The sequence below is a fragment of the Myotis myotis genome, unplaced genomic scaffold, assembly GCF_014108235.1.
Source record: "Myotis myotis isolate mMyoMyo1 unplaced genomic scaffold, mMyoMyo1.p scaffold_m19_p_59, whole genome shotgun sequence".
NCBI lineage: Eukaryota > Metazoa > Chordata > Mammalia > Chiroptera > Vespertilionidae > Myotis > Myotis myotis.
Window position 1 is genome coordinate 410,470 of NW_023416367.1, and position 140,203 is coordinate 550,672.

At 55.0% G+C, this 140,203-nt stretch overlaps 2 protein-coding genes and 1 non-coding gene across 14 annotated transcripts; 2 read left to right on the top strand and 1 right to left on the bottom strand.

Annotated features, from left to right (window-relative positions):
• Positions 1–5,671: 5,671 nt before the first annotated feature.
• PSD4 (pleckstrin and Sec7 domain containing 4) lies at positions 5,672–37,825 on the top strand. Of its 6 annotated transcripts, XM_036311631.1 has the most exons (18): positions 5,672–5,874; positions 16,165–16,237; positions 22,990–24,006; positions 25,069–25,185; positions 25,372–25,489; positions 25,911–26,298; positions 29,401–29,577; positions 30,047–30,127; positions 30,288–30,400; positions 30,603–30,661; positions 30,810–30,899; positions 31,850–31,893; positions 32,137–32,297; positions 33,250–33,320; positions 33,453–33,616; positions 34,124–34,268; positions 34,517–34,660; positions 36,252–37,825. In XM_036311631.1, the coding sequence occupies exons 3-18, from the start codon at positions 23,098–23,100 to the stop codon at positions 36,507–36,509; spliced, it is 3,039 nt and encodes a 1,012-aa protein (XP_036167524.1). In that variant the 5' UTR covers positions 5,672–5,874; positions 16,165–16,237; positions 22,990–23,097; the 3' UTR covers positions 36,510–37,825. The 6 variants fall into 6 exon arrangements, with proteins under 6 accessions (XP_036167524.1, XP_036167523.1, XP_036167522.1 ...); XM_036311630.1 differs by lacking the exon at positions 16,165–16,237; XM_036311629.1 differs by lacking the exons at positions 5,672–5,874; positions 16,165–16,237 and adding an exon at positions 18,347–18,448.
• An 11,762-nt stretch (positions 37,826–49,587) lies between these two features.
• Positions 49,588–99,226, bottom strand: PAX8 (paired box 8). Of its 7 annotated transcripts, none has more exons than XM_036311640.1 (12): positions 99,093–99,226; positions 98,660–98,762; positions 72,539–72,704; positions 70,460–70,660; positions 68,636–68,724; positions 68,278–68,403; positions 67,829–68,004; positions 63,638–63,758; positions 63,042–63,248; positions 56,336–56,437; positions 51,325–51,411; positions 49,588–49,789 (listed from the first exon to the last, which is right to left on the bottom strand). In XM_036311640.1, exons 2-12 carry the CDS (start codon positions 98,682–98,684, stop codon positions 49,713–49,715), a joined length of 1,377 nt encoding a protein of 458 aa, XP_036167533.1. In that variant the 5' UTR covers positions 98,685–98,762; positions 99,093–99,226; the 3' UTR covers positions 49,588–49,712. The 7 variants fall into 7 exon arrangements, with proteins under 7 accessions (XP_036167533.1, XP_036167534.1, XP_036167537.1 ...); XM_036311641.1 differs by having other exon boundaries at positions 70,460–70,657; positions 99,093–99,225; XM_036311642.1 differs by having other exon boundaries at positions 49,676–49,789; positions 63,042–63,169.
• Positions 99,227–100,306: 1,080 nt separating this feature from the next.
• On the top strand, positions 100,307–100,435 carry LOC118657556. Its single transcript, XR_004968041.1, has one exon.
• Positions 100,436–140,203: the final 39,768 nt, after the last annotated feature.

Sequence of the window (140,203 nt, forward strand, 5' to 3'; positions counted from 1 at the left end):
AGTCAGTCTGTATGGATGGTCTTGGTTAATGGTCCATGTCTACTTGAAAAGAATATATATTGAGTGGCCAGATTATTATGACCACCAGACGTTTGTTGGCAAGTTAGCTATAATTTCAATCTGAAGTTGCTAGAGGGCCAGACCATTATAAATAGGGAAGCAGGTTGTTTACTACGACAGTAGAAGTGATTTTTTTTTCTGAAGATATGGGTAAACAATGCGATTTAACAGCATTTGAATGTGGGCAATATATATATATATATATATATATACACATATACACACACACACACTGAGTGGCCAGATTATTATGATTACCTGATGTTTGTAGGCAAATTACCCACACACTGCATCGTATGGGATATGGAAACCAAAGGCCTGTTTGAACACCCTTGCTGTCTGCAGTTACCAAGATAAAACATCTCCAATTCGCATAGGAACACAAGGATTGGACAGTCAAGCATTGGAAAAAAGTCATGTGGTCCGATGAATCACGTTTTCAGTTGCATCATGCAGATGGCAGAGTGAGAATTTGGCAGAAACAGCATGAAAGCATGCATCCCACATGCATGAGTACAACCCTTCAAGCTGGTGGGGGCAGAGTTACAGTTTGCAGTGGTCAGCCAACTGCGGCTCGTGAGCCACATGTAGCCCTTTGGTCCCTTGAGTATGGCTCTTCCACAAAATACTGACTTCTATGCATGGGCCATGAAGCTTCAATTGCACTGTACATGCGCGCCTGCATGTGGTATTCTGTGGAAGAGCCACACTCAAGGGGCCAAAGAGCTGCATGTGGCTCGCGAGCCTCAGTTTGCCGACCACTGGTTTAGGGCATGTTTTCCTGGCATGATTTGGGCCCTTTAATTCGTGTGGAATAACGTCTGAATAGTACAACATACCTAAGTATCATTGCTGATCAAGTTCATCCTATCATGTTGATGGTGTATCCCAATGAAGATGGCTTCTTCCAACAAGACAATGCGTCATGCCACAGTGCTAGTATTGTGCAGGAGTGGTTTCAAGAACATGAAGGAGACTTTACCTTGCTTAGGTGGCCCCCATAATCACCAGATCTCAATCCAATTGAGCATTTGTGGAATGAAGTTAAAAGAACCATCAGGCAGCTGGTTCCACAACCATCAAATCTCACAGAACTGGACAGTGCTATTCATCAGGCATGGTGTCAGATTCCTCGCATCACCTTTCAACATCTTAGTGGAGTCTATGCGAAGAAGAATCTTGTCACAGTATTGAAGGCAAAAGGTGGCCCAATGAAGTACTGATGGGGTGGTCATAATAATCTGGTCACTCACGTTCAAATATAACCCAAGTTCAAAGGCTGTTAAATCACATTGTTCACCCATATCTTCAGAAAAAAATCACTTCTACTGTCGTGGTAAACAACCTGCTTCCCTATTTATAATGGTCTGGCCCTCTAGCAGCTTCAGAGTGAAATTACAGCTAATTTGCCTACAAACGTCAGATGGTCATAATAATCTGGGAACTCAGTGTATATGTATAAATATATATAAATATATAAACATGTATAAATATTTATATATACTAGAGGCTCGTTGCACGAAGAGATTTGTTCAATAGGCCTTCCCTTCCCCTGGCTGCTGACACTGGTTTTCCTCCGGCACCTGGGACCCAGGTCTTCGCTCCTCTGGCTGGAGCCTTCAATCTTCCCTCTGCCCCTTCACGCCTACATATGCAAATTAACCGCCATCTTTGTTGGGTTAATTTGCATACTCTCCTGATTGGCTGGTGAGCGTAGTGGAGGGATGGTCAATTTACATATATGTCTATTATTAGATAAGATATATATATATATATATATATATATATATATATATATATATATATATATATATATTGGCATTGACTCCACGAGATGTTGAAAGGTGATGTGAGGAAAGAGAGAGAGAAACATCCACTTGTTGTTCCACTTATTTATGCATTTAAGTGCCCTGACCAGGGATCAAACCCACAACCTTGGTATATCAGGATGACTCTAACCAACTGAGCTATCAGGCCAGGGCAGGAATTTTGTGGTTTCTTGATGCACTGATCTATATTTTATAAAATGAAGCTTCTTATTTCTGGGAATACTCTTCATAATGAAGTCTACTTTGTGCAAAATTAATGTAACCACACCAAGCTTTCTCAGGTTCACTGTTTACAAGCTATATTTTTTTTTCATCATTTTCATCCTGTCTGTCTTTTTATGTTTAAAGTGTATCTCTTCAAAACATATGGCTGGGTCTTCTTTTCTTAGCCATTTTGAAAAGCTCTGCCTTTTAATTGGCTTGTTAATTACTTATAATTTTTCAATTTTCCTGTGTGTTTTAAATGTCCTTTCTGTTTTGTTTTTTCTTACTTTCCTGACCCTCTCCCCCCCCCCCCCCAGTAATTATTTTTATATCTCCTATTGGTCATCACTCTGAGCCTCACAACAATGTACTTCCCCTCCTGTGCCGTGTGCTTTTCTTATCATACTAGAGGCCCGATGCATGAAATTTGTGCAAGAGTAGGCCGTCCTTCTCCCGGCTGCCTGCACCGGCTTCCCTCTGGCACCTGGGACCAGGGCTTCCTTCACAGCCCAGCTTTGTCTGGAAGGTCGTCCGGAAGGATGTCTGGTCTAATTAGCATATTATGCTTTTATTATTATAGATACCTTCCTTACACATGTTATAAACCCCCAACACATTATTATTTTTTTAATTTAAATTATCAGTTGACTTTTAAATCATTTAACACAAGAATGAAGCCAGTCCTTTTTTTAAAAAAATGATCTTTATTGTTAAAAGTTATACAGACGTACCCTTTTTTCCCCCCATTGACCCCTTCTAGCACCCCCCACTCCCTCTACCCCAAGCCTTCACCACACTATTGTCTTTGTCCATGGGTTATGCATATAAGTTCTTTAGTTAATTTTTTCCCACCCACCCACCCCTGCCTTCCCTCTGAGATTAGACAGTCTGTTCCATGTTTCTATGCCTCTGGATATATTTTGTTTATCAGTTTATTTTGTTCTTTAGATTCCACAAATGAATAAAATCATATGATACTTGTCTTTCTCTGACTGGCTTATTCTGCTTGGCATAATACTCTCTAGATCCCTCCATGCTTTCTCAAAGGCTAAAAGGTTCTTCTTTTTTACTGCTGCATAGTATTCCATGTTGTAAATGTGCCACAGCTTTTTTATCCACTCATCTACTGATGGGCACTTGGGCTGTTTCCAGATCTTAGCTATTGTAAATAACACTGCTATGAACATAGGGGTGCGTGCATTCTTTCTGATTGGTTCTCTGAATCTCTTAGGATATATTCCTAGAAGTAGGATCCCTGGGTCAAATGGGAGTTCCATATTTAATTTTTTGAGGAAACTCCCTACTGTTCTCCACAGTAGCTGTACCACTCTGCATTCCTACCAGCAGTGCATTAGCGTTCCCTTTTCTCCACATCCTCGCCAGCACTTGTCATTTGTTGATTTGCCGATGGAAGCCGTTCTGACAGGTGTGAGTTGATTTAAGACAGTCTTTTATATCAACCCCTATAGTTATTATTTCAGTTTTCTTTGCTCCTTTCTGTAGATTCTAATTTTTATCTTGTATCTTCCCTTCACTCCGAGACATTACTTCACTTTTCTTGTAGTCTGGGTCTGCCGGTGGCAAATCTCAGGTTTTGTTTATTTGGAAATGTTCACATTTGGCTTTCCATTTAAAAAATATTTAAAAGTGGACACAGAACTATGAATTGATAGCTTTTTTTTTTCTTCCTGTCAGCACTTTACGTAGATGTTGCATTGACCTCTGGCCTATGTTGTTTGTGATGAGAAGTTAGCCATTTTTTCCTATCACTGGGTCCCTGTATGCAGTGCACATCTTCTCCTCTGTTTTCTTGTAAGAGTTTTCTCTTATCTCTGTTAAGTCAGGAACTGTGAAAGGACCTGAGATTTGAGTTTTCTCTGCTAGTAAGTCAGTGAGTTGGCATGTCACAGTTTTTAGTTACTGGCAGAAGATGAGGTAGTTTATGACTCAGAGCAAAGCAGAGTAACCTGCATATAGGTTCCTGCCTCCAATCCCCACAGGGTAATATGACTGGGGCCAGATGTTACCTGCACAGGTAGTGAGCCATGTTACAACAGAGGAACCCCAATATTGGGAGGCCCTGATCTTACATAGGAAAATCTAAGAAACTCATCCATCTCTTGTCTGGCAGGAAAAGACTGAGGTATCTCTTCATTCCAGGGTCATAAAGACAGGGTTGGGGGGTTGGGGGGGATACAGGTGTGGCCTAGAAAGGGTCAATGGGGGGGAAAAGAGGACATATGTAATACTTTCAACAATAAAGATTAAAAATATATTAAAAAAGAAGACAGATATTTGCCTCCCTGGAGCAAATTTATCTATATTCCCCTTATTTGTTTATTTTAAAAATAATGGTGATCATATTTCCACTGACATTTCCTATCTCTTCACCCCATTGTATTCATCTTTTGCTGTAGGTTTTTTAACATTCTTATACTTTTCATTTTTAATTCTTTATCCTCTGATTCCAACATCTTGTCTACAGGTGTGATATTGTGATATAAGAAATATATATTTGGTATTTGCCCCTGGTCCTGACACAGAGCTCCTGAAAACCCTTGTAAGTTCCTGAGTGATAGGGTGATAGGATCATCTTTGGTCATAATGTTTGGTTTTGGCCGTACAGTGGACGTAGTGGATAAATACACCGTAGATGTGCTGGGTTCTGTTTTTTCCTCTGGGGCGTGTCCATGTGCTCCAGCAGGAAGTGAAATGACTGGGAGCCCGCCCTTGGCGTTGCAGAGGTATCGTTTTAGGTTTGGGATAGATTGCTTTTGGTTTTGTCCCTGAGTCTAGGGACAGCCCTTAATCCTGAGATGTAGTCTTTACTCTTTAAGTGTGACCATTCTGAAGTTTCAGCGAACAACCCAGAGAGTTTACCAAGCTCCTCTAAAAGGCAGGACTTGAACCCCAATCTCCCCAGCAGCAGGCAATTCACTGCTCAAATGCCTGCTCTGCTACTGTTTTCCTTTGGGTTGCTTAGACTCTCCGCCGCTGTGTGTTCACTCAGGAGGGAGGTGAGGACCTGAGGTCAGTGTGGGTGCAGATGGAGGGCTTGCTCTGCGTGTGGCTCCCTCCTTCCCAGGGTTTTCCCTCAGGGAACCGCTACCCCTTGGCATCCCACTGCTGCTCACCTCCCTGCCAGCATGCAATCTTTTGGAATATTTGACTCATCCTACCCCACAATGTCCCGCCAGTGCCTCACATGCATACAGTAGGTGCACAATCAATGCTGGAAGAGTGAACAAATGAATTACTAATAAGTAATAGAGTTTCTGACCCTGCACCAGGGCCCCATCTAACAAAGACAGAACAGCAGAGCTTCACGGTGACAGAGCAAGGCCTTTGAGTACTGACTGTCCCACTGCGCGCTTTGGGGGCGCATGGTGGGGCGTGGGAGGTGTGGAGGAGCGCGCAGGGCGGGGGCAGGAGCCAGCCAGGACCGGCCCAGCCAAAGCCAGCCCCGCTCCGCGGTCAGACCAGTCCGACGGCTACGCCCCTGGCTGCCCTCCCCGCCCCTTGCCCCGCCCTATCTCATGTCCTGCCTTCCCCTCCTTTCCCCTCCCCGCCCAGGCCTCCCCGACCGCCCCCGCCGCTGCGCCGGGAAACCTGTCCCTCCCTCGAGTGCACCCTTGGAGCTGGACCGCCCAGCCCACGAGGCCTCCGCCCCCAGCCCTGGCTGCCTCCGTACTTGGACACCTGGGCACCTGGACACCTGGGCACCTGGCCATGGGACGCCCGGGCCGGCGGGCGGGCGGAGCAGCAGCCCGGCGGGAGATAGGTAAGGGCCTTGGGGAGGCAGGCTGGGGGTCCCGCCGCCCCTGATGGGGACTGTGTGAGCTGCGCAGAGCGCCAGGGGGGAGCATCTGTTGGGTCCGGCAGGACGCTGAGGGAGGGCATGGGGCTGGAGCCAGGAAGAGCCGGAAGAGGCTGCAGGAGTGTGGAAAGCGAGTGGACACCTTCAGAATCTAACCTGGTCAGGTGGCCGAGACAGGGACAGCAAGGGGACAAGGCTGAGCGCCACTGGGTAAGCCTGCGGGCCTGGGTACGGCCACCGGCTCCTCCATCTGGGCCAGGTGGGTCCGGCTGAGCTGCCCTGGGCTGCTGTTAGATAGAACTGCGAGACCCTGAGGGTTTTCCTCCATCTCCGTTGCCTCTATTGCCTCTATTCTGCTGTCCGGTGCCTCGGTGGCCCCTGGCGCCCATGACCAGGCCAACCCTCCCCTCTGAGGCCCCTGCCTGGTGGGGCCCTGTCCCTGCAGACAGCCCCCAGAAGAGCGCTGGGTGGAGGATAAGCCAGCCCTCCCTTAGCTCTTCTGGTTGCATCTGCCAGAGACATTGGAGAGATTCCTGGGAAGGTAAACAGTATCTGCTTTGCTGAGAAACTCACATCCCCTCCAGGGTTCCTTCCTGGCCTTAGAGCTGAGTCTAGCTGTCCTTGTTTCTCCAGGTGCACGATGGATTTTGCTGCTCTAGTCAGTGAACTCACCCAGACCCCTGTGCCAGGACCTGATGTCTAGGTCAAGAGGCTAGCGTCAGCTGCCCTTGAACCTCATTAGCCTGGCCCTTCCCCAGCCCCAGAGCTGACTGAATGTAATTAGCAACTAATTGGGTGTCTGGTAGCCCCTCTACATAAGAAACGCCAAGATCAAGTGTAGGCAGTGGATGTGTGGATTCATTTTTTTCTACCAGACATGGCACTTCTTCTGTGTGGAGGGTATGAAGAAGAGCCATTCATTCATTCATTCATTCATTCATTCGGTCAACAAATATTGACTGCAAAAATGCAGATGACCCATGATTTCAGAGTGATAAGTGCTGTAAAAACAAAACAGAGTGGTGGTGGGCAGAGAACTTGGCTCTCAGCTGGAAAAGGCAGCAGGCAGACCTGAGGGAGGAGGGAAGATGGCACCGTTTCAGGCCCAAAGTTCTGGGCACAGGGTGGGATGTCCTTGTTACTGTGAGCAAGACTTAGGGGCTTCGTAACGGATCAGTGAGCGGTGGAGGGCGGATGAGTGGTGAGCTCTCCCTCTCTGAGTCCTGAGAGTGCATTTCTTGCTGGGAGGCTTAGTCTGAGATTTAAGCTTCCCAGAAGACATGCTCTGTGTCTCCTTGTTCATTTGTTCATTCATTCATTCATTCATTCATTCATTCATTCATTCATTCATTCAACAAGTACTCCTGAAGGCCTGTATGTTCCAGGCACTGTTCCAGGTATTAAGGATGCAGCAGTGAAGCGGACAGCACTTTCCCTCACAGAGCTTATTTTCTGGTGGGAAAAATGGCAACAAATAAGAACAGCAATTTTAATGTCAACTCAGATGAATCCTATGGAGCAAAGCAGAGCAGCATAAGGGTGGCGGGGCCTGCTGAGTTTAGTAGAGACGCCCAGACAGGCAGTACCGAGGGGATGAAATTTGAACGGAGACCTGAGTGTAGACAAGACACAGTCATGTGACTCTCGGGGGGAAGAACATTCCAGGCAGAGAGAACGGCACATGCTAAGGCCCTGAGGTGTGAAGGAGGTTGAGCCTGCTGGCATGCTGGCTGTGCTGAGGAGCAGGACAGAGGCCAGTAGGCCTCTCAGAGCCTTTCCTTCAAGGTCGGGGTGCAGATGGGTCAGCCTGATGACCAGAGGCACCAAGAAAGCAGATGTTGTTCTCAAACAAACCCAGGGTGAGGCTTGGGACAGGAGGTCACTAGAGATGGAGGGTGTGTATCTGGGCAGGAGGCGGATCACTTGCTTTTCCTACCCCCAGCTTTCACCCAAGCATCACAGGCCACACAGACAACTAAACTGGGGAGCAGACCGAGTTTTTCAAATCAGTAAGGACTCTGGAAACTGGAAATGGGGGGTGGGTGGAGAACTGTTGCCTTCTAGGAAAATTCCAATAACCTTTCATTGTTGAACTAACTAGGTGATCTCATTAGTTGGCTTAAAAAGGCAAACAGGAGAGTATATAACAATGGACATTTATTGAGCATGCACTGTGTGCCAGACACGCATCCCCCTCACAGCGAGTCTGTGCAGGGTGTACTCCCACTGCCCCTGTTTCACAGATGGGAAAACTGAGGCTCAGTGAGTAAGACAGCTGCCCGTCTTGAGACAGCTGGTGAGTGTGGAGGTCTGGGTTACCGCCGAGTGGTGCAATTTTAGAGCCCTGTGCTTTGAGAGAGATGTTTGGCTGCCCAGATGCTTGTCATAGTGTAGATGCTTGTCTTACCAGCAGGGTGGTTAGAGCAAGCATGTCGAACTCGCGGCCTCAGGGCCGCATGCGGCCCACAACGAATATTTTTGTGGCCCAGCCAATATAACGGTGTGAGTCGTTATTTACATTTATGAAAGGAAATAAGTCTCCTGTCAGATCCAGAATTACTGACACTCACCTTGGGTCAGTTTTGAAAGTAATCACTGTGAACACGCTTTCCCCTGAAATAGGAAAGACAGTAGCAGAGAAGAGGTGCCAAGTGTCAGGAAGAAAACATTAACTTTATCATTGCTCTTGTTGTTGTTTTTTTTATACTCTACTTTTCTAAATAAACCTGCGTTTCTATGAAAATGGAACCTTTTGTTTTTTGCGGCCCACATAAACTTCAGCCTTGTTTATTTGGGCCGTGTTAGCCTTTGAGTTTGACATGCTATGAGCCCACTCTACCTCTTTCCTTCTTTTTAAGGCAATGTTTGCATGGGTTAAATTTTCTTTAAAAAATATTTTTAAAGGTAATACTCACAGGTATTGAAAATGTTTTTCAACTGTTAATCCAAACAGCCCCTCAAGCAGCAGTGAAACACCTCCCCCCCTCTCCTGCCCTCTGATGCCAGTTCTCTTCAGTTTCTTGAGGCTACGTCTGGAGAGAGAGGTTCTGCTCATGAACAAGCATATGCAGTGTGTGTATGCCTCCTCTTTCTCTCTCTCTCTCTTTTTTTTTTTTTACCAAATTGTAATAATGTCAGGTCTGTACTTTTAAAAACTTTAATATACTTCCTGTTCTGCGTCAGGACATACAAAGGTCCTCCATCCTGGTTGAATATCTCACAGAGGGGAGGTCCCACGTGTACCTAGTGGTCTTTCCTGGCTTTCTGGGTTGTTTTACCTGTTTTTGTTTGTTAGTTTGCAGTGACAGTCACGTATGAACATACTTGTGCCTACATATTTACTTACTTCTGCGTCTGTTTCAGTAGAAGAAATTCCTAAACGTGGACTCACTGGTTGAAAATCCCCATGTGTTTAGATTTCGGCCGATGCTGCCGGCCTGTGAGACTTAGCTCTGAGACGGTGTCTTCGCAGCTCCCTCAGTCGGTGTGTTAGCAACTTTCTTTCTTGCTAATTTTACAGGAAAAAAGAAGTGGCATCGCGTTGTGGTTTAATAGGGGCTTCCTGGTGAGTTGTGTTGTGAGTCTCTCATATGGTTTAAGCTATTTGTCTTTCTCTTTCTGTGGACTGTTCATGTCCTGGCCTGTGGTCTAAATTGGATTGTTGTCTTGTTTTTTTTTGTTATTGAATTATAATCTCTCATCTCTAGTTCCACTGACTGCCCTCACCACCTTCCCCTACCGCCGAGAGCAGCTGCCACTGTGATGTATTTATGATATGTTTATCCTCAGATCTGGGTGTATTTTAGAGAAAATATGATGTTGATTTGTATGTACATGCATTTTAAACTACATATACTGCATTGTGCCACAAATCATGATCCTTTTACTTCTTAAACCGGATACTGTGTTTTTAGGAAGATCTCTGACCACCATGTGAACTCAGTGGCTACAGAGTTCCATGACTGGAATTATTGTGGAATCATCGTAAGCGCTGGTTCTTCTTGGCTATGTGTAGGAAGGTTGTTCGGAGAAATGGCATTTTGGGTGTGTGCCTTGGGGGATGAAGAGGAGTTGATAGATGAGCAGGAGGATGGGGAAGGGAACAGCACTGAGCAAGAGGCAGCAGAGGACACGCTGACATGTGAAAGTACTGGGAACATTCAGGGAAGCCCCAAGGCTACTGGGGTGGAGTTCAGGGGGCCGGTGTGTAGTCCCAGGAGAGGCTGGGGGTTTCAAATACCAGGGCTGGGCTTTCCCTACAGGCCACAGGGTGAGGCAGTGGAGTGGGAGTCAGTTGGTAAGGTTTTCAAGAGCAGAAGTGATCTCTGGAACCGGAGTGGGCTGTGGACATCGACGTGAGAGGCAGGAGGCCTCTGCAGTGCTGCAGACAGGAGAGGACCGGGGTCTGTGTGAGAGTGGAGCAGCTGCGGAAGGAGAAACAGAGGCCTGGGCACCAGAGGAGGCATGAGGGGCCTAGGCTGGTGTCAAGGCTGCTAACTTAGGAAACCAGGAGGATGTGGTGTCACAAGCAGGGCCCAGGAGGGGTCGGCTGGGCCCAGGCTTCACTCCTGGGCATATGGCTGTGCTGTCAGCCACGCTGTCAAATTTAAAGGCCAGCTCCTCCAAGCTGGGGAGGGGTTTGTGATAGCTCAGTGAGTGAGTAGGTGGGAGGTGAAGGTGTGGGAGTGGGTGAGGTCGCCAGGGAGAGTGAGGAAGGCAGGCGAGAGCCTGGGGCAGGCAGGCAGGCAGGCAGGCAGGCAGGGAGAAGTATGCAGGGAGAAGTGGACAGACAGGCCCAGCCAGCCGGGAGCTGGGTGCACTTTCGAACTCTGTCCTTTGCTGGCCAGACGAGCTTGGGAAGGCATCCTTTCAGGAGGGAGCGTGGGCAGGGGTCGGGGGTCGGGGACGGTCATAAACAAGGAGCCCAAGAAGTGGTCCCTGCTCTCCTGGCATCTCTCAGTGGGGCTTTGGGGGGTGCATAGGAGTGCGGAGACAGACAGGAGGGACTGGGCCCCCGAAGCACAGGTAAGTGTAAGGGGCTTTCTTTGCCGGGAGCTGGGCCTCCCCACCCGTTCAGCCTGTGGGTGACTGTAGAGTATAGCTATGGATGGGCTCCTGTGGCACAGACAAGGCCCTGGGCTCAGGGCTTTGCTGCTACAGGCAAGGTGCGTGTGGGCACCCCCCAGGGGAATACGCGGCCTGTCAGGTGACCCAGGAAATGCCCTGCTCTGAGCCCGGTCTTCCTCCTTCGCTGTCGCTGTGCCGGCCAGCGTACCCGCTCTGTTGCGGTAGCACCCGAGCCTCCCTTGCCTGTGTAGTGGGAGCCTGACGTCAGCCCCTGCACCTCCTGGCAGGTCTCGGCTCATGAGCATTGTTAGGAAGCATTCATCCTCCAAAGGAACAAATGCTTGTCACTGTTTGTGACTACTTTTCCACCTGTACTACTGCATGTGTTTATTTTTAGAAAAGTAAGCAAGAATCTGCTAGTATTGACCACAGCAAAAATATACTTAGGAGAGTGAAACAAGGAAGGGCATAGCAGAAGCAGCAGAAGAGCCCAGGCTGGGCTGCCCAGGCTCACTGGGAAGTCAGAGAAAAGGGGGCCTGGGAGACAGGTTCAGGGGTTACCCTGGGGTGAGCTGCCACTGCCCACTGCCCCCCTGGCTGTAACTCTCCTGGGGTCCCTTAGAGGTTAGGGGATACATGCCAGGGAGTGGGAGCAGGGAATGGCACTGGTGTGCTCCCTGGAGGGAGAGCACCTATATTATTTTATTACATTGTTTTTTCCTTGAAAAAACAATGTAAAGCAGGTATTACCTACTTGAGCGTGATTCTAAGCAATAACATCTGTGAAATCATAGGTTTGCTGTATCAATTATTTTTAATGCAATTCAGGTAAATGCTTAACTATTTAAAATGTTAATTCTGTGTCCGCTTATTCACTTATGCAAACCTCGTCTTAGATCTGAGGAGGCGGGAGGAGATACTCGGTACTATGTAGGAGAGGGAAAATACTACCTCTTGCCCTGTTTGATTCAGTGACGGGGCCTGACAAAGGACAGACGAACAGTAGAAAAGACTTACTGGCATGCACACGGGACCAATCAAAGACACAGCTGGCATGTTAAAGTTAAAGGCTTCTACAGTAAACCCTCATTTTGCAGACAACGATTTGATGGACTTCAGATTGAACGGACAGAATTCCCGGTCCATATATCATATGTGAAAATTAACACCCTGTTAATTTTAAAATGCCTTTAACCAAGATTTGCTTATAATCCAATTAACACGTTGTTTTGTTATTAATTCACTATTATTTTTAACAAATTTTACTAAATAGGCCATATGTTGGAAAAGACACTACAGTAATTTCGCCGACATAAGTAATTATTACATATCCACAACTATGTCTACATATTTAAAATCCCAGAGTCACCGCCTGCAAATAGCGTTTGGTGAATGATCAGCACGTGGTCCCACGGAGTGCGTGTGACCTGCTGCAGCGGTTTCATCTGCGCAGGAGGTTCCCACGTGCACTGAGCCACGCCCAGCGCTCCAGTCGCCTGCGCTGTTTATTCGGGCAACCCGTGAATGCACGCATTTACTAGGCCTGTTCAGTATAAATTTAAAACGACAGTAATACATATAGAAAACTTCTCTGTGAAATTGAACTTTTCATACATACTGAATTTTAACCACACAAACGTGTCTACATGAGTAAAACACAGGCAAACTAATTTGATGACTTTTTAGCATATGCCTTTGGCAAACCTACTTCATTGGGCTTTCGGCTTTAAGGGACATCCGTAGGCTGAGTTAGTCCAGTAGAGCGAGGTTTTACTGTTTACTTAGTAGGGGAAATGGAGGGGAGAGAAGGCTCTTATGGGAAGGCAAATAGGTTTCTGTAGGACACACAACTGGGCGTTAGAACAAATGGAAGGTGAGAAAGCCTGTGGTAAAGTTTGGGTTTAGGAGCTGAGTGGTCTGGCTGTTCTGGGGGCCGTAATCCCTCCCAGAGAAGGGTGGGTGGGTCTCACTGAGACCCACGGGAGCCGAGCTCCTGCAGGAGGAATTACGAAGCCGAAGCCGCTGTTTCCATCAGATAAGGGAAGCTCTGAGGAGGCTGCTTGCTGCATCTGTGAAACCTCAAATGTCTTTACCTTAAACAATAATCTTCATACCAACTGTGGAGGCCAGGAGGGTCCCACACCAGCAGGAAAGAGGCCCCATGGCAGCCACCTGAGAGGTGGTCACCCCAGGTGCAGACCCTCCTCCCTGCCCCCGCCCCACGGAGCTCCGCCTTCACAGGCAAGGACAGAGGTCGGCAAAGAACCTTCCAGCCGTTAAAGCGAACAGAAATATTCAATTGTGATGTCACTCAACAAATTTAATTTTCTAATACCTTTATTATTTCTGCTGATGATCAAGAGGATCCATACTTATTTTAAGAAATTAGATACATACCAAAAAGCATAAAGAACTTAACCATGTGCACCATACCACACACGGACAGAGAGCCACCATCGACCAATGTGTTGGCGTTTTCTTGTCTAAATACACAAACAAGTTTTTAAATATTGAGCTTATAGTGAGTATATAAACAGTTTTCTTACTTGATGATATACTGTGAACATCTTTCCACTTCATTAAACACTCTACAGAAACGAGAGAGTCACAGGCTGCCGAGGTTCACCATCTGGCCCGATGGCTTTGCCACCATCTACTTATCCAGGCCCCGATTGGGGATGTTGACGGGGGAGCGTTCTTGCTGTATAAGTAACTGCATGCACATGTGCTTCAGCAGATGTTTTGCAAGTGTCTTCTGGGTGCCCAGGGGGCTTGGGGACAGAGGTGAGTGACTGTGGAGTCCTAGTCACTGCTACTTGAGGACAGATCCATGACAAGTGGCCTGGGAGTGAGGCCGGGCCAGGGAGCCCTGGCCTGGGCGTCTGTCCACGGCAGAGGAGGGATAGTCTTAGAAGGGTTCTGTGCCTGCCAGGGATTGGGCAACCAGGTCCAAGAAATACCAGTGTGTCAGTCACTTCCGCAATCACTCTCTGCCCGCTCCAGGAAGCCCAGGCCACACCAGGGCTAGCGCCCTGGCCTGACACGTCTCCCTCCCACTCTAAGACCGCAGGCGTCAGGGGCGCCTTTGACCCAGGCCATGGGCTCAGTCACTGACACCCTCACTTGGCCCTACCTCCCAGCTCTGCTGCATCCCCAGGGAGCCCCCAGTCCATCTGGGCATGGGCCCGTAACCTCTGACCTGGCAGAGGGTTGTTGGGAGGCAGGTGTCTGCCTGTCTGTTCTCCCCGAGGCCAGAGAGCTGGAAGGGATGGGCTTTTTCTGGAGGCAGCAACGTGTGTCTGCCTTACGCCAAGGCCTCCCACATATTCAGGGCCATCGAGGTGCTGCTGGCCTAGTTGTCACCCTGCCCGGGAGCTGGTGCCCTTGGAAGGATCGAAGCTCTGTCGGCTTCGAAGTTTTAAGCTGTGAGTTGGGAGAAGGGAGTTCAGGCCCCACTGTCAGCAGTGCTGTTGGCTTGGAAAGGCCTGCTCCTCACCTGTAGGCTGCAGAGGGGAACGTGTAGCAGAACTTGTATTTGCCGGGTTCGGCAGCCCTGGGCTCCCGTGCAGCCTGCGTAACTGCTCTGACCTCATCCGTGTGTAGCATGGGGGTAATGACATCCTCCCCGCCCGGACTCACAGGGTCAGAGATGCTGCTTGTAAAGGGCGTGGTGTGGGCCACTCAGCACCTAGGGGCCTCGGCCAAGGGCAGGTACCAGCCAGGTGCCCACTCCCTTCCTTTGCTGTCCCTTGGAGGGCAGAGCTGGTGCTGAAGTCCCCAGAGCTGCTCTCCTGGGGTAGGCTCTACTCCCTGTGCTCTCAGTTCCGAAGTGCCACCTCCCCACCTGAGCTGAGCAGCTTCCTCTGTGGGCAAACAGGAAGTCGCTTACCTCGAGGGAGGGAGGAAGGGCTGCCTGGCAGGGCTGCCTGCCCACAGCTGTGGTCATGTCCGGAGACTGGGTGTCCTCTGGGCCCTGGGGGATGGTGGGGGATGGTGGCTGGGTAGGGAACCCAGGAGTGAGGGGGATTGCAGGGGACCAAACTCAATGTTGGCAGGGGCTCTGGGGCACACGCCAATTTCCCCTGCTGTGCCCTCACTGGGGCTACACGCCCTCCGTCCTTGCTGGCACCAGGGGTCCTCAGCCCAAGGTGCTCCTTGCAGTCTCGGGAAGGAGATGAAAGTCCTAGGACATGGAGCAGAGCAGGTGGCTACAGGAGTCTGGGAGTCTCTTCTTGAAGTTTGCTGCCCGCAGGAGCACCCGCTATCCATGCCCCAAGGCCCCAAACACACACACCCTCACATACAAGTCAGGCAGCTTGGAGGAGAGGGAGAGACCATCTCCCCTCCCTTTGGATGGGGCTGGAGGTGGGCAGGGAGGAGGAGAGGAGAGTGGACTCACCGTGGGCTTGAGGCCCTGCACAATCGGGGTCAGCCAGCCAGCCCTGGCGCCTGGCCGTTCACAGTGAAGGGGAGGAGATGGCCACTGTCCCCTCCTGCTCAGCCCCATTCCAGCTGCGGGGAGCTGAGGGCCACCAGGCAGGTGGAGAGGCTGGGGTTGGGGTGGGAGGCTGGCCCTGTCCTCCCCTCAGGGCCACCTGGCTCCTGTCCCATTGCCTATACCAGCCGTGGGCAAACTACGGCCCGCGGGCCAGATCTGGCCCGTTTGAAATGAATAAAACTAAAAAAAAAAAAGACTGTACCCTTTTATGTAATGATGTTTACTTTGAATTTATATTAGTTCACACAAACACTCCATCCATGCTTTTGTTCCGGCCCTCCGGTCCAGTTTAAGAACCCATTGTGGCCCTCGAGTCAAAAAGTTTGCCCACCCCTGGCCTATCCCCTCCTTCCCCGCTGGCCAGTACCCTCCCCGTGGCCCCATCCGGTGGTCACTTTACTTCGTATGCATCTCCCTGGCCTTTGCAGCGGCATTCAATAGAGCCGACCACTTCCTTTCCCAAAGTCCTCTCCTCTCTCATCCACTGTGACAGCATCGCTTATGCTTTCTCACCTCCTTAACAGTGAGGCCCTCCCCCGTGGGCCCCGGCCCCACACAGACCCACGTCCTGCTGGTCGCACACGCTGCTCTCTCCACTCCCGGTGTGTTTTTCCGTTGCCTGTTTGAGTAGTTCACAGATTCACAAGCCTAATATTTTAAAAAATCAACTCTTGGTTTTCTCCCCTCAGCCTCACCGCCCTGATTCTGTGCTTTGAGCAGATGCCATCACCGCCCTTGGAGTCGCTCTCACCAGAAGTCCAGGTTACCTTCCACTCCCCTGTCCTCTACGCTCTCATCTGCTTAAGTGGCAGGTCCTGTCAATCATCCAGGACATACCCCCTGGCCTCTGTGTCCCCTCCTCCACCACAGCCTTGCCTTCCAAGCCACGGCCCCACCTCCCCTGGACGGCCACTGAGCCCCCACTGGCCCCTGGTTCTCACAGAGCCTCTGACTGCCTTCTCCATTCAGCCGCTGCCGATCTTACCACTGCACTGAAATGCTCCCTGCCCCGTCATTTCCCCCCTGACCGTGTGTCCTGCCTACCACTGGGGACCCTCAGGACCTGGCCCTGCCACTCCAGCCCACCTTCCCCTCACCCCTGGCCAAACTGGCCTCTCTCTGGTCCCTTTGCTCAGGGAGGTCTTTCTGGCTTCAGGTAAGGCAGTCGCTGTGCCTAAAACTCCTGCCCCACGCTCTTCACATGCCGGCTGCTCCCGGGGTTTCCTGTCTCCCACCCGGTGAGCCCACCACTGCTCTCGCATTCCTCCCTGCTCCTTCCCTCCCCGGTGCTGGCGTTGCCTTATTCCTCTGCTGGTCTATTTTGGCTCTGGCCTGAGGGCAGCAGGGATTGTGCTTGTTTCCTGGTGGGTCAGCAGCATCTCCTGGGTGAGCATGTGGAGGAGGTGCTGGCTGAGCAGTGGCCACAGTGCAGAGGCCCTGGAGGCTGCGGGCCGAGGGGAGGGCCTGCATTTGGCCTGGGCCACGAGGCTTCTGGCTTCCACGTGGGCAGTGTTGTAAGAGCACAGGTGCAGGAGGGGGAGCAGCTGGGGCGGGGCGGTCAGGAGCCAGAAGTTGTGCCACTGAAGTTGAGGTGCCCCTAACATTTCCTTCCCAGAAAGAACAATGGGGGCCCCACTGACACAGGGGATATACGTCTGGGTTATAACTGCAGCTGACAAACTGTCACCCAGTGCGTCCCATCCTACTTCCCACCTTAACCAGGGGTTAGGTCCTCAGCCTCCTGGGAGGGTGGCCGCTGCCAGAGAGCCCCGCCCAGCTGTGGGCCCTGCCGCAGCCCCCTTCCCTGCCTGTCTCCCTCCTTGCCCATGGGCCCAGGTCCTGTCTGCCCCCGCCCTCAGGTGCAGGGCTGCGTGGAGTAGTGAGGCTGTGCCCCACGGAGGAAGAGGCCAGGCAGGCCTGGGAGGCAGAGAATCCAGGCTCCTGGGGCCTGAAGTGTGGTGGAGAAGGTCTGGGGTGCTCTCCCTGTGGACCTCTCCAGGGGGTGCAGAGGAGGAGGGCTGGAGCTGCCGCCCTGCCTCTGGCCTGTAGGCTGTGCGGCCTGGGCTGTGTGGCTGGCGGTCTGAGGCGGTATGCGAGTGGAGGAGTCTCCTGCGCAGTGAGAATTAGGAAGATGAGCTGGGGTGGCTCGGGTCTCAGGACCCTCTGTTCACAAGTCGGTGGTGGTTGAGGCCGGAGAGGTAGGCTGTGCAGAGAGAGACAGGAGCCGTATGGCGGTGCCCTCCCCACCCCTACCGGGCTCACTCTCAGACACCTGTGGCCTGTGTCCCGCGGAAGGACGTCAGGAATCCTGTGTGGGAATGGACAAGAGTTGGTTCATGTGATTGGAGGCTGTGAGCTCCCAGCCCAGCTGTGTGACTGCCCAGCGGTGAAGCCGGGGCCGAGGCCTCGCCTCGCTGAGCCTGCCTCCCCATCTGTATAATGGGTACAGCGAGCAGGTGAGAGGAGTGGCTGAGGTGCTAATGGGGAACACTGACCATGAGACAATTGTCATCAGGTGACAAAAGTAGAAATGTCAGTTGTTACGAGCAGAAAAGAACAGATGCCCAGCCCGGGCCTCCTGTGTCCCCCCAGGTGCCCTGCAGGGCAGTGAGAGCTGGGCAAGATGAGAACCTGTGACAGAACCACAGGCAGGAAGGGGTGGGGCCTTGCACAGTCCAGGGCCTGCACCTTCCCCTTTCTCTCTCCCTGGCCCGGGGCGGGTGAAAGGCGTGATTCTCTCTGGGGGCGGGGGCACGTGGGTAAGGGGCCGTGAGGCGCTGGGCCTGTGAGTGAAGGCTCCTGCCTTGTGGGCAGGAAGTGAGAGGTGCAGAGCAGCTGGGAAGACTGGGGCGGGGGGGCAGAGCGGGAGGGTGAGAGTGTCTGGGGGTGAGGGGAGCGGAAGTCGGAAGCTCCAGCCACCACATTCGCCACTCACAGGGCAGACACACGGCAGCGGGACCTGCTCCCTTGGAGGTGAGCGTGGTGGGCCCGCTTGGGGTGGGCCTGGGCACCAGCGGGCCTTGTGTGCCCTGGGGCAGTGGCTGGGGCCGGTGGGCAGAAGGAGGGCGCTGTGGTCTCTACCGGGCACCTGCCGTGAGCTTGGCCCGGGCTGTACCCCCACCTTTCACTTCCTTCTCTCTGTCCCCTCCTCTCTCACCCTTCCCCGGCCCATCAGGCCCTTGCTCTGCTTCCTGCCCCAGCCCCGCCAGAGCCCTTTGGGGTCTGCAGCAGTGAACTGCCTGACGTGACTGCTGTGGCTGGGTGCCCAGTGGGTGCTCTTGGGGCCTGAGGCCTCAAGGAAGCCTGACCCTCGATCTTTGAGGGAGGGAGGCCAGATGGGCCAGGGGTAGTTTGGGGTGTGGCCACTGCAGGAGCTCAGACTCTGCTCTAAGGGGGCTCCTAGCCCCACCCGGAGGGGCTGGTTACAGGCAGGGCCCCGACTTGCCGGTTTGCCAGGTCACCTGATGGGCAGCAGAAGCCATGCCACTCAGTGTCCCTGTGCGGGCACTCAGGCCTTCCAGGTGTGGCTGTGTCTTCACAGTGAAGCCAGCCACGGAGGGCCCGCCCCCCACAGGGCCTGGTTCTAGAGCCTGAAATGCTGAAAGCTGGGCAGGGCCTCCTGCCATGGGGCCAGGATTAGTCCCCTCAGGGCCTTCGCCAGGTTTGAAGGATGGGCGGCAAATGGGCCTGTCGCCCTAACCTCCTGGACATCTGCAAACAAGGAGCTGCCCAGCTCGGGGCTCAGAGCCTGCTGAGCTGTTTGTGGAGTGAGGGGGGCGTCCCAGAGGGGTGAGGAGCCCAGCCTGGCCTGAGCCCTCCCCGTGCGCCTAGCCCTTCCCTGGGCTGCAGCTGCTCCGGGACCTGTTGGTGCTCTGCCCCATTCTCTGCCCCATCATCCCTCCTCTCTGCCTGAGTCCTGGCTGACCCTGACCCTGACCCCCCACAGGGTCCTCAGCGCCCCCAGAGCCTCCCTCCTCCCCCTCTCACTCCTCCCCCTCTCCCTCCCTGCGCATTTGCATTAGGGCTCCTGGTGTGGCAGGAAGTGGGGCCTGCCCTGAACTTGGCCTGCTCGGTCCCCAGCTTCAGGTAGGGGCGTCAGTCCTGCAGCTCCTGACAGAGGCCTCAACCTGGGCTCCCTCCCTGAGGGCCGACATTTCTGACCGGGCTCCTGCACAGGGACAGCACCCAGCACTTCCTCAATCCCTGCACAGGCCAGGAGCCTTTGCTTTTTCCAATGGAAGGAAACAACTTCCACAGTGAAAGGAAGGCATGTTTGCTGAGTGGAAGCTTAAAAGGAGAGACACAGAGTCCAGGAGGAGATGCGGGGCTGGCTGGCTCTGAGGCCGCTGAGAGTGAGGTGCCCACCAGGCCGCTGCGCTGGGAGGGAGGCCGTTGGTGTGTTTCGCTTCTCTGAGTGGACCCTCCACGCAGCAGAGTAAAGGAGCAGGCAGGGCCCGGCACTGGCGCTGACCCGCTCCCGTCCCATAACAGGCCTGTGGAGCAGCGTCCTCCCTCTCATCTCCGTGTTCTGCAGACCAGGAAGCAGGTGGCATTTCTGACCAGCCAGTGGCTGGTCAGCTGCCGTTAGGGTGTGAGTCCAGTCTGTGGGCCTCAGGTGTGGTCGTGCAGGATGCCCAGGCCATCACCTGTCCCAGGGCAGGCTGTCTGCAGCCTCTTGCAGGCAGAGGGTAAGCCCTGTGCCCAGCCAGGGGGAGAAACGCAAGCGCAATCCTCAAAAGCACAGTTCAGCTCCCAGACGGGGTTCCCTCCTGTCCCAGCATCACAAAGGAGCTGCCTGAACCCAGGCAGGTGGAACCCAGGTGGAGTGGAACCAGCAGTGGGGGTCTGTGTCCTGGTCCCCAGCTCAGCCCATCAGCGGGCACAGGCGCAGCCCCTGCGGAGTTCTCCTCCAGAGACCCCTCGAGATGGGACTTGCCTGACGTGAATTTAGCTGACGAAGCCGGGGCCGCAGTGGACCCGTGCCCGCCCCCCTCACTGTCTTCTGGAGCGTCAGCATTTTCCTGGATCCTTCTCCCAGAACTTATCCTCGAACTTCTGAGCCCTCACGGAGCTTAGAAAATGAGGGGCCACTGTATCTTAGGAGTGGCAAACCCCCTTGTGAGACGTGTGGCAGACTTTCTCCCTCCTTTGTTCTGAGGATACCTGAGATAAGCTATTTCAAGAGATTTCACTGAACACCAAGAGTGGAGAAAAAAGTAAACCAAGAAGATTCTAGATGCAGGAGACCAGGCACGCCTCCGCCTGGGAGGTGCCACCTGCCCCCAGAACAGGCTGGTCGCCCCCCTTGACCCTGGATCCTTAACCCTTGCTGGGTCAGGACGGGTGGGACTGCCTTGGTGGCTGTAAGTCACCTCTCTCCTCAGGTCCTTCCACCCCTCCATTCAGGGAGGAGAAATTGAAAAAAGAAAAAAAAAGGTGGGGCGGGGAGGGAGATAGAGATAGAGACCCAGACAGATAGAAAGATGATAGATAAGATTATAGATGATAGATAGATAGATAGATAGATAGATAGATAGATAGATAGATGATAGATAATAGAGAGATAGATAGACTGGTAGTAATAGATAATAGGTAGATATTTCTTAACCCTCAATTGCCTGAGGGTCCCCCAGTCTCCTGTCCGTCCAGCTGCTCCTGGGAAAAAGGGACACACATGAGCGTGTTGGCTGCTGGCCCCGCAGTGGCACCTAGGGACAGCTCTGCCGCCTGGGCTTCCTGGGAGGAAGGTGCAGTTGGCTCAAGGGCAGCCTGGCCCTCAGGTCGGAAGGTCACGTGATGCTGAATCTCCTCTCAGCCCAGGCTCCCAGGCCCCCAGTGAGTTTGTTGAGCATCTGTCATCCCTCCCTCCCCATTCTCACAAACACCTCCCAGTGACACCTCAGCCCACAGCCTTGCTCTGACAGTGGGAGCAGAGAGTGAGCGACTGCTCACAGGGCTCTGTGACTGCAGGGTTTTGAAGAGAGCGATGGCAAGAGAGCGCAGACCCTTCCCCCCTGAGCTCCCTGCACGTTTTTGGAACTTGGCACTTTAGCGTCTCCATTAGTAGGAGAGAGATGTGGCCGCTGTCCGGTTCCTGTAGCTGCCAGGAGCTCATGGTGAAGCAGGTGCGGTGGGTCGTGTTGCGGGGTCCACACGTTCCTTGCACCCCCCCGGGGGGCCGGGGGGGCAGGGTTGCCGGAAGAAATCCAGGAAGCCCAGTTATGTCTATGCTTCAGAGAAACAATGAATACTTCTTTGGTGCAAGTATGTCCCAAATATTGGGAATGGGTGTCCTATATATTTATTTGCTAAATGTGGCAGCCCTGCCACGCGCAGCTGTGACCCCAAATGGAATTGCCGGCTGGAGCCAAGACCCCTCCCACCAGGCTCTGCAACCGCAAGTCTCACAGGGGGTCCTGGACTTTGTAATCAACACTAAGGTTGTTTCTAACCTGCTTGACCTGAAGCACAACCACACCCCCACCCCGAACTTTACAGATGGGAGAGAGCATAACATCAGCGATCACCGAAGTGATTCGATCTAAGTGTAGAATTAACGTTGACCTACGTGGCTGCTCTGTGTACATACGCGTATTTATTGATAAGTACATGTTTGCAAAGATGGGTGTGGGACTCCTTCTTGTAAAAACTTGCAGGGCACCCTCTTCCCTCACCCTGCCCGCCATCTCTGGCATGTGAACTCTTCCCGTCAAGCGGGTTCTCCTGTGACAGCGGAGGTGTGACGTCACTGGTGCCGCAAGCAGGCCCTGAGGCTGGTCATGTGCAGATGCAGGTGTGGGGTTTGGAGGGATGAGGACGCCTGGGAGAAGAGTCTGAGGCAAAGGAAAAAGAAGAGATGTGACGAGGCCAGGGGCGCATTTCATCCGGGAACTGGGTGTCATAGGGCCTGTGTTTAACCTTTCCCTTCCTGAGAGCCAGAACGAGGCGGAGACAGTCCAGCGACGAGTCTCACAGGCCAGGGCGTCACCTGGCCAAGCTGACGGCCGTAAACCAGCCCCCGCCGGCCAGTCTTGCAAAGGACGAGGTTCTAGAGACAGGAGACTACGGAGTGGGAGGAAGGCCGTGGACTTCTTTCCCAGGTGCCTGCTTCTCCCGTGACAGATTCTGTTCCGTTTTCCTCGACTCTGGTCTGTGTTTCTCTGGCTGCCACCTGCTTTGGCTCACGTGCTGCTTTTGGCTCGCCACTGATTTCATGCTGTTCTGAGGCACTTCCATCTCCCGCTGCTGGTTGACTCTCCATTCTCCAGTCGAGATCCCTGAGAGGAGGATCTGCTTCAGCCAGTCCATCTCTTTCAGCTAAGCCACTCGGGCCCCTTCAGCCCACAGATGGGTGTCTTTGGAGTAGGCGGCCGAGATGGTAGGGTCAGAGGGCTGTGGAGGGCAGTGTACCCCAGCCGGGGCCATGGACATGGCCAGGACCCCCAAGTACATCTGACACACTAGACAGGAGCTGGCAGCCCCTTGCTGACCTGCTGTACTTTGGGTATTTCCAGGGCAGAGTGGATCTCCGTTGCCCCCCTGGCCAGCAGGCCCCCTAATCCACACAATGGGACTGTGACGGTGGACACTGCTGGGGACCCCCGCACACTTGCTCTCCGTGGATGATGGATGACAACACACTCTCTGAACACCCAGAACCCGTGGAATTTCTCAACGTCTGTTTGAGCGACAACCTGCAGCCCCACCCAGGAGTACAGCCCAGGGAAACGAGCAGCCGTCCTGACCCGCCTGGACCTTTGCAGGAACTGACCTGGGCGTCGGACCCTTCTGAGTCCACGGGGAGGCGAGATGCTCATGCCGGGGGCTCTAGGGCCGAGCCCGAGGGCCTGGGGAGCGGGTCTTCCCAGGGGGGCCCACAGCAGAACCCCAGCTCGTCCACGCAGGTGGTGTTCTGGGCGGGCATCCTGCAGGCCCAGATGTGCGTCCTGGACCTGGAGGAGGAGCTGGAGAAGACTGAGGGGCTCCGGGCCGAGCTGAGGTCCTGCATCCCCACGGCCCCTGTGGACCTCCCCCCGTTCCCCTCCAGCCCGGCGGCCCCCCTGGATCCGGGCCCCCCCGCCAGCCCTCCCTCAGGGGAGGACAGCAGCAGGCCTGAGGGAGAAAGCCAGACCCAGGTGTCCCCTGGGGAGGGGACGCCAGACTCCTCCCCAGAGTGGGGTGCCGAGGAGGAGAGCCTGTTCTTTGACAACCCCCTCTTCCTGGAAAGCCCTGGCTCAGAGACCAGCGCTCCCAGAGAGCGCTTCTCCTGGGGGCACCCCGACTCCTGTGCTGTCGAGGACGATGATGGGAGGCCTGAGAGCCCGCAGACCCTGGAGCCTCCTCTCCTGCTGGGCAGGGTGCCGTGGGGGCTGGGCGATGAGCCAGACTCCGGGGACAGCACGGCTGAGTCCAGCGGGCACACCACCCCTCCGTTCCCTGTGCCCACCTACAAACCACACTCCTTCTCCTGGGCTGAATTGGACAGCGCCCAACAGGCTCCCGCAGCACCTCCCTGCTGGGCAGGGAGCGAGGTAAGCTGGGCCTTGGGCACCCACCCAAGTGGGGGGCCGGGCCTGGGACACAGAAGGACAGGCCTTGCTCTGTGGTCGCCGGCCCAGACACTCTCCACATGCCGGGGCCTTTGGGGACCCTGGAGAAATAAGACAGGAAGGCAGGACCAGCGAGGCCTTTAGAATTATGGGAAAGTGGACAGATACTGCCATGGGCACTGAACGTCCGTCCGCACCATTACATCCACGTCTCCATCTCGCCAGCTCAGGGGCGTGGCTGGGCACAGGGGGTTGGGTTAGGGTGGGGGGGGGGGCGGTAGCCCCTCCAGGTGCAGCCTGTTCCTGCCCATCCTCAGACTGTTCTCTCCCTCCTCCAACACACCCCAACCCCAGCCGTAGCTGCAGGGGTCAGCTGCAAGGTGCCCTCTGCCCCCAGGAGGTTTCTGTCCATCAGTCCTCTCTTTGCTTAGAGGCTGCAGCATTTTGTTACTTTTAGCTCACCATCTCTCATTCCTCCTCCCGCCCAGTGTCAGCGGGTCAGGCCCACAGGAGGGTGGCAGCCGCGCTTGCTATCAGCGAGGACAGTTCTGGGGACAAGTGTGCGAGACAATAGGGGCACAGTTTTCCCAGGGCGGCCTCTGCTGAAGAGATAAGGCAGCTTCAGATGGCGGAGCAGGGCCGTGACTCTAATCTCAGAACCCAGAGGCCGCGGAGGCCTGCTGCCCGGAGGGGATCCCCCCACCCAGGCTGCCCCCCGCCCCCATGTGGGCTGGCCTCCTGGCTCTGGGGCCCTGGGGGTCACCGAGGGAAGCCTGGGGCCCTGTCCTCCTTGAGCTTGCAGGGTGCTCCCACCGGGCATGGCAGACCCTGCCCGTGGCCGCCTGGGGGCTGTTGCCCTCCCCATCACACAGCCCCTCCTTGGGCTGGTGCTGCGGGAGGCAGGGCCCCCGGGGGGACTGTGGAGGGGAGAGGACGGGCTGAGAAAACAAGTCAGTGGACATGGCCTGGGGCTCGGAGGGTATGGGATGCCCTGGGGATTGCTTCCCAGGGTCAAACCGCTCTCCTCTCCTTTTCTCCCCTAAGACTTCTCTGGCAGGCGGCCTTGGCCCTGCAGCATCCTCTGTGGACAAGGCACTGACCTGGGACACAGGGCATGTCAGATCTGACCCCAGCCCTGCCACCCATCCTGTGCATCCTCCGGCAAGTACCTTCCCTCCCTGTGCCTCCCCTCCCCTCTCTGCGCAGGGCTCAGCACCAGCACTCCTAGGGTCCTCCCCTCCAGGATCCTCCGCGGGACGCAGGATCCCCGCTGGGTGGGCCAGCACAGCAGGCGGGGCGTGTCACTGTTAGTCATTCTCTTCCCTCTCCCTCCCCTTCCATTCTCAGGGCCTCCAGGGCTCATGGATACCCTGTGCCTCTCAACAGGCCCTGCCCCGTCCTGAGGGCGGGCAGACAGAGCAGGGCCCTTCCTGGCCCCAGGTGCCTCTTACCTCCCAGGACAGAGGTGAGACCCAGTGGAGGGCCCGGGACTTGGGGCGGTGGGAGGCTTTGCCATCTGGAGTGGGACAAAGGTCATTCTTGGATCCGTGGGTGTTATGAGGGCCCCCCTGTTAGATAGACCTGTGACATCATCAGGACCATGGGTTTACGTACTCCCCTCACTGAGGAAATGTACGGGAGACCCAGGCCTGGGTCCTAGTGGTTCACCTGCCCGAGCCTGGCTGCCTTGGGGCTGGGATCCCGGGAGCCCTATGCCCTGCACGTGGGAGGACACCGCCCGGAGGAGGGACTGGACGTGCTCCCCAGCGGCAGGGAGGAGCCCTGGGAGGGGGCCCAGGGAGGAGGCCGAGGGCTGTCTGCTCTGCCAGGCCCCGGGCCCCCAGCCTGCTGCTCGCCCGCTGCCAGCTCACTCCACTCTCCCGCAGGTGACAGAGATGCCGAGTGTCCCCAGGAGTCTGCTCCCTGCACCCCTGGCCCCCGCCCCTGGTGGGGCCCAGCCTCTTCGCCGGAGCCCAGCAGCCCTGAGTCTGAGAGCAGAGGCCTCGGGCCCAGGCCCAGCCCCGTGTCCTCATCCTCCTGGGAAGGCAGCCCGCAGCCCCAGGGCTGCCACCCCAGCAGCACCTTCCCCACGTGGACACTAGACGCTTCCCGCCTGGCCCTCCTGGAGACGCAGGTGGCACAGCCACAGTCCTCAGAGACAGAGGAGGCCTCCGAGGCCCCGGACCCAGGGGAGGAGGTGAAGAGTGAGGGTCCTGCGGGCACTGCCCACGCCGGAGCTGTCCAGCCCGATGCTCACCTGGCTTCCACAGGAGGGTAAGTGCGGGCTGGCAGCGGCTCCTCCTCAGGCGCGTCCGGGGGTCCTGGTCTGGGAGTGGGAGCAGCGCACGCAGGGATTTGGCGCTCCTGTTAGTTAAGCCGGGATCGTGTGCCTGGCACCAGCAGGGCTCTGAGGAAGACAGGGCAGGTTTGGAAGCATCGGACACCAAAGAGCAGACAGTCATACACATGGGGTGGGATCTGAGCCAGAGCCTGTCCAAGGCTGGACAGCAGGAGGGGCGAGTGTCCGGGAAACCAAGCCAGGCCCATGTGCCCAGAGAGATGGGAGCCACGCCAGGTAGGTGTGGGCGTGGGAGGTCAGAGCACGGGACGTGGGGTTGCACAGGCTTTGACTCTGAGGAGGCATCTGGGAGAAGTTAACGTAGGAGCCTGGGCCCGGGAGCTGGCTCAGATCTCAGGGGAGCCGGAGCACCACGGTGGGCTTTCCTGGGACCAAGGGAAGGGGTCTGGGGGCTCAGAGCAGCCCGAGTAACCCAGAACTGAGGCCAGAGGTGGGAACAGGCCAGGTGGGAAGCCAGCCTCATTCCGCCCCTCCAGATGGGGGTGAAGACACCAGCCCCTGGTGTCCCAATGGGAAAGGGGGTTGTTCTCTGGCTGGCGAAGGAGAGGTCATACTGGAGAGGCCAGGAGGAAGCAGTGGTGGTGCAGGTCCTGGACCTGAAGCTGCACTGCCTGCAGGGTCAACCCCACTCCCATCCCTATGCCCCTGCATGTAGCTTAGAGCCCATCCTATGACATCACAGAGCCCATCCTATGACATCACAGAGCCCATCCTATGACATCACAGAGCCCTTCCTATCAGATCACAGAGCCCATCCTATCAGATCACAGAGCCCATCCTATCACATCACAGAGCCCTTCCTATCAGATCACAGAGCCCATCCTATGACATCACAGAGCCCATCCTATGACATCACAGAGCTCATCCTATGACATCACAGAGCTCATCCCATCATATCACAGAGCCCATCCTATTGGATCACAGAGCCCTTCCTATGACATCACAGAGCTCATCCCATCAGGATCACATGGCCAATCCTATAAGGATCACAGAGCCCCTCCTATCACATCACAGAGCCCATCTATTCAGATCACAGAGCCCATCCTATTAGGTCAAGAGTCCATCCTATCAGGATCACAGAGCCCCTTCTATCAGATGACAGAGCCCCTCCTATCAGATCACAGAGCCCCTCCTATAGGATCACAGAGCCCCTACTATCACGTCACAGAGCCCATCCTATCAGATCACAGAGCCCATCCCATTACATCACAAAGCCACCCAATCGGATCACAGAGACCATCCTATCACATCACAGAGCTCATCCTATGACATCACAGACCCCATCCTATCACATCACAGAGCCCATCCTATCATATCACAGAGCCCATCCTATTTGATCACAGAGCCCTTCCTATGACATCACAGAGCTCATTCTATCATATCACAGAGCCCATCCTATCACATCACATAGCCCATCCTATCACATCACAGAGCTCATCCTATCGGGATCACAGAGCCCATCCTATCTGACCACTGAGCCCATCCTATCAGATCACAGAGCCCATCCTATCAGATCACCCAGCCCATCCTATTGGATCACAGCGCCCTTCCTATCAGATCACAGGGCCCATCCTTTTGGGCCACAGAGTCCAATCTATCACATCACAGTGCCCATCCTATCTATCAGATCACAGTGCCCATCCTATCGGATCACAGAGCCCTCCTCCTCGGGCACCTGGCCACTCCACTGTCCTTGGAGATGCAGAGGCTGGGCCATCACCGGGGCTCAAAATCTAGACAGAGAGGGACCCTCTCCCAAAACCAGTTACTTCAGCCCAAAATAAATCAAGGAGACCCATCTCAAATGAGAACCGTACTTCTGGAGTAAATAATGAAAGGGTTAATTGGGGCCTTTCTTGGTAAGTGATACTAAAGATTCCATAAATAAGCATATTGAGTCTTATATTTAACACAATAGAAGAGGTTTAATTTTCCAGGCATAAGCTTGCTGGCCCCATAGCTATCTTTCATTCACACACAACTTTCACAGTGAGATCACCGGGGCTTATTTCATTTTAGTAACAGCTCTGTTAAGATACAAATCACTCTTGAAGGTGTACAATCCATGGCAATTTATATTTGCAGAGGGGGCTTTTCCCTCCCAAGTGTCTCTCCATCCCGATACCATTTTAGGAAGAGCACCAACTGACAGGGTCATTTTGGTAAAGTATTTTAGGGCTTCGTCCGCCGATCATCCATAGAGTTAGTTGTCTGTAGATGGGACAAGTGTGTCTGTTTCACTTCCTGCTCTTCACTGTTCGCCGGACTAACTCTCCCGGCTTCTCGGTCAGTGGCTTTCCGTGTGGTTCCTGGCATCTTCCCGCATCACTTTCCCCGACTTCATCAAAGCCTGCGAGTTTTTGCCAGATTCGTTACTTTACTTTTCAGTTGGTTTGTATTCTGTTTGCCCTGCCCTGTTGGGTGTGTCTGAGCATCAGGACCTTGTAAGAAGTTCCCAGCAGACATGGAGCCCATTCCTTGGCGAGAGGGCCCTTATCAGTGAGATTCTCAGGTTAGGATGAGTTCTGCTTCCCTGCACAATCCCTCACTGTGGCAGCTTGGATAGCGAGCATTCAGATAATGACGATACCAGGGCGGGGTGGTGCTGTTGCCAGGGCAACCGAAGCGTTGGGTGGAGGTGGGACTGGTGACCTCTGAGGGTCTGCGTGTCAGACTGAGTTGGTGGGGTGGCCGGCCGGCACTCACTCGTGCCAGGCCACCATCTTGTCCTGTCTCCACGGGAAGGCCTTCCCCCGCACCAGGGAGAGACAGCGCAGGGCGACGCCCCGCCTTCGCCACCCCGAAGCCAGTCTGGCTTCCTCTTCTTGCCTCATCCAAGCACCTTCCTTGGTCGCAGGTCTGGCCGGTCGCAGGTCTGGCTGGTCGCAGGTCTGGCCGTGGAAGCTGGAGCTGGAGGGTGTGGGAGGGGCAGGCGTGCTGAGGGCTCCTGCAGGACCTGACCCAGAACCCATGTGTGCCCATCCACGTGAGAGAGAGGACACGATGGCCTTTTGCAGGCTTCCTGAGAGCCCCGTGCCCCAAGGCAAATCCCCAGAGGAGGGCCAGGGGCCACAGGCTGCAGACAAGCTGGCCAACGGCGTCAAGACGGACAAGCGGGCCTGGGACCTGGCCTCCCGCCTCTATCGCCTGGAGGGTTTCCGGAAGTCCGAGGTGGCCGTGCACCTGCGGAAGAAGTAAGGGGCTCAGCCTGAGCGAGGGGCCCTTCCCTTGGGTGAGACGGGCAGGCTTGCTCCACCATCCACCCCTCCCCAACCCTTCAGCCCATTGTTGCCCTCTCACCCCATCGTCCTGTCCTGGTTGTACCCGTCCCCTGTCCAAACCTTCCTCTTCCTGTCACACTGGTGTCACCCCTTCTCCACACACTTGACCCAGTTTAGAGCCATTGGATTGGCCAGTTTGCCTCCCAGCCCTGATCACGTGTGGCCCTGCCACCCAGCATGAGGTGGGGGCCGCTACAGATCAGACCCTGGCTGTCCCTTGCCCTCTCGGGTCCCAGGGTCCGGCTGGCTGGGCCTTTGCCTTGCTTGGGGCCCCCAGTCCCAATTCCCAGGCCCTGGGATGTGTGCAGACCTGGGGTTCCCCCTGTGCCTGTGCCTCCTGCCCCCTCCTCCACCCAGACATGATCTCCATTTCCCTCCACAGCAATGACTTCAGCAGGGCTGTGGCTCAGGAGTACCTGTCCTTCTTCCAGTTCGGTGGCCAGAGCCTGGACCGGGCCCTTCGGTAACGCCTGGGCCCTCCCTGGGGAGGAGGGGTGGCCGGGCAGACCCTGCCCGAGCTCGGGGCCTGCTGTCCAGCCTGAGGAGGGGTGGCCGGGCAGACCCTGCCAGAGCCCGGGGCCTGCTGTCCAGCCCGGGCCTGTCCTGATCCGGGCCTCCTCCAGGAGCTTCCTCCAGGCGCTGGTGCTCAGCGGGGAGACCCAGGAGCGGGAGCGAGTCCTGTTCCAGTTCTCCAGGCGCTTCCACCACTGCAACCCCGGGCTCTTCTCCTCAGTAGGTAGGAGGGCAGGGCTCTGGTGCCGCGGGTGGAGGGAGCCTGCTCGGGAGTTCCCTGCTCAGGAGTTCCCTGGTGGCAGCGGGTGGGTGTGCTTGGGGGCTGTGGAGAACCAGAAGCACTTGGGGGTGCCCTGCCCAGTGTGGGCAGAGCGAGAGCCGAGTCCGGTCCCAGCACTTTCTCTCCACTCACCTCCCTGGGACAGATTCTGTGCACACCTTGACGTGCGCCATCATGCTCCTGAACACGGACCTGCACGGCCAGGTGAGCAGGTGGGGATAGCGTCTGTGGGACCGGAGGCCTAGGAGGGGCCAGGAAGGACCGTGGGGAAGTGGAGAAGGTTCCAGGGTGGCTGGCCGGGTGCTTCCTCTTGGTGGGGGTGCCAGCTGTCCTGCTTCTCTCTGTGCCGCAGAACATTGGGAAGAGCATGAGCTGCCAGGAATTCATAAGCAACCTGAACGGCCTGCAGGACGGCGGGAACTTCCCCAAGGAGCTGCTGAAGGTGCGCTGCCAGGGCTGCCCACGGAAGGCTCCCTACCTCCCAGGGCCTGAGCCGGGCTCCTGGTCCCCAGGGGATGCTGCGCTTGGGCCTGGCTTCACCCAAATATCCGGCAAGGACAGGGCCCCTTGACTGACTGCAGTGTCACCGGGGGATTTTTAGCTCATGCAAACGCCCAGCCCTGCCCCGGGCCTCCTGGACCAGACTTCTGGGGCTGGAGCCCCCAAAATGGTCACAAAGCTCGATTCTGAGGCCTGTGAAATCGGAGAAGCACTGTTTTTTTCTTCTCTAAGTGAAAAGAGGCAAAACTTCAAAAAGAGAAAGTCTAGAGCCAGTGCTCCGGCGTTTGAATTCTTGTCTTGGACAGTATAACACGTGGCCAACTTGGGTTCCTCCTGGGGTCGAACCACTGAAGAATTGTTGTCACAACGACATCAAGTGAGTCAGGAGCTCACACAGTGCCTGGCACACAGTGTGCTCATTAGCAATCGCAGCATTTCTTGAGCACTTATTAGGTGCCAGGCACCTGCAGGTGTGCCCAGGACTACACAAAGCTGGCAGGATGCATCTATGTGAATACTGTTACATCATGTGAAAGCTCAGCACCTCATTCATTCATTCACTGTAGTCATTGGCCCCATCAGTCAGCCGGCCCTGCTCTGGCAGCCCCCTCCATGCAGGATGGTATGTGGACGAGTCCTTTGGAGAGAAGTTCAGGCCTCGCTGAGCTCAGGCAGAGACTAGGACAGCACAATGTCCGGCACATGGCAAATGCCCCATGGTCGGCGGCATGCATGTGTGCGTGCGCAGATGAGCTCCTTCCCATTCGTGGAAGGGGGGCAGCTGTGTTGGGTGGAAGAGGCAGGCTGCAGCACCCCCCACCCTACTTCTGCCAGATGGAGTTTGGGCCTCGCAGCCTGAGGCTCCCTGACCACCGTGTGCCTCTGTTCCAGGCCCTGTACTGGTCTATCCGGAGTGAGAAGCTGGAGTGGGCCGTGTAAGTGACCTTCCCTCCCCACACTCCTCACTTCCCTCCCCATCCTTCCCCTCCCATGCCCACCTGAGGGCGGGTAACACCTGGAGGAGCCAGGGGTGGGGTGGGGGGGGGGGCTTGCGGAAGACGGAACAGATGGGTTGGCTTTGAAAGATTTCTTCTGGGGTGTCCTGAGATGTGGCTCCCCAGTGAGAGAGAAAGGGTGGGGGGCCCTGTCAGCACCTCAGCCTGCTTCTCTCTGTTCAGGGACGAAGAAGACGAAGCCAGACCCGAGAAGGCCCGGTCCTCACCACTCGGCGGCAAGATGAGCAGCCCCTTCCTCCAGCCGGCCCTGGACCCCACGGGGCCCACCTACAAGCAGGGCATCCTGGCTCGGAAGATGCATCACGACGTGGACGGCAAGAAGAGTGGGTGCCGGCTGCCATGCGGGGCCTCTGTCTGTGGGGTGCGGGGGGCTCTGCTCAGGGACACGTGCTGATGTGTGCACAGGGTAACTGCCTCGACAGTGACTGTGTGAGGCACAGCCGGGAGGGTGGGGGGCAGACCCAGGAGGGACCCGCTATTTCTGCCCCTGAGCCCCGTGCTGAGGCAGAAGCCAGACAAGCACGTCGGTGTGTGACTGTAGGAAGGGCCAGATCAAGGATGGGCTGTGGAGGGGGCGAGGTTTGGGATTCTGTTTTGGGGTGGATGTGGGAGACAACAGGTTCAGGCTCCTGGGAAATGATGAATCTGAGCTGAACCTCGGAAGGTCTGGGTATCTGAAGCTGGGCAGAGGGTGTCCCTCATGAGGAAGGAGCAGACATAGTTTGTTCCAAACATGGCGGGTGTGAGAGAGGACGCTGGGAAACGCACTGGGGGCAGCATCGCCCAGGTCTGCAGTTGGGCCTCATGCCCAGGTGGCTGGAGCTGTAGAGCAGGGCACCAGCATGACGAGGGCACCAGCAGCCAGGGCACCAGCATCCCACAGGCCCGTGCATGCGGTGACCACAGGGAGCAGGCCCTCTCCTGCCCACGGGCTCCAGCCCCGTGCCTCTCGGGAAGGGCCCATGAAGTTGAGGTCATCCGCAGGGCCCTGAAGGATGTCCGAGCTGGGGCTGTGCTTGTGTCTGGAGAGGGGATGGCCTGTCGAATTTGTTGTCTGTCAATAGTTCTCATCTGTTTGGGTTTCCATGGTGACTGCCTGTGTGTAGGACGTGGCCCATGCCTGTTTGTGACTGTGTTTTGTATGTCTGAGTGATTCTGTGCACCTGGGGCTGGGGGCTGGAGCTGGTGTGAGGGGTGAAAAGCAGGGGCCTGGGCGTATCTGTGGGTATCTGGGTGGGGTGCCCCCACTCACCTGTGCGTTCCGCTCCTGGGCAGCGCCATGGGGCAAGCGTGGCTGGAAGATGCTCCACACCTTGCTCCGAGGGATGGTCCTCTACTTCCTGAAGGTAGGCAGGGTGTCCACATCCCGGTGAGGGGGTGGGGGGAGGGGGAGGGGGCGGGGGGGGGACAGGGGAAGGCCCAGAATGGTGAGGGGCCGCTACTGAAAACCTCTTTCCTGAGCCGCTGTGCCATGGCAGGGAGGGGACCACGGCCCCGAGGGGGAGAGTTTGGTGGGGCAGATGGTGGACGAGCCCGTGGGGGTGCACCACTCGCTGGCCACGCCGGCCACCCATTACACCAAGAAGCCACACGTCTTCCAGCTGCGGACTGCCGACTGGCGCCTCTACCTCTTCCAGGCACCGTGAGTCTGGGTGGGAGACAAGCAGAAGGCCCCGCTTCCTGTCCCCTGAGCCCTGCTCCTCTGAGGGCTGCGGCCCTCCCTGATGGGGCTGCCACCTGGACAGCAGACCTCAGGCACCCTGCTGAGGGGCTCTGAATGCACCCCAAGGCGGGCTCCTGCAGCCACGCCCGCCCACGGCCCACTTGGCCAGGGAGCGGCTCTGCCCTGTCAGCCCAGGTCAGCCTCCCAGGTTTGAACAGAGGACTCTGGGGTAACGATGACATCATTTTGGGGGCATTTGATGTAAAATCTGTTGCCGTCTGAATTTTCCTCTTTGGTGAAGGGAAAATGCACCCGCGGAGGTCAGCCACTCTGCTAGCCACAGGGCTTCTGGCTTCTTGGGGCTCCAGTCCTGAGATGCTGGACTGCCCTGCCGGGAGAACACCGGAGCTGGGGGCGGGGGTAAGCCACAGGACAGACTCGGAGGCCCTGGGGACCCCTGGGGACCCGCTGCCTCTCTGCCCTCAGCACTGCCAAGGAGATGAGTTCCTGGATCGCGCGCATCAACCTGGCCGCCGCCACGCACTCAGCGCCGCCCTTCCCGGCCGCGGTGGGCTCCCAGCGGAGATTCGTGCGGCCCATCCTGCCCGTGGGCCCTGCCCAGAGCTCCCTGGTACGGCCTCGGGGAGAGGCGGGTGCGGCAGGGGGTGTGGTGGGGTGCGCGCACTGGAAGACTAGAGGAGATGGGGGCCGGGGTTGCGTACCTGGCCCCGGGAGGAGGAAGGCTGCTGCTGAAGCTGCACATCTGGCTCTGGGACCTGAGGGGTTGGGGGGGAGGGGGCGGGGAGCCGGGTGCTGCGCTCCTGGGCCCGGAAGGAGGGGGAGATCGGGATTGCTTCTCCCTCCGCCTCCCGCAACTAGGAGGAGCAGCATCGGTCCCACGAGAACTGCCTGGACGCTGCCTCCGACGACCTGCTGGATCTGCAGAGGAACTTACCCGAGCGGCGGGGCCGCAGCCGGGAGCTGGAGGAATACCGCCTGCGGAAGGAGTACCTGGAGCACGAGGTGAGCCGCCGGCCCCCGTCCGCCCCCTGGTGGCCGCGTCCGGCCCTGCAGCCTTCGCTCCCCTGTGGCTGGCGAGGTGCTGTCTGCGCTCTTGCGCTTGCGCAGGGCGTGTCCTGTTCTGGGATCACGGACCAGCTGCTTATCTGAAACGCTATTAAGGGACATTATTTTTATAACTGTTTTCTCCTGAGAGTATATTTGGCAGGAAAAAGTATTTTATATTATTTCCCCTAACACCTACCTAATAATAGGCTGTATTTGTGGCGCTTGTATTACTTGCTCGGGTTATCTTGTTAAATTACCTAACAACTCTGGGGTAGGGACTATGACCCTCCTTTTACAGATGAGGGAACTGAGGCATCGAGAGAGCAAATGAGTCACCCAAACCTGATCAGTGTAGATGCTACTCCAGTCTTAACGAAGGAATGACTTTTATTAGCGCTACGATCGACCCGAAATGTCTCAACGCCCTACCCCACCCCAAGCTCTGCTTTGGCCTGATGCTGGTGCACATTCTAGAACAGGGGTCCTCAAACTACGGCCCGCGGGCCACATGCAAATACAAATATTGTATTTGTTCCCGTTTTGTTTTTTTACTTCAAAATAAGATGTTCAGTGTGCATAGGAATTTGTTCATAGTTTTTTTAAACTATAATCCGGCCCTCCAACAGTCTGAGGGACAGTGAACTGGCCCCCTGTTTAAAAAGTTTGAGGACCCCTGTTCTAGAACCTAAGCAGCCAGTGCAGGTGAGGGGCAGTGTGACAACAGAGGGGTCAGAGGTGATCCAGAGGCAGAGACCAGAGATGCAATGGTCAGCGTCACCTGCTGGCTGTCCCACCCTCACCTCCTGGTCGTGCCCTCTGGCTTTTTGTTGCACTTATGGCTGTGAGCACTCCATTTCCCAGAGGCCCCAGGTGTGGGCCACAGGTCCCAGGCCTGCCTGCAGAGCTCCCGCCACAGACCAGAGGGGTCTTTAGCAGCCGCCAGCCCTCTGGAGCCCTCCTGTCCTCCTTTACGAGCAGGGTCCTGATGGTACCCCACCCAACCTCCCAGGCTGGGACAAGGAAGTGACCTCAAGGGGTGCCCCCACCCATACCTCCAGGGCTGGGATGACGGCCTCATGGGACAGAGGGTGGGAAAGCACCGAACAAGCTAGAAACCGGATCTGGAGGTGATGGTTACAGAGTCCTTAGGAGTGTGAGCAGACGAGGGCGGTTAGCATCGTGCTCTCCAGATGCCAGTTGTTAACACGCCGCTCAGACTCAGCCAGGTTTCAGCGCAGGCGTGAGTCGTCGTGTGCAGCACTGCACGGGTCTCAGGCCTGCTGGGTCCTGGCCTTTCGGTGTCTGGGAGATGTTGGTTACAGCGCCCGTTGTTGGCCGTTAGAACAGGGCTGGCTGATCTGTGTTACTGTCAGACTGTCCAGATAGTGGCAGGGCTCTAACACGCTACTGCTGTGTTCCCTCTCTCTGCAGCAGTTTTTATTGCCATAGCTTCACACACATGTTATCTGTCCGTCCCCCGTTATCCCAGCCTCCTCCCCACCCGGAGCCAGGCGGTGCTTAAGGGGGGGGTGCCTGTGTGTTGCAGAAAACCCGCTATGAGATGTACGTGCAGCTGCTGATGACCCGTCTGCACTGCCCCTCGGATGACCTGGACCTGTGGGAGGAGCAGCTGGGGAGGGAAGCCGCAGGCCCCCAGGAGCCCAAGCCCAGCCTGAAGAAGTCCCACTCCAGCCCCTCCCTGCACCAGGACGAGGCCCCCACCACCGCCAAGGTGAAGCGCAACATCTCAGAGCGCAGAACCTACCGGAAGATTATCCCCAAGCGGAACCGCCATCAGCTGTGAAGCGTCACTCACAGACTTTGGCCCCTGCTCTGGGGCGGACCTGGGATGCAACCCTGTGGGATGGAGGGGAGGACCCTGCTCTGCTGAGGGACAGGCCTCTCTGAGTCTGCCGGAGTACTGCTCTGCCCTGCTCTGCCCTGAGTCAGGTCCTCAGCCACCCTGGTCCCTGGCCACTCCCGGGGGAGGAGAGAGACCAAAGATTTGGCTCCACTCCCAGAGTTTGTCCCATGTCACTCTTCACTCCTCCAAAATCCAGAACGGCCCCTTTTCCTGGGCCTGGGGCAGCTCAGCGCTTGTGGGGGAGGCAGAGCAGATGGTCCCTGCGCTTCCAGGAGAGAGCCTGGGGCAGCCGAGGCCTCTGGGCGGTGGTCGGTCAGGCCCCGGGGATAGTCTTGTTTTGGGAATCAGGTGACCTGCTGCTGGGAGAGGCCCAGGAAGACCCCTCCCCCCCCAAGCCTCCCGTTGCCCAGACCCTGCTCAGGGTGGGGCCACTGTCAGGGGCAGGGCCTTGAAGGTAGGCAGGTGGCAGGGCTCCCGGAGGCTGGCTCTGGGGACTGCACCTTTGTCTCCTCATCCCTACAGCCGGCCCTGCACCAGGGCCAATGAGAGTGCCCCACCTCCATGCCCAATTGCTAATCAACAGAGCAGAGCCAATGGCCCCAAAGCGGTGGGGGCTCCAGGGCTCTGGGGAGCCCTGAACAAGGGGCCTTTGTGTCCCCAGCGCCAGGAAAGAGGCTCAGATCCCTGGGGAGGCTGAGGAAGAGGTGGTGACACAGCCACTGGGGCTCTCCTAGCAGGAGCTGCCGCTGTGGAAGGGTTGAGAGTCATGGTGGAGGCCTGGACCCCCTCCCCACACCCCAGCCCTTAAAGCTCCATTCCCCAGGGGCACCAGGACCCTCTGGGCCCCTGCCCTCCCTGTATGTCCACTAGAGCTGTCCTCTGGCTACTTTCAGCTGGGCCTGTTCTCAGGGTGGGGCAGGGGGTGGGGAGGGCTCTGGACACCCACGGATCTGAGGCTGTGCCAGTGGGAAGGAGGCTGGGCTGGGGGAGCAGCCACCATTGTCTCTGTTCAGCCAAGTGTGCCCACAGGCTGCCCGCCAAGAGGGGCCTCTGCTGCCTGCCTGCCGCCTGCTGGCTGACGCACTGCCTCTCCACCTTCCTGCTGGGCCTCTCCCTCCCATCCATGCTTGTAACCAGCCCTGTGGCCTGGAACTCTCCCAAGCTGGGCTGGCCCTGGGGGCCACGAGAGGTTTCTGACCAGGGCCAGGGGCTGAGCCATGCACCCAATGGGTGTGCAATAAATACAGGCCAATGAAGAAAGGTGTGCACGAGTGTGTGAGGGTGGAGGGTTGGGCAGCTGGGCCACCTGTTCTTTGTCAGGCTGTATCCCCTCTGCCCTGTGGGCATATGCACGTCTATGAGTATGTACACGTGTCTGCATGTGTATCTGTGTTTATGCATGTCTGTGCATGTGTGTCTGTGTGTCTGCATGTGCATGCCTGTCTGCAGGTGTGTTTGTGTGTCTGTGTGGATGCATGTCTGTGCATGTGTGTGTGTGTCTGTGCATGTGTGTGGAGCATTGTGTGCTTGTGTGCAGGAGTCACACATTTACTATCAAACTGGAGGGGACCTCAGAATCGTTTATTCACCCACTCGTTCATTTATTCACTTCACAAATAATATCGACCACTTTTCATGGGTCAGTGCTAAGGAGCTAAAAATGAATGGACCATGTCCCTGACCTCCCGGAGGGGACGGTGCTGCTCTGGTTCCCAGCGGTCGGCATGGAGACACTCATCTCTCTGTGCGGTGAGCTGAAGACACCATCCCACCCGCCCCCAGGGTTTGGGCCCAGTAGCGTTGGTTCCAGGGCGTGGAACTAGCCACCCCTAGGCCCTGGGTCGCTCTGACATACGACACAGGTAACAGGACGCAGAGTCCGGTCAACCCATGTTATGGAGGTGGAAGCCTGGTTTCAGGTGGACATGACTAGGGCCAGAACTGGCACTGAGCCCGATGGCCTTGGATGAGGTATTTGACCTGACTGGACGCGGATCCTTATTCTAAAACAAGAATGAAAGGCAGAGGGTGTCTGCCCGTGCGCGTGTGTATAACACTCGATGCTTCTTTGCTCATGAAGAACTGGCACCTCCTTTCACTTGGGCACATGAGGCCTGTGGATCCAGGGGCGGGTGCCCAGGTCCTGGCCCGTGGTGCCAGGCTACTCATGCCAGAGGCCTGGCGGGTGGAGACTGGGCTGTTGGGCTGCAGTTATGGTGGGTGGCCACTGGGGGGCGGGCTTGCATCTTCCTGGCTTCTGGGCCCAGGTGCTTGCTGCAGCCCTGGGCTCACGGATGGCAGGAAGCCAGCCTGTCCTGCCATCTACAGAATCAGGAGTGGCTCGGGCCAGGCCTCCCACATCCAAACCCGTCTCCACCACACCAAGGGTAGGGACTTTGACATCGTCCTGCAGATGAGAGGAACATTTTTTCTGGACCCTTATGGGGACAGCCTAGAGCAGCGGTCACCAACTGGTGGTCTGTGAGGTCCGAAAGGCTGGCGGCCGCTGGCCTAGAGCCCCCCACAGAAGTGTCCCAGGTGACCTAGGAAAGTGAGAACAAGCCCACTCCCGGTGTGGGGCAGGTCGGATCCTCCAGCCTACATTTGACCTTCTTGCCACCCCACCTGTCTTCCCCCTGAGACGAGCTGGGTGCTGCAAGCTGGCAGAGTGGGTCTGAGTCCTCCTTCCCATCCAGGGGAGCTCAGGCTCCAGGGCCCTGAGCTGTCCTGACCCGGGTGGGACTGGACTCTTCCTGTCTCAGCATCGGCCAGGTCTGGCTTTCTGCTGATGACAACCTCTGTCTGTGGTTTGCCAGGCACCGCGGAAGAATAAAAGGTCGCACGGCCTTGGCCTGGGGTTTTCCTCCGGGGGCTCAGAGTCAGAAGGAAACAAATGGGGTGCGTCGGGGTTGGAAGGAGCTGGGCTGGAGGGTGGGGCAGGCAGGTTGAGGAAGGCACAATGTAAGAAGGGCCCGAGGCCAGATCCCCAAGGACCTCACCGGAAGCTCAGGAGTGTGGCTTTCCAGCGGAAGAGGGACGTGCAGGGCTTGGAAACAGCCTAGGAGCCTTGCTTTCAGAGGACAAAACGACTCGAGTGAGTAAGGCCAACTGGCAGGGTCCGAACGTGGCCTGGAGATGCTCTTGCTATTAGTGCAACTATGCTGTAAGCCAAAATAAATTTAAAAAATGAGGTGTGTGTGTGTGGGGGGGTCAGCAGCCTGGAACCTGGGACAAGGTGGTGATCCCACACCTGGCTCTCCTCCTCCCTTGTTCTCCCTGCCCCCAGGTGCTCCCAGGGACTTACAGGTGTCCAGACTGCCTGCTCTCTCTCATGGCTCCTCACACCTGTGCCTCCAGCTCTTCTGGATGCTGCATCCTTCACCATCAACTGTGGCTCACACCTTCACCTGTCCCTCACACCTTTACTTGTCCCTCACACCTTCACCTGTCCCTCACACCTTTACTTGTCCCTCACACCTTCACCTGTCCCTCACACCTTTACTTGTCCCTTCCTCCTCTGTCTCAGTAGTGAGAAGTGCTCTCTGTGTTCCTGAGCTGATCCCTCCCCTGAGCCCACACACAGCCCACCAGCTCCTCCCGTCACCATGAACTGTCTCCCTCAGGGTCCTGGCTGCTCCTTGGGCCTAATCTCCACCCCCTTCACCATCTGGCCTTGCAAACACCTTCAAGTCTCCCCTTCACGAAGAAAAAGATGGTCTTTCTAGCCGTTTCCCTCCCTCCCCTGGCTCCTGGCTCCCTCCCAGCCACAACTCGCTGAGAGGCTTCCACCTGCCCCTCCCTAAACTGTACCACCCAAGAGAGCACCCGGAGGACCCTCAATCGTCAAGGCCACGGCCTCTCAACCTTCCTCCTCCTTCCCTCTCAGTGACCTTTGGCCCCGTCGGCCATATGACGGGCAACCTGGGCAAAGCCATCGTTGGGGCCTGGGCAGCAGGCCCTGGAGCCGACTGCCCGGGAGCAAGTGCTAGCTGTCCCTGTGCCTGACCGGGGCCCAGTTACTTAGCTCCTGCGCTCCATCTGCTTCCCTATAAAACGGGCTAATAACACTGCTTACCTCACCGGGTCCTGGAGGATTCGGTGAGGTGATGCACGTCGGCATCTGAGAACAATGCCTGGCACAGGAGGGTGTGGGGCAGGTTAGCCATTAGTGCCCAGCCTTGCTGCCTCACTCACACACCTGCCCCTCTTCTGGGCTCAGGCTCAGGCTCTGCCCTCAGACGTGTGAGTCCTCCTCGAGGCTAGGCCTTTGCACACGGCTCCTCCTGCCTGGATGCTGCAAATAGCATATCTCAACTCAGACTCACTTTAGCGGGAAAGGGCATCGACCGGCTTCAATAACTAGATGACCTGTGCTCAGGGCAGGTGAGGTGGCTCCATCTCCCTGGCTCCATCTCCCAGGCTCCATCTCCCTGGTTCTATCTCCCAGGCAGAGGAGGCAGGGGTAGCCTCCTGGAGCCAAAATGGCTCAGCGGCATCCCTCTCCTGTGCAGATCTAGCACAGACAATAGCTGCTCCTTGGAGCGTTCCTCTGAGCAGCCTACCCTGGGCCATGGCCCATCTCTGAGGCCATCAGTAGGGTCAGGAGCTTCGGGTCATTAAAAGCCATCTTCTGAGATGGGAGTGGGGCAGGGTGGAGGCAAACTCCCCAAAGGATGGGACTGGGCCAGCTGTGGAGAGACTGTAAGTGTATGAGGAGCGGGAAGAGGAGAAGCCACTGTCGCCAGTGCCACCTCCCGCAGACAGCCTGCTTGAGCCCTGCTCCCAGCTGTTCTCTGTCATACCGCATCCACAGCCCTCTTCCCCCCTCTGCTCCCAGGAGAGCATGAGCTCCCGAGGAGGGCACAGGCAGCCTGGCATCCCCTGGGCCCCACCGAGGGTGGAAAATGTGAGCCTCAAGTCTGTCCTCCCTCAGGTGTGGCGCCCCGGTGCTCCTGGTTCTACCTGCCTGTTTGTCTTCTGTCTCTCCTCCTCCTGGTCCTCCCACCCCTGAACTCAGCCCTTCCACAAGTCTGGCTGCCTGCAGGCCCTTGGGGAACTTCTGGGACTCTCCTAATCACAGCCTTCACCCCATCTTTGCTCTGAAGGTCCGAGCTGGAGTTCTAATGCCTGCGGGATGTGGCCCCTCAACAAATCCGCCCGGAAATGGTCCATTTCTATACAGACGTTACTTATCAGACCTCAGTCTGACCTTGGCATTGTCTGCTCCTGAGCCCTGTGCATATGAATGGTTCCGCGGTGGTTTGCTCGCTGCTTTGAAAGACGGCACACCAGGATGGCGAGGAGCTGGGGCCAGGCCAGCCTCTCCTCACCTCGGTGTCGGGCACAAGGTGGTCTCTGGTCTCTCTGTCCCTATCTGGGTTATCTGGGGTGACGGGACAGGGTCGGGAGGGACAGGCACAGAGAAGCAATGACTCCTGCGCCCAGCAGACGAACTGGGGAAGTGCCCGGCAGCCCCTTCACCCGGCCACCGAGAGGCTGGAGGCCCAGGTCCAGCTCCGCCGGGCTGCCCGCCTCCTGACCACTCCCCCCGTTTCCTGAGGTCCCCGTGCTGTGCTTTTTCTTCGTACCTGACTCACGATGTGCGTTTCCTGTGAGCTGTCTCACCCTCTGGAACAAGGTGGGGAATACATTAATATTTAAAATAAGACAAACAAAATGTCAGTGTGTGTGTGTCTTAGGCTGGAAATTCCTTAAGGGCAAGGACCATGTCTGTTTATATAGCACCTGGCACAGTGTCAAATTGGGGCTTAACAAATGAATTCTGATGAAGATGAGAAAAAAGCTGCCTGCATGAAGATGCAGAGTCCTTGTCACCCCCATCCAGCTAAGCCTCATCCACCCCCTTAGCCAGGGGCACCCTTTCTCCTGCCACCCCAAACCCTCACCCTGTTCCCGACCCTCTGGCCTGTCCACACTGCCCACAACCAACCCTGTCCTCACCCACACTCTGCTCTCTCTGAGACGTGCCCCTCCCTCACAAACACACTCACTGGGGGTCCACCCAGCCACCTCCCACCTGCTGCCCAGCCTGCACACAGCTTCCTACACAGTGGGTGGCTTGTCCGGGGCCTGGCAGTGTGTCCTGGAAGCCGAGTCGTTGGAGGTGCTGTCCCCAAGCGTGCCTTGGCCCCGTGGGGGCCTCCAGCCAGGCGGGGACCTGGCAGAGGGAGGGAAAGGATAAGCCGCTTCAAAACTCCAGATGCAGCAGTTAAAAAGAGGACAGAGGCAATGATCCTTCAAATTGCCACATCTGTATAATCTGCCTTTTATTTTCTGCTTCATGAAGTTTTATTTCCTATTATTTATTCACCTCCCCGCCCTCCCCTCCCCGAGCTCAGCTCCTCCTTAGCGGGCGACATGCTCAGATAGGCCCTGAGCCTTAGCTGGGACCTGGCCCACCCCCAGCTCCCACCCTGGCCGGCTGCCGGGGAGGCACCTGCTCCCCTCCGTGTTGCAGCCCCAGGCCTCCCTCTATCCTCTATCCTCCACGTAGAGCTGGAAGAAACGGAGATGGAGGAAGGGATCTGGGAGGTGAGGCCTGACCCCAAGGCCTGCATCCTGTCCCCACCCTGAGCCGCAGCTTATGGGGAGGAGGAGACAAGACCGAAAGCTCACAGCCAGGGGGGCCTCAGCCTCCATGTCGGTCTCCCCTCCTGGCCTCTCTCCCGCTGTCCACCCAGGACCTTCCTCCTCCTCTCTTCCCTCCAGCTCCTTGGGTCTGAGGTCAAATGGCTGGGCAGGTAGGCAAAGGGGGACCAGCCATGATCACATAGGGAAGGGCAGCTGCTGGTCTGTGTCAAGCCCCAGACACCACCCCTCCTCCCTGCCAGCCGTGGAGCAGAGAAGCTCTGAGCAAAGCCCAGGCCTTCGGTGCAGGCTCTGGTCAGAGTGCCCGGCCGGGCCTGGCCTCCACGGGAGCAGTGGGTGACAGGGTGCTGGGTCCAGCCGCCCTCCCTGCGACACAGAAACACAGGGACAGAAGCCTTCTCCAGGGAGAGTGCCTGGCTGAGGCTCAGGTGTAGGGTCTGCATTGGTTCCTGGTGGCTGCTGTTTGGAGGGGACAGGAGGGGCAGAGAAAGGCCCGGGACAAAGGGGCTTTGGGAGTATCACCTGACCCCAGCAGCACTTTATGTCGCTCCTCTTAACGCCTGTCACTGGCCCCCTACCTTGCTCTCTAGGTGACGTTCACGAAGGTCTCCTGTCTGAGCTCCGAGGGGTTTTGTGTTGTTTGGGTTGTTGTTTGTGGGGGCTGTAACTCAATTGGACTCATCTTGTTTCCTCCCGAGCACCCATCATAGGGCCTGGCACACAGTGGGCGGCTTACAGACTTCCGAGTTGTGAAGGGGACTTCTGGTGACAGCCCGCATGGCTGTGGCCCGTGTGCTGGGTGCCGGCCCCAGCCTGGCGTGGCTCTGCCATTGAGGCGGGACCCTAGGCCCTCCCCCCACCCCAGAGACCGGATTCCAAATGTGGGAATGCGGTTCTCGCCTCCGGTTTAGCGGAAAGTTACCTGGGGAATTTGGGAGAAAGAGGGCTTCATGCCTGAACCAGTCAGATGAGGCTGCACTGCCTCGCGCTGACCCAGGCGACATCCTGGCCTGAGCCTGGCATTTCACAGCTGAGGAATCACGCCCCCCCCCCCCCGGGGCATTAGCGGGGAGGGTGACAGGTCCAGGTCCAGGCCCTGGCTCTTTAACAGTGGGACCTGGAACAAAGGGATGATGTGTGGCCAGGCTCGTTATGAGGACAGTAAGGAGCAGCCCCAGTGATCCCCACAGCCCAGCCCCTGGATTGGCAAGAGGCCTGCTTCCTTCTTCCCCTGCCCTCACCTTGGGTGGGGGGTCGCGTTCCCATTCAGACCGAATTCACCCTCCTGGACACTGTGCTCTGCACAGGGAGGCCCCTGGGATCAGGTGGGTGGGTTGGGCCTCTCACCTCTCCAGAGGTACGTGTGGGGGAACCAAGGTGGCCCACAGCTGGGCCTCCCCTCTGGCGCCCGGGAGGCTGGGGCAGGGTGTGGAAAGGCAGCCGGAGGGTGGAGGGAAGATGAGTTGACTGGGAGGTGAGCTCCCAGTTCAGGCTCTAGCAAGGCCTCTCTTGTCAGTTCAGCTTGCTACCAATGAATCCTCCCACCCCACCCCCCAAAAAAGCAAACCAACTTGAAACAAACAAACATTTATTTGTAAGTGCACAGGTCTGGCTCCTGGATTTCAGGGCCTGTGTCTGACTATGATGCGTGGCCAGCTAGCTCTCTGATCAGAGAGGTGCTTGGCTGGGGAGGAGGAGGGGCAGTGGGGGTCTTGGGCACCGCAGCGGGGGGCTGTGGGGTGGGGGGGGTGTTGGCTCCATGCTGGTGCTGCTTTGATTTATCCCTAATGAGTTCTCAGCACATGGCTGCTCCCAGCGCACCCCAGGGGCCAGCGTGGCTTCCCGCGGCCCAGCCCGCAGACTCCACCACAGCCGCTCGCTCAGAAAAGAGCCAATTTCCACACTGCACAGTCCGCTTCACTCGGGGAAATCACATTTCCCTGGGAGAGCCGCAGGCGGCACCTCCCTGCCCGGTCTGGCCCGCTGCCACCGGCACAGATGGAGGCGCCCCCCCCCCACCCCAGCGCCCCACTCCCACCCCCAGGAGACCCAAGCCGGGTCCCAAATCTCCAGGAAGCCTCTCCTCAGCTGGGGCCTGGCGTCGCTGCCCAGCAAGAGGAGGAGAAAGGGTGCTGTCCACGGAGCATGCTGGCCCCAGGGACCAGTCTCCAGGGAGAGGCACCGGCTCTGTCCCAGGGGCTTGGAGAAGCAGGGGCGAGTGGTAGTGTGGGCCTGTCGGGAGGAGCGGGTGGGGAGGAGGGGTCTGGACCACCAGGAGGAAACAGCCCTGTGGGGTGTCCTAGTCCCCAGGAGCCAGAGGAAGGGAAGAAGGCCAAGAGGAGCATAAGAGTTCAGAGAGACGGGGCAGGGGGCTTTCCTGACCAGGCGTGGGGCCTCTGAGCCCTTCCCACACCCGCGGTGCAAAGGTCTCTCAATGGGCTGCAAAAGGAGTCATTGCTGGGACCCGACAGCAGAGGGACCCATTGCTGGGACCCAGAGAAGAGGGACCGGAGTAGAAAACTGAGAGGGGGTAGGAAAGAGAAGGGGAGAGGGAGGAGGTCAGTCGCCTCTGTGGGGCGGGGCCCCTTGCTTTCACCAGCACCACAGCCACGGCCGGCTCCGCTGGTCATGCCTGTCGGAGGTGACATAGGAGCTGGGGCCCAGGAGCATCACAGGTCGTCCTTCAGATGGTGGTGCGCGTGGCCCTGAAGGCTGGGGAGGGAAGGGGGGCCAAGGATGCAAGGGAAATGCATCCACCTGGCACTTCTCGGAGGGCCTAATGGCTGACCGCTGGGAGCCAGCAGCTCTGTCCCTCCCCACACAGCCAAGTGCCCGAGGCCACATCCAGGCATCGGACGCCTCTGAGGAGGGTGCAGATTCAGCTTGGTCCCAGCTCCTCCAAACGACCTTGAAAAGGTCATCTCTTGCTGTCAGTTTCCCCAGGTGCAAAATGGGGACAATGTCCCGAATCAGAGAGAAATGGATGTGGAGAAGTTTTACAAACAGACAGACAGCACGGCTACGTGAAGGGCTGTCATAACCTCTGAGGGTGACGGAGGGCGGGGTGAGGGGGCAGCGCAGTGGCGGGTGAAGGAGGGCTAGGAGGGAGCCCCCAAGCAGCTGGGGGTCAGCCCCCTCCTCCTGTGCCTACCCCAGGACAGGGACACCAGGAATCGCCTCAGAAAGACTGGTGGGTGTGGGGGAAAGGTGCATGGGGGGTAGGAGGGCGGTGAGCAGAGGGAGAGGGAGCCCTTGGTGGGCCCATCTGGGCTGGGGCACCAACTCCCCTGCCTGAGGTTGTCTGAGGGTTGAGTGTGGCCCTGGGAAGGCAGGGCAGGGAATTCGTGTTCTTCAGTAACAACATTCAGCAGGAATGTTAGAGAAGCGAGGGTTGGACCCAGCCCAGGGCCTGGCCTCGGAGGCAGGACTCCCAGCTGCCCCGTCCCCAGCCTGCAGGACAGAGGGTCTCAGCAGCTCCAGCCACCGTGGGAAGATGGGTTCTGCCCCTCCTTGTGGGCCCAGGGAGGGTTCGAGCTGCTCTGTCTCCCACCCAGCAGGGGCTGCCTTCCCCACCGGGGCCTCTGTGGGCTGCAGGCCAGCCTGGCCCAGCTGGTGCAGGGAGGACGGGGCCCTGAGGAGGGAATGGGAAGCATGAGGGACCAGGGAGAGTGGCCTCAAAGCAGAGGGGCCTGTCTACAGCGGAGAGGGGCTGCTCCGTGTGCAGGGGCAGGCGAGGTGGGCCCTCCCTGCCCTGGGGATGCCTCAGGCCCATGCTGTTCCCCCAGTTCTCCTGCCAACACCCTGCTCAGACAGGCCTTTGGAGAACCAGGGCCCAACAATGCCACACAGTCAGCCAGCCCCTCCCTCGGGCCGCTGTGATGGGTCCCGTCCCCCACACACAGGCCCCATCAGGTGGCTCCCAACTCTGCCCTGCACCCCCCTGCCCTTCTCACCTTCTCCTCACACCCTCAAGTTCCAGCTTCTCCCAACAGCACCTCAAGTCGTCTTTCTCCCCCAGGACATCGCTGGCTGCACGGTTTGACCACGGAGGGAATATCTGGCTGCACACCTGGCCCAGCCACACTCACCGGCACCTCAGAGCAGTGTCCTGGGTGCCCAGGTGGCCTCAGAAAGAGGAAGAGTGGCTCAGTTACCATGGCACAAGCACAGCCAAGCCCCTTTGCCACTTGGGGTGGGAGAGGGGCGGCCGGGGTACCGGTGTTTGGATCGCTCTGCAGGCTCCCTGGGTGCCATGCACCCCACAGTGATTCCTGGGTGGGGGTTCACTGTGGCCCCAGAACCAGGTGGGAGCTGCCTTAGGGCCTCAGGAGCCCAGCGTTTCAGGGTCACGAGGAGTCTCAGGGATACAGGGCCCAGTCCCCCCACCAGGCTCGTGGCCAGAGGGAAGCCGTTATTGAGGACAAGCCTCATCTCAAACCTCTGGGAAGAGATGGGGACCAGTTATTCCCATGGGAACGTTCTCTGGCCCGTAGCTTCCTGCTGTCCTCATCCTTGGTGGGCATCTTGGCCTCTCCTGTCTCTCAGCCCTTGCCCTTCCAGCCTGGAGTCCCTGGATACTGGGTGTGTGTGCAGGGGGCAGGGTGGGGAGGGGCGGGGGAGAAGGGAGGTTGGAATCCTCTTCCATCTGACTCAGCCTCAGGTGCTGTCCTTGCAGCTGTCAAGTTCACCACAGCCCTGCCTCTCGTTCCAGGGTCAATCAGAGAGGGTCCCTGTGGACAGCAGACAGCCCCTGGGGGACCCAGCACCCTGCTGGGGACAGAGCCCCGGAAGCCACCATGGTATGTGCCCCCTTGTTCTCTAACGTATCTTAGAAAGAGGTTGTCCCTGCGGGCTCCCTCCCTACTTTTTGGCACTGCCACCCCATGCCTCTCCGTGGCGCCCTGCATCTAGGTCCCTCCAGCACCAGGCAGGGCTCTATGGTGTTGGCTGAAAGTACTGGACTTACGGTAAGAGAACCTGACTGAGCCCACTGCCTCCACGCTTGGATTTCATTCTTCCTGAGCCTCAGTTTGCCCACATGTACAATGGGGCTAAGCCCACCTTCACTGATGTGAGGCCTCCCCCCTGTGCCTGGCACAGCAGAGCCCAGTAGATGTCTGCTCACTCCCCTTCCCCCAGTCCCCCTCATACCACAGGGTCACAGGCTGCTTCTGTGCACTGCCATTCCTGGGTCAGCCTCCAGCTTCCCCGCGACACTGGCTTCTGTTAACAACAGCAACCACTTGTGGGGCGTCTACCACCGGCCCAGGACGGGCCGTATGCTTGTTTAATTCTCGAAGGTACTCGGAGCTGAAGACGTTAAAGTGTGGGATGGGTGTGTGCCTGGCCTGAAACATGTCAGGGCAGAGCGACAACCAAAGTCAGGCCTCCTGGGCAGCCCAGTCCCCAAAGTGAGTGTCCGCTGGGCCTGAGGTTCTCTGGACAAAGCCCACCCCCCTCCCCCATGCCTCCCAGTCAGCCCCGAAGCCTGGAATGGAGTAATGGTTTATTGAGTCGAGTGGCAATAGTGGCATCTTTAAAAAAGAAAGAAGCATCGGGGAGGGAAGCCCAACATGGCAGGGAGACACTTCACTGAGAGGCCACAGTCTTGGTGGACAGAGGGAGCGGCGCCCATCAGAGCTGCATGTACAGTATTTACAGTCAGGCCTTGGGCGGGAGCGGCAGGTGCAGAGGGAGCCTGCGTGGCTGGCTGGGGTGGCAGCAGGCCTCCTCGGCTGTGGGGTGGGAGGGGGGGCTTGGGCCAAGGCAGGGCTGATGGGAGGGACAGGGGTCCCCAGCAGCTCTGCCTGCCCTGCGCTGGGCCCTTTGGAAAGTCTGTGTCCAGCTGTCAAAGGCTGGTCTCTGGGACGAGCTGCAGGAGGAGAAGCTGGGGCGCTGGTGCATCACAGAGCAGGCAGAGGAGGGCCCCTGAACCGCCAGTGGAGCTTTTGGTTGACTGGGCTTGGCTCTCAGGCTCTCAGCCTGTGGCCCAGGGGGAGGTGCAGGCGGAGCCAAGCAGGCTGGGTTGGGGAGGTGGACAGCAGGAGCCTCAACTCTGGGGCAGCTCAGTGAGTGACCCTCAGAGTGGCTGTGGGGACAGCCTTCCCATGGCTGCGACGCGTGCGGCGACGCGTGAGCCTGACGGAACTGCTAACAGCCCAGGAGAGACCGCTAGAGCATGTTGACGGCGGAGCCTCAGAGGCGCCTGGGCCCCTCAGCCCCCTGGGGGCCGCCTGCCATCCCCTCAAGCTCGTCGCTCCTCTGCTCCCCGAATTCCTCCAGTTTTGCGTGTTTCGGGGTGCGATGTCCCTCCCTGGGACTCCGCCTCACGAGGAATCCCGGAGGACAGTCTGGCCTTCTGCAAAGTCATCCTGTCTTTCACGGTTCATTAGGTCAACCACACAGGAGTGCGACCTGCGCGAGGACTTGTGATTGTTTTCGTGTAATAAATAAAGATTCCTTTCTGTGACTCTCTGCGGGCGTCCCCGACCTGGTCCTCCTGCGGCTCCTTCGCTCCCACTGTCCCCATGGCGACTACAGGTGGTCAAAGGCCGTGGCGGTGGTGGGCGGCGCGCTCGGCCTCGATGTGGAACTGTAATAATATGGGGAACCTGGACACGTCAGAAAAATAACAACAACACGGCTGGTCAGAGGGGGAAATTGCACCGCAGCCGCCCTGGCATCTGCTAACCTTTAAGACAGCGCAGGTTAATCATTTACCCCCGGCCTATCTGATCATCAAAGATTAACTCCTCTCCGCCTGTTTCCTCCTTCTCTGACCTCACCTTTGAGTTTCTGGCCAGAAGGAGAAGGTGGCTCCTTGTCCCTCCCCCCATGATCACTGTGACCTTCAACGCCCTTGTTTCAGGGAGAGAGAGAGCAACAGAGAGCAGGTACGCACAACGGGGGATCATCAGGGTCTCCCCAGCTTTGCCCAAACTGTGCGAGGTCATAGAATCTTCCTCTTCCAAATCAGAGGGATTAAACATTTTGACTGGTTGTCTTGGCCAATGTTTCCCAGTGGTTAGAGCATCGGTTCAGGCACCAAAGGGCTGTGGGTTCACTTCCTGGGCAAGGGCACGTGCCTGGGTTGCAGGTTCGATTCCGTGCCCCAGTCAGGGAGTATGTGGGAGGCAACCAACCAATTGTCTCTCTCACATCAAAAATCAATGGGGAGAAGGTCCTCAGGTGAGGATTAACAACACAAAACTTCTGACACGTCAATAGGGGCTGTGCGTGTTGGGGGACCTCCACGGGGAGGCTCTGTGGGAAGGTGACCGGCCCTTAGCCCCTCGGGCTAAACTGAGCAGAGAGGTGGCAGTCCCTTCTGGAATGCCAGGAGGTAACGGGAGGAGAGGGAGGGGGTCTCGAGAGCGGTCGCCCTGCCAGGCCTGCGATGATGCCTGTGGGGTCAGCCACGCTCGCACCACTGCCTCTCTCTGGCCCAGGTTGGTCCGAGGTCATCACTCAGGGAGGCTGAGTGAGTTTCCTCAAGTTCCCCTCTTATGGGGCGTGTTTCCTGAAAAGCTTCTCCATGCAGCCCAGGCCCGAGGAAGAGAGGGGTGGGGAGCAGCCCGCAGGTCACTCTCTGGACCTGGATTCTAAGGCTTCACATCTCCAGCCAACTTCCGGGACTGGGTGGAACAGAGGACTTCTGTGCAGGGCCTGATGAGCACTGTGAGCCACCTCCATGCCTAATGTGGGCAACAGGGCAGCGCTCGTTGCCATCGGCGTGCTCCCAGGCAGGGCCAGCGGGCGCTCTGCGGCCAGCCCAGCAGTGTTAGTGCTGCTGGACTGTGAGCTTCTGAAGGTGTGGCATCCACAATGCGGTTTCTTAATCCACCCTGGCCCTTCCTGAGCCCTGGATCCTCCTCAATAGAAAGATCTCAGAGACATGGCCTTGGGCAACAGGAGAGAGATGGGCAGGGAAGTCTCCCCCCCAACCCCCGTCACCCCCAGCCCTACCTTCTTGCCCCAAAGACCTGGCCACAGCCTGGCACACTGCCTTCCCGCTGGAGTTATGAGTAACACCTGTCTCCCCAGGCCCTGGTCTAACCTGGGCCTCCCAGGTTTGAGACGACTTTGGCCCAGCCTTGTACCCCACCTGCCCTGGACGCAGAGGGCCTGGGCGGCCCCCGGGACTTACTCAGCAAGCTGGAGTTGGGGAAGCGCCAGGCCTCGCTGTAGGAGGAGTAGGGGGTGTGGCCATAGGCATTGCCAGAGTATTCACTTCCTGTTGGAGACACACAGTGAGAGGTGGGGTGCAGCACCCACATGGGGCTGGGGTCAGAGAGAAGGGTGTGCAGGGCCGGCACTGGGTGAGCCCTGGGAGGTGGAGCCAGGGCAGGACAGTGGCAGCTCAGAAGGCCCCTCCTTTGGGGGCCCTCAGTCAGTGTCATTTGGAGCAGTGTCCTTTCCCCAGACACTGGGGCCCCACCCTGACAAGCTGTCCCTCACAGGAACTGCATAGGCAGTTGTTCCCATTATGCCCATTTTCCAGGTGAAGAACCAAGGCCTAGGGATTTGCATATGCTCACACAGCCAGAAGTTTGGGAGCTGTGACTCCTCAGTACAGCTTCCAACCACTTCTACTACTGCCCAGACCTGCGAGGCGTCTCCAGGCAGGTCAATGGGGAGAGGGAAGGAGGGAGGGAAGGAGAGAGGGAAGGAGGGAGGAAAGGCAGAAGGGAAGGAGGGAAACAGGGAGGGAGGAAAAAAGCAAAGAAAAAAAAATAGAAAACTAAGAAAGTATCTAATCCAACCATCATTTCCCAAATGAAAAAACTACTATGCAGAGAGGGAAAGACATTAGCCCTCAGCCACATGTGCACGGAAGGCCTGCACCAGAACCAGCCCCAGCACCTACTCCAGCTCTTTCTTGCACCCCACAATGTGAACTGCTCCGTTTACTGCTGCTGTAGCCAAGACATCCTGGGTTCACTGCACCCAGCGAGGAAGCCGATTCAAAGCTGGCAACACAGCAAGGGCCCCGTGCCTCTACCTCCCCCACCCAGTGCCAACAGTGCTGGCGCTAAGGGACAAGGAAGAGAAGTGGAAAATGCAATGTGCTTGCCCTCTCCTCTTGTCACTTACTCATGCATTCACTCACTCACACACGTATGCACTCACTGAACTCATGTCTGCCGAGCACCCATCTGCTTCAGTTCCTGCTGCAGTGGGGACGGGCCTTGGAAGGTGGTTCAGTGTCCTCCCTCTGCCAGATCTGTCAATGCCCCTGCACCCATGACAGGCCAGCCATCCTCTTTGCTCTGCATCCCACCCCACTCATTATGGCAAGGACTTGATTCCTACAATGGGTCTCTTCTCCTTTCTGCTTCATCGGTTCTCCCTTTCTAATTCATCACCCCCTTCAGCCAGCAAACATGCTCTGTTTTCTTTTCTTTAAAAATCCTCTTCCTACTCCACATCCCTCTCCAGCTCCCAGCCCCTCTCCTGCTCCCTGGTCTTTGCCCTCACCGCTGCATTCCCCTCCAATCAGACTGACCCCTCCTATCCTCACTGCCTCTACCCAATCATCCTAGTGGTCACTCTGTCTACCATTCCTTAACTCTCAGCCACCTTGGACTCATCCACCAACCCCTCTCTCGGGGGAGGGAGTGGGGTGGGGTCTGTCCTGACCCACTGGCCTCTCCACCAGTCTCCTGGTTCCTTCTCTGTGAGAACTCTAAATGTTGAAGAACCCTAGGGCATGATGTGTGAACCTTCTGTGAATTTCTATCCACCTTCTCTTTCCTGTGATCTTGTCTAATCCTTAGCATTAAATTACAGCTCTGAGCAATGGCTGAAATGTATGCCCTCGTCAGGATGGTTTGCTGACTTTAGACATATATTGCACCTACTGACTTACTCAACTGGTACCGAAGAGGTGTTTCAATCCTAATCTGGCCCCACAGGACTCTTGATTTCCACCTGCCACATGCTCTACCTCTTCCTCTCCTAGTTTCCCCCATGCATACTTGCCACCACCATCCAGGAAGTTTCCCAATTCCCAAGCCTAGGGGTGTCTGAACCCCTACAATCACTTCACCAGCAAGTGTTGCTGGCTCTATGTCTTGAGTATCTCTCTTCTCCTCCTTCACTGCGGCCTCCCCAATCCAAGGCCACTGCTTGAACCACAATTGCCCCTGGTCTCTGCTGCCTCTTTTAAATGCCCACAACCAGTTCTCCAGCAATCCGGGGTACTCTTAAAATTTGACCCAAGCCACTGCCAACATCTCATGGTGGAGTCCTTTCCCGCTCACTCACACTCCTATCTGTGTGCGACCACAGTCCCTACCTTGGGGCCTTTGCACTTTGAACACCTCAGAGAGGCCTTCCTGGTCTCCCCATCTAAAGTAGTATATCCTTTCCCTGTGGCTTTGTATCACACCATCCCATTTTGTTCTCTTTACAGCACGTACTGTCTATTCATTTGTTGGCTTGTTTTCTGTACTTTTTTCTTCATTATTAGGTTGTAAACTCCATAAATAGAGAGACTGGCCTTATTCACTGCTATATCCTCAGCATCTTAGATAGATCCTCAACCAGTATTTGTTCAGTGAAAAAGTAGTGGATGGATGTATGGTTGAAAGGGTGGATGATGGAAGAAAAATAGATAATGGAAAGATGGATAGATGAAAGGGTGGATGTATGAAAGAACGAAAGGATGGAGAGATGAAAGCATGGATGGATGAATAAATAGATGGAAAGATGTAAGGGTAGATAGATAGAAGAATGAATAGATGGATGGATAGAAGGAAGAATGGATAGGAAGATAAAAGAATGAATGAGAAGATGTATGTATGTATGTATGGCAAGACGTGTAAATGTGAATGGAAAGGAAAGATAGATGAATGGATGGATGAGTCAGACTATCTCTGGAGCTGTTGGTTAAGCTCCAGAACTGGTGTGAGCATCATTAACTGTGTGAATGGGGCAGGGTCAACAACAACAATTAGGAGGCAAAATAAGAGAAATCTGAGTCCTGTCCTGTTCCTATGTTGTTCTCTGACATGGTGTCCTGATTTCTAGGATGGTGGGAGGCAGTGTGGTGTGGTTGACAGAGCCCTAGGTTTGAAATCAAAATACCTGTTTTTGAACAACTCAGCCACTTAGTATGGTTATAACTCTGAGCACACCACTTTGCTTTTCTAAGCGTGTTTCCTTATCTTTATAAAGCTAGGATAATACCAGCTTCCCAGGCTTATGGTAAGGATAAATGAGAAATAAAGTTATATTTATGAATGGCCAGGCACACAGAAGTACAGAATAAGTGATCTCTTCCTTTCTTCCACAACTGACTGAAGACTGTCATTAACATGCCTTGCTTGAAGCACTTATTGTTTACGTAGCACATAGTAGGTGCTTAATGAAGGTTTATTGATTTTAATGGAAGGAATCCTCATTGTTCCTGGGAGACTGTGGCCACTGGTAAGAGATGAACAAGTAATTTTCCTACAAAAAATTCACCATGGAGTTCCTAGGACCCAGGTGAAACAATGAAATAGCACTGCATTTTCTGAAGATCAGATTTGCATGTAACTTATTGGGAGCCAACCCACTGTCCACTGCACAAAGCAAGGCCCCGCCCTTCCAGTGCACTTGCAGTGGATGCTGCGGTTGTGCTATTTTTTTGTCCACAACACCCACACTGGATGAGGTCTTTCTGGAAACAACCTGGGGCCTTTGATGAGAGGCCCAAGCTTTCCAGCTACCTCCCAGGTCAGACTCTGGGCCCCAGGAGCCCCTTGCCCTGGGCATGCCCCTGGGATGATTCATAATTAAGAGAAAAGCCTGGGCTTTATGTTTCCTCCTCTAAGCAGGAGGCCGGAGAAGGTGGAGAGGTTGGATGGGGGTTGGGGGAGCTGACTGGAGCCTGGGATTTTGATTGAGAGGCCCCATTATCCACACTCTTAAAAAAATAACCGAATCTTTTCCTTTTTTATCTTGACCAATCTCATTTCACGCTCCAGAAGAGGAAGGGAGGGAGGGAGGGAGTCCGGGGCCAGGAGGGAGAGAGGAGTGAGTATTCTGTATTTTCAACGCTGCATTAAGCACATCGCCACGGTAACCAGTCAGCAACAAGTGCCAGCTCAGCAGGTTCCCAGGGAGCATAGAGCCTGCTTCCCTCCCTCACTTCTCCCTCCCTTCCTTCTGCCCAGGAGAGCCCAGCCCCCTGCCTCACACAGGGCACCAGGGTGGGTGACTGGCAAAGACAACCCTGCCAGGGGGCAGAAAAGCAGGTCTGGGTGAAGGCACTGTCTCTGGGGTCAGGCCAGGGCATCTGGCCCAGGGGTGGCATGGGGATCGCAGAGACCCTGATTCAGCCCCTTCCAGAAGCTCCAGGTCCTCAGGCCTCTGGGCAGTGAAAATGTTCTAACCTATCCTTCCCATCCTTCCTTTATGGTCCCTGAGAGACGCCTGCCAAAAGAGACTCCTTGTCCTCCTCAGCTGTCCAGGCCTTGACACCCTGGGTAACCGTTGGGTGATGACCTCACTGGTAGACAAAGAAACCAAATGACTGGCAGGCAGGATTCCAGGGCAGCTCAAATGACAGTGGAGAAATGCTCCCAGCTCCTCTCACACTCTGTAGTACCTTCCGAATATCTAGAACTCGGATCCCGCCCATACAGGGTTGAGTGGGTGTGGTGTATGAATATGGCTATACTTCAACCATCATCATCATCATCATCGTAGTCATCATCATTGCCATCGTCATCGTCATCCCTACACCACTCATATTCAGATGTTACAGAAAGGTAAACTGAGAGTCACCCGTTTAATAACTGGGAGACCAGGAGTTATGGGAAGGCTAGGTTTATGTTTAGCTGCCAATGTTTTCCAGCCCCACCTGGGCTCCCTGAATGGAAGGACCAAGTGGTAGAGCTCCGATTAGAACACCAGTCTGCCTCAGCCCCTACCTTTTCACCACCATGGGTGACGTAGGAGGATTTGGGAAGGAGGAGGCAGAGTTGGGAGCGGTAAGAAGCCAGGACTGCACTGAAGTCTCTCCTCCAGATTTTCAAGAGATACATCCTTCAGTCCCTCCCCCAGTGCCCTTCGGGGAGTCAATTCATGGGACAGACCCTTCCCCTTGCTCCACCTTTGGCCAACACTTCCTCTTGGCAATGCTCCCCTTCGGTGCGGCGTCCCCTTACCTGCCACCATGCCTGCGATGGCAGAGGAGGCATAGCTGCCCTGTCCACTGGTGGGGATGTGGGGTGGGTATCCGGGCAGCGTGGGCCCCACCATCTCTCGCCCTGGAAAAACACAGGAAGGAGTCCTCAGTTGGGCCACAGGAGGCCGTTGTACTTACCATCTTGCTTCCTGGATGATCAGCGAGGCTTCCCTCTTGCCATGCCCACTTGCTCTCAGACCATTCTCCAATCCACTTCCTCCCTCCTTTCTCCTCTGCAGCCCCCAGGCTCCACCAGGAAGGGTGCACTGCTGTGGCTGTCCAGCATCATTCCCTGCTCTCCAGGGATTTTGTTTCTGTGAATCTCATTCATTGCTAACTGTCATGTATTGGAGGGAGGCTGGGGCTGTGTCTTCTGGGCCCTGGTTTCTCCTACTGCATCCAGGACAGTTGGCCAAAATGAATACGATAGAGGTCACTGGACTCAGAGCTCACACCCTTTCAGCCCCAGCTCTGAGCACAACCAAGAACAGGGCTCTACTAAGGTGGCATAGGTGTGGCCTGCTGGCCCATTACTATCCTTTTTTGAACCCATGCAGACATTACTAAACAATCACTGCAATCTTTTTCCACTGAGCCAGAGGGAGGTCCTCTTTCTCTTCCTGCCTGACAGATGGACACAGCCTATCAGAGTTACAAGGGACAGGAAACCTACTGGCTATCCCCAACCCACAAAGGGGACGTGGACTGAGATGTATTAAACATTTACACATGACCACCAACCCCACATCTGTCAATCCCATTCCTGAAAAAACGTTTTCAGCGAAACAGACACCCATCTCTTTGTTAGTCTATATTTGTGGGTAGTGTCCCTGCCCTGGTGACACGGAGATGGCTCAGCCCTGATTTCCCTGGCTCCCCCTGTCCTGTACATCAGGAAGTTGAACCTTCCCTTTCGGGAGACCCCGCCTGACCTCTGAGTTTCTTTCCATCTGCACCTGTGCCCACAGACGCACGCCCCTCCACCCATCACCCCTTTTTATGACCTGCAGGCCCAGATCAGACCCCTTCAGGGATTTCTGGCAAGGTGAGACACATGCTGGCCTGCCCAGTTAGGACCACTGTCCCCACATACTTATTAGTAATGCCCATCTCACTTCCAAAATGCCGAGCTTGAAGGATGAATTACTTGGTCATCGGGGCTCTTGCTGATGCTTCAGGGTTTTCAACTCAGCACTGCTGACATTTAGGATTAGTTAATCTTTGTTTGGGGCTGTCCTCTGCCTTATAGGATATTCGGGACCATCCCAGGCCTTTACCCACTGGATGCCAGTAGCAGTTCCCTCCCAATGTGACAACCAGAAATGTCTCCAAATATTGCCATATATCCCCTGGTTGCAAAATTGCCTCTGGCCGAGGGACACTGTGTTAGACTGGGACCATTTTACCCAATCCTGCTGCCTCTTCACACGGAGGCTGATTTTTCTCCTAGGACCTATGAGGTTGTCCCCTGTCAACCAACTTACTAAGTCCATACCCTGTACGACATTGCCTGTCCAACTTCCCTCCTGTTGGTCCCTGTAGGACCTTCATACCTCAGCCCTTCAGGGGGTGCCTGGTAGAGATGGAAAGAAGGTACATCCACGGAACTCTATAAATTGTCAAAACCACAGTGACTAACTCTTCCTCACCTCTCCTTCTGGAGAGTCCCTGAAGGCAAGTTTTTCATTCAACAAATACTTATGAATGAGTCTCATGGACTAGGCAGCTTCTGACTACTCGGGGACACAGCAGGAAACAAGAATGCTCAATTAGCAAGGCCAAGATGGGGCACAGACTAGGCTGGGCATGGGAGCCACGCCTAAGGGGTCAACAAACAGTACCAGGCCTACTGGATGTCAGGAATCCGAGGACCTCGCTTCTTATCCTGCTTCAGTGGCTCCTATTCCAAGTGCCCTTAGACCAGCCGCCCATGTGCCCCAAGGCTCAGTTTCTTCACATGCACAATGGGAGGAAAAGAAGAGAAGCGCTATGCACCTCATCACTATCTCTATCTTATCACTGTTGCTACGATGTCATCCATGTCATCCAGAGACAGGGTCTCATGCAACAGGCAAACACTGGTTAGTGCAATGAACACATTCTACAAGTTGTTATATGTCAAAGGAACCTGAATAGAATAAATCCCATTTGAAATGAGTTATCAGTGAGACCGTGAATATGTTGATAAAAATAAACACCGCCCCTAATTTGTTTGACCTTCAGTACAATGTCCGGCTGTGATTGGTGCTGGGCCAAACAGGGTGGAACCCACTGGGATTCCACAGATGGGTCCAGTGCGCCTGACTCAGGGTCTAAACAAGTGAGGCATTGGACATGTTGGTGAGGAAAAAAGGAATGTTAGCATATTTACAGGTAGCGGGAGGAGGATGCAGAAGCTATATGGAGGTACAGTCTTATCTTTCTTCCAAGACTGCAATACGGTCAGACTCAGTCCTCAGCCCTTGGACCAAGCACCTGGCCAGGAACCCAGGAGAGAGAAGGAGAGATGTGCCATCTGTAAGGGCAGGAGGAGTACAGAGGGTGGGCAGGTGACCTGAGTAAGAGAGTGATGGGAGAGAGGTGGCTGGTTCAAACCTGATGCCTTCTCTCTTCCTATTTCTCTTACTTCCTCCTGTCAAGTGGGGAGGGAATGGGGTCTAAGTCTAGGTCAGGTTGTGGCTGAGGAGCACGTTCCTTAATTTCTTTGAACTGCATCTTCCTGTCTGTCTCATGAGGGGCTGGGTTGGATGAAAAATGGTGAAGTGGATTCGCCTCACTTCTTCATTGCCTGCCTGGGGCTTCCTGGTGCACTGTGTTGAGAAGGACTCTGAGGATTCTCAGTCTTGGCTCACAGGCCACCTATTTGCAGGGCTGGCCTAGGCACTCTCCAGGGATGCTCCTTCCCCCTGCCCTTGTCCTGTCCTTTCTATCTCCTGACTCTGCTGCTTCTTGAGCAGCTCAGTGAGCAGAGCACCAGGGCACATACTCCTCTTAAGACACAACTTAATTCAGTCAGAACTGCTCCCTGCATCCCATCCCATGAGAACTAGCCCCCAAATTGCTTTTGGAAACTGAATTAATAAGTTTCGAGATTTTAATCTTTGTTTCTCCTTAGTCGCCTAATTTCCTCCCAGTGGGGCAGAGATTTCTGAACCGAATGCTGCAGCAGACCCCGATGGCCTCCTCCCAGGACCTTGGCCTCCTGGATAGACTGGTAAGACCCTCTTGGGTGCCACCTTCTCCCAGACTATTGTTCCATAAACTTTTCCAGCAGTCTCATAAAACTCTTCCTTAATTCCTTAAACTCGTGGTTTCTTCCCCCAAAGCCAAGAACCTCGCAACCTTCTTAGAGATCAAACCGGGGAAGCCGTGAGGTGAGGCCCTCCATCACAACCTCACCATGCCCTTCTTTTCATCCACTATTTACTTTTAAGGCTCTTCACCATAAGTTTATCTTTGGTTTGTAATTTTATCTCCTCTGCACTCACACATCCTTCCAATGTGGTCTTATTTTTAAGAAGTTGGCTTAGGCACCAGCCCACACTGACTTGCTGTGAAGTGGGGTTCTATAAGAAAACACCAGCACCCCGGATATATTGGTGAATCTTGTATATATGGGTAGGATCAGGATGAGAACCATGGTGGGGAGGAATTCAGAGGGCAGAGGTGCTTTCAGACAATTTTATTTGCCCCTTTGATGTCTGCCCTTTACGTGACCCTTTAAGTTCCTTATCTTGTTCTGATAGCAAGGAGAATTTATGGCGATCCAGAAATCTCTCTGGCACGACTAAATATAATTTTGTACAAAAGGATGGAGGCGGGTAATGGACTCTTTGATGATAAAACCAAACTCAGAGCCTTCCGACCAGCGGAGCTGGAGTGAGCCCTGGAGCAGCCAGGACCAGGCGCCTCCACATCGGTCCTGGCGAGAGTGCCGGGACCCCAGCTGGGGCACCCGAGGGCACTGGGGGAGTAAGGGGCAATCCTATGTCCCCCGAGCCCTGATGCTGCTTTGTTCTTGGCTGGTTTAGGGAGAAGCTGAGAGTCAGAGGTCAGCGAGAGCCTCTGGGCTGGGTAGGGAGGGACCTGGGGAGACTGTGAAGCAGGAAGGCTGCAGGAGGCAGCAGGGCGTCCTCGGGAGCCTCAGGGAGGAGGGCCCATGTAGGTGGGGCTGAGCCTCCCTCCTGGCCCCTGGGTCCTGCCTCCTTTTCTTCCTTTCAAACTTACCTCTTCTTCCCTCGAATAGGTTTCTAGTCTCCCACCCTCAAGATCCTTCTGCTGACCTCCCACCCTTCCTCTCTCTGCATGGCCTCCTGGTCTGTTCACCGTGGTTCAGCCACATGGTAGATGTTTAGGTCCGATCTGGACCAGGGCCCATATGTGGACATTCTCTTAGGAGCTCCAACACCCGGGGTCCGGCGTGGACACCAGCCATCAAAGGCCTTGTGCCCAGGCCACAGGACTGGCCCAGCTCGGTAAGCTTTCTACTCTTTTTTTTTTTTTTTTTTAAATATATTTTATTGATTTTTTACAGAGAAGAAGGGAGAGGGACAGAGAGTTAGAAACATCGATGAGAGAGAAACATCGATCAGCTGCCTCCTGCACACCCCCTACTGGGGATGTGCCCGCAACCAAGGTACATGTCCTTGACCAGAATCGAACCTGGGACCCCTCAGTCCGCAGGCCGACGCTCTATCCACTGAGCAAAACCAGTCAGGGCAGCTTCCTACTCTTGACAGCCTGCCTGGACCCAATCCTTTGAGCTAGGGCACTTCCTGCTCTTCTCCAAGCTCCCGGACAGGTGGGCTGGGCCCTTCAGTCAGCCATCAGCCTTCCCGGGGATCACTCCCTGCACCCCAGCACCACCTGGCCCTGGCCAGGGGCCACCACCCTGAAGGACACATCAAAGCTGTGCATGGGCTGCCTGAATGGACCCAGATCAGTGCTATCAGCTGCTCCCACCCCAGGGTGCATGTCCCACAGCTGGTTTTAGAGTGGGCATGTCACTAAACTGAGAGCTGAAAGGAGTTGGAAGGTCCCTGATCTGATTGTGTGTTGACAGGGGTGCTTAAAGCCCCAACAGGGTGACAGGGAGGGGAGAAAGTGTGGGGCTTTGGGGCACGGAGTTTCCTTGGGCTGACCAGCTCCACTCTGTACTGACACCCGCTGTGCTCTGAGACATCTGTCCTTCCCTCGCTTGCGGGCCCTGCTCCCCCTCCTCATGGCCTCGTCCACACCCTCATCCCTCACCTGCCTCACTGTTCACATGAGAGGGGCAGGATGGGAAGGCAGACTCTTCTCCTCCCCCTCTCTACTCCCTCCCACCCCATTTTCTCTGGCTGACATCATCCTACCCAGCTCACGATTTCTCTCCTTTCATCACTTTGGTCAAAACAAATGACCCATCTCCGCTGACTTCACCCTCTTTTGAAATTCTGAAGTCTGAGTCAACATTTTCTCCCTTGCTTCCCACACACTGGCTTCCTTTATTAACCCTTCACCTCTGTGCCCACCTCCTCTGAGATGACCTCCCTCCCCAGAGGTGCTGGGGAAACTCCCCGTGCCCCACGCAGAGGGGAGAGTCCTTGGAAGGGAGGGTGGAGACCACGGCTCCCTCGGAGGCGAAGGCCCGCTCTTCTCCTTGCGAGCAGTGGTTCCCAAGTCCAAGGGCGCTCGGGGCAGAGCGGGGCTGCAAGCAGGGCCACTCCGCAGTGATCTGGCTGGGACCTGACTTCCAGAGAAGCTTTCATTTCCAGAGTTTCGAGGCCCCGGCATGTTTGGAAACCACTGGTCAGAAGGGCTGCCCCCGTCTGCTCCCCCATCCCGTCTGGTTCAATGCCTGGGCCCACACCTAGAACAGCCCTTGGCTACGGCCGCCCTTCGGTACCTGAGCACTGTTACGGGACCTGCCGTCTTCACTCCACCACCGGCCTCCTCTGCCCAAGCCCACTGCCTCGCTCTCCCCGCGTCCCTCAGGCCCTGGCCGGCCGCCCATGGCCTTCAGCCAGGGAGACCCCACTCTGCGGGGGTCTGAGCAGGGTCACAGGGGGTGAGCCCTCACCTGCCAGCACCATATTCCTATCCAGGGCCCCCATCGGCCCTTCTCTGGGCCTGCCTCCCTCAGTGTCAGGACTGCTCCAGCCGCCCGACCCCCTGGTGCTCTGGCTTTGAGGTGAGGAGACTGGGGTGTGAGTCCTCCGAGGGTGACACCGTGAGGCACGCACGACTGGAGCTCCACTATGGGGACCCGACTGTGACTGGTCCTTTGTCTTTAGAAATTTGATCTGGAAATTGGCTCCAAAATCCAATGACTTTTTTCCTTCAAAGCTTTATCAATTTTTTCCTTCTTTCTTGGTTTTTTTCCCCCCAGACCAAGTGTTCAGCAGAGCGCCTGGTTCCTGGCCTAGGGTCCCTGCTCTTCCACGGGGCCTCTGGGCGAGGTTCTGGAAAGCTGCCAAGCACCCCATTCCAGGCACCCCCAGAGTGCCCACCCCCCATGGCCTGACTTTGCTGCATGGAGACCCACATACTGGTACCTCCAACAATAGCCAGAGGAATTTGGAAAGAGGTTGACAGTGGACAGGACTGAGGACCAGAGAGGGGACTGGACCCCTTGGAACCAAGGGACTGGCCCTGGGCCCCTCCCACCCCCACGAAGGCTGCAGGCCCGGCCCTCCCTGTCATACCTGAGAGGAGGGCCTGGCCCGCGAGCTGCCCGTACACTGAGGCAGCGTGGGGAAAGGCATTGAAGGGCGGGACCGAGGCTCCCGCGGGGACCCCAGAGCCGACTTGCTGCAGGTCCAAAAAGGCGGAGCTAGATAAAGAGGAAGGGGTGGAGCTAGAACTGGACACCTCGGGGCTTTCCTGCTTTATGGCGAAGGGTGAGTGAGGATCTGCCGGGGAGGGAGACAAGGAGAGAGGGTGAGATGATGGTGGGAGCATGCACAACAAGCCATGAGATGGGGGTGCAGGCCCGGGGTGGCTGGGCTGGTGCTCCTGGAGCTGAGAGGCGGGAGCAGCTCTGCTCTGCTGTGCCCCCACCAGTGTGCAGAGGGCTGGAGTGCCCGCCTCTCCACAGTGCGCAGCAGGCAGAGGAGGGGCTGAGCAGAGAGGGTAGGACCCTCCTGACCCACCAGGAGGCCCAGCCAGCAGAGCCCTCTCCTCTCCACGTCTAGGGCCCTAACACCTTCCTCCTCATGCTAGCTTTGCCCTGCTTTTGCCTGCCCTCCAGCCCAACCTGGCAGCCAGGGCCACATGGCTCAGGAGATTCTGGGCATCCTACCTGTCACCACGGGGTAGGTCTGGTGAGTCGAGAGGTTGCGCCCCAAGGGTGTGTTGGAAGGGGTCAGGGTGGCCTTCCCGTCGTCCAGGGCGCTGTTGAGCAGGGGCAGGGGGTAGAGGCCCTGGGGAACAAAGAAGAGTTGGCACAGAGGCCCCTGGGGCAAGCCTTACCTGCAGCTGTCTCTGCTCCTCTACCCTACTTAGCGTGTTTAATGGCTTCTTATTCCTGACACATAGCCCTGCTGTTCTCTTACCCAGGCTCCCGGCTCCCCCTCTGCCATGGCTCTTAGCCTGTGAGCAGGCACAGGATGGAGCGTCTCCTTCCCAGTTCCTCCCCCCCGCCGGCGGGTCCCTTCCCTTGCCCGCTCACAGGATGTGAACCCACCGAGGACAAGATGCGGGTGGAGCTTCAGACCACAGGACCATGTGGGACCATTTTTTCCTCCCAGAGAGGAAATGCGGGCGTGAAAGGTCAGGGAGCCTGTCACTCTCGCACACGGGGCCGAGCCAGGATTAAACCCAAGGGGCCTGGCTGCAGTGCCATGCTGCCAGCCGTTGCCCTGGACTGGTTAACAGCATCGCCACATCTCACATCTGCCAAGAGCTTTGCCTCTGTTATCCGGGCCACGCCCCTGGCAGTCCTGTGACGTGGGCAAGCAACACTGTGCCTGCTTTCTGTGCGGAGAGCCTGAAGCCCGGAGGCCCTTACGAAACAGAGACCACACTGGGAACACCAGCCCTGACCGGGTGCTCTCTCCTGCGGCCACTGGGCAGCCGTGGTCCCCACCAGATCAGGTGGATCTCCTTTCTCCTCTCCACATCCAAGCAAATAGAAATGTTCAGTCCAGCCTGAAGGTGACACTTGGGTTAATTCTGTCTCTTTATCAGTACCTGGGTGTTTTGTTTTTTATTTATTAAGAGCTCAGGTCAGACTCCCCCCAGACTCCACCTACACAAGCAGGGCCATCTCCTAAGGCACTCCCTCCAGAAAGAGGTTGTTCAATTCAAGGCTGCACACACCGCCCCCACTGGGACCCCTCCCACCCACCAGAGGACGAGGCAGCACACACAGTGCACCCTGTTCCCCACACACGTCACTAACACGCTATGCAAAACTGAGCTCAAGCTCTGGCTGGTGTGGCTGCCGTTTGGGTGTTGCCCCATGCACCAAAGGGTTGCTGGTTCGATTCCAGGTCTGGGCACATGACCAGGTCGCGGGCTTGACCCTTAATAGGAAGCGTGTGGGAGGCAGCTGATCCATGTTCTGCTCTCGCATCCATGTTTCTCTCTCATCCTCTCTTTTCCTCTCTTTCCCTTCCTCTCTCTGAAAAAAAAAAATCCATTTAAAAATCTTTATTTAAAAAAAGATGATCTTAAAAAAAACTGAACTCAAGGATTGCTTCCTGGTTACATAATAGTCCACTAAGGCAATCACTTCTGGTGACTTCCATGGAGCTGGTGCTAAGGAGCCGCAGCACCTTCGGGTGCGTGCCGGGCCCTGCTGGAGGACACGAGGGCTCCATTACTGTCAGAGCAATTACCGACTCAGTGATGCTCTGGTCCCATGCCTCCGAGGGCCCATGCCTCTGAGGGTGGAGATGCTTACGGCACAGCTTAGCAAAACTGAACAAAATACCTAATTTCTAGAGAGGGTGAGGCAAGTTTAAAATGCCTTTGAATGTGTTGGTTCCATACCAAAATACCTATTGAAATCTATAGCTGCTCTAAAATCCAGGAAATTTAGTGGAAAAAAACAAAACTAAAAAACAAAAAAAACAAAATCCCAAACCTATCTAGCCAGCTACTTTGGTGCTGTCACACAGGATGGCTTACATATCCCAGAGATGACTGGTTTCTCACAAGGCCTGAACTTTAACGGGTGCGGAGCGGTACGATGCTTTAGAGCAGTGGTTCTCAACCTTCCTAATGCTGCGACCCTTTAATACAGTTCCTCATGTTGTTGTGGTGACCCCCAACCATAAAATTATTTTCATTGCTACTTCATAACTATAATTTTGCTCCTGTTATGAATCGTCATGTAAATATCTGATATGCAGGATGTATTTTCATTGTTACAAATTGAACATAATTAAAGCATCGTGATTAATCATGAAAACAATATGTAATTGTATATGTGTTTTCAGATGGTCTTAGGCGACCCCTGTGAAAGGGTCGTTCAACCCCCAAAGGTTGAGAACTGCTGCTTTAGAATGTGGCGAGCCCTGCTTCTGCACCGCCAGTCAGGCAGCTGCTGGGTCCTGGCCTTTGGGGCCTTGGTTTGTGTCACCTGTGCGGCAGGGGCAGCAGGCTCTGAGGCTGAGGTCCGGATCGACGTGTTACACACACGGATGGAGCACCCAGAGAAAGTGTCTGGGGACAGCGTGCGCTCTGTACAGACTTATCACAGGCAGTGTTATTCCCGATATCTGGGAGTAGGAGCTGCCAAGTTCTCGGGCCCTGTCACCCTACCAATATTCCCTCCTGTTAATCGGTTCTCCGTGCACTTGATACGGAGGAACAAAGGCCGCAGAGACTCCTAACTACGCCTGGCACTGAAACACGACGCTTCTGTCCAACACTCTCCCCCGTGTTGCTTTTCCAGAAAAGACAGCATGTTTGCCCCACCCTGAGGCCAGGTGTGAGGAACTGGCCTCTATCGGCTGCCGGGACAGTGCCAGGTGAGAGAACACGGCTGCTCCTCCGGCAGCATCGGCAGCCACCAAGGGTGGGAAAGGCCCCCTCACCAGGCTGGGCTCTCGGGGGCTCAGGAATGGAGCTGTGGGGGTGGGGGGGAGGTTCTGCAGCCCCAGAGCTCTTTCCCTCTTCCGGGATGGCTGGTACTTGCATGCTGGGCTGTGCAGGTTCCTGTGAGCAGGGCGAGCTCCCCCTGCTGCACCCCACTCCCTCCAGAGCCGTGTGCTGGCTCGATGAGCACCCAGCCCTGTCCCCAGGTCTGCTGACAGCCAGCTTTCTCTGCACCCCTCATGGCTACCATGGCCCAGGCTGATAAAATCGCTGACGCAGATTGCCTGCCCAGCTGCAGGTGCTGGCACAGGCCCAGCTGCCCAGATGGCCACTGGCAAGGGTTCAGCTGATTGGTGGCATCCTCACCGTCGTCCTGCTCAGATTTTAAAGGTATCTGCGTTTGCTTCACTCCTAGACCCTTATAGCATGAGCAAAGAGGAGGGGCAGACACCACCCTGAGACCCCTCAGCTGGCTAACTGCCTGAGTCGGGGGGAGATGTGGGCTGTTGACAGACAGAAGCGGTCAGAGGCAGCGCCTGGCAGCTGTGTCAGAGTGTGGCACGTTGCTGGCCCCAGGAGACTGGGCTGCAGCGGCCACCCTCACAGAAGCCAGCCCACTCACTATAAACTCTCCTTCCTGAGTGTTTGCAGTCAGTTGCCTGCATTTCTCAACTCCCTCACCCAACCTGCCTTTACTGAGCATCTATTATAATGGCACGCGCTCGGGGGTGGAGACTTTATAAGGTGCTCCAAGAGGCTGCCCACTGTGTCCTTACACCTCTGCCCACTGGACAGCTCAGGCGCCGCGGGGGGAGTGACGAGGAGTGGCAGGTGAGGTGCAGAAGCCCAGGAGGGAGAGAGGACACACACCTGGGGGAGGGGAGGACTCATGGGCAAAGTGATGCTTGAGCTGAGTCCTAATGGCAGGCGGTATTTTTCCAGGCAGAGGCGTGGGAGGAAAGGCATTCGCAGGGAGGCACAGGGTGTGCCAGAGCAGAGAGGTGTGAACGAGAGTGCACGCTCGGGGGCGTGAGTAATGCAGGGTCATGGGGTGTGCAGGCGTGAGTGGCTGGAGTGGGACTGGAAGTGCTGGTTGAGGTCACAGTGGGAAGGCTTCGGGTTGTAGCTCTAGAGCTGTGGGACCCGACCCTGTGGTCTGGGAGGCACTGCGGGCAGGGGGGGTGGCAGACCTGGCTGTGGCTCCCTGGGAGAGGGCTGAGCTCAGTGTGGATGAGGGAAGAAGGCAAGAGGGCTGGGAGGAGGAGGAAGTGCCAGCATTGGTGAAACAGCAGATGTTTGGGGCTTGGAGCTGCATGAAGCTCCTGCCCCGAGCAATCAAAGCAACTTCCTGCGGCTCTGGTGGCAGGACTGCAGGCAGATCACGGGTCTGCAGAGACGCACCCTGCTGGGCCCCAGCCCACCCCGTCCCCTCCATTCCCCATCTCACCTGCTCGCCTTTGGTGTGGCCGGGGGAGGCGTAGGCCTCGGGGTAGTGCTGCCGCTCAAAGGGGCACTCAAGGGGCTCAAGGTGGTGCTGGCTGAAGGCGTCCGTGCGGAGGTGCTTGCGGGGCCCACTGCTGCTGCTCTGGGAGTCGATGCTCAGCCGGCAGCTGTCTTGGTCACCTGGGGTCCCCGGAAAGGAAGAAAGCTCTCAGGGGACCCATCTACCCATCCCCAGGCCCGAGTGGAGGGGCAGACTGAGCTGCAGAGGCAGGAGGGACCCAGATCCCAGGCCTCCGGGCCTCAGGGCTATGGCTGCTCAGAGACAGACCACGTGCTACAGGCCAATAGTTGCCAAAACAACACATTCCTGGGCCCAAAGGGCTCTGGCCCATCGGAGCCTGAGAAAACTGCCCTCCTGCATCCCAACCTGCCCTCCATGCCCCCCACACTCACTGTCATCCATCTTCCTCTTGCTGTCGCTGCTGGGCTGGGCGATCCCCAGCAGCCCATTGATGGAGTAGGTGGAGCCCAGAGAGTCGGACTGGGGTGACTCCGGGGGCGTCACGGCCGAGCTGGGGACTACAGCATGAGAGGGACAGGGTCAGGATGGGGGAGGGACACCCCTGAGCGCCCCTGCCCCACCACGGAGTCAGGCCTCATGCTGTGCTTCCTAAATATCTCCTGGCTGGTTCCCGGGAGTCCACAAGACTTTGTCCCCTGGAAGGGCCGAGTCCACACAGGGGTGTGAGCCATGTGTATGCAGATGGGCACGTGTGTGCAGGGGAGTGTGCCTGCGGCCCTCCACACTCACTCAGCGTGTGTCCTGGGCTCAGGGACTTGGTGGCCACGCAGCTGTCCATGGGGAGATTGAATGGTTGCTGCACTTTGGTCCGGATGATTCTGTAAGGAAGGGAAGCAAGACGGGTAGAGAGAAGAGGAGGAAACATAACCGGCAGCTGCCCCAGGTCCAGTTGCCTTTCTGAAATCCCACTTGGTGACTTAAAAGCACCTCACACACAACCTGTCCACATCGAACCCACGACGGTACTCCTCACACTTGGTCCTTCCTGGTGTTCCCTGGCCACCCATCTGCTCTTGACCTTTCTAGTCTCTTCTCCCTATTGCAGGCAGGCCGGACTTTCTGAAATGCAAGTCCACCTGCTGCTTAAAACTGCCAAGAGCTCCTCATCGCTCAAGGGTCAGAAGCAAGAACACGTAGCCCGGCCCCTACCCTCTCAAGGGCAACCTTTGCTGACAGCTCCTCCTCAGCCTGCTTCCTGCTCCCCTCCTATCTACTGGCTTTCTTCCAGCTTCTTGTATAAGATCCTGCTAGCCACAGGGCCTTTGCATGTGCTGCCTCAGAGCTCTGCTCACTCCATTTCTAAGCTAGTTAACTCTATTCATTGCTTCTTACTCAGAGGCATCTCACAACCTTCCTAAACCAAGTCATCCCCCCGCGGCAGCTCACATACCCCCTTTAGAGCTGCACTTTTACAATTGCTCCTGTGGGTGCTTGAATAGTGTGTGTCTTCCCACTAGACCCTTGGTCGGCAAACTGCGGCTCACAAGCCACATGTGGCTCTTTGGCCCCTTGAGTGTGGCTCTTCCTAAGCCTTAGGATTACCCTAATTAAGTTAATAACAATGTACCTACCTATATAGTTTAAGTTTAAAAAATTTGGCTCTCAAAAGAAATTTCAATCGTTGTACTGTTGATATTTGGCTCTGTTGACTAATGAGTTTGCCGACCACTGCACTAGACTATAAGCTCTACCACAAGGGTCCTCAAACTACGGCCCGCGGGCCACATGCAAATACAAATATTGTATTTGTTGCCGTTTTGTTTTTTTTACTTCAAAATAAGATATGTGCAGTGTGCAGAGGAATTTGTTCATAGTTCTTTTTAAACTATAGTCCGGCCCTCCAACTGTCTGAGGGACATTGAACTGGCCCCCTGTTTAAAAAGTTTGATGCCGAAACCAGTTTGGCTCAGTGGATAGAGCGTCGGCCTGCAGACTGAAAGGTCCCAGGTTCGATTCCGGTCAAGGGCATGTACCTGGGTTGCAGGCACATCTCCAGTAGAAGATGTGCAGGAGGCAGCTGATCAATGTTTCTAACTCTCTATCTCTCTCCCTTCCTCTCTGTAAAAAATCAATAAAATATATTTAAAAAAAAAAAAGTTTGAGGACCCCTGGTCTACCAGGACAAGGACTTTGTGCCCCCAGGGCCTAGCACATAACAGTGAATTATGTTTGTATGAATGAATCAATGAGTGAGTGAGCCAATGATAGATTAAGGTAGTGAGTGAATAACTAACTGAATGGCTAAACAAATGAGTGATTATCTGAATGAGGGCCAAGTTAGGGTTCTTGTGGCTTAAGAAAGGATCAATTCAAGAAGGAGATTGTTTTATTCAATGAAAAATGATGGTGTGTAAGGAAGGAAACTGCAGGAAGTACAGCCAGGAAGGGAGTGGGGATGCCTGTGGCCGAGGAGGTGAGGAGGTGAGATGCCAGCCCTGTGCCTGGGACTTCCTGCCTGACTCCAGGCTCTTCCCAGCTCTGCTCCGTGAGCCAGGGCCTTCCTCAGGTCTCTCCCATGACCCCCGAGACCCCTGGCTGCCGTCCACCGCTCACCTGTTGATGGAGCTGACACTGGGCACAGTGTCGTTGTCACAGACGCCCTCAGCCAGGAGCCGATCTCGGATCTCCCAGGCAAACATGGTGGGGTTCTGTCGCTTGTAGTCCCCGATCTTCTCTACCACCTTGGGGGTAGCCACCTTGGGCTTGGAGCCACCTATCACCCCAGGCCGGATGCTGCCAGTCTCGTAGTACCTACTCCAATAGACAACCCAAAGATTACCCAGTCGGCAGGTGAGTCTCTGGGCGTGAACTTAACCAGAGGCCCTTGTCCCCTCTGAGGCTTCTGGGAAGGGGCCCAGCGTCGCATGTGCCCCCAAGGCTGGCCTCAAACGCTGGCCCTCCAGTGCTGTTTCCCCTGCATGGGCAGGTTTGTGCTGCCGCCTGGCCACTCTGCTGAGCACCTCACCCCCGGGCCCCTGGACTCCTGGACCCCTGGCTCATCCCTTGCCTTTCCCTCTGGCTGGTATGAGTACCTGCCAGGCCACCCTGGGGGCCTACAGATTCCTCTCTAGAACAGGAATGCAGGCTTGAGTAGGTTCCCTGTGAGTCACAGCTCACAGTGGTGCGTCCTTGTCCGGCTCTGCTGGCTGCAGCATGACTCACTCTTCTCTCCGGCGACCCTGGTTTCGCCCTCCCCAGGAGGCCAGCTGGGTCACTGAGCCCTCTGCCCCCATCTGCTGGTTCATCTTTGCTCCCCATCCCATCCCCCACCCTCACCCCACTTTGGGCACTGTTTTCTACCAGGTTTCAGGGTTCAGGTAGAAGCCCCTCCTCACCATCACTAGAATCCCAGCCTTGCCTGGGTGTCTGGCCATGCCCCCTCCTTACGCTGAGCCTGCACCCCTCTTCCTCTCCCTTCACCCCAACCAGCTGCATTGGCAGGTCAATGACCTACATCAGGATACCACCTCCTCCTTGTTCTGGAAACTCTCTGGTCTTTTCTGCCATGAAATGACATCTGCCCTTTAAACTCTGTCTGTTGCCACCATCCAGGGACCACCTCCTCTCTGGGGTGCTTGGCCCATCCTGGGGTCCCCTCTCCTGACCCTGAAGGGGCCACAATCTTCCCTGACAATGTCAGCCCGGAGGCCAGAGCTTCCCACCATTTGGTGACGGGTCCTTTGCCTCTAAACCAGAGCTCCCCCCCATCCGCTGCCCCAGTCCACTTGTGGGTCAGGAAGGAAGGCAGCTCCCAGCTGATGGGAAGCTCCCCACCCTCTGCCTCGGGCACTTGGAAAGGAGTGGCCCTCCAGGCAGTCAGCCTGGATGCATAGCTTTGCTGTCCTGGCTTCTCCTGAACCCCTAGACCAGGGGTGGGCAAACTTTTTGACTCGAGGGCCACAATGGGTTCTTAAACTGGACTGGAGGGCCAGAACAAAAGCATGGATGGAGTGTTTGTGTGAACTAATATAAATTCAAAGTAAACATTATTACATAAAAGGGTACGGTCTTTTTTTTTTTTTTTTTTTTTTTTTTAGTTTTATTCATTTCAAACTGGCCGGATCCGGCCCGCGGGCCGTAGTTTGCCCACGGCTGCCCTAGACAGTGATTTCAAGTCTGGCTTTAGAATCATGTGAGGGCCCGAAATAATGCCAAACCTGGGCCCTGCCCCTAACATTCTGCCTTAACAGGCGTGGGCTGGGCCTAGAATTGGACTATTTTTTAAATTAAAGGTTCCCCAGGCGGGTCACCTGGTCATCTCATAAAGCTCACAGCATCCAAGTCTGGCTGCCTGAGAGGGTGAGGCCCAGGGATTTGACCTTGGAAGCCACCTCTGAGGGCGTGCCCCTTCCCTAGCAGCTCCATCTCCCTGGGTCTCAGCGGGCAAGGCCCTTTGGGGAAGAGTCTCCTGCTGTAGGAGTGAGAAGCCTTTGGAAAATGAGACACACCAAGGAGAAAAGGAGGAGGCAGACACCAAAGGCGGGAGAAACAGATAAAGAAGGAAGGAAAGAAGGGTGGGAGCACGCCGCTGGGGAGCAGGGAGCCCTGGTCCCTGGGAGGGAGGGGCTGTGAGCCTGGCGGGTGCAGAGGCCGCCCTGCTGGAGGGTGGTGGGTGGTGAATTTCGTGCTTACCTGCCAAGAATCTTGCTGACACAACCATGGCTGACTCGAAGCTGGCGGGAGATGTCACAGGGCCTCACGCCCTGGTGGGCCAGGTCCACGATGCGCTGACGCACCACTTCGGGCAGGGGTCTGCCGTTCACGAAGGCCCCGCCCAGCTGGTTCAGCCCTCCGTGGCCTGGGAAGACAAGAAATAGTCCCAACACAGTGGTCAGGGCCAGGCGGCAGCTGGTTCACTCAGAGTCTACCCACCCATTCAAACACACATGGACTGCGTGCCCACTATGTGGAGGGCACTGTACCAGGCCCTGGGGATGCCAGGGGAATGAGGCAGATGTGGCCTCTGCTCTTGCCTCGTGAGGTTTATTAAAGTGCAGCCAAGACTGCCCAAGGCCCGTCAACATTCCTCACGACCACTGCTGGGGCCAGGGACATGCAGAAGGTATGGACGCTGGTGGGGACCAACCTCAAGCTCAGGGCACCGAGAAGAGCTCCTGGAGAAGATAAGCTGGGAGTGGAGATGCAAAGAGAGGAAGGAGAAAGCCATTCGGGCGATGGGACGCCAGGCGAAGCTGAGAGGCGAGAAGGGGCTTGTCCTTGGACTGACCAGCTGCCTAGAGGTGGTCGGGCTAATTTCAGGGCTGAGAGCTCCCTTCTTCTGATGAGGACACTGGGGCTTGTGGAGTTCTAGTGGCTTGGCTCACAGGACTCATGTGACTCGGCCTCTAGGAGAGGGAGTCAAGACACGACCCAGGGTAAGGTTCCATGCTGTGTCCTGCTTCCTTTCACGGCCCAGAACCGACCCCAGAAGCCGGGCATTGGCCCTGAGTCCTGTGCTGAAAGGCCATGGCCTGGGTGTGAGGCATCTTTTCTCATGGGGCTGGGTGTGCTGACCCGCTGTAATGGTGGAGCTGAGCAGTGGGGTGGGGGTGGGGGGGAGTTGTTGGGGGACCAGGCAGGCAGAGCCAGGCTTCTGCATGAGCCCATTAAGGACTAGTTATGGCCAAGGTGGGAAGTGCCTCTGCCGGGCACATCGTGCCCGTTACCGCCCACTGACTTAGCACATTCAGAACTGCTGTGTCTCCTCGGGGCCCAAGCTGTCTTCAGCACGACCGTCAACTTATCTTTTAAAAAAGAACAAGAAGAAGATGATCAAAAGCCTCAGGCCAGGGCACTAAGTCAGGAGGAAAAGCCCGCTGACCAAATGCCCGCAGGAGGGACACAGTGGCCCATCTTCCTGGTGAGCTTGGGCACAACTTCCCACCTTCCGGTTCTCGGCAGCCTGTCCCTTGGGTGCTTTTCCACCAGGGCTGGGAAGAAGCCGGCAGGGCATCAGGGCCACCAGAAGGCGGGGAGTGGCCTGTGCCCACTGCTGGGCCCATTCCATTGGCTCCTCATGGGACACAGTCCTTCCCAGCAGAATGGCTGCAGCTATTTGACCCTCATTTCCTCCTGGCTGCCTTTCGGCTCTTTGAGGTCCAGACACTGAACACCAGGGGGCGCCAGACAGCCGCTCAAACCCAGGCAAGCCCTTGGGGGTCCAGCTTTGTCCCCATTTCCCAGAACCTGGGCTCCTGGTCACCCCCCAGGCTTAGGCGTTGGCACCACGACCTCTGTATCTGGCAGCGAGGCTTCCTATGGGTGAGGTTGTTTGTCCCTGGGCAAGCAGAAGATTTAAAACACCAAACGCCATTTTGAGGTGGCACAAATTGGGAAGTTGGACTGAAAAAAAAAAATCTACCCTGTTTTCCCACCGAAGCTGTGTGGGTGATTGTCCTCAGTCGTCCTGAAGGGCTGACCTTGGAGACCCGAGGGCCCCAGGACCCTCCTGAAGGTTCGACCCTAGATCAGCCAGTATGGCTGTGAAGGGGAACGTGAGTTCAGCCTCTGAATTCTGAATTCTCTGGGGCTTTATTTTATTGTACTGGCTTCTGAGTGGCTGTGTGCTGCTATGCGGAGCTTTGGGTCAGATTCCTGCACTGACTTTGCCTACTTTAATTTTATCATTTAAAAAAGTTGGGTTTTGTTTCAACCATAGTGTTTTCATCCATCGAATGGAGCTAAAAAGCACCTCTTACTGTGTCTGCTGCTGACCTGTAACAGCTACTGTAAGGTGGGGGTGCGGGGAGTGAGAGTGGGGAAGTGTTTGGCTAGTTGAAAATCTTGATTTTAAATGTCAAATTTTTCTGATTTTTAATATGTACATGTTCTGGCCCAAGTGTGGCCCTGAGACTGGGGCAGTGATTCTCAAACTTGAGGTGCATCAGAATCACTTTAGGGGTTTGTTAAGACACAGGCTCCTAAAAAAAAATGAAAAGAAAAAAAGAGAGAGAGAGAGAGAAACCAAAAACAAACAAACAAAAAAAACCCAAAAAACACAGGCTTCTGAGCTCAGGGCCCCAAATTTCTGCATCAGCAGATCAGGGATGGAACAAAAAACCTGAGTTTCAACAAGTTCCCAGGAGGGGCGTGCTTGCTGGCCTGGGGCCATGTGTTGAAAGCCACTGGGCAATGGCTGGTAAAGACAATATAAGAGAATAACTAACTACTTGTGCACCTCCTACCCCACCCCACCTTATTCTAGAATCCTATTTCCTATTGTTTGTCTATTACAGTTTTCATTTATTTTCTTCTGAACACATATATACCGAGTGCCCACCATGAGTCAGGTACAAAGCCCTGGGGATACCGCCTTGAACATGATGAGAAACCAGGCCCTTGAAGAACTGGAAACCTTCGGGGGGGATGCAGTTGTTCAGGAAGAAGTGTTTTGAGAGAGGTAAGTCCAGGTGCTAGGGGGCCCATAAGTGGTGGGAAGGAAGCTGTAGGGAGAGATGACCAGGAGGTCACCAGGCGAAGAGGTTTCCATGGGAAAAAAAGTCCACGCACAAGGTCTCTGGGCTCTCAAGACATGAAAGGCTTGTGGCAACTGTGGGACAGGAGGAAGGAGGGCCTGGAAATGGCCCCTCTGGTTTGAGGTTTGGAGCTGAGTCCCTGTAATGGAGGACTTTTGTCCTTCCTGTGTCCGGTGTGGGGGAGTGAGTCACACCAGATGCCCAGAGGTGGGTGCAGCCTTCCTGCACTGAGGGCCGGACACCCACTGTGCTGACCACCTTTCCAAGTGGCTGTGGACAGGAGGACTTTGAGGCTGGAAGCCAGAAACGAGTGGGAGCCCCTGATTGGACCCGTGGAAGGAAGGTGTGCACCAGGAAGAGGCCTAGAGCTTCCTAAACAAAGGCCCTTTGCATGGTCCGGAGGGTCGTGGGTGCAGAATGGCGGGTGTGGAGGAGGAAGACGAGATGCCTGGCCGGACACAGCAGGTTCTGGGTGCTAACTTTCCGGGGCCAGGGAGGGCTTATTCTATAAGCGAGAGCATTTGCAAGTCTGCAAAGCCCTGGGGGAAGCCTGCTGTTCAGAAATGTAAACTTTGGAAAAGTGACCATCTGGGCAGGTCTTAGGACTTTCTTCTTTTTTTATTTTCTTTCTTTTTTTTAATCTTTATTATTGAAAGTATTAGAGATGTCCCCCTTTTTCCCATTGACCCCTTTTAGTCTCCCCTACTCCCCTAGTCCTTCACTCCACTATTGTCTGTGTCTATGGGTTATGCATATAAGCATGCAAGTTCTTTGATTAATCTCTTCCCACCCACCCACCCACCTACCCACCCCTGCCTTCCCTCTGAGATTCGACAGCCTGTTCCATCATTCTATCTTTTTAAAAAAATTTTCAATGACCATTTACATTCAATATTATTCTGCATTAGTTTCAGGTGTACAGCATAGTGCCCTACACAGTGGCCCCCGATATTTTAAGCACCCACTTGGCCCCATATATAGTTATTACAATATTACTGACTAAATTCTTTAGGCTATAGTTTACATCTCTGTGACACTTCAGTAACCACCAATTTGGAGATTAGGAAGTACACCTTGGGACTTTCTTTGATAATTTCCTCACCCCTTACAGGCTCTGAGGACTAAGGATGGTAGAAGGACCAGAGAGGCTCATTGCCCCAAATTCGCATACAGTCACCAACACCCAAGCTCTGAGGACGTGGGGATGGTTTCCTGGGCCCCGCGGTTCTTCGCACACGTCCCTGTCACGGCAATGACTGCACCGCGCCTGTGTCATGGCTTTATGTGTCTCCTCTTACATACCTAGCACCTCTCACAAAAGTTCAACGAATACTCCAGTAAAATACACGTGATAGACAAATGCTTCGCAGGTGTGAGGGGTGCTGGGATGGTTGTTGGGTCGATTCTCCACCCTGGGCCCCTGAGTTCCAGGTTCAGTTACTTTCCTCTTGTACCTGCTGGTTTCTCTCACCTCTGCCTAGTCCTGCAATGACAATGGTGCAATATCTTGTTCTGTGGCAATTTCCATTTAACTACCTTGGGATTTAACTGCTTTGGCCCCCAAAGAGTTTTATGGTAAGAATTTGAGACCTGTCAGGACTGTAATGGGAGGTGGGATGTTCTTTATTTCTTATTATTTTTAAAAAATGTGTTTTTATTTTAGACCGAGAGGAAGGGAGAGGGAGAGAGATAGAAATATCAATGATGAGAGAGAAACATCGATTGGCTGCCTCCTGTACACTGCCCACTGGGGATCGAGCCCACAACCTGGGCATGGGCCCTGACCAAGGAATGAACCGGCAACCTCTTGGCACATGGGTTGATGTTCAACCACCGAGCCACACCGGCCAGGCGGTGGTGTTCTTTAAATCATGCTGGGCCCACACCCTTCCACAAAGGTGTGGTCGTGTCAACCTGACCTGACTCTGGAGTCTTAGCCTGGTGGTGGTGGTGGTCTCTCCAGCACACTCACTTGCAGGCTGCGCTCTCCCACTGTGGCCTGCCAGCTGCTCCCCTTGGCGTGGTGCCTTTCTGGAACACACCCAGTGTTCCAACCTCTTGTTCTACCTTCCATCCCGAGTCTGCACCATGGGTCACTCCCGTATCTGCGAGGTATTGGGCTACCAGGGCACACAAGCCCGGGATGGACCAGGACACAGGGGCTGGGATGCTGGGAAGGACTTTTTTCAGCACCTGCACCTGGCTTCACCCCCAGCTGGCCATGTGGCCCTCGGCGTCCCTGTGCCTGTCCTCCTCCGAAGGGGACTGAGAGGAGGCAGCAGCCACTTCCCGCTGAGGCTTCTGAACAGATGTTCTCAGAGTGCCCACTACCTTTCTTGAGTGGTGTCATTCACGTTGTAATTTTATGTGTATTTGCATGATCATAGTATGAGTACCTCTTCTCCCACCACACTGAAAGCTCCATGAGGGCAGGGCCATGTCTGCTTTGTTCGTCATTAAATTATGTTAGGTGTTCAGTAAGTATCTGCCACATGAATTAACTGCCTCTAGTCTTCATCTTCCCCATGCGGAGTACTCAGCAAACCATGGCACTTTCACGTCCTAGTTACCTAACCGGTGCTGTCCAGCCGTGCCCAGCAGCACGCGTTCGCTTATCCACTCAACACATGGTTACTGCACATCTACCACGTGCCAAGCTCTTTACTAGAACCGAGGACATGGAGCTGATCCTGCCTCATGAAGCTTCCAGGGTAGGCATCGTGAAACACACAAGGAAATGTACAACTATTGCCTGGAGAGGGGCTAAGAAGGACACGGCAGAGTGCAGTGTGAAAGGATGACGGGGGAGGGCAAGGCATGGGGTATGTTCCAGGTGACCAAAGAAATTGAAGACATGTGGGACAAAGGTGAGTAGGGTTACCCAGCCACCTGGACTCACTGGTCTCTGGGCCCAACCTTGCACATGCAACCCTTAGCTGGGGAGCGGGACATCTAAAACCCAAGCCTGACCATGTCACTCCCACGTTTAAGAAAACTTGTGGGGCACGGCTCCATCACCTGCATGGGGAAGTCTAGGCTACGAATCTGGAGGACTGTGCCCAAGGAGGGACCCTGGCTTACCTCGTTTCCTACCTGTCTGAGACTTGAATCTGATGCCCTAGCCAGAGGCTGACTTGCTGCTCTTCTTCCATGGCATGGGAAGCCTCCTGTTCCTTGTCTGTGCTGTCCTCTGCCAGAGTGCCCCATCCTTATCTCCTGCTGATCGATTCACACTCAGACCCGAAGCAGTTCAGGAAGCTACAACCTACAGGTAACTACGTCTGCTTTTTGATCTGGTCCTTTCTTTTATTTTTTTAACTAGAGGCCTGGTGCATGAAAATTCATGCACTCAGGGCGGCAGGGGGTCCCTCAGCCTGGCCTGCACCCTCTCGCAGTCCGGGAGCCCTCAGGGAATGTCCAACTGACAGCTCCAGGGAGCGGGCCTAAGCTGCAGTCTGGCCTCCCTCTGCGGGAGACAGCTGGAGGATCAGCTCTGGCTCACACCCACCCACACTCTGCAGTCCTGGCCTATTGGAGGTTCCCCCACCCCCCTGGCCCTGGGAACAATAGGATAAGAAGTCTGGCTCCTTGGCTGCTCTTCCTTAGATCCACCCAGAGGGTGGGAGATTAGCACTGTCCTTCCCCAGCAGGAGAGAGCTGGTGGGGGGCAGAGGCAGGCAGATACAGGTGCACAGAGACACTCCCTGGATTAGCCTCTAGCTGGGAAATAACCAAACTCTGTTGGCGTTTTACCAGCCTTGGACTTAAAAGAAGAGGAAAGAGGGGAAGGAGGAAGGAGAGAGGCGATTGTCAGTATTCAGCCCCTTCCCCATGAGTCAGTGCTTAGCAGTAACACCTGTAGCCAGGTGGCGGGAGGAGTAGACTCTGGAGCCCAGTGAGCACAATAAACGCATCTTTCCCTCTACTTCGCACAACAGCCCTTCAAGAGGCAGCACATTATTCCACTTTGCAGATGAGGAGATGAGAAGCAGAGATGGTCCATAACCCACCGAAGGCTGCTTCACGACAAAGGGGCAGAGCCGACTGCGGCTGAGGCCAGGCCACCCCCGCGGGCTCCCCGGGCTCTGGCTAGTCCAGGACAGCCGGCGCCTCTAGAGCACATGTGGCTTCCTGTCACCACCAAGCGCAGTGCTTTCCAAAACCCACTGCAAAATCCCCGCCAGGTTTTCATTTTGTGGGGCCTAATTTTCCCTTTTTACGATTTTCTTTAGTCAGAGAAGAGACCTGATTCTGTTATACTTCTCCCCCTATTCCATGTCTGTTTATGTCCCTCCACTCTTTATGCCCATCCACGGCCCCCACACGGCCCCCACACATAGCTTATGCTCTGGGTTTTATTCCTCTGCCCTCAGTCTCCTCCAGTTGCTTTGCTTTTATTTCCATCCCTGCTGACCCCGCTCCTCCCCCTCCTCATCCCCTCCCAGCCCCTTCCCTGCCCCAGTCCTATCTGGTCAAACAGGGCACCCCCACCACCATGTCTCCCACCCTCTCACTCCGAGATTTCCCTCCTCTCTGCCAGGGCTCCTTTGGCCTGTCCCCCTCCCTGCATCGTCTTCATTGCCTGCATGACTGCTCAGGTTCCTTATCCCATCTTCCCCTCAAAGGCATTTGCAGCTCGCTGTTATTCTTGTATTAGCATCGAACCCATTAAAGCTAATTTGTTTGCCCTAATCTCCATTTATTTTTCCCTAGTTGATATTAGATTTCCCTTTCTATTGCTCCAGCATGATTTTCTCTTTGTCTTCCTAATGGTCTACCCCCCTCTCTCTTCCTCTATTAATCTGGTTGGCTTCACTACATGGTTTCAAGGCCTTTCCTGCCTCCTTCAGCCCTTAGATTAACCCTGTCACCTCCCTCTCAGGATGCCCCATGCCCAGTAGATTTCTGGGGATGGAGCTGCTGCAAATGGCAATAGGCCCATAAGCTCCCTAGAATAAAGCGACGGGGGGAGAGGCCCTGCTTGTGCGATGCCTGGTGAACACAGGGCTGGGCAGCTTGAGGCCAATGGGACACACATGGGCCGCTCTGAGCCCTGAGGTCACCGAGGTCAAGGGTCCCTGGAGTAGGTCCCCACTGGAGGCTGTCGCAAAGGCTTCTGGAGGCCCAGCCAGCTTGTTCAGGTCCTGTGCATTGTGTCAGTAGGAGATGGACACTGCCTCCCTCTGACTAAGATTAGACACCATTTCTCCTGTTTCCCTGAAGACACACTCCCTCTCCTTCCTGAAGAGGGCAGGTGTCCCCTCTGGATGTGGCTTTGGGGGGGTGGGGGCTACTCTGCACCCTGCACTCTGGCCTGCATGTTCCCAGCACAGAAGCCAGGGCCCTGCATTTGTGAGAGCGGAGATGTGCACGAGGCAGCTGGGCCAGCCCCGCTGCAAACGCACTGGGGGCCAGGAGCCTGCAAACTCCCTGCCTCTGGGGGCAGGGGCCTATGGATAGTAACACTGTTTCCTAAAGAAACATTAAAGCAATTTTCAGTTCATTAGATTTCAATTCAGTGAGCACACACTCTGTGTCTACTAATATTCCAGGCTGTGCGGGGAAGGCGGCTCTGAGCAGAAGACACAGTCCTTGAGAAACATACATGTTAATAAACCTGACGTGTTGTAGAACCTGAGTGTCTGATCCACGCACACGCCCTCTCCTGCAGTGTTCCCACAACCTGGGGTACCTGCAGTGTGCATGAGTGTGCGTGCATGAGTGTGTGCCTTTCTGTCTGTGCCTGTGTGCACATGTCTGTGAGTGTGTGTCTCTGTGTATCTGTGTGTCTCTGTGTGTGTGTGTGTCTGTGAGTGTGCGTGTCTGTTTATCTACCAGTGTGTGCCTGTGTGTGTCTATGAGTGTGTGTATATCTATTTGTGCATGCCTGAGCATATCTGTGTGTCTGTGTGTGTCTGTAAGTGCATGTGTCTGGGTGTCTGTGTGTATCTGTGCGTGTCTGTGTGTGTCTGAGTATGTGTCTGTGCATGTGAATGTCTGTGTGTGTATGTGTCTGTGTATATCTATTTTCATGTGTGTCTATGAGTTTGTGTATCTATCCCTGTGTTTGTGTGTATCTGTGTGTGAGTGTGCCTATCTGTGTGCGTGTGAATGTCTGTGAATGTGTGTGTCCGTGTGGGGTGCAGAGCCCTAGGACAGGGGTGGGGTGGGCTGTCCTAAGAGTGGAACCACAAGGGACAAATGAAGAAGAACCGCTGTTTCAAGCCTGACATACTGAGCAAAATCTGTGACAAAACTGCATATCTGTGCTTTCCACACCTGTCGACGGAATGCCAGAGCTGCAGCAAAGTGGATTATGCTCTCTACGGCCGCTTGCCACGCCTGAGGAAACCGGAGGGGCGGGGGAACAGACAGCCTCGGCTTGTGGTGCCAGGAGAGGAAACTGGGGTTGAGAACGAGGAGGCGGGTTCCGCCCACGCTGACCGCCCCTGTCTGTGTGTCAGTTTCCACATCTGGCTTAAAGGGGCACATGACCGTGACTGTCCTCCCGTCCTAACATCTGCAACACCAGGATGGCCTTCAGGCTGGCACAGAGCGGGTGCAGAGAGCTCTGATGGGGGGATCTCGGGAAATTTCTCCACAGACACTGACAGGAGTGGCTGTAGAAGACGAGGGCGAGCAGCACACAGTGGGCCCGTGGGCGGCGTGTGAGCCGCTCTGGTTAGCACAATGCGGAGGCAGACACACACCAGCAGGGTGGGCACATCTGGGGGCGTCCATGGCCAGGGAGGCAGACGGCCCTTCTAATGTCACAGGTCACATCATGGCAGAGCCAGGGCAGCACTCACGCTCTCTGACCTAAGTCCCTGTTCACGCCATGTCCCAGGCGCCCTTTGAGTCCCTGATACCCTCTCCGCAGGGGCCCAGAGAGTGAAGGAAGAAGGTAGGGGGGAGGGTTGGGCAGGATGGGTTTGAGACCGCAGCACGCCCTGAGTTTTCTGGCCCATGTATCGACTTGTTTGCTTGCCATTTTTATGTCTTTGGTGATAAACCCAGCCATGAGGCTCCCCTCTTATGCATCCTGGGTTCCTCTGTGGGAGCCCTTGGGTGGGCGCAGCAGGAAAGGCTCCAGAGAACGGGGTCTGCTTCTCCTCTCTCTGTCGGTTCCAAACCGGGGCTTCTGTAGCTGGTGTCACTCAGACCCAACCCCGCTCTCTGAGTCTGGCGCAGGGCTGGGTGGTGGGCGGAGCCAGACCAAGAACATGCAATGCTCAGACTTCTGTAGGTCGAACTGTGTCCCCCAAATCTCCTGTGTTGAAATCCTAGCCCCCAGGACATCAGAATGGGACCTCGTTTGAAAATAGGGTCCTTGCAGATGATCAGGTTAAGCTGAGGTTATTGGGGTGGGCCCTAATCCAGTGATGGCAAGCCTATGACATGCGTGTCAGAGGTGACACACAAACTCTTTTTTTTTGGTTGATTTTTCTTTGTTAAGTGGCATTTAAATATATAAAATAAATATAAAAATATAAGTCTTTGTTTTACTGTGGTTGCAAATATCAAAAAATTTCTATATGTGACACGGCACCAGAGTTAAGTTAGGGTTTTTCAAAATGCTGACACGCCGAGCTCAAAAGGTTCGCCATCACTGCCCTAATCCCATGTGACTGTGGCCTTATGAAAAGGTGACATTTGGATGAAAGAGAGAGAGAGAGAGGATGTAAAGGGAGGGTTGGCGTTATGCCACTATGTGTCAAGGGTCACCAGCGATGCCAGCAAACCACCTGATGCCTCGGGAGAGGGCGAGAGGTTCTCCCTCTCGGCCCGGAAGGAACCAGCCCTGCCTCGCCTCCGTCTCAGACTTCCAGCCTCCGGAACCCTGAGATAATACATTTCTTGTGTTTACACCCTCAATGTGTGGTACTTTGTATGGCAGCCCTAGGACAGATAAGCAGATAACCAGGATCTAACTCTGACCTGGGCACAGCCAGGCGCGGGAAGCGCTGGGGCCCCCTCCTGGGGTGTCTGGCTGCCCCTCCTAGTGACTTCTCAGCCTAAGGCAGCTCAGGCAGTCAGGCCGCGAACAAATGCTTTCTAACCTATGACCCTCCGCTCGGGCCCCTCCATCCCTTGCAGGTACAAGAGCATCAACCTCTCATCACAGCGCGGCCTTCTCCACCCGCCCGGCTCCCCGGCCACCAGGCTTCGCCTCGCTCCAGGGAGATTTTGGAAGCCCAGTCTAGAGCTGGTCCTGAACTCCCCTGATATCTGCAGGACCCTGTCAAAGTGCTGCCAGCTAAGCGATTCCTAAATTTAACTCAATTCAACAAATGTCGAGTGGGCCTTGGCTTTCACACTGTGTATGACGTGGGCTGGCGCTTGAAGCCCCATTTCATATGAGAAGACGGCAATTTGACGGCTAAATGGCCAGTCTGGAGCAGACCTGAGGCTGGGTCTGCATCTGACCCACTCGTGGAAATCCCCGAGAGGCGGGCGCCCTGCAGGGAGAAGGCTCTCTCCCCAGAGGGAGGCCTGAGAGCGCCACACAGGAAACATCTCTGCCCAGCCTGGAGGGGCCGGCTTAGGTCTGCGGGTCTCTGGTGCTGGCCCACAGCAGACTCGCCGGGAGCTTGTGCAGCTGCTGATTCCAGGCCCCGTTTGCTAACAGAGCCCCAGGAGGGTCTGAGGCTGGTCTAGAGACCACCCTGCGAAACCAGGCTGTACAAATACGTAATGAGCACCTGCTGTCTGTCTACTCTGTGCCGGATATTATTTGGGAAGTTTTATCCCCAACCTGCTGGTCCTCACAGATGCTCGGCCCTAAATCTGACTGGCCACCTTGTCAAGACGCCCAGTGTCCCCCAGAAAGGTCTCATGTGGGGTCAGACCTGCTCAGGCCTGCCAATGTTTGCTACTTTCAGAGGTCACTGCTGCCCGGCCTGACCCCCCTGCACCTGAGCCCAGCCAGCACGATGTCCATCCCCAGGACCAGGAGGGGCTCCAGGGGGCAGCTTGGACCTCGACGGTGGCAGCAAGTTCCCCTAAAAGGGAACTTTGCTTCCTCAGTCCCGTAGTAGCCACTTTAGGAAGAAAACAGAAGAGTAATTATAGCAACATCGTGTGAAAGAACCAGTGTGCCTCATGTTGGGAAAATTTCATGAGCAAAACTTGAACGTACAAGGTAGGGCAACTGGCGAAACAACCAAACATGTCACTGTAGAATTGTGTGAAAACTCCCAGCGCAGACATCTGGGGAGCCCTCACTGCATTTAGGACCTGTGTAAAGTGCTGGGGACAGAGTGAGACCCACTGTTCCTATTCGCCTGCCTCCAAGGTGGGCTCCGTGTGAGAAGGTAAGCCAGCCATGCTGGTGGGTCCCTGGACCCAAGTGCCCAGTCAGGGGCAGAGAAGGTGCAGAGGGAAGTCGGATGACAGCCACGGCAGGTGAGGGTACCAGAGAGGGCTCTGGTGAAGGAGGTGGTACTTGGCCGAGCATTGCCAGGGTGGGAGTGAGGATGGTATTCCGGGCGGCTGCCACTGGATGGGCAAAGGCCGGAGGTGGGAGCATGCACAGTGTGTTTAGGAAACAAAGACTAGTTGGCTGGACCAGGAGTTTGCATGCAGGAGTAGTGGGAAATAGAGTCAAAAAGTAGGAAGGGATCTTCTCGGATTATACACCAGGGGTTTGCCCTCAAGTGCCAGTTAACGATTGGATTGACAGGAAGTGTGAGCAGGACTCCAAGATAGTTTTGGAAAGTCACCAGGCTGAGTCTCTGGAACGGGGCTGGAAAAGGTAAAAAGCAAGAACATGTTTGTAATGCAAACCCTCCAGCTCCCGCAGACTGTTCCCCGCTGGCCCACTTAATACTGAGTCCGGGACCCACGGACAGAGGCGATTGGTGAGTGGCTCTGGCACGAGAGCTGAAAGGGGCATGGGAATTGACGCCTCACGTGTGCAGTAGCCCAGGCAAGGACAGCAGTTCAGGCACCCCGTGCACGTGACCCAGGCTTCTCCGTGGCAGCTCAGAATTAACACCTGCACACTCTCTCATCAAAGCCCATGGCTTGTCTGAACCACACCTGTCTTTCCACTGCTGTCCCCTGCACCTGAGCTGATTCAGGTCCCTGAATTGCATACTCCTCAGGTCTCCACATCCCTGCTCCTGCTGGTCCCTCCTCAGGTCACCTGGTGGAAACCTGCCCCTGACTCAGGAGGCTCCCTCCCCGACCCCAGCCCAGCGCCCGCCCTCTCCCGCTCACTCAGCATCCATGTCCGTCTACACTGGAGCCTCCCCTCTCTCGTCATCGTGAAGGCCAAGGCACGCCTAACTCCATGCCTGCCATTCCCAAGGACTCAGTAGATATTTACATACTGAACTAAATATTACTGTAATAATGCCCTCTGAAGTGATTTGGAGATAGAACCCGAGGTCTGTGTGGCCAGGGGTGCCTGGCTGGGTAAGAACGTGTCCTGAGAACTGGGCGGCTGAGAGCTGGTGCCGTGAGCGATGGCACAGAGCCCTGGGGCAGTGCAGGTGTGCTGGGACTCAGAGGCAGAGGCGGGGACACCAGGTGCCTCTTTAGGAGCTGCAGTGAAGCCCGAGGTGGTCCAGGCACAGGTGCACACTGAGCACCCCTCAGGGAGAAACAGGCAGGAGAGGGGGTTGCCATACAACATAGAGGGCTGGGAATACACGTGTGTCTGGATAGTGGGCCAAGAAGAATAAAAATAAATCATTATTTCTGTGGGTGTTGCTATGGACTGAATGGGTGTGTCCCTCCCCCCCCACCCCCCAGATTCACATGTTAAAGCCCTTAACCTCCAACATAATGGTGTTTGAAGGTGGAGCCTTTGGGAGGTAATTAGAGTTAGGTGGGGTCATGAGGGTTAGAAGCGGTAGAGAGGGTGGGGCCCCGTGATGGGATTAGTGCCCTTATAAGAGAAGGAAGAAATAGCAGTGCTTGCTCTCTCTCCAAGCACACACACTGAGGAAAGACCCAGTGAGGACACAATGAGGAAGTGGCTTTCTTCGAATCAGAGATCCTGACCACACTGGTACCCTGATCTTGGACTTCCAGCTTCCAGAGCTGTGAGAGGCGAATGTCTGTTGAGTAAGCCACCCAGTATGTGGTGTTCTATAGTGACATACCGAGCTGACTAAGATAGTTGGCTGGAAAGGGGACTTCATGGTGACAAGATCCCCGAAGGAAATCTTGAAGAGAGGTGTCATGCTCCAGGTTTGTACCAGGAAAGCTGAAACTGGGACAGAGGAGCGACTTGCATGAGGTGTGATGGGCGAGGGACACTGTATAACAGGAGACCCTAGTCCAGCAGCCCACCCTTCCTGTGTGTCCTTACAAAGCCACTGGGTTCCCTAAGGGACCAACACACGTGCTATGAACCTGAAAAGGAGGGTTTTTTTGGTAAAAGGACAGGTGAGAGGAGGGGCCCAGGGACAGGACTCCTCTTTAGATGGTGGCGTGTCAATTCTCCACGATGGAAATGCTCAGCTGCCTCATCATTTCACAGCGCTGGGTACTGCGGCCACCACATGGACATCAGCAATGCCAGCCTCACTGCAGCACTGGCTGCCTGACCCTGGGCAGGAGCCGGGTACCTGGCAGGTGACGCTCAGTGCTGCAAAGAGCACCAAGAACAGCAGCTCACCACGCGGACACTATCACGTGCTGCTCTTTCAAGGAATATACGAGGCTGTGGCCATTGGTGATACAGAATTATACGTGAGCTCGAAAGTGTTTTATCCACAAATGTTCTTTTTCCTGCCCCCATTGTTCAGTTTTGTTACTTCGGCGAGCACCTGTGCCCACTCTGCAGGACGAGCTATTTGATAGTCGCTGACTAACGCACAACGTATGCAAACACTTGTTGATCAAGTGTCTGAAGCATCGTGACGACACCATGGTGTGTAATAATCCGTTCATTTTGGTGCTGCAATCGCATGGCCCATGTGTGCCTGAGACAGGCTCACACTCGCCCTTCCGGAGGGATTTAGGGACAGAGCGCACTCGCAGGGTGCCAGCAGGTCTGGGGCTCAGAGCAGAGCTCGGGGAACCCCGTGCAGGCAGCATCCTGGGGAAACATTCTCAGGGTCTGAGCAGAGGAGCTGGCCGGTGACAGCCCCCGCCACCTGCCCTCAGTGTTGCTGTTCTTAGAGGAACAGGAGGCCGGACTCTAGAACAGGCAAGTCCTGCTGCTGCCCACCCACCTTATGACAGACTGTCCCCATCTGAGCAGAGCCACCATGAAACCCTGAGACCAGCATTGCTAGCTGACCGGACATTGGCCAGATGACTGACCTGTGCAAATGACTGTCCCAGGGTCTCACCTGGGGCCACAGGACCACTCATGTCCTGAAAGTCAAGTGGGAGGTGGGGGGCAGGGGTAGGGAGCTGTGGCTGCCAGCCAAAGTGCCTCTGCTCAGGCTTCAAACCCAAGGTCGAGAGAACGGGGAGGTCACAGGTCAGTGACCTCATGCCTAAACTGACCAGAGTTGGTCCACTGACCAGAGCTGATTCCCCGATGTCTTGGACCCCACTTTCCCTACCATGTCTGCTGTGGGAGCCTTCTCAGCAGCGCGGACTCAACCTGGACTCATCGACTGCTCCGTGACTTCACAGCCTCGCCTCTCAGGGTCCCTGAGGGCAGGGGCTTGTCTGGCCTTCGTTTTCTTCACCAACAGACCTAGGACAGCATTCTGCACATTCCTATTTTTGTAAAAGCTTCTTCATCGTGTGTTCCTGAATGAGGGGTGAGTATTGCGTGTGTGTGAGTGTGAGTATGTCACACCCAGGGGACTAGGGAGAGGACAGCAGACACCCAGGGTACAAAATGTAAGGAGGCCTTGCTCTCAGGCCAGCCCTGCCCTTGCGTGAGCTGGTGAGTAAGAGCCTCCTGCATTTTGCAGCCTCGGTTCCTTCGTGCCTCACTCTTGTCCCAGCCTTGGCTGTGTGTGTGTGTGTGTGTGTGTGTGTGTGTGTGTGTGTCTGTACAGTTGTGTGTATGAGAATGTGTTGTGTCTATGTGTGCATGCATGAGTGTGTGTGTCTTTGAGTGTTTTGTGTGCATGTTATGCATATGTGTGTGTGTGCATACGTGTGCATGTGCGTGTGTACAGCTCACCAGTCCACATCATCAGAAGCCCCTTTGCATTCCCCTGGGTGGGTGCCCACTAGGAACAGGTTGCCCTCAGTGCTCAGGCTGGGGTCAGCCCTACTCTTCCTGTGTACTCTCTGAAAGGCAGCGCCGCTCAGGAGAAGCCCTGGCTGTCAGCGTGGAGGCTCTGCTCTGCCTCGAAACTCGTGGGGTCTGGGCAAAGCACGTCTCTCTGGGTCTGTTTCCTTGTCTTGGATCCCCTTCTGGCTTGGGCCACCTGTGGGTCTGGGTGGACCCTGGGGGTAACAAGAGTCCATGAAACTCCTGGGAGGTGTGAGGTACATCCTCCCAGGCACTCAGGTAGCTCACGTGCACAAAGTGAGAGCCACAGAGGTAAACATCGCTACACCAGCAGAGGGCAAAACGGGCCATAACAATGGAGTGCTGGGGCTTTGGGGCATGGGAGGAGGAAAGGGTTTGCAGAGGCCTCAGCTCTGAGGATGTGGGGAGCCTGTGACTCAGCGTTTTATAAACATGAGCTGTTAGTCCTTGGCAGTCGCAGAGGCCGGAGCCACGAGTCTCCTTCCCTGGGGAGGTCACGCAGGTGTCCGTGGTGGAAGGGGAAGCAAAACCAGGTGTGTCCAACTCCCAACTCCTAAGGCCCAGCCAACAAGGGGGACAGATAGGCTCCCTCCCCTCAAGACAGGCACCATCGACGTGGGGACATGGTGGACACGCACACACAATAGGAGGCTGCACACAATTGTATCTACACTGAGGTACAGACAGTGACTTGCAGGCAGGTGGGGACGGACAGCAGCGTGGGCAGGGCACGATGTGCTCCTGGCCTCAGGTCTCTCAGCGAGATGGACACCTTCCAGCCAACAGGCCCTGAGGACAGCGAATGAGTTGCTGTCAGCAGGACTCCTGAGAGCAGTCCCACTGCTAAAGGGTCGCCTGAGGCCCAGTCAGGGACACCTGACCAGATACCTCTGTGGCAGCAGAGGGGGGCCGTGGGATCCTCCTGGTATATATTATTACATATGTGGTATATTCTGGATTATTATTACACAGTGTCATGTCATCACAGAAGATGAGGACTGGAAGGGCCCAGTCAAGGAGAAGGGAGGCCCAAGGGGCGTCCTACAATCTGAAAACCTCTGAAGGCACCCGGGTTAGGCATTGGAGTGTCCAGCCAGAGTTTGATTTGGCAGAAGTGGGCCTGTCTCCACGGCAAGAGCCTGGGAGACCGTGGCGGAGCCTGCTGATCCTACCGGCTCGCGCCTGCCTTCCTGCCACAGTGAGCGCCAGGACCCAGCAGGTTCAAGGCAGGACGAGGTTTACCTGGTGTTGGCAATGGTGTGGTTGACCTGGCTGATCATTCAAGACAAATGGCTTTGGTGTGCTCCCCAACCAGGCTCTTAGTTTCCAGCCCTTGTTCCCCCGCTGACTTGTTTGGTCTGATTCCTCCCTTCCTGCTGGTGGTCTGTCCACGTGCGGGAATCACAAGACTCTAGCTTCCTGCCTGACAGCTGCTCCCCGTCCTGGGCACCTGCACACAGCGGGCAGCCTGTTACATGAGTTGAGCCCCTGGCCCTCAGATTCCAGCGGCTCCCAGCTTGAGTCTGTACCTTCCTGCTCAGACACTCTCCCTCGCAGCCTTCTTCCTGCTCCTGGTTCCCACCTCAAAGCCCAGCCGGACACCTAGGACCCGTCTGGCGGTCACCCCATTCCTGCCGCCTCCATTTTGACCTCGGTGCTGGAGAGCAACACAGAGCTGGGGCCAGTAAGCTGGTGCTCGGCTAGTCACCGCTTTGAAATGTCACCCAGGGTTTGCTGTCGTGCCAAAGCTGGGCTATAATTACACAAAGTAGAGAAATATTAGACAGGGCAGGGGAGGTGGAGGGGAGAGAAGACAGAAGATGAGTAAATCTCATTTAAAAAGAAACGTATGGCTCTGTGTCAGTGAGGAGCCAGTCTTCCTGTGGTCCTGTCTTAGCTGCACAGGGAGCTGCAAACCCCCCCCCCCCCCACACACACACACACACAGCTCATCCTTCCCCCAAGACCAATGCTACTAAAGCCTTAGAATATTCTGGATTCCAATGTAAAGTCCATGGACAGCTCGTTCTATCACCAGCCTGGGGCTTCCCCTACAACTGTGTCTTCTGCTAAAATGAAACAAGGAGCGGTTTTCTAGACTGGGCTGCGCAGCCGCTGATCACGGCCACAGCTCCGAACCAGCCCTTCCCACATAGCCTTTCATTCAGCCCCAAAACCCTGGGCAGGCAGCCTTTCATTTTGTCTATGTGCAATGTGAGAAGGTCTGTCCTAAAATTGAACTGCAACCAAGTGTCAGCACTGGTTTCAAGTTATTCATGGAGTTTCACAGAAAATATTCAGAAAAGGTAGGGTTTGGGCATCTGCCCTGGAGGGCTGTTGGAGACTCCACCCTGGTGACCGCTGTATACAGGAGGGAACATGTATGAGTAGCTGCTATGCTCCAGGTGAGGATCTGGCCTACCTTTCACTACTTCCTGGAAGCCCGAACCATCCTCCTAATTTATACAGATGAGGAAGTTCAAGGCCAGAGAGAGAGTTGACTTGCCTCAGGTCACACAGGGAGAAAGCAGCAAGGCCAGGCCAAGGTCAACGCCTCCCAGGCCAGCCCCTGCAGAGATGGGGAGGCTGCCACAGGGCCTGCTCCACAGTGACTTCAGAAGTCCCCTCTTGACACCTCACACCCCGCATTTACCCTGGAATAATGGCTCTGCTGTCCTCCCAGAGAAGCCGAAAATCAAAACACACAGAAGGCCCTGGGTTCGTGCAAATGCGCAGTTCCCGTGATGACAGCAGATGAAGCTGTTTCTCTCTGGGACCCGTCACCCAGCCAGCTCCCTGGCCTCTCTGCTGTGCTGGTCTGACAGCGACACTATGTCCCAGGGGACTAATCAGCACTAAGCACTCAGGTCACTCCAAGGCCACTTAGGAGAACGGGGCGGAAGACAAAGCTGAGGGCCTGCAGCTGAAGACGGAGAAAGAACAGAGTGAAGAGAAGGGAGGAAAGACACTGTTTGAACTACAGAAGGGTTTTCATCTGAGAAATGCCCCCGGCCCACTCCACACAGACAAAACTGAACACTAAAATGAAACCTCTTTCCTGTCAGTGTTCCAGGAGGCTCCCCAGGAGCTCAGGCCTGGGTTTTGGACCCACGTGGAGGGACCCTGAGGAAGCAGCAGAGGGGCTGAGCCTGAACTTGGAGAGCTGGGATCCAGCACCTCGAGTGCCACCACTCGCTGCCTGGGGGCCTGGTGGTGAGCGGGGACTTCACGGATGGGTCTCCCAGTAACTCTGAAGCTGATTTCATCACACCCACTGGACCATTAATTTGTGAAATGGACCCAAAAGGCAGCCTAAGTGTGGCTTGAAGATGCCCGGGAGTATGGCCTGTGATTTATTAAGGTGCTTTAGGTAGCTGCTTTTTTTTTCTTTTTTTTAGGTGGGAACATAGCACCCTGGGAGGATGTATTCAAAGAAAGCTCCTCTCACCCTTGTCAGTTTGGCTCAGTGAATAGAGCATTGACCTATGGACTGAAGGGTCCTGGGTTCCATTCTGGTCAAGGGTTGTGGGCTTGATCCTCAGTTGGGGGTGTGCAGGAGGCAGCCAACCAATGATTCTCATCATTGATGTTTCCTTCTCCCTTTCTTGCTGAAATCAATAAAAATATTTTTTAAAAGAAAGAAAGAAAGAAAGCCGCTCTCTCTGCCTTGCCTGCTGGTTGATCCTCTCCTTCCTCCTCAGAGGGACCTCCAGGAGTGCTGCCCAGATAGGGATCACTTCTCCCATTTTGCAGATAGGAAGACTGAGAACAACACTGAAAACGGGGCTATTTTAATTGAGCTGGAGAGTTGGGGACATTGACAAGAAAAACAAGCTGAGAGACCAAAGGCCCTGCCTGTCACCACTGCTGTCATATAGGCCCTTGTGCCATCTCACCAAGGGCTGTGTGTGGCCAGAGTTCCCAGTGGAGTTGCAGGTATAAACCATCTGGTACCACAGGGAGTTGTGACAAGTTGGGCTTTGGTGAGGGGGTGGGGGGAGGGCAATGAGCAGAAACTGCCTTCTCTTCTGTATAAGCGACAGTAATACCTCCTGCCTGGGAGAGTCCTGAGAATGAGAGGAGCCCTGGACACGCCTCTCCAGCGGAATCCCATGCCCACTTCCATTTGCGGAGGGCTCCCTGGTGCCGGGCACACTCAGCTCTTCCTCTAGGTATACAAGTGGTGCTGGCAGAGCTGGAGCGGTAGGGGCTGGCTGTGCTGAGCCCTCGCCATTCTTGGCCTCCTATGTGGGGTTTGTGGCAATGGGAGGATGCTCAGGAATCAGCACAGACACAGGATCCAGATATGCCCGGGGGACTGCCTCAGGAAGGAGATGCTTGGAGAGGAGCCCGTGGTCACTGTAAAGCCAGACTCAGCGGGGCGAGTTGTGCATGTAAAATAGAAACTGCCCCAGGAAGGTTGCTCTGGTGCGTGGCCCGTCCAGAGCTCATCATGTCCCCACCTGGCTGGGGAAGGAGCTTTCAGAAATCCAAACAGGCTTGCGGGTCCCCAGTCTGGCCGTGAGGAAATAATTACAACCCTCAATGATCCACTTAAAAGCGCCGTGGCCGCAGACACATAAGGAAGGGTGCTGCCTCTGCCCAACCCTGACCCAGGGTCACTGGATGAGCAGGGACTGGCCTGGGAGAGTGTTCACGAATGGACTGCGGTTCTCTGTGCCCGTTCCCGCAAAGAGAACCCCAGCCCCTCTGCTGGAAAGAGTCACTGTGCATCCCCAGGCAGAACTGTCCTCAGCTCCCTGTCCTGTGAACCTGGGCTGAGGGTGGGTGCATTCTCCTCTCTTTCAGGGTGTTTTGCACCTCAAGTTCTATCTCGGAGGGAGTGGAGGCTGGGCGGCTCAGCCTTTCCCAAACTCTCAACAAAAGCAGAGTGCAGTCTTGAATGGGGGCGCATTCTCCCCTGCCCCCTCCTTTTTCAATCACCTTTTTCTTCGAAAACAAAATTGTTTCTTTTATCCTGTGGCTCCTTGTGTACTCAGAAGCACGGAGCTCAAAGCTTCCTCTGCGCTTCTGGGAGCTCGCTACCTCTTGGACTGATAAATACAGCAGCTTTAAATGCTTTAGAACGGAAGACAGACCAACTGTGGCCAGAGAGGAAACACATCCCTGCACAGTCAAGCCCAGGAAGGTCCTCCTGAGATTACAAATGGCAGCTGCTGCCTGAGCTGGGAGGAGGCTGGTGCAGGCTGGGGGTGGGGGGTGTGCATGGCCAAGGAGCAGCCCTCTGCCTCAGGTAGGTGTGCCCCAGAACAGGTAAGCCACCAAGGACAAGCCTGGATGTCTCTAAGCAAGTGGACTCTACCAATATGTCCCCCACTGGTGCCACCTGGAAATGTCCCAAGATAAGAGGGTGGCTTTATTCTTCTCCTCTCAAGGGGACTTCTCCCCTTACCCCTACATTCCTCGTGTGCAGGTGAAAGTCACCAGTGAGAGAACTGGGACATTTTGCAAAATACAATGTGAACACTACATAATTTGATATGAATATTTGAAAAACTTTTCCTATGAAAAATGGATACTTTAAACACACCTGCAACCACACACACAGACACACACACACACATACATTGTTTTTATGAGAACCAATTAATAAATGCTAATTCATTCAGGCATATCTACACTGAATTACTGTTTCATTTAATTGCAGGGGAATTTTCCATTACTAAACTCTCCCTTGCTGATTTTTTTTGGCATTATTTACATATTTTTCAGTTTCACTAATAGTGAGGTTGGTATGTGATATTATCTGCTGTTTGTATGTCTTAAAGTTCTTTTTCATCTAAAATGTTTCCTCATTCTTGTAGCTCCACGTAATCCAGGAGAAACGCCATTAAGCGCAGACAAGACTTTACGCATAAATGATTGAAAAAGGCACGGACTGCAATTAGCCTGCCGGGAGGGCACCTTGTCTGATTGTACCGCTCTCTGTCCAGGCGTGCGCTCTGGGCTAATGTGGAAATACCCTCCTATGTCAGCGAGTCACAAGTCTATCCACGAAAAGATTGTGGGTACACAACTAGGAAAGAGCACTGCAGGGGCTCTAATAATAAAATAAACACGAAAATCTGTTTATAAGCCTCCCCTCCCCCAGCTCGGCGCACAGCTCCGGCTCCCTTTTCAGGGACACAAATCAGAATTCTGACATCTAGACACCAGAGATCCAGACCAGCTGGCTCCCAAAGACCCTGCCTCTTTTTATGCCCAGAAGGTGGGGGGTTCCGGTGGTGGTTGGGGGTTACTTAGGGGCAGCAGTAGGAATCCTATTCAGAGGATGTGCTCTGAGGTAGCATTCGATTTTCTTATATAGGAATGGCCAAGGTTCCGCGCACCTGGCTACCTTCGCTTCTCAAATAAGTTCTTTCATTTTTATTATCTAGCCACCTTCTCCCGAGCCCCCTCCCCCTGCCTCCTTTCCGTGTCTTTCTTTCTTTTTCTAATTCTTTCCCTTTCACAGTAACTATTCTGGAGGAGGATGTGAATGATTAAGCTGTTTGCTCTGAGGTTTGGATATGAAAAGGCATGTCACACCGTAAGTAAAGTTTCACCTTTATACTCAACTCTATCAATAATTACAGAACAAGGAGGACTATTGGTAATATTTTTTTTTTACAATTAGCTCTTACAAAAATAATACCATTTATTCAAAGCATCCTGAGTTCTGTTCATTTTACTCTTTATAAAAATTAGTTACAAAACAGAGTAACTGCCACCATGAAGTCAGCATATAAAGGGATTGTGAGCACCCACTAAAACTGGCGATCGGAAACCCTTAATACAAAGTTCTGACACACTATTATATTAGTTAATGCTCTCCTTTGAACAGAAACATCTCTTCATAATTAAAATTCCGTGAGATTGATTTTTGCACTGTGTTGTTCCTTTACTTCCTTTGTCCTCTTCAGCAAAATCGGGCAGAGTCCTTTTGGGTATAGACTGATAAAATTAATTAACTTTCCTTCCACTCCAAAAAAAAAGTCCCAAATAAATGCTTCCAATAGACATCAAAAAGTGTCAATTAGAAATAATTACTTCTTATCCATCAGTGGGGCAATTAAAGTGACAAAGCTTGAAAAGATACTTATCTTGAAACTAATTCACAAGGTCGCTAAATTATCTCCTAATTAACTTGCATTGAGGAGGGTGGGAGCATGGACCCTCTTGAAACAAAGATGAATTGGGGAACCCCAATACCTCTTAATGCTCTTCCCAGACCTTCCATCCCAGGAAGACCTTATTTTCATCCCAGGCTAGAAACCTGGGAAGAAAACAGATCCTCCCCAAATGCATTTGGCCCCTCTCCTCCTTTCTACAACTCCCCCATCTCAGATCTGGGGGGTTAGAGGCATTCTCCTCCCTCCACCACCTAAAGTCTCATTTTATCGCGTGAATATCCCATTTTCAGGAGCCCGGGCCACAAGGTTGCGGGAGTTGTTCCACGTAACTTTTAATGACCGCCTGCTTGCTAACCTCTCTTCTTCAAAGTCACAGCATTGTTTACCTTGTGATATTTATGTGGCATTTATCGTTTATGTGGCATTTATCGTTTCCCATGCGTCTTGAATATTTAAATAATATTTTTGCTTGAGAGGCTCTTTGGTTCCCTGATGCTACAAAATCCCCACCGGGTTTTAGGGAAGGTTCAGCCCATTGCTAGCCAGTGCGCACCAGGATAATTCGCTATCGCTCTCCACATGCCTTCAGAATAAAGCTGTAGAAAACATATATATATATATATATATATATAAAGACAAGGTAAGATCAGCTCAGAGGAAGCCCAGGGTGGGCTGGTGGCCCAGCGCAGAGGTGCGCAGGACACTCGGGAAACAGCGCGTGCGCCCGGGGTCGCTGGAAAGGTGAGCCCGCCTGGCTCCCGGCTCCCGCCTCCCTGAGCTCCCCCTTCCCCTGAGGAAACTTAGCTGGGAGCCTCCAGGTGAAGCCCCTCAGAAATGGAAGTGCAGGGAGAAAGAAGCCGCTAGCACCGAAGCGAGAAATGGGCTTACAAAACCAGGAAGGTCAGAGTATGAACTGAGCTCCACAGACAGGCAACAGCGTGGAGTAAACTGATCGGAAAGACGGGATCCTGGATGCTAAACCGACTGAGGATTTAGAAGAGAAGCAGGGGTAGCCCGGACCCTCCGAGCCGCATTTCGGGCAGTTCTCTTCTGCTGTGTTACCATTGCATGAAACTAACGGGGAAAGTCTCTTTCTCCCTTCCGCTCAGCTTTCTTTCTTTGTTTTTGGTGTGTGTGTATGGGGGTGAGGGGCGGGGGGAGAAGCCCCTCTCGCCCCCACTAGACGGAAACGCCTGACCCTCCCTGGCCGGTGCTCCGCTCCCTCCCCAGACCAAGGGCGAGTTGTTTCTAAGCTCTCGGGAATCCGAGCAGCATCTGGGCTCCTTGATGATTTACAATGAAAACAAATTGTGTCCTTTTTTTTTTCTTTTAGTCCCATTACTCTAATGAGTGCTTCTAGAATGGAAATAAGTAGCGAAAACAAACTCAAGCCAGTCCGGGGAATTGCGACGTTGCCTTATTTCCCAAAGGGTCTGGTCCGGCGCAGTACATTCGGGGTCCGAGAGCACCCAGTCCTCCCGCCGCCAGAAAGGTCGGGACAGAGTGGGGTGGGTTGGGCGCGGTGGAGCCCGACCCGGAGCGGAGCGGAAGCGGCCAGACCGGGCTGGCGCGAGAACCCGCACCCTGCGGCGCTGGGGCCTGGGAGACGGTCCTACTCCCGCGGGGCGACGCCCCGTATTGTACCGGGTTTGGCTAAAGATTAAGGGGCCAAACATCTCCCTGGCCTCCGAAAGTGGTCCAGGAGCGCGCGTGGCGCCCGGGCGCCGCCGGGCAAGCGGTGCTGGGTAGACCCACTCGCACCCGGGCTCCCGGAAGGGTCGCGAGGTTTCGGACCTGCGCCCCAGGACTGACGGCAGTGTGGGGGGTGGGGTACTGCTGACTAGGTCTCGCCACGCAGCCAACCAGAATAAGAAACTATCCGCCCCCACCCCCGGGTCTCCCCGCGCCCCACACCGCGGAGCCTGGGCCCGTGGATCCGAGGCTGCGCGCGGAGCTGGACCGCCGCGCTCTGGCTAAATAGAGATCTCAGCCGCGCGCCGCGCCGATCCGACCTCCTTATTATAACAAATGTCCCGTTTGCCGAGCGGACTTCATATTCGCCGAGAATTCATCTGAAATATTGATTTCCTCTCACTTCGCCGGCCCAAATCGATAGCGCTGCGCCCTGGCCCCATAAATCGCCTTCCTGAGGGGCCAACCCGGCTCCATCCATCACCGCGGCCGGACCAGGCCGCTGCCCACACTTGCTGCGCGCCCGGCGGCCTTGCCCAGAGCGCCCACCAGCCCGATTGTAGGGCACCTTCCCAACAGAGACCCTCGCCCGCCACTCCGCCCCGGCCTCGCTGATCCCAGGAGAAGGGGAGAGCAGGTGCCGAGGCTAGGGACCCCAAGCGCGTTTGAAGGCCCTAGGCCCGGCGCTGGTGGGGAAGAGGTTCCGCACCGCGGAAGCTCAGTCCTAGAAGCCCAGACGCCCCGCGCGCCCGCTGCTCCCCGCCTGCCCCGTGCTCGGCCAGGAGGAGTCCGAACCCCGAGCTCACTCAGGGCTCCCAGGCCCCGAAACACGGGCTCCTTTCCCGCGGGCTGGAGAGGTGCGCGGGCTCACAGTCGCGCCTGGGGATCCAGGAGAGCTGCGTGCATCCGGACAAGCTCTTGGTGGTCGGGGCAAGGGACCTGCAAGTCCAGCGTCGCACGGCCCACCCTCACCGCCATGCCAGCCGGGGAGGTTGTGAAGGACACCTCTCTGGCCCCGCGGAGAGCTCTTACCCCTCAGTGTGGTCCGCAGAAGCCAAGGCCTGCGTTGGCAGCCCCGCTGGGCGCGGGAACCCCAGAGCCGGAGAGAGCGGCCAGGCTGCCTGAGCGGAGAGCCAGGCCCCAAGGCACGCCTGCCGCGTCCTCGCGTAGGGGGGTCCCGCGAGTCCGGCGCGCATGCCCCCCAACCCCGCTGCCCCCAGCGCACGAAGGGAAGCACGGCGACCCGGGACTGGGGCCCGGCCACGCGCGTCCTTACCGGATCTGATGGAGTTGTGAGGCATCCTGAAGATCACTCGTGGCCCGCGCGAGGCTCAGGGAGTCCTCACGCAGGTCCCTGCCGCATCCGCTGCGCCGCTGCCCTGCAGGCCCAGGGGAAAGGGCATGAGAGCATGTCTGCTGCCTTAGTCCTGAGCCCAGGCCCTGTCCCTATGGCTTTCGCTTCGTGGCAGGAGTCGGAGGGGTTTAGGCGAAGTGTGGCCAACCTCAGCCTGGCCTAGCAAGCACGTGTGGGTCGTGAGGTCCGGGATTGGGGGTCTGCCAACTAAGTCCCAACTCCAGCCCCGGTGCACTCTCCTCTGCCGCCCCAACCTCATCCAGTTTAACCTGGGAGGAAAAAACGCTTCTTGGGACCATCTCCCTTCTCCAGTCATCCTCCCCCAGGAAGCTTTCTGCCGGGCTGTGCAGCTTACCTGGCCTGCGGCCTCCGGCCCTCAGTGCCCGGGTCCAATGCAAGGGTGCCCTGGGCCCGCGTCTCTCCTTGGTCCCAAGTTTGTTCCCATCCACCAGGCATCGCTACCGGTTTTATCCCGCCAGGGCCCTGACACAAGGGTCTGGGGAGGCTCGCAGCCCGCGGATTGGCTGGCTGGGTGCAGGGGGGTGCGGGAAGGGGAGGATTTTGCAAGGGGGACATGGCTGAGTGGACTCAGGACTTAGAAACATTCTCTGGAGCTTCTGTTTCCAGCGGCGAGGAAAGGGAGGCAGCTGAGCCCTAACTCAGCAGGCCTGGGAACATCCAAAGAGTGCGCTGGAGACCTCAGGCCTGGGGATGAGGGTCCCTGGGTCCTCCCAGGTCATTGGCCACCAGAAGTGAGAGAAACAGCTGCTGCTGGGCAATGCTCTCTCGCTCCTGGTCTGCTCTTGGGCAAGCAGCCTTTTCCTCTGCAGGAGGAACTGTTGTTTTTATGCCGGCTTCTTTAGGTAAAAGTTGCGCACCTTCTCACCGCTGGTGCGGGCCTCTTCGAGGGCAGAACCCTGAATAGCCCCTGAGCCCACTCCCTCCTCACCGCCATCAGACAGGGTCCACACTACTAGGTTAATGACAATGGTCACAAAACCCATTTCACAGGCCCTCCCTCCCCCAACACACACACACACACACACACACACACACACACACACACACAGAGGCAGCGCCAGCCCTCTTTCTTGCTCCTGGAGGCTTCTGAACTTGGGAGAAGAGTCCGCAGGCCTGTTGGTGAGAGCCTAGATCTCACCTCACCGTGGGAGGGTGTTAGAAAGGGACAGGACAGAGGTCAGCAGCCTTGGGGAGTGAGGGCCTGGGTGTGGATAAGGTCCCGTGTGGGACTGAGGAGCCTTAGTGTGGCCTGGATGCTCCTTCAATCTCAGGCCAGGCTCTGGGGCTCAGGGTTACAGCCCAGAGGACAGCATGCCCCCTCATCCCCAGGGGCTGTGCTGCCTGGGGAGGCTCTGGAACAGAGGGTGGAGCTGCTGGGTGAGCAAGAAGCAAGAGGCAGAGGAGACAGAGTATTCAGGGGTGTATGTGTGTGAGGGAAAGAGAGAGTTCACAATATTTTTCTTAATTAAAAATAAAGTTCTGTCTTTCAGGCTAACCCACTTCCTCCTCCCTTCTTGGTTCTCAATTTATCAAGAATTAATCATCTTGTGGACATTTACTTTATTCCGTTTCTTCTTAAGGTGAAGAAAACTCTTTGTAAATGTCCTAGAGAAATACAGTAGCTTTCTGTTCACACTTTGCAAGTAAAAAGAGTGGATCGTTCCACTACTAACATATTTAAAAAAAATAAAAATAAAAATAAAATAATTAATCAATTTGTGAAAGGAAAAAGAATATGTACGACCCTAAACGGAGCCTCTGCGTTTCTTAACATCTCTCAACAAAAGCAGTAGGTGCTTTATTGTTTTAAAAGTTCCTCTAACATTGTTGTTTACAGTTGCTCTGTGGTTTCCAGATGTCTGGACGCTCCACTTCTCTGCTCAGAGCCCGGAGAGATGGAGAGATGCTGGAAGGGTATTGAGATGGCAGTGGGCCTCAGCATAGGTCCCACCACCACTGGCAACTGCCCCCCATCCCAGCTTCTAGGGGAGCCTGAAAGCCACCAAGAGGCTGTGCTCCAGGGTGAGCCTCACAAGCCCTCATCCCAACAGCTGTGCAGACCTCAGAGGGGCCACCCAACTGCAGGGCTGAGAAGTACCAGCGACCATGGAACCCAGGCACCTGCTTATGCTGTTCTCTGGCTCAACAAAACAAGCCCCACCCCGCACCCGCCATTTCTGACAAAAGTTATCAAAGGACAAAAACCAATGGTGAGTCATCAAAACATCCCTGTCTCAGTTGTGAGCTCATCTTCTAAAAGTATTTTTATTATGAAGACCTAGTGTGCAAAACCTACCTCCATACACCTTGAGAGCACCCTGCCCCAGACGGCAGGGGCCAGGAGGCCACTCTGCAGAGAAGCTCTGGAGCCCACAGGCCGCAGGCAGGAGGGACTGAGCCCGCCGCCTGCTCTGGCCCTGCTTTCTGGTACCCGTGGGAAGCAGGCCGGGGTCCTTGCCATGTCCTGCTTCTCTTCAGCTAAGGCCAAGGAAATGGTGTAATAGCATCCCGACCCCTTGGGGCTCTTTCTCTGCAAAATGAAGAGGTTGAAATACATAGATGTTTTTTAAATGCCTTTTGCCACAGTTTTTTCTCAGACTTTTAAAAATCCACGATTCTCTTAGTTAAGAATGAAAATCCCAAACTTTCCTTCGATGTTACTTCAGATTTCTAACTAAATTTAGCATCATGACTGACAGACTCTTGGGTCAATGGGAAATTGAGAAAAACCACTTTTCAGAACCAACACCTTCTTCTCCAGCGCTTCTTCTCAGAGTTGATGCCCGCGGCAACCTGTGGTTTAAGCCTCTTTACAGTTTTTTTTAACCCAGTGTTTTTCCCAAGAAAGTTGACTTATTTGCCAATATGAAGATAAATAGAGGAGAGAAAGTAACTCTGGCTTGTCTTTACCGTTTTGACACATCTGGCCACAGATCTGAGTGTTTCATTGTGGAAGTGAAGTTCTTCATTGTAGAAATGAAGATTCTTAAAGAGTTTACTACCCACCCCAGGCAGCGGCCTGTGTCCAGTGAGTATTCTGTGCTTTTTAAAGTTTAGGTTGATCTGCTGAGCCTTCCAAAGATGGTCTCTTTTCCACGGGACCCAGCTGAAACCCACCAAGCTGGGGGCAGGGCTTGGCAGGGCTCTTGTTCCCTGGATGTGGGATTCGGGTGCTAAACCCACCATCCCAGGTGAACCAGGATGAGGTGGCCATCTAGCTGATGGAGCCGGAAAGCGGGTGGTTTGGGGGCTGGTTAATTGTGCAGCTGGAAACCTACCTCCTGGCTCAGGCTGCGTGGCCCTGGAACTCCCTGTGGTCCATGGGCCTCTCCCTTTGCCCCAGGTACCCGGGGAGAGGTCAGCCTTGGGGGAAGGTTTTTGCCCCCCAAGAACTCTCCTTGGTTACCTGCCCTCCCCTATGTGATAAACACCTGCTGGGACTAATGTACACCCTTTGGGAAGGAAACAGCCGCTCCTGTTTGGAGTTAGGAGGTGAGCGGCTCTGCCCTGGCTCCCTGAAATGGGCCCTTTCCTTTCTCTGAGCCTCGGTTTCCTCTTCTTTGGGGTGTGGGTGCAGGTGGGGAGTGAGGCGGGAGGCCCTGTCCTGGCTTTGTTGTGAGGTGAATAGAGTTATGGATGTGAACGCCCTTTGAAAGCCGCAGCTCTGCACAGAGTTAATTATTATTAGACAACAAAGGCAGGGCAGCACTTCCAGAGGGCAGAGGGAAAAGTGCTCTAAGATTTTGCTGTAGAAGTCGGTTCCTTTAATCCTTTCCCCAAAGCACTGTGAGTTACAAACAGCCACCTGAGCCCTGAGGTGATGGACAGGTGATTTCCTGTTGGCAGGAAAGGGCCAGGGAGTGCGCTGTGGGTGGAGGGTGGCTGTGGGCTGCATGGGGGCTGGGGTGTCCCTCAGGGGACCTGGAAAGAGGAAGCACAGCCAAAGGCAGAGGGGGCCCCCAGGGGGGCAGAGCCTCCAGCCTCGATGAGGGTAGCAGTGCTCAGGGTCCCTTCTCCCCTCGGACTTGCCCAGGGGTGCCACAGCCACTCAGCATGGCTCCCCTGTCCGCACACCTAGGGAAATGGCCAGGCAGGCCCTGAGGCCTCCCGGTGGTTGTGCCAGACAATCAATCATTAATTGTCTTATGCTCCTCCCCTCCTCCCCTCAGGCCATTTCAAAACCCAGAAATAGAAATACAGGTCCTGGCAGGAGAAAGGAAAGGGCCACCGGTTGTGGAAAGCACTTTGGAAAAAGCCACTGGTGGCAGAGGTCCAGTCGGCTTCAGGTTGGAAAGGTGTTCTGGGCACATCTCTCCGGGGCTCCTTGCCCATGGGCAGCCCCTGGGTGGCTGCCACCTGGGCTGCTGGGGGAGAGTGCTGTCTCCAGGCTTGTGTAGGAGTCTCCCTAGGGCCCAGAGAGGAAGGGGCCAATGTAAAGAGGAGATAACACCGGTCAGGTTTTTTCTAGTAATACTAGTTTTTTTAAAAAGTTAAAAATACCCAGCCTGGTGTCTTAGTTGGTTGGAGCGTTGTTCCATACACCAAAATGGTTGCAGGTCCAATTTCTGGTCAGGGCACAAAACTAAGTTGTGGGTTCGAGCCCCAGTCCGGGTATGCAGAGGAGGCAATCCACTTTATGTTTCTCTCTCTCTCTTCCTCTCTCTCCCTAAAAATCAATAAACATATCCTTAGGTGAGGATCTTTGAACATTATAAACAATGAGCAAGGCTCTTTTGCGACCTATTTTGCAGATGAGAAGACAGAGCCACAGGAAAGTAAGCACCACGTCCAGGTTCTTAGCCAGTGGGTGGATGACGCAAGGTCCCAGGCCGCACTGGTGGCCCAGGCCTTCCCTTAAGTGTTGGGAATTCTGCTCTCCCAGCCTAATCCCCCACCCTCCTCCAGCACCCGTACTCCTCCCTTCAGGAGGAAGGTTCTGGAACCCAGGGCGTGGCCGGGGTGAGGTGAGGTCTGACCCTGTGGCTAGAAAACTTTCCTGTGCCAGGAGAGGGTGCAGCTCACTCTGCAGGAATGCCCTCCCCTCAGCCAGGCCCCTGCCTCCCCCCAGAGCAACAAGAGTCAGGCCACAGGAATCCTCCCAGGCCAACGCTGGGCACCTGAGTGGGGGCCTCCCTGGCACTGTTGGTGGGGAGGTGCCATGGAAAAAACCCAGGCCCGGGCCTTCATCAGACTCATGGCTGGCTTTGTTCTCTGTGGCCTTGGAATGCCAGAGGCTCCTGCTCTTGGCACAAACCACAGAATAGAGCCTGCCCTTCCCTTGGCCCTGGGCAGTGCCCAGGGGCCTGAGGAAAGGACCAGGCCTTTGGTGCCTGGGAGGTGGGGCGGGCTCCTGCTGGAAGGAAGGAAGGAAGGAAGGAAGGGAGGAAGGAAGGAAGGAAGGAACAAAGGAAGGGAGGGAAGGAGGGAGGGAGGGAGAAGGCGCACATGGGAGCACAGTGGTCCTGGCCCTGGGCTCTCCTCCCAGTCAGGCGGCTTGCATTCTGCTGCGGACCAGGGCCCTACCTCCCAGAAGCCCTGAGGAGTTAGGGCTTTGTGCCTACATTGGTCTCCAGTGCCCAGTGAGAGGGCCATCCTTGGTGTCGCATGGCCCACACACAAGGATGGACACACCTTCACCTTGAGGGAACTCAGGGCATGGTGCTGGCTTCCTTCTGTAAGAGCAACCACTTCTACTGCTATTTACTGGTATCGCTAAATGCCGGGTACGATGGCATGCCTTACGTACAACCCACTTATTCCCCACGACACCCAGTGAAGCTGGGTTTGGAGACAACTGAGACATAGAGGGTGCTCTGGGTCATTCCAGTGCCGCAGAGCCGGGATTTGAACTCAGGCTCATCTGAACCCTGAGCCAGCACTCTCTCTACCACCCAGGCTCCAGGGCACAGACGCAATAAACGCTCCAAGAAAACCAGTGGAACAAACTGGAAAGCAAATAGAAAGTCTCTGTTAGTTTCAGGGGTCGCCTTGGCCTGTTGGAGGAAGCTTGATCCTTGGTGAGGAGACTTAGGTGTTCCAGGCCCTCAGAGAGGACAGATGGATGGAAGGACGTGAGAAAATTGAGGCCACTTACCCCAACTGAATTCCCACGCACTTGGCAAAACTTAGACACTGGGCACCCTGGTGGCAAGAATGAGTGAATCATACACCAGTACATTTCCTTTTTCCTCCTCCTCCTCTTCCTCCTCTTCCTCCTTGTCCTCTTCCTCCTCCTTCTTCTTGCTTCCCAGCTTTATTGAGGTAAAATTGTAGGATATTTAAAGTGTACAACATGGTGACTTGAGGTGTGTACACTGTGGAAGGGTTCCCCCCAGTTCATTGACACCTCTGTCACCTCGTTTTTTATCATTTTTAATGGTGAGAACATTTAAGTTTTAATTTCCAAGAAAATTCCAATGATATAAAACAGTGTTATCAACGGTGGGCAGCATGCTTTACATCAGCTCCTCAGACCTTAAGCCAGGAGTGGGGCCTGCGAAATCATTTGGTCTGGCCCTGCCAAAGCATGAGGGGTGAGTTAATCAAATGTTTGACCCAATATAGCAGGCCGCTTTTTAAGTTGATAATTTGGTATGGCCTGCAAATGATGTTATAAATATCCGAATGGCCCTTGGCAGAAATAAGGTTCCCCATCCCTGCCTATACATTTTTCTAAACTTTGTTTTGGAACTCTTCATTTTCAGGCAAATGGTCTCTGTAGGAGAATTTCCTTTTTTATTTTATTCTATTATTATTATTTTTTTGATCCTAAACTCACCTCCCTGAGCCTCTTGGGTGTGCTGTGCCCTGATGGCTTCTGTTGCTTCATCCATGTTCCCGGTCACTTGGTGGACTTGGAGCCCATGGCCTCCATGACTTCTGTTTCCATGCAGTCACTTCCCTTGAGTTCACTCCTGTGGAGGGTGGAGGGGCCCAGAGTCCGGGAGAGCGGCCTTTCCCACCGGAGTGCTGGCACATCTGTGCTTCCATAATGCAGAGACAGCGCAGGAGCCACAACTGATAACAATTGACAGGGGCTGGGCGTCTGGCACCCAAGCTGGAATCCGGGCACAGCCTGCCCTGCTGTGTGACCTTGTGCAATCGCCTGCCTTGTCTGAAACTGAGCAGGGAGACTAATGGGGATGATTATTCAGACAAAATGCTCAGAGCACATGGATGCTCAGTAAATGTTAGTGACTGACCTCAAACTGGCCCCGATAAAGAGGAAGGAGTGTTGCTCATAGACCTAAGGTGGTGCCACTGTCACCATATTCAGGACACTAGGAGACAGGGGCAGAGAAGGAGGAGAACTGGACTCGCAGGTTGCTCCAAAAGCAGAGCACAGGGTTCCAGGCCTGGGAGCTGCATCCTCACTCCACCCTCAGCTCTGGGTGTGCACTCCCCTGGCCCAGCTCTGGGTGTGCACTCCCCTGGCCCAGCTCTGGGTGTGCACTCCCCTGGCCCAGCTCTGGGTGTGCACTCCCCTGGCCAAGCTCTGGGTGTGCACTCCCCTGGCCAAGCTCTGGGTGTGCACTCCCCTAGTCCCAGCTCTGGGTGTGCACTCCCCTGGCCCAGCTCTGGGTGTGTACTCCCCTGGCCCAGCTCTGGGTGTGCACTCCCCTGGCCCAGCTCTGGGTGTGCACTCCCCTGGCCCAGCTCTGGGTGTGCACTCTCCTGGCCCCAGCTCTGGGTGTGCACTCCCCTGGCCCAGCTCTGGGTGTTCACTCCCCTGGCCCAGCTCTGGGTGTGCACTCCCCCAGCCCCAGCTCTGGGTGTGCACTCCCCTAGCCCCAGCTCTGGGTGTGCACTCCCCTGGCCCAGCTCTGGGTGTGCACTCCCCTGGCCCAGCTCTGGGTGTGCACTCTCCTGGCCCCAGCTCTGGGTGTTCACTCCCCTGGCCCAGCTCTGGGTGTGCACTCCCCTGGCCCAGCTCTGGGTGTGCACTCCCCTAGCCCCAGCTCTGGGTGTGCACTCCCCTGGCCCAGCTCTGGGTGTGCACTCCCCTGGCCCAGCTCTGGGTGTGCACTCTCCTGGCCCCAGCTCTGGGTGTTCACTCCCCTGGCCCAGCTCTGGGTGTGCACTCCCCTGGCCCAGCTCTGGGTGTGCACTCCCCTGGCCCAGCTCTGGGTGTGCACTCCCCTGGCCTAACTCTGGGTGTGCACTCCCCCAGCCCCAGCTCTGGGTGTGCACTCCTCTGGCCCAGCTCTGGGTGTGCACTCCCCTGGCCCAGCTCTGGGTGTGCACTCTCCTGGCCCCAGCTCTGGGTGTGCACTCCCCTGGCCCAGCTCTGGGTGTGTACTCCCCTGGCCCAGCTCTGGGTGTTCACTCCCCTGGCCCAGCTCTGGGTGTGCACTCCCCTAGCCCCAGCTCTGGGTGTGCACTCCCCTGGCCCAGCTCTGGGTGTGCACTCCCCTGGCCCAGCTCTGGGTGTTCACTCCCCTGGCCCAGCTCTGGGTGTGCACTCCTCTGGCCCAGCTCTGGGTGTGCACTCCTCTGGCCCACCTCTGGGTGTTCACTCCCCTGGCCCAGCTCTGGGTGTGCACTCCCCTGGCTCAGCTGTGGGTGTGCACTCCCCTGGCCAAGCTCTGGGTGTGTACTCCCCTGGCCCAGCTCTGGGTGTGCACTCCCCTGGCCCAGCTCTGGGTGTGCACTCCCCTGGCCCAGCTCTGGGTGTGCACTCCCCTGGCCCAGTTCTGGGTGTGCACTCCCCTGGCCCAGCTCTGGGTGTGCACTCACCCAGTGGTCCTCAGTATGCCCAAGACTATACTGTGGAGCAGAACCTTCTGTCTGCTCAGAGGGACCACCAGGTTCTTCAGCCTCAGCTCTCTCCTCCTGGACAGTGTTCCTGTGGCTCCAGAGGTGGGGTGAGAATGTGACATCCTTCCTGGGAGGCCAGGGGTGGGTAGGCTCCTGGTGGCAGATGTCTGACCTTACTGCCACCTTCTGATTCATTGAGAAGACAGTCTTCTCCAGTTTTCTTTCTGTTTTTATTTCTTTATTGTTAGCGTATACACAGAATATATCATAAATAATTCACACTGTGGTGATAAATGTCTCCCTTCGTCAGCCCTTAGCCTGAGGTAGCCCTCTTATTATTTGTATTTGTCCTTGCAGACCTTTCCCGTTCATATCTTATGTCTATGCCCCTGGAAATGAGGACTTTGTTTTCGGGGTGTGCATTTCGCATGCACAGTAGCAAACTGCATGGAAGTCTGGCTCTGCCGGTTGCTTTTTCTCCCTTAGCCAATGTCCTGAGCATCTTTCCACATCAGGACATTTAGCTATCTTGTTCTCCCAACTTCTCCACCAGAAAACAAAACATGGATGTAATGTGTTCTAATTAACTGCCCCCTTCCCATGGGTATTTCTCTCATTTTTTCTTAAAAAATATTCTGCAATGAACTCTTTGTGCACATGCGTGCGTATTTTCCTAGAGAAGTGTGAATGAAATGGGATGGTGGGAGCACAGGGTGGGTGCCTTTAAAATAGGATGAAGCCTAGTCTGCCTTCCCTTTCCATTGCTCTGGACTATACCTTTGAAGATTGAAGGTGAGCAGGCTGGGCTGGAAGAAGTGGGAGCTGGGGAGGTTCCCTAATCCTCCAGGCAGTGACCATGGTGTGCACCACTCAGGGCAGGTGACCTGGCAGGGGAATGCCCTTCCCCCCAGATCACCCTTGACTGCCCTGAGCTAGCCAGGGAATGAGGGGTGACCTCAGCCTCTGGGATCCCAAAACAAAGCCACCTCCACAGGTCAATTGGGTGCCTGAGTTCAGCATTATACTCTCTCCATGCTTGGGGTTCAGTCTCTCTATTCCAGAACCTGAGAGGCCATGAACTCAAAGTCAGAGAGACCAGGCTGTGGCACAGCCCTGCCCTGCCCCAAGTCGTGGGCCTTTGGGAAAGTCACTCACCCACTCTGATTCTCAGATTTCTCAGTTTTTTTAAAAAAGGGTATATATTGTTCACACCCTATCAGCAGGGTGTGTGAATGTAATTTGTAAACTGGTAAGAGGGATGATGAATTTGGAGCCATTATGACTATGAATATAATGCCAGAGGAGTCCTTTCTCTTTCCTCTCTCCTTCCTCCCCTCCTTTTCCATGGATGTCATTGTACAAATATTTATTGAACATTTACTAAGTGCTGGGCCCTCTGTTAGGACCTGGGAACACGGTGACCAAAACAAGAGTCATGTAGTCATGGAACAAACAGACAAGTACTTGAAGGGGGTGTGCTACATGCGGTGATGGGTGGGAGTGGACAGCGGGAGTGTTCCCCACCTCACAGAGCAGGCAGCTCACACGGGGCTGTTCAGATAGAATCTCAAAGCAGAGACCAGAGGGAGAGGTGGAACCAACTGGGCAAGCAGAGGATGGGAGGAGGAAGTGAAGCTAGAACATTGTGGTATGGAGAGAAAACAAAGAGCACTTGCGAGGGTCCAGTGGCCACGGGCATCAGGCACATTTAGGGAACTGAATTCACTGTAGTGCAGTTACAGGGGGTGTGTGTGTGAGTACGTCCGTGCACGGTGGGTTTATTATCTATATATATATATATAAGCCTAAGAAACTATTACGACTAGTTGACTGAATGACCAGTCAATGGTCGCTATGATGCACACTGACCACCAGGGGGGCAGATGCTCAATGCAGGAGCTGCCCCCTGGTGATCAGTGCGCTCCCACAGCCAACCTCCCTCGGTCCCTCCCTCCCGGACTGGGTGAGACGGCCCCAATAGGCCCTATCACGGGCCAGGCTGAAGTGATATATTCCATATAAGGTATGGTGGGATTGGAGAGATAGACAGGGGTGGTGTGCAGGGTTCGATCCCAAGTCCTTGTAGGAGAGTTAAGGAATGTGGACTTTATCCTGAAAAGCAAAGGGGAGCGCGTAAAAGGTTTTTATCAGAGGGAAAGGAAGGGGCAGCCTTATGTTTTAGACACTTTTCCTGGCTGCAGTGCTGAGAATGGGTTGCAGCTGGGAGGCCATGTTCCCATAATCCCCTGAGGGCCGATGGGAGCGTTGGGAGTGGGAGAGTGATGATGGCGATGGGGTGGTGAAAATGTTGTCAAAGTCAGCGATGGCCTTCACTGTCTCCCTGGGTCTGGTGCTGAAGGAGGTAGTGCTGTGAAGACCAGGCTCAGTGTAAGTGCTGGCCCTGCCTGGCTTCCTGTCCTCTGGAGACAGAGCTTGGTCCCCCAAAGTGGTGGCCACTGCGGGCAGGTGGGCAGGCAGGCAGGCAATCTGGCTCTCCCCCCAGTGGCCAGAAAAGCTTCTGTTTGATTGCAGTCAGATCTGGCAAAAGAGGAGGCAGGTGCTGGCCCAGGACCAAGTGCACAGGTGGGCTGACAGGATCAGGAGGAGGCTGGGCCTAACCTTGCCCTGGGTTTGGATTTCAACCCCCACCCCCACCCTCCCACCCCCCATCTAAACACTGACAGCAAGGCTAGCAGGAGGAGGAGGGGGGAAAGGCACACAGGACATGTCTGCCCCTGTGTTTGTGCAGGGCCCTTACAGACTCTTGGCTGGGAGTCAGGAGGTTGGGGTCGAGGTGCAGGGCTCCGAGGAAGGCACTCACCTGCCTGGGCCTGGGTGTCTGGTCTCTATGAGGACGAGTGTGTGGGAGGTGGCCGGTGTCCTGGCTCTCAGGTCCCAGTGCAGAGGGGCAGTTCCCAGAGCTGTGCCCTGAGCAAAACCCAAACTCTACACACCGTGTTTTCTCATTTTCCATACAAAACGCTAAGGACAGCTGCCTCCTCATCCCCTGGGGCTGGCTCTCCTGAACTCCTGTGCGCGGAAGCACTTGGAAAGCCCATAGGTTGTCCTGATGCTGCGGACCGATAGGGCCCACTCTTCCCAGTGAATAAATGCCATCAAATCCATTATCTCATGAATGCACTTGCCAGTGCTTGTGTGTATTCTTACGTATTGCTATTGTGTCTTCTATATAATAGTGTGTGATACTGTATGGAAGACATTACCCTATATATTAGAGCAGGCATGACATTCTAATATACTCTATTATCTTCCAGGGCCCATCCGGGCTTCCCGGCACTCACACAGCATAACAAGTTCTTGCACTGCCTTCCCAGCCCTGCTCCACCACACACCCCGCTCACTGCCCTCTTGGTCTCCTCCCCTCTCCCCTCTTATTCTGCTCCCGCCACGCTGGCCTCTGCTGTCTCCACATCCACCAGGCTGACTCCAACTCCGGACCTTCATGCTGCAGCTCCCTCCCTGTTACCTTGGCGCTTGCCCCTCACCTCTAAGTGTTGCTCACCTCACCTTTTCAGTGACCCTCCAGGCCCATGGCTGCAAGCTTCTCCCCACCTATTTCTCCCGACCATCTGACATGTCATATATGTCACTTCCTGTGTATCCCTATCTCCCCCAGGCAGGTAAGGGGTGTGCTCATTATGTCCTCTGTGCCTAGAGCAGTGCCTGGCACACAGGAGGTGCTCCGTAAACCTTTGTGCTGGCCTGATTGATGTCTCATGGAAGGAATGCGAGTGGCGGGGACAACTCAATGACCTCACCGTGGCAGCACGCACCCAGGTGCCAGGCACACGGCAGTTCACAGGACAAACACTGGGCCAAAGTCTCAGCCAGGCATGCCCGCATTGGTTTTGGGCAGCTGGTGGTTGAAGCAGAAACTCAGTAGCCTTAACATTTACCCGAGGACGGTGTCTGCCTGTCACTTCTTCGCTCTGGGCAGCTGACGGTCCCCTGAGTAGACTCTGGGTGGGAGGTGGGCTCAGACCCTGACCAGGGCCAAGAAGAGGCTCAGAAGGAGGGGTTCCCCAGATCCTGGGCAGTGGGAACAGCCAGACCACCCTCCTCCTCGCTGGCACTCAGTCCTGCACCGAAGGCTCCAGAACTCTGGGCAAAGGTCACAGCACCTGCTGCCAGGGGAGCATGTGACCCTCTGAGCACTGCTGAGTTGGAACAAGCCACACAATCAGGTCATTGTGCTAAACATGCAGGTCCCCTTGCCAAGCCACGCCCCATTCCATCATTGTCAGACCTTTCTGGAACCCTGATTTACAGGGGTCCCAAACTGGGGAGGGTGTTGTTGCAGTGGCCCTGGGGGAGGGGCCTCCCCTGAGGCCCCAGGAGAAGCAGATAGGAGCAGGAGGCCAGAGCCTGCGTGGCTCCAGGCCCATGAAGAGTGGCAGATGCTGATGAGACCACCATGTCTGACTCTGGTGGCACGTGGACACTAAGCACTGAACGTGCCTTGGGTGGTGAAGACGGTGGGTCACTGAATTTTTGGAAAGCCAAAGGTTTTCCTCCTTCATGACCGGGTCCAGGAATTCACACTCAGTCCACTCCGGGAGGGCGATCTTCCCCTACAGCACGGAGCCTCCACTGCCACTGGGCAAGGATTTGGCTGCTGGACTCCGGGTGACCCTTCCCGTCTCAGACAGCACGGAAACGGGGGTAGGGGTCAGACTGAGCGCCCAGGGAGAGGGCCCCGCTTTTTCACCTTATCTCCCTGCGCCTGTGTGTCTGCAGCTATAAAATGGGGATGACGATGTGTGTCACACCTGATGGCAGATGATGGCACATGAAATAGGGTCCTGTATGGCATGAGTGCGCCTGTCACTGTCCTTTTAGGAGTGAAGAGTCACCCTGGGCTTTGCACCCTGCAGACCCTCAGGCAAAGCTCCCCGGGAGTTTCACTCCACCGGCCACTGGCTGAGACCACCCTGCTTGGGTTGCTTAGTTTTGTCATCACAGGTGACTCTAATGGAGATGGCACCATGAGGTGGCACTCTGCTCGCTGAACACAGAAATCTCGACCTCAACAGGCAGGTGAGGAAGGACTGGTCCTTTGCCGGGTACGCTGCAAGGTTTTCGAGTGCCTGGTGTGTGGTGAATGCAAAAAAGAGGAGCACCTGAATCACGGAGCTTGAAGCCAAGCAGGACCCCAGGCCCTGGGGACGCGTGAGGACTCAGCACTTACCCTTCTCACCTCGCCTGCAGGAAGGAAGTTGGTCCAGAAGCCAGGACCAGACACCGACATGCTCTTGCCTGTGAGCCTGGCCCTTGGGGACCAACAGCTGATTTCTGTGCCCCATGTGTTGTCTTTCCAGAGACATCCTCCAGGAGGACCCCCTACCACCACCCTGTGAAGGGAAGTAGGGAGAGAGGGGGGCATTACAGTTATTGAGCACCAGTAACACGTGCTGTCCAAGGGCCGTGTGTATGCCATTTCCACCACGCACCTGCCCAGGTGCCCTGATCCCTGAAGAAAAGGCCCTGCCCGAGACCTTGAACTTTGGAGTTGGATGGTCGTGGAGGCTCCGCTCTGCCCTTCCTGTGGGTCCTGCACAAGGACTGAGCCTGGGAGCCTCAGTTGCCTCCCCTGGGGGATGGGGATAATTTCGTGGGCTGCACGAGGATGAAATGAGATGAGATAACTAAATCAAAGGGCACAGGGCTTGTTATGGGCTCTACAAATTTTAGGGATGATGATAAGATGGAGCGGCTTGGGCTCTAAAGCCTCCCTCGATGTTACGCTGGGCCTCACTGCTGCTTGGGACTCAGGTGGCTTCTGACCAACTTCCTCCCTGCAGGTGAAGTGGAGAAAGGCAAGCCTGACTCTATTTCTCACTTTTCTCGTCACTTTGGGGTCCGATCGCTTCCACCAGACAATTTCGATTCTGGGGCCTGAGAATTGGGTCCCTGGGGCGCTGGGCCAGTCTGCCAGGTCAGAGCTATTCCAAAACACAGAGGGTCCTGCCTTTTCCTGGCGCCATCTTCGCCCCCAACGCAGAGGGTGGGCTGCCCCCTCCTCTGTGTGGCTGAGGGGTGGTGTTCAAGCAGGGCCCTGAGGAAAGGCGGAACCCTGTGGCTCAGCGGATTCCCCTCCATCGCACCCCACAAGGCAGTACGGTGCGACCTGCTCCAGTCCTGGCCCCTCCCTTTAATTAGAAGCATTTAGCCTTTGTTTGCAGGTGCCTTTTTCTTTATGCAGCCTCAGTTCTTCAAGCTTCCACCCTGCCTCTAGCACCAGCCCTGAGGTATCATTCTTGGCATTTTAGATGAGACCGAGATCCATTCTCAGAGGGGATCCTCCCAGCAGCTGGTCTGGGGACAACAGGGATGTCCTCCTGAGTCCAGTCGATGCTTCCTTCTGCTGTGGCTGACATTCTGGCTGAGACGAGGGTCACCCTGAGGGAGAGGCCACAGGGCCTTTCTGGAGACAAGCCAGGCAGAATGGCGGTGCTGGTGCAGCCGCTGAGGTTGGTGAGACACCTTTCAAAGTCAAAGGAAAAGACAGTCCCTCCATTTCATACCTGTGTGTGCAGGGTGTGGTCCTTCCATTCAGTCTTCAAAGAAGTGGAGACCAGAATTAGCGCTGGTCAAGTTTCACAGGTTTTGCTTGTTACTTTTTCCCTAGTTCCTATACTTTTTATAGGAAAGGGAGCTGGGGGTGGGGGGTGGGAGGGAGAGGGAAACAAACATCCCAAATCCCTAAGGACTCAGTCAAAGAAAAATAACAAGTCCTGAGAAGCTGGTCTGGGCCTGTGAAGGAGGTGTGGGACCCCAGGCAGTGTCCCTGGGTTCTTTGTATTGACTGGACTCTGCCTGTAATTCAGGTAGGTGCCACCAGGGGGAGACATGTCCGCCTTGCACTTATGCCAATTTCCATGGGTGTGGGTAACTGAGATGATAGGATTTCACCCTCAGGTTTACACTGTTTCTAAGCCCCCTCCCCCCACCCCGCCTCCACAAAATACTAATTACTGAGAAAGGACTCCTCCACTAACCAGTTGTAAATTTATGGAAGCTGCTCATCCCTAATTCCTCAGCAGGCCTCTGTTGCCTCATCTTTATAGTGAAGGGGTGGAGACAGGGACTTCCAGGATCCAGCTCTGAAATGATTGGATTAAAGGCCCATCCTAATGACTGCATCCTTACTATAACCTCTGTAAATGCCCTATTTCCAAACAAGGTCACATTCGCGCATAGCAGGGATTAGGACTTGAACATGTCTTTAGGGGATATAATTTAGCCCATACTGCCACCTAAATGTTCTTACCGCCAACTCATTCCTCGGCTTCTTGTCATCTGGTCTCTTTCCACCCCGCGCTGCTCACATGGTTCCCTGAAGGTCACCAATGCCACATTCAGTGGCTTTTCTCAGTCCCCGTCCTTGTGACTGCCCTGCAGGATTTGTCCTGGTCACCTCTTCCCTCCTTCTAGCCCTCTGCCAGCCCAACATCCAGTCACACCTGCGGCTGTTCCAGGTGTGCCTTCTTCTCTGACCTTCCTTCCCTCCCCATCGCCAATTCAGGTGCGTTGGAATCCTGGGGACTTGCTCGTGTTCTCGTCTTTCAACACCCTCTCCTCTGGCCAGCTCCCAACCTCCATGCTTCAGCGCTCTCTCGGAGAAGATAACAAATATCTCTTTCTGGCCTGACTCTCCCGAGCTCAAAGCTGGAAATCACTGAAGAGCCTTGAAGGTAACACATCCCAAGCGTGACATATCCTCTTCACACACACACACACACACACGCACACGCACGCACGCGCCCTGATCAAAGAAACAACTCGCGTCTCCCCCTGGCTCCCCTATTACCAGCACAAACACCGCCACCATCCCTTTCTGTATTTATCAGGCGTCTCTGTAAGTCTTTGTGACATTGTCCTGAGACGCCCAGAAGTACGGTGGCACTTTGAACGTGGAGAGGCACCCACACAAGTGGGTGGAGCCAATCCGTGAGATGTGCTTTACAGCCATTATTGTGACCCCATCCTTAGACACAGGCTGCGGGGCCAGGGAAGTCGGGGCTCCTCCTGCCTCTGTGGCTGAGACTCAAAGCAACAACACAAAGGCATAGGCAGCAGGCCATTTAGTTTCAGACCCAGTGAGGCCCAAGGCTCCTCTCTCACATGCCGTTTGGTTTGCGATATAAGATTTCCATGGCAATTCTGCATTTCTTCCGGAGCCTCTGGTCGTGTGCTCGCACAGAGCCGGCTGCCTGCAAATGTGGGGTCTCCTGCAGTTTGCCTGGGCGCTTATCTCAGCCATAAAGCCCAGCACACTTGCGCTCAGGGATCTGTAAATAAGCAGAGCTTCCGCTGCTCTGCACTCCACTTCCAGAGCCTCAGCCCTGCACAGCCAGAGACACAACCCTGGCGATGCTTACGACACAGGCTGGAGTGGACGCAGATGACCCGCTTCCGCCCTTCATTTCATCAGCCAGGAGGCAGCCACTGAGACACCAGGAGACTTCCCCAGGGCCCCCTGTGTGTCCCCTTACATGCCATCAGCCTTTACTTACCTTCTCTTTAGAAAGGATAGCCTGGGGTCAGGTGGCCATTCCTGGGACAGCAGAGGGGGCCTCTAGGAGCTCACAGCCTGCAGCATGTCGGGGTGCAGTCCCGTTGCACATTTCATCCTGCGACATCCACATCCCCGACGTCCTCCCACATCTCCGACATCCACCCACAGCCCCGACATCCACCCACAGCCCCGACCTCCACCCACAGCCCCAGCATCCACCCACAGCCCTGACCTCCACCCACAGCCCCGACATCCACCCACAGCCCCGACCTCCACCCACAGCCCCGACATCCACCCACAGCCCCGACATCCACCCACAGCCCCGACATCCACCCACAGCCCCGACCTCCACCCACAGCCCCGACCTCCACCCACAGCCCCGACATCCACCCACAGCCCTGACATCCACCACAGCCCCATGGAAATGCTGCCTGGCAGCAAGCATCTTGGATCCCTGGATCTGCAGGGCTCAGCAATGGGAGGAGGGAAGACCAGGAGCGTGTAGGGTTGCCACGTGTATGTTTTGTTCTCAAGGACTCTGCTGGGATCTTATGGCCTCTTTCAATGAAGGAAGCCATGTTGGGCAGAAAATCAGTGTCTGTCACATACAGGGGTGGACAAAAGTAGGTTTACAGTTGTAATACAAATAAGTAATACAATAATTAATAGATGATAATACAAAAATAAACTCACATGCTCACAACTGGCTCTTTATTGGGACCTGTACTCTGCCTTGTCTTGATGTAACAGTTTCTAGGCAGTAAGCCAGACAAGGATCACAGGTTGTATTTTATCTTACATTTAATTTAATTTATTTTATCTGTGTGTGTGTGTGTGTGTGTGTGTGTGAGATGGGTGCCCTGGGGACCCAAGGTCCAGGCACAGGAACATGACGGCTTTCAGAGGTGCCACATGGTCAACACACGCCTTTGGAATCTGTGCTATTTGCTCAGGGAGCCCATAAGCAGGGGTCCAGGTAGCAGGTGGGGTCAGGGCAAGTGAGAGGCAGGTGGCAGGCATCGCAAAGGGACGGGGTCCCCATCTCCCCAACGTTCAGGCTCCCCTGTTACATGACATGTGGGGGGGCCCAGTGCCCTTGTTCTCTAACATGGATACTCACTGCATCTGGTCTCATTGGGCCATTGTCACCCAGGCTCTGGCATCAGAAGGACATAAGGATGCACTAGGAGGAAACAGAGGTTTGGCAAGATGGACTCATGGAAACGAAGTCCTACTTGGGCCTGGAACACTTACTGGGCTGAGCCCTGTCCCCATGGCCCTGACCCCATGGGCACATCACCCTGTGACTTCGGTACCCATGGGTCAGGCTGAAGGGATGGAGCACCTGTCCCTGCTCACAGCGCAGCAGGATGCACGCCAGGCTTCCCATGTCCACGGCCGCCTGTGGCCGCCTTGGCATTGCCCGTCCCGCTCCCCATCTTCCTCCTGTCAAGGCTGCAGGGCCCAGCTCTGGAGATGAAGGCAGCCGTGTAGCGTTGGTGTGCGCCTCTTAAGAGCAGGCATTTGCAGGAACTCCTGTGGTCTTTTCAGCAGCCTTAGGAGTCAGGCAGTGATTTCTTAGTGTGCAGTTCAGGAATTTTCACTCGGAGAGTTACAAAGTGCCCTTGAATCACCCTGGCCCTCGCTGCACTGCCAGGGAAACTGAGACTTGGACTCTCGCCCCCCCTCCCCCACCCCGGGCCTCCTCAGCCGCCCCTCCACTGGGCAGCGCCTACCTGCCAGGACAGGAGACTGCGGCTGGAGAGTGAGGCGTGCAGAGCCTCGCCGCCTGCCTGACAGGCAGAAGATAAACAGCTTCCCGTTAAATCTCGCTTAATGCTGATATTTATAAATTTATTCAGCTGTGTTTACTGAGTCGCGAGAATGCCTAATAGCATAGCGTGCTTCGTCTCACATGCTCCTACTAATGAGAATGCAAGTGTTGCTTAATTTTTTTTTTTTTTTTTTAACATTTCATTTGCTTTCCTCTCCTTTCCACTTCTCTCGTTGTTGTTGGCTTGGGCTTTAATCTGTTACCAAATTCTGAAAACTTTGTGGCCTTTTGGGGCATTAGTAAAGAGGCCTGGAGCACTCAGTGGACTGAGCCCCGTCCCCACAAGCACTTCACCCTGTGACTCTGGTACCTATGGGGTCAGGGTGCTGAACAGACAGAACGCGCTGTTGGAGAACAACGGCCTCTTCTATTTTCTTCTGCAGTTTGCAGAAGCTGCATGGTTTGGGTCAGAATTGTAGTATTTGGGGTTTTAGGACCAGGGAATCTAGGGCAAAGGGCAGGGAGCTGGTGTCCTTGGCTTTGGAGAGACAAGGAGGATGGTGTGTGTGTGTGTGTGTGAATGTATTTGTCTGTGATAGAGCTAGAGCTAGAGCTAGAGCTAGAGCTCGAGAGAGAAATGGAGAGAGGGAGTGAGAGTGAGAGGGCAGACTCCACTTTTACCTTAGTTTGATCTGCTTTGCTATGAGTTTGTTAAGATAAAGGTCTTGCAGGGAACAGACTGACATATCTTAGGGGGAAGGGAGGTGGAGGGAGTGGGAAGAGTTAACCAAAGGACATATATGCATACATGCATAGCCCATGGACGCAGACAACAATGTTATGAAGGCCTGGGGTGGGGTGCAAGTTGGGTGGAGAGGAGCAAAGGGGGCGGGGGGTGAGGGACATCTGTAGTACTGTCAACAATAAAAAAGAAGAAACAGTTTTTACAAAAATGTCTTTCCCTGGCTATTTATCCCACTAAGATCAACTGGGCTGATGGCTAACTCACGGGCAGCCTTCAGCTGGCCCGGAGGAGCCCAGGACCAGGCAGGGAGAGATGGCGAAGAGATCAGCAGAGCTCAGGAGGCGACTAGGAAGGCATTGAGGGGTGAGGATGGGGAGGGTTGGGGTGGTCTGTGCTGGGCTTCCGTGGGTAGGGTGGGCTGGAGCTGGTGGCAAGCTGCCAGGCCTCAGAAGCACACCAAGCATAAGTCTGGAATCAGGAGCTGGGGAGGAGGAGGGCTAGAGAGACATGACCGGTGGGCAGGACCAGGAGAGGCTGTGGTGGGGCACACAGTTGGGAGACCTAGGGGAGGGGAACAGGATCTGGGATGAGGACCCAGGGAAAGGAGATGAGATGGTGCAGGCCTTCTCAGCCCTTCCTCCCCACCCCAAAGGGTTGCTTTCTGCTCTCCTCCAGCTCCTGTGGAATCCTCACACTTTGGTGTTTTCTATTCCTTCTCTCCTCCAAGCAACATGTCATGGAACTGAAGCTTCTTTGTAAATTTTAAAAGATGTATAACCTTAAATGTAAGAGTTGAGTGGAATAATTTATACTTCCCTGTCAAATCCCCCACGTATGCAAACTTATAGAGAGCTGTAAGCATTTTCTTATCAATCGGTGGCTGCGCTGCCCGACCCTGTGTTGGCCAGAAGAGAGGCCTTGAGAAGGAGACCAGTATCTGGCCCTGACCCCTCTGACCTTGGATGAGCCACGGCCTCTTTGGGTCTCATGACCCAGAATTCTCCACCTTTCGGTTCTGCTCTTTTTTTTTTTTTAATATATTTTATTGATTTTTTACAGAGAGGAAGAGAGAGGGTTAGAGAGTTAGAAACATCGATGAGAGAGAAACATTGATCAGCTGCCTCTTGCACACTCCCCACTGGGGATGCGTCTGCAACCAAGGTACATGCCCTTGACCAGAATCGAACCCGGGACCCCTGAGTCCGCAGGCCGATGCTCTATCCACTGAGCCAAACTGGTCAGGGCTCAGTTCTGCTCTTTGTGTAAGTTCTGGTCCGGATATCTTTTGCTAGGCAGGCAGAGCTGGAGGCCGGCCTGGCCAGGGGGCGGCTGCCCTGGGAACAGCACCCTGATTTTCTCTCCTTTGAGAGGCAGGACAAGGCCTTCTCCCTGGTCTGGCATCTCACGAGGCCATGCCTTTTGGCATTATCCAGGAAGCCGGGACCCCTTGGGGAACCTCGGAGACTGGGGAAGCCTGGACAAAGTGGAGACTCAGCTGAATGTCAGAGGCCCAGTGTCTGCTCAGGGCAGGGAGTGGACAACCAGCAGGTCCCAGGTCTGCCCAACACTGGACTGTGCCCTGTGCCGAGTCCTCTCCCTGCCTGGGCACTAGTGTCCCTGCCCAATTAAAGGCAGGTTGCCATTAGATGACCAATGAACCTTCCCCAGCCCTGGCTACAGCCTGGGCAGCCCTAGGCCATGGTGTCCTCACCTGTACCCCTCAGACCTGTGGGTAACCTGGGCAGTGTGGGGGGAGGGGGCAGCCTTCCCCACCAGGGCCAGCACATCCCGAGGGACAGGGGACAGGCAGGTGGCATGGATACCAGGGGTCTTGGGTAGCAAGATGCCTATTTGAGGAATTTGAGGAGTGAACAGAGAAGCCTCAGGCCCAGCCTGGGCCACCTCCTCCTGCTTTTGCCCTGAAACTCAGTCCTCTCCACGTGCAGCCAGGGTCCTGTCGCCGTGCACACCTGAGCCCATCGGAAGGTCAGCCACCCCTGTGCCTTCTTGTTCTGCAACAGCAGCAGCAGGAACTTCCTCCTGACACCCCCTCTGGGCCCAGCTCTGTTTGGGGTTCCCCCGGGAGGAGGGGAGGAGCACAGGGGCTCATCCCTCTCCTTTGTGCTGCCTCTCCCTCCCACTTCCGCTGCCTGCACTGCTCCGGGTGACCTTTCACCCCTCCCTTGGATGTCCTTCAAAGGCAGCTCCTGGGGTTAATAACTTTGGCTGGCAGCCCCACACAAAGCCCGGCCCGGAAACTATTGTCCAGAGGACAGTGGCTGAGCAGCCCAATAATGAGGCCTCCGCAGTGTTGTCTGACGTCCTGGGTTGCCCTGGCGAAGGAGGAGGGGCGCGGGGCTGCCCTGCCCTCGCCTCCCGGAGATGAATTATTCCCCGGGGCCCACGGTAGGTCCTCCTGACGAGGCACCAGGCTCCTGCGCCCTCCAATCAGCGCATTTTCATGCAGGTCGATGTCACCTGGGCCGAAAGGGAGGGAGGGGGGCAGGGGGAGGAGGCACCTGCTGTGCACATACCTCTCTCCAGCTCATTGTTCCACTCCCCTGTTCTGGGTGGGAGCACCTCACAGTTTAGCAACTGGTTGGTGCTGGTAAACCAACAAGGTTGGGGAGACCTCAGCCTGCCACCTGATGCCAAGCATGTGGCACTTTCTGGAGCCCGGCCTCCCTCCTCCTCTCCTCGCTGTGTGACCCAGGGGAGCTGGGTAACCTCTCTGAGTCTCTGCTTACACAGGCGCCGGTGGGAACCAAGAGGCGGCTCTCCTCAGGCCACTCTGTGGGGGACGCGGAGTCCTCTGGCTGTGGGGGTAGCCCGTCCTCAATTATAATTCAACTTCTTTTTATGCAAGCCCCTGCCTTGTGTCCAAAATCTGACTGTGAGTTACTCAGGACATACTGTGCCACATGCTGTTCCTCCCCTCTGCCCTCTGCACGTGCTGGGCACCGGGATCCTGATGAAGCCATGGGAAGTTGTTGCTGAGGCACCAGAGTGTCCTCAGCCCTGCTGTCTGCTGGAGAGGCTGAGAAATCCCAGAAACAGTGACCTAATCGGTATGGACTGTGGCGCTGGGCCTGTGTGGGAGACAGGGGACTATTGGAACATGCAGGGAAAGAAGCCCTGACTGGCACCCAGAGAACACATGGCACCTCTCATTTATGCCTCAGCACAGCCCTCCTCCGGGGGCAGCACCAGACTAGGAAGTAAGACATTCGTGGTGCCCTTGAATAGTGTTCTTCTTTCCTACAGCTTTACCCTAAGGAATGGTTTAGGGTGGGGTCATTTTTGTTTTAAATCAACTTTATTGAGATATAATATAAACATACTAGAATGCATGAGTTTTGACAGCTATCTCCATCCCTATAACTACTGTCCCAATCAAGGGACAGACTCAGCTGTCACCCCAGAAAGGACCTGTGAACACCAGGGTTCCAGGTCTCCAGGGTTTGTGACCGCCTGGTCACAGTCTCAGCGCTGGTCACAGGCAGGCTGTCCAGCACGAGCCCCTCACTCTTCCGCATGCGCAGCGCCACCTGGGGACCTGCTGAAAGCTGGTTCAGCCCAGGGGCCTGGGGCTCTGCATTCCCAACTAGCTCAGCCACGCTTTCAGGATCCGAGTCTCTCAGGTGCAGATGAGGGAACTGAGGCTCAGAGCTCGGATGTGTGCAGCTTGCAAACGCTGGTCCTGCGCTCCTGGCCAAACACCCATTGTGCCCCACTGCCCTCCAGTCCTTCTCCTTTGGATCTCTGCCCAAACCCTACATCCCACAAGAAGTAGGAATGTTAACCTTTTGCCTCTCTCCCTCTGAGTGTTGTCTGTCCCCTCCTGCCCACTCCACCTGCCCTGCACCCCATGAGCCACTCTCCTGGAAAGCACCCCTCCTCTACCTGCTCCTGAATGAGCTGCCCGTTCCCATCAGCACGCACTTTGGTGGTCCACCTGGTCCCCATTGTGCACCCATTCGACTGATGGCGAAGTGCTTATGGAACAAGTGCTTGGTGGGGTCTGTCTCATCATCCAGGAGGAAGGGCAAGCAAAAGCTGCGATGAAGTAAATCAGATGCAATGACACACGAGGCTATGCTGGCCGGGGCTGCCCAGTTCATTCCCCTTGATTACAGACAGTGTTGAGGATCAGCCTCCGCCCTCACTGCCCCAGTTCCCGCAGTTCCAGCCAGGAGCAGGCAGAGCAGACCTGGAGGAAGAGCAGGGTTTGAGAAGGGCTCGGAGAAAACTATAGGACAGGCAGAGAGAGCAGGCGGATGGGGGAAGGTGAAGAGAAGACACTGCCAGTGGAAACGGAGTCCTTTTCATAGAAGAATTGGGGAGGAGGTCCTGGAGACATGGGTGGTACAAACTCACTACCGGACCACCCTCACTGCCGGGACACCCTCAATATAGGCACAACCTCACTGCTGAGACACCCTCACTGCCGGGACACCCTAACTACAGGCACAACCTCACTGCTGAGACACCCTCACTGCCAGAACAACCTCACTGCCAGGGCACCATCATTGCAGGGACACTAGAACTGCCAGGACACCCTAACTGCCAGGACACCCTTACTGCTAGGACACCCTCAAAACAGGCACAACCTCACTGCCAAGATACCCTCACTACTGGGACAACCCTACTGGGACACCCTCACTACCAGGACAACCTTACTGCTGGCACAACTCACTGCCGGGACACCCTCACTGCCTGGACACCCTCACTGCCAGGACACCCTCACTGCAGGGACACTCTCACTGCCAGGACACCATCTCTGCCGGGGCAACCTCATTGCCGGAAACCCTCTCTGACGGGACACCCTCACTGTTGGCACACCCTCTCTGACGGGAGAAACTCACTGCTGGGACACCCTCTCTGCTGGCACAACCTTACTGCCAGAACATACTCTCTACTGGGACACCCTCACTACCGAGACAACCTCACTGCCGGCACACCCTCTCAGCAGGGACAATCTCACTGCCGGGACACCCTCCTTGCCAGGACAACCTCACTAAGGGCACACCCTCTCAGCCAGGACACGCTCACTTCTGGGACACTGTCACTCCCGAGACAACTTCACTGCCAGCAAACCCTCTCTGATGGGACAACTTCATTGCCGGGACATCCTCTCTGCCGGGACAACCTCACTTTTGGGAAAACCTCACTTACCAGTACACCATCTCTGAGGAGATACCCTCACTGCCGAGACAACCTCACTACCGAGACAAGTTCATTGCCAGCACACCCTCTCTGCTGGGAAATGCTCACTGCCGGGATACCCTCTCTGCTGGGACAACCTCACTTCCAGGACAACCTCACTTCTGGGACAACCTCACTGCCAGCACACCCACTCTGAGGAGACACCCTCACTTTTGAGACAACCTCACTACAAAGACAACATCACTGCTGGCACACCCTCTCTGCCGGGACAACCTCACTTCCAGGACAACCTCACTGACCAGAACACCTACTCTGAGGCACACCCTGTCTGACGGGACAACCTCACTGCCGGGACATCCTGACTAACGAGACAACCTCACTGCCATTACACACACTCTGACAGGACACCCTCTCTGCCTGGACACCTCACTGCCAGGAAGCCCTATCTGCCAGGACATGCTATCTGCCAGGACACCCTCCCCTTGGAACACCCTCTCTGCTGGGACGCCCTAACTGCTGGGACACCCTCACTGCCGGGACACCCTCTCTGCCAGGACAACCTCACTGTCTGGACACCTTCTCTACCGGGACAACCTCACTGCCAGGACACCATCACTGCCAGGACATCCTCATTACCGGAACCCTCTCTGACGGGACAACCTCACTTCCAAGACAACCTCACTTCCAAGACAACCTCACTGCCATCACACACTCTCTGACAGGGCACTCTCTCTGCCTGGACACCTCACTGCCAGGACACCCTCACTGCCGGGACACCCTATCTGCCAGGACAGCCTCAGTGCCGGGACAGCCTCAGTGCTGGGACACCCTCACTACTGGGACACCTCACTGCTGGAAAACCCTCTCTTAGGGGACAACCTCACTGCTGGGAAACCTCACTGCTGACACAACCTTTCTGATGGGACAACCTCATTGTTGGGACATCCTCTTTGCAGGGACATCCTCAATGCCTGAACAACCTCACTCCAGGGACACTCTACTGCCGGGACACCCTCACTGCTGAGACACCCTCTCTGCTGGGACAACCTCACTTCCGGGACACCCTCTCTGACGGGACACCCTCTCTGACGGGACAACCTAACTGCTGGCACATCCTCTCTGACCAGTCAACCTCACTGCTGGGACACCCTCTCCACTAGGACAACCTCACTGCCATGACATCCTCTCTGCCAGGAAACCCTCTCTGCCGGGACAACCTCACTGACGGGAAACTCTCCTTGACGGGACACCCGCACTACCAAGACAACTTCACTGCCGGCATACCCTCTCTGAAAGGACAACCTCACTGCCGGGACACCCTCTTTGCCGGGACAACCTCACTGCCAGGCCACGGAGACAACAGTGTGTTTCTGCTCTATCTGGGTCTCTCTGAGCACAGTGCGTGGGGTTCCACCTCAGGGAGCCCCAGAGTGTGTCTAAGGATCAGGCTTTACGAGTCCTGGGCCCTGGAGGCTGGACTCGGGAAGCGAAGGTGTTTGTTCTGGGGGTCCGAGGCCATGTTCAGAGTCGGTTAGTTCTATGGCGTTTAAGGCAAAGCAGGCTTTACTTCACCCGTGGGAAGAACTGGGTTTTAACACCCCTCCTGCGACTGAGCCACCTGAGGAGGCAGGGTTTTCAGTCCCTGGATGTGGACAGCGAGACCAGGTGAGGACAAAGATGTCAGATGTCCAAGCCTCCTGCCCACTCCCCGAGAGTCCTCCAGGGGAGGGTGTCCTGGCCTCGTGTCCATCTTCATGTCTGGGGTGCAGCCCAGAGCAGCTTCCCCTGTGTCTACGTGTCTGGGCCGGGCCATAGATCCTCACCAGGAACCTCGTGGCCAGAGGTAGGAACAAGGTGACATTTAAGGCTAGGAATGAGGACGGCAACGGGTCCACAGGCTGCATCTGAAATCTACGCATCTGAAAAAATGGGCCTGGACTTTTTTTTTTTTTTTAATATATTTTATTGATTTTTTACAGAGAGGAAGGGAGAGAGAGAGAGTGTCAGAAACATCGATGAGAGAGAAACATCGACCAGCTGCCTCCTGCACACTCCCCACCGGGGATGTGCCCGCAACCCATGTACACGCCCTCGACCGGAATCGAACCCGGGACCCCCCAGTCCGCAGGCCGACGCTCCATCCACCGAGCCAAACCGGCCCCGGCGGGCCTGGACTTTTTAAATAAGAGGCTGATGCTAGTGATACAGAAATTAGAGTTAAAATAGTGAGCGAGGCCTGTCTATAGTAAGAAGGTCATGAGACTCCAGATTGTTGTGGGCTGAATGTCTTGTAGGGTTAAGGGGAGGATCAGATGTGAGTAGAGTTTGGCCATGACCAGCCCTGGGAGTCGGCTCAGCCCTGCCCCAGCCAGCTGTGTGTCCTTGGGTATAGCAAGGCTATTTCCTCGTTCCCAAATTGGTGAGATTGTCCTCAAGATATTTAAGTTCCTTCCGGCGTAGATACGCTAGAATTGAGTGGTGCTAGGGACTCCACCCAAATTTCTGTCCAGCAGTAGACTCAGCTGAGCTGGACAACCCTGGGGCGGTGGGGTCAGTGTCTAGCGGGCCAGCATGGCTCTCCGGCAGAGGCCCTGAGCAGAAGCCCTGAGCACACACAAGAGGTGGGCAATAAGGATGATCTGGGGTGGGGGGAGACATTGGATTGTCCTCAATTCCTTCAGTCAAGCATTGAGGAAGCTTTGCCTGCCTGCCAGCCGCCTGCCACTCAGACCAGGAATGTCCCCACGGGACCTCGCAGGGCTTGCCTGGCCCGTGTTCCATGGAGCAGGAACAACGGCTGGGCCACGGTGCAGACGTGAGGTGAGGTGCACAGCTGTCTTTGGAGCAAACTCATAAGGAGCCGCAGGTCTGCAATCTGCTCCCGGCCAAGTGTGGGGATGGGTTTCACGTCTCAGCGGAATGGCCCACAGGCCCCTCCATCACACACGTACCTGGCCCTGCTCTCCGGGGCGGAGGGATGGAGGGGGGGTGGGGTTCTCCCTGGGCTGGCTCTGTGGATAGGGGAAGCCAAGGCTCACAGTCTGGCTCCAGGAATTCGGTCTAGCTGCGTGGCTCATCTCTGCAGCTCAGATCCTTGCCCTGGAAGAGCCGTGACTTCGCAGGAGGGCCTTCTAAGGGGATGCAGGACCCCCAACCAGGAGAGCTGACAGATGCTGGCTGCATGCAGCCTTCAACATGGAAAAGCCAACATGTCAAAAACCCTCTACCCAGGATCCCCAGGCACTCTTTCCACTGGTTCCCATTGGCCCCAGAATACGTCTTAACCAACACCCCAGTCAATGGAGTCCCCACATTTGCGGAGCCCTTGGCCTTCTCTGCACTAGAGGGTTAGTCCCAACAATAGCACATGACTGTGGGTTTACTTGTGGGATGTGCTTCCTCTGGCAACTGCTCGAATTACTTGTAAATATCATCTCTCTGGTGGACAGGACAGGACCAGTGTGGATAATACAAAATATCTGGTGGTAGCCATTGTCACAACACCCACACCCATACCAACACCCACACCAAACTAAATGCACAAATGGTTTTTTAGAAAATGACTAAAAAAGTTACCCATGATCACCTTTCTACTTAATTTCCTAACAGGGCAATACGAAACTCCTGGGGAGTCATACTATTTTGGCTGACAGTCAAGAAGACTGCACGGAGAGAGTAGTTGTCAAGTGCTTTTGAGTGAATGAAGGCATGAATGAATGAACAGTGAATGAAATTAAAGCTCTTCCAGTGTTTCTCAACATCACGGACACTCTGCAGTTCTTCCTGAACTCACAGCATCACTTTGAAAACCTTTGTCAAGTGACATGTGGCAACATGCTGTCGGTGAGGTTTTACCACGGAAACATTTCCATCCCTGCACCCGGGAGCCATAGCTGTTCCAGTAGTGGAGATACATGGTGGGGCGGGGGGGGGGAGGGGGGAGGGTAGGGAGGGGTAGTGGTCAGGGGGGAGGGGTGGTGTCGAGGTGGGCGGGCCTGCCGAGGGCGGAGCATGTTGGTCAGTAACTTTGTAAACGGACTTTCTGAACCACTGTGGTCTGTGTAGCCTTGGCGTGCATTCACTCGACTCTTTTCTGGTACTTTCTCTTTCCTAATTATGTCAGCTTTGACTTACTGTAGTACCAGGGTGCAACTCCTGAGATGCTCTGTAAGGTGAAACAGAAGCGTGTTGTGAGGCTCGATATAAATGAAGCCCCGGCCAGCACAGCAGCCACCTGCATGGGGCACACGCAGGCCCGTCTGGTAAAGGTTGGACATTCACGTGAGAGCCCCCCGCGTTGGCTTGTTGCTGCCCATGGGCTCCAGGATCTCTGGATGACAGTCTTCTCCCTCTTTCTTGCCATCCCTGCCCCTGACACGGGCAGCAAGGACATCCTGCCCCCTGGTTGAGGGTGGAAGCCCAGGCTGGAGGCATGAGGGGTGGGGTGGGGGAGGAAGAACGCCTTCCTCAGGAGGCCCTGGGTGTCATAGAATTCCACGTGCCTGAGGTGGAAGGGGGACTAAGGAGCATCGAGTCCAGTGTCCTTATTTCAGAATAGAGCAAACCAGCCCCAGAGAGGGGAGGAGCCACGTGATGTTACAGGAACTCATATTGTAGAAACCCAGGACTGCAACCCAGGCCCCCTCACCCGATCCCTGCTCGTCCCCGTGTCCCATGCTGATCCAGGATGGACAGTGGGCAGTAGTTTGAGGTTTCCCTGGGAACATCAACAGTCTCTTATGAAACCCTGGGCCCTCAAGGTCACCCATGCAAACTGCAAAGCTGATGGAATTGGCCTTGGGTTTGGGGGTAAATACCCTTTTATTGTCACCTTTTTTAATCTCTGTATTCCTGTTGAACTGTAACATTTTGTACACTTGCAAATAGTTTTAAAATATTTATCATGTCATTTATCCTAAAAACAACTTGGGGGCAGAGCTACTATTTCCACTTCATAGATGGGAAAACCAAAGCCAAGCCACACACATAGGAAGTGGCTGGGCGGTACCCGCGTGTCCTTGCGCTCCTCCTCAGGCGGCCAGCAGTCCTCTCCACCCTTGTCACGTGAGACCTCCTATACAGATGGCCAGGAGCATCTCAAAGGGGATGGGAATAAGGGTCAAAATCTATTGTAAACCTCGAGACCCGCCCTCATTGGGCCTTCCATGGCCCGAGGTACACATCTGCTTCCTTCAGGGTGTTTTAGAGTCCAGAGCTGATGGGGGTGGGAGGTGAGAGTTCATGCCGGGCACTGAAAACAAGTAACAGTCTATTACCACAGTAACTTGGGTTTGAGGCCAGCCTTGTCGCTTCAAAGCTGTGTGATTTGGGGAAAGACACTTAACCTCTCTGAGCCTCTATGTTCTCATACAAAGATTAGCATGTGGGAGGTGTACATGTGGTGAAGTGTGGAGCAGTGTCTGGGGTCAGCACCTGTGGAGGAAGGAAAGAAAGCGGGTTGGGTAGAGGGAGAAGCAGAACCCTTTGGATGTGGGGCTTGACCTTAGTGAGCCGGCTCCCTCCAGGGAAGTCTGAGACCTGGGAGTCGAATCCTCCAGTCTGTAAGGGGACGGGGTGACGAGGACAGTGTCCAGCGCAGCGCTCTGCAGGGCTGGTCTGGGACTAAATGAAGCGGTCGGAGTGCATGCACCACATAGGGACCAGGACACAGAAGGTCCCAGTCCACGTCAGGTCCTTCCTTCTCCCACCTCTCGGTCCTGGTTAGGAAGCTTCTGCCTGACTTTCAGGGGAGCCTACAGTGAGCAGAATCCCCAGACCTCACCGAGAACTCAGGGGACCTGGGGGTAGGAATTCACTGGACACCTGGCCTGGCCAAGTTGCTGTGAAACATGGAGGGTGTGAGGGTGTGTGTGCTGTATGTGGTGTGTGTGTGTGTGCATGTGTGTGTGCTGTGTGTAGTGTGTGTGTGTGTGAGTGTGTGTGTGGTGTAGTGTGTGTGTATGTTTGGTGTATATGTGTATGTGGGGTGTGTGATGTATGTGGTATGTGTGCTATATGTGGTGTGTGTGCACATGTGTGTTTGGTGTGTATGTGTATATGGTATGTGTGTGTGATGTATGTGTGTATGTGGTATGCATGTGGTGTATGTGGTGTGGTGTGGTGTGTGTGTGTGTGTGTGTGTGTGTGGTGTATGTGTGGTGTGTAGTGTGTATTTGTATGTATGTATGCTCTCTGACAAATCACATGTAAGCTCCCCAGGACAGGAGCCATGTCTGCTCTTTCATTCTCTTTTCCTAATAGATCCTTTGCTTCGTGTTATGGGTCACAATGGAGCTTTGTTAACAAGATTTAAATCTATTTGCTTCAATCCTGCTATACAGAATGCACATTTAAGATAAGGAGATTAAAAATGGCACCATGGGGATTATAATAACCAACCACACAGGTATTCTAAGACCTCAATGTGACCACATGCATGTAACTCCAGGCAAACTGGGCGGCTGAGCGAAGTCCCCACGAGGGGCCCCGGACAGTCCTCACACAGTCGTTAAATACAAACCACGTGGATGACGTTATCGTAGTGCGTGGAGGGGCGGAGGCTGACGCCCGGTGGTCACAGCGGCCTCGTGACAGGTACGATGCACTGGATGTCCCCTAACCCTGAGAACCCTACGTGGTGGGCACTGTTCCCACCCACCTTGGCAGACCGGTAGCCCGCAGCACAGAGCGGTCCAGCCACAGGATCCAGCTGGCCCCGCCCATAGTGGCAGAACTGGTCCCCGGCCTGGCGTCTATCTTGGGCCATCAGCGTGCTCCAATGCCTCGCTCTTTTGCCAGAGATTCCCTCTTTTCAGGGGAAAAAAAAGGTGAATCTGGGCCTCCTGTGGGAAAAGAGAGAGCAGGATTGTGAAAACATAAAATGGCTTGCCAGCCCACACCAGGACTATTCATGGTGACCCCCTCCTAAGTGGGGGTAGGTGGGGGCAGAGGAGAAGTCTCAGACTGAAGGAAGTTTAGGAGCTGGAATGAGATTGAGAAGGAGGCTGTGGCTCCTCTTGCCCAGAGACCACTGCAAACAGGCCAAGCCGCCGTCAGTGGCGGTCATCGGGGGTTCGCTGTGCATCAGAGCCCAGGGTGGTGGGTACGCACCACGGGGTCAGCCCCACCGCCCCACTGGGCAAGGCAAGCCTGCTCTGCCAACGCCAGCCTGCAGCCCAGGGGGCGGGCTGATGGTTGTTTACCGCCTTAAACTCCTTTATGCCTCTCATGTAACAGCTCACAGCCACCTCTTATTTATAAGCCTTTTTAAGGTATAATTTACACACATCATTATATTAGTTTCAGGTGTACGACGTAATGATTTGATATTTGTATATATTGCAAAATGATCACCATAATATATCTAGTTAACATCTGGTCCCACACATAGTTATAAAAATGTTTTCCTGGGGATGAGAAATGTTAAGATCTACTCTCTTAACAATACGGTGTTATTAACTAGAGTCACCGTGACTTATTATTTTTTAACTGGAAGTTTGTACCTTTTCACCTCCTTTACCCATTTCATCCTCCCCTATCCCCCACTCCCACCCCTGCCTCTGCAAGCACCATTCTCTCCTCTGTTTCTATGAGCTCATATTTTCCCCTGCAATTCCACAGATAGGTGAGACCATACAGTGCTTGCCTTTCTCTGCCTGACTTATTTCATTTAGTGTAATACCCTAAGGTCCATCCAAGTTGCTGTGTACGGCAGGACTTCTCTTTTATGGCTGAATAATATTCCGTTGTGTACATGTACACATCTCCTTTATCCATCACTTTATAACATTTCAGAGAGCCCCCCCCCCCCCGGCTCTGTGCCTGCACACCGTCCAGCAGGGACTGCCTCCCTTGGTGTCCCAGATGCCTGAAATCTGGTGTTCTGCCCCAGTACCATCCTACTTCCCAGTCCCATCCTGATTCTTTTGCCTGGAGATGCCTGGCTTTTATTGCTCACCCTTTGCTGACTTCTGGCTCCAGATCTATAACTCTGCTCCCCGTTGTAGCCTGTCACCTGTTCAACTGGCTCTTGATGGTCCTGCTCTAGGGCTCCCCTTGGGTTCCCTCTCTATGCGAGCCATACTCACCATCTGTCTACTCTAAGGGTACTTCTTGTAGAGGAGCCCAGACATGTACATGATGTTCATGTGAGCGTGAGCCCCAAGACTGGGAGGGACAGAAGGTGCAGAGTCTCAGAAGGAAGAAGGTTGATAGCAACACCCATTTCTCAGCTGCCCTGCCCAGCCTCTGTCACCTATTGAATCTACTCATCTGTAAAGTGGGACACTCATGTCTGCCTTCTGTGTTGTTGGGCAGTGTTTGCAAAGGGTGTGGCACTGTAATTGTTACAAGACAAGATTGTAGGCTCCCTTGAGGGCTGGATGGTCAGGAGAGATGGTGAGAGAGGGGAAGCCAGTTCTATCAGAAAGACAGGCACACAGACGCCAGAGGCCCAGGGGACACCCTCAGGGTGGGGAGGCAGTGCTGGAAAGTATCACTGTTGTCGCTGCTGCCAGGCTGGTGTGAACCTCATATGTCATGGACCCAGGGTCTGCACTGCTGGGAACTCACTCCAGACCTAGTTTGGGGGAGCTCAGTGTGGATCCCCGAACCAAACTTGGCACCACCAGTACGCTTCAAAATCTGGGTGATCTTACCTCTAACAGATCTTCTCCATGATTACCAATTGCTTCCAGCTCCTCAGAAGGAAGAGTGAACATCACAGAGGAGCTCAGAAGTCTGGGCCTTGGGCATAGAAACACTTATAAATCCTTAGACTTCCCACATCAGCCACAGAGTGCAGCTGAGATCCTGCACCCAGACAATGAAATGAGCCCTATATTCCGTTGCCACTGTGTTAGTAATTATACAACACATTTCAACACTGAATGGACTGTTTGCATTTGCTCTGAAAGCTGACCTCTTGAAGGAAAGGATGCGCCTGGTGGAAGTACATGGTAGACTTTTGTGGGGACCCTGATGCTCAAGGATGTCACGGCATCTACTCCCACTCTCCTCTCGGGATTCAGATGGATCCTCTGAGCAATGCTCTTGCATTTATCAGTCATCATTAAGGTTAACTGTTGGCTCACAAATAGGATGACTAAGGGAGAAGAAGGTAAGGGAGGGGGAGATGATGAAGGAAAAGGAAGCACGAAGATGTCTTTAAAGACACAAAACAATAGCTGACTCAATAAACAAGGCTTAGGTTTAGGTCTTCTGCACTAGACCCTGAAGGAGAGGGGCAAAGAACAGAGGGGGACATGACACTCAGGAACAGACAGGGAGCAGAGGAGAAAGCGGGAGGTGGATCGTGAGGTGCTGTCCCCTCAGGACACTGGGGGGAGGGTCAGCGGTGGGCTGTGGGCAGCTGGCAGAAGCAATGCAGTGTTGTACAGTCAGGTGTTTGTAATTTGAGATTATATGAGGCTCAGGGTCATATGTTGGGGGAGAGTATAGCGGTGGTGGGAGTTGGCTGTTCTATCATTATTATTATTATTATCATTATCATTATCATATTAAGTAAATGTCACCCATTTTATGTCAATTGATTGATTAATTTTATTTCTTCACCCAGCACATATAAATTGAGCTCCCACTAGTTCTTGAGTTACAGCGATGGATACAGACAATCTCTCTGTGAAGAAGTTTGTAGTCCAAGGGAGGAGATAAACACGAGACACACACACACACACACACACACACACACACACGTAAACCTGCATCAGAGATGGATGCGGTAAAGTGTGGGGGTTCAGCCCAGTGGGTTCTGAAGCAAACCTTCTCTGAGGAAAGAAGCTTAAACTGAGATCTGAATTTCAGGAGCCCCGGGGTCTGGGAGTTGAGGGGAAGTGAGTGGTCAGGTGGGCAGCAGGTGCAGAGGCTTCATGGTGGGAGGGGGCCTGGTGGGAATGGGGCTCCCAGGAGGTCAGAGCTACTGGAAGGAGACAGGAGAGAAGCCTGGGGAAGGGAGGCTCAGGAGGGTGGCCCATGCGAGAGGCACAGATGGGGACATGAGGCTTAGAGAGGTAAGAGGTTTGAACAATATCAGACAACTCAAGAGTATGAGCCTGGCAGGCAGGCCTCATAGCTGGAAAAGTCTTGTTCCCTGTCTGTGCTTTCTGTCTGTTAGGGGCTTTGTTCAATGTTAGTGCATGGTGAAGACCATTTATTATAGTTCATTAACATTAACAATATTATGTATTGCTAGTGAAGCATTTAGAAGACTTACATAACACCATGATTTGTCTTATAATATCCTATATAATAAAAGGCTAATATGCAAATCAACCGAACGGCAGAACAACTGGTCAGAATGATGCACACTGATCACTAGGGGGCAGAAGCTCAATGCAGGAGCTGCCCCCTGGTGGTCAGTGCACTCCCACAGGGGGAGCACCGCTTAGCCCAGGGGTGGGCAAACTTTTTGACTCGAGGGCCACAATGGGTTCTTAAACTGGACCGAAGGGCTGGAACAAAAGCATGGATGGAGTGTTTGTGTGAACTAATATAAATTCAAAGTAAACATCATTACATAAAAGGGTACGGTCTTTTTTTTTTTAGTTTTATTCATTTCAAACGGGCCGTAGTTTGCCCACGGCTGGCTTAGCCAGAAGCCAGGCTCACAGCTGGTGAGCCCAACGGCAGTGGCAGGAGTCTCTCCCCCCTCTGCAGCAGCGCTAAGGATGCCTGACTGCTGGCTTAGGCCCACTCCCTGTGTGAATTTCATGCACCGGGCCTCTAGTTAGTACATAATGTATACTAATGTACAGAATAACATATACTAGCTATTATATGCATTAATTAACATGTACATAACAACTAGCCACTCCTTGTTTAACAACCAAGCATATGTTTCTGGAATCTCTCTGGTTAGTGACACCACACTATAAAGAATGATTTGTGCTCTGTGAAGTCTAAAGGCACACCCCCATAGCGTGGGCAGGTTGTCACGGCCCAGCGGTCTGCAATGCTGGCCAGGGCTACATTCTTGCAGGCATCATCTCTCTGCACAACAGACATGTTCTATGAACACTTCTCTAAATTAAAGATGGACGATCCAAACAGTCACGGGAAGAATCTTCCAGAACCAAGTTTGATGCAGTCACATATTTGTTTAACAAGTTTTCTTAAAGCAGGGCCTACCTGTTATATGTCGCAAGTCATTTATGAAGGTAACTTTTGAGGGCGAACAACACTTTTGTTGTCTTCAGGTGAGAAGATGGCAGAAATGGGCCTACAGGTGCCCACTTCTTTTTTTTAAACCTGATAGTTACTACATGTGTTCTCTATCTGATGTTACACATAAACAGACTGGCTGGTTCTCTGAACCAGACTGGAAGGCTTCTTGGGAGAGCTGACACAGGATGATGGCAGCTGGATGGCTGACCATCAAGACCTCCTGTCCAGCCTCGTGCAGCATCCGTAATGAACTGCCCTCTCCCTGGCAGATGTGCCTTATGCTAAAGCCGCCTCGCACGCAGGCTGCAGTGTCCTGCACTGGTTACCTGAGGTGCCTGTTCTCCCTGCACTGCCCTGGAGTCTTACCTCACGACCTCCAAACTCCTCATCTGTGTCCTCGTGGTTTGGCTTGCTGCTCAAACACATCTCACAGCTTTCAACCTCCACTTTCTTCTTGTCAACATTTTGCCCCTCCTCTCGGCCAGGGGGGGTGTCCTTAGTAATTTGCACTGTAACTATCTCATTTTTTCTTAAAGGGGGAGTTAGGGGAGCCCTGGCCAGATTGCTTGGTGGGGTGGAGGTCTAGATGGAGAAAGAGTTTTAGAAGCAAGCAGACCTAGGCTTGAATCCTCGCTTCTCCAATTGGTGAAGTTATATTTAACTTGGCAAGTTATTTCAACTCTCTGAGACTCAGTTTCCTTAACTATAATATGGTGAGGAAAATCCCAGTCTCATAGGGCTATAGTGAGGATTTAGTGAAAGAAAGTATGCAAATCACCTGGCACGTATACAGGTGGTAGCACTTGATAACGCTCATTTGAATATGAAAGGTGTGGCCTACAACAAGGAAGCTTGAGGGTACGCCTGTCTTACAGGGGTGGGGAACGTCCAGCCTGTGGGCCATAGAAGGTCTGAGAAGTCATTTAGTCTGACCCTGCCATGGCATTGGGGGTGAGTTAATTAAACGTTTGATCAAATTTAGCCGACTAATTTTTAAGCTGATGATTTTGTATGGCCTGTGAATAATGTTATAAATATCCCAATGGTCCTCGACAGAAAAAAAGTTACCAAGAGATTGGCAGAATTCTGTCAAGTTCAAGGAGTCAGTGTAGAGTCAGGAATGAGAGATGGTCAGAGTGGGGCAGACACTGAACAGGGTCAGCCACCTGAGGGAGGGTGGGAGACAGCAGTCAGAGGAGGCTGGGGGTGGACCCAGCCCCCAGTCACTGACACAGGCTGCCTGGCCCCACAGTGCTGGCCCCAGAGAAGGGGGACAGGAACATGCGTCTCTGTTGAGCCAGCCCTCTGAGTCCTCCTCTGGTACCAATCCACACCCCAGAAAGCCCCTCCTCCAGTCTCCCAACCCAAGACCATTTTATATGTCACTCAGCGTCTCCATTAGCTGCTCTTATTTCAGCCAACACAAGCCTGAGTCTATGTCGCTGGAACTGACACGACTCGGGAGGTGAACTTAGCTTTTTGGTTCTAAGGCTGAACTTCCATGTGGCTGATCAATAGTGTTGGTCTCAGCAGGTTCCAAGTTTCATGCTATAAAACTGTGATGGTTTTATTGACCAATTATCATAGGTTAATGATGATTATTTTTATGAAAGTTGGTGGGTCACCCACTGGACAGCAGGTTGAGCAATGTCATCTCAGTGTTAATCACAGAGCATAAAATGTTAGAGCTGGAAGGGCCTCAGAAGTCGTGTAGTCCAGCCCTCTCGTTTAACAGAGGAAGGAACTGAGGCCAACAAGGCCTGCAGCCTGTGAGCCGCGAGCTCGACATGCTTGGCCGGGAGAGATTGAACTCTGGGTTAGAAATGCCGGTGGAATAGAGAGACGGGGAAGCCCCCGGAGGGCAGGCCTCCCTCCTAGGCAATTCTGTGAAGAGTCTGATCTCTTTCTCATAAATAAGGGGCCATCGGCCTTCCAAAGGCCAGGTATAAAGATGATGCTGTTATCTGGTTTGCAATGCCAGTATATGAGGAAGTGGCTACTTTAAAGGCCAGAAAACTCTAAGGTTTTGATCAACTCTGACACTCCAGGGCAGTGTTTTATATGGAATGCATGATACTGTACACATGATAATTTACTTATTTGCTTACATTCTTTCTCCTGTAAAGCGGCGCCGTGAAGACAGGGCTGTGCTCCTCATTTTTGTTTTTCCTGCAGCCTTGCTTGTTGTCTGTGCTCAATAAAAGAGCTGCTGGATGGATAAACGGATGCATGAGGGTGAATTGAAAGTGTGTGACAGTGTGACGAGGAGGAGCCAGGTTCTCTACACAGAGGGCAGAGAGCGGAGCAGACTCTCCTTTGGTTGACAACCTGAGAAAAGACCAGTTTGTGGGGTGGGAGGAGAATTGGCTTAGAATTGAAATACTGAGAGCTGTAGTCTAAAGCTTTCCTGTAAAAAGAAAAAAAAAATTCTTGCAAATGCATTGCAGCTTCTTGGCCCAAGAAGAGACTGTAAGGACTGAAGATGGGACCCAGGGGCACCTTGACTAAAACACGTTGAGAGATGAGAACAAGGTTGAGCCAACAAATTCTCCAAGGCCCTGCTGCCAGCTCCCAGCAGCCCTAGCAGCGGAACCCTGCGCCCGGCCCTCCTCTGTGTCTGCGGCAGATTCCCGCTCCGCTAGGGAGAAACAAGCACGGGAATCTGAGGTCCCTGCATCTCAGGAAAAGGGAGAGAAATGTGGGACGACATTTCCATTGGGTTCACACCTCAGTGGACTCTTTCTCCACTGCCTCCTGCGCGAGGCTCACAGGCAGCCCTCCAGCCATCCCCCGTGTCCACCACCTGGAGAGGATGTCCTCACCTGGACGCCACCGTGTCTCAGCCGGAGGAGCTGCCGGGCCCTCCCCTCTGCGTGGCAGCCTCCTGCTCCTAAAGGGAGCGGTGCTGCTGATGGGTTTCTTTTCTTTCTGGATCCGGCTCAAGGTTGTTGATCTGAGCAATCTCAATCATCCACGTGAGTTTGCAGCTGCTACTTCTCATCAGAAACACACATTCAGTGGTATCGATAGTGTCGGTTTCCACACAGGGTGCTGGAGACAGGGGCTCTGACCCCTGGGTGACAACACACAATTAAATCTGCTCCTGGGCCAGGAGAGGAGACACCTATAGGAGGGGCCTCTGCATTGTTCCCAGTGCTTCCACCTGAGAGGGAGAGCGGACGGAGCGCTTCGGAAATCCTCCTTCCCTTCACCTCTCCCTCAGTCCTCCCTTCCTTCCCTCCATCCCTTCCATCTCTCGTCCTCCCTCTCTCCCTTCTCTCCCCTCTTTTCCTTCCTTCTTTCTTTAACATGCATTCATTGAGCACCTACTAAGTAGGAGGCGTTGAGTCAGGGCCTGGGTGGAGGGAGGGGAGCTGAGGGTGCCTCGGGGGCTTAGAATGCAACCAGACAGAGATGTGCACTTCTGCTCTCAGGAAACATAGACGAGATACGATGGATTTTAAAACAGACTTTAAGATAGTAGCCATTCTCTATCAGCAAATAGAAATCCAGTGTAAAGAAGGCGGTAAAAATACCTCACACAGTTTCCAGAGGGAAATAGTGCCATCTGGGAGCACTGGGAATTAGCCAGTCAGTGGGTCTGGGAGGGTGTCGTGGAGGAAGGCAGGCCTCGGGGACTGAGGAGCCAGCGTGGGCTGGGGCGGCGAGCGGGCACCTGAGCTCACCACACCTGAGCTTCTGGAGGGGAGAGCCGTGCGGCAGAGGCTCTGAGTCTCCACAGCAGTGTGAGCCCGGCACATGCGTGAATGAGCCCTGGTTGAGTGTGGGAGAGTGGATGGCTGGACCAGACAGTAGAGGAGGCTGAGGTGAGGGTGACTGAAGGGGCTGAGAAGGTGGGCTGAGGTGGAGCAGGGCCTGTGGGCACCTCCCAGGAGATGCTGAGGTGGAAAATGCTGTCCCAGGGGAGGCCAGTCCCAGTGAGACCCATCAGGGCTGTGGGTGGGGATGGTCCAAAGGATGGCCCAGGAGCAGGAGTCTAGAAATGGCTCTGGTAGCACCCTGTGACCTTGGGCAGGTCACCTCACCTTCCCACCTTGCTCACCATCCTGGTGTCTGGTGCCCTGGAAACCCAAGGTCATGAGGCCTGAGTGGAGTGGGGTAGGCGGTGGGAGGCAGGGAGGGTAGGCCAAGGTTGTGAACTAGGCACGATCAGAAGGGCAACTGAAATACACAAAAAGCTGCAAAGTTTGGCAACTGATTCATTGTTTGGGAGTCAAGATGAAAATAAGGGGAACTGATAGTAGGCATTGTTGGGAGCTTGATATGTGCCTACTGCTACATGCACGTTATCTACCTTGTAAGATAGGCACTGTTATTGCTGTTATCCTACTTTATAGATGGAGAAGCGGAGGCTTGAAGAGGTACATGACTGTTCCAGGCTAACACTTTATTTTATTTTATTTTTTTAAATATATTTTATTGATTTTTTACAGAGAGGAGGGGAGAGGGATTGAGAGTTAGAAACATCGATGAGAGAGAAACATCGATCAGCTGCCTCCTGCACATCCCCCACTGAGGATATGCCTGCAACCAAGTTACATGCCCTTGACTGGAATCAAACCTGGGACCCTTCAGTCCGCAGGCCGGCGCTCTGTCCACTGAGCCATACCAGCCAGGGCAGGCTAACACTTGAGAAGTGATAGAGCTGGGGTTTGAAAACTTGATCGTTTTGCTCTCACCAGAGCTCCCTGCCCACTGCACGCTGCTCCCTCACGCAAATCACTCCAGAGCCTCACCTGGGCCCTCAGCGGTGTGCGGGCTGTCCACCAGGAGCCACTGGGAGCCTGCTGTCCCCTGGGTCAGGCCCGGGATAGTGACCACATGCATGGCGGGCTAGAGACCCGGGCTGGAGGATGGGGGCTGGGAACCGGCCACCAGAACCAAGTGGAGAACAAGAGGCCTCTCATTTGTGAACTGCTTTCCAGCTTTTGCCTTAACTGACTCTCGTGACAAGCTTGGGAATGAGACTCAGAATTTTTAATCCGCATTTTCATTTCAGGAACCTGAGGCCTGGAGAGGGGCGAGCATTGCCCAAGGTCCCCCAGCTGGTAAATGGCAGGAGACCGGAACATGGTTCTCTTCCCCTGGGTTCTGCTGCTTGTCTGGGTTGGACATGGAGGATCCCAGAGAAAGCCCACCTTCTGGGGGGTCAGAGGGCAGGAGAGCAGAGCCAGTGAGTCCGGGTCCCAGGAGCTGAGCTGGGAGAGGCATGAGGCCTCTTCCGCCAAGACCCTAGGCCAGCTGTGGGCAAACTACGGCCCG

Bases quoted from the DNA above. Each gene is read 5' to 3' on its own strand.
- PAX8 (XM_036311640.1), bottom strand. From the start codon at position 98,684: ATGCCTCACAACTCCATCAGATCCG. The intron at 72,705-98,659 runs GTAAGGACGCGC...TTGTCTTCCCAG, and splicing joins TCACAACTCCATCAGATCCG to GCCACGGAGGGCTGAACCAG. The intron at 70,661-72,538 runs GTAAGCACGAAA...TGTCTATTGGAG, and splicing joins GTCAGCAAGATTCTTGGCAG to TAGGTACTACGAGACTGGCA.
- PSD4 (XM_036311631.1), top strand. From the start codon at position 23,098: ATGATGGATGACAACACACTCTCTGAACACCCAGAACCCGTGGAATTT. The intron at 30,900-31,849 runs GTGCGCTGCCAG...CCTCTGTTCCAG, and splicing joins TCCCCAAGGAGCTGCTGAAG to GCCCTGTACTGGTCTATCCG. The intron at 32,298-33,249 runs GTGGGTGCCGGC...GCTCCTGGGCAG, and splicing joins CGACGTGGACGGCAAGAAGA to CGCCATGGGGCAAGCGTGGC.